Consider the following 144,179-nt stretch of genomic DNA (forward strand, 5'->3'; position numbering starts at 1 on the left):
GGTTCGGGTGGTGGATGGGTCAAACCGACACAAGTAACGAAACATCACGTTCAGCGTCACGTTCGTAAGCTTCGGGAAGAAAGTCAGATTTTAACACAAACCATGTCTTTTTCTAAACTTGAAAGTAGTTTTTGTGCCTAAACATAAGCAACCAGCGACCATACCACAATGCAAAGGGGTGTTTAAAATCGCGACCCTTACATTCAAAACCGCAACGGATGTTCTCTAGTTTAGATATGAGGTTATATTTCCCCCACCGCTAGGGGCGCTATTTTATGTAACGCTTGTACGGGTCATATTAGAGGGTAGGGAACAAATGACCCGTATCGTTGTATGGTTTGGAGGACATGTATGATTATTATTTGTTACTTTTCAACCTCAAAATGTATTATTCTTACAGTTATGTTTCGGCAACAACTAAAACAACAGGCTGCAAAGGTTATTGACAGATGAATTGTAGTTCTGAGACAGCAGGAGACAGGAGGAGACAGCCAAGCTCCGGTGTCAAAGTCATATATTACCCTTTACTTTTCGTCACGCTACATAAATGTCACACTGCTTCCTGCATTGGCACAAAATTAAGTCCTGGCATAAATTGTGTCCTGCAGATTCATCTAATATACAATAATCATAATTCCTGGGCAGGCTAGTCTGCATTGGGCTTTTCCAGCATGAAATGAGCAATAATGACATATTTTGCATGGTTTCTGACCTCAATAAGATACAGAAAATGAATAATATCTAATAAATATTAATGGAATCTAATTTAAGGCAATCACTATCTGAGATTTTAGGCTGAACATTCTATTTCACATATTCAGAAAACATTGTTGCTAGATTGTGGTTCCTCTGTGTGTTCACATGCTGTTCATGTGTGTGACTTGTGTGTTCACTGGAGCTGAGATGTGTTGCAATGTCCTTCACCTCTGAACCGGTACTGTAGTGAGCAGCAGTTCTGTAGGGGGGTGATTATCTGCCCCGAGGCATTTTGTACAGAGAGTCTCCCATGTGACAGCCAACCCCCATTTGATCCATGTGAAAAACACGGGCACCACTGCAACTGTAATATCCATCTTTATTGCTGCGTCCTATTTCATTCAACCAGTGAAACAACCTCCCAGTAAAACGAGTTCTCTTGTTTCTGAAAATTAAATTTAAGGTAGAAGTGCCTTAAACCTGCATCATGTCTAGCAGCCAGCAGGGGGCGACTCCACTGGTTGCAAAAATAAGTCAGTTTCCATAGAAGTCTATGAGAAAATGACCATAATTAATTTATTACCTCAGTTAACATTTTCATAAAAGAAAGTTTATGGTCTTAATCGCTAGTTCCAACTCTTCTTTAATGTAGCATGATATTGATTTTGTAAATTATGGTCCCATTTACTTTAAAATAGACAATAATGCAGGGGATGCTTTAGGGCAGTGTTTCTCAACGGGGGTGGTACAGCCCCCCAGGGGGCGTTCAGAGGATGACGGGGGGCGCTGGAAGCAATATTGTGGAAAGGGGTGCGTTGAGGTGCCTTTGGGGGACATTTGTTTTAAGGCGAGTTTACACCTAAGGTTCACAACAATACGAGTTTATACTTTAAACTACTTGCAAAAAACAGTGGTCTGCAACATTAAAACCTGCCAGTTTACGCCACTGCGACTGGACGAGAGACGGTGGATCGTAACTCTTCTTCTCTTTAGTGTTTCTTTATATTAGGCTTTGTGTGGTGCAGCTCCGTGCTGCCTTCATGGGAACGGGACGTCAGAGTATCATCTTATATAAACTCCGTACTGCAGCGTTATGAATCGGTCTTGTCGTGAACTTTATAGTCTATATTAAACATTAACATCATGTATCATGTACTTTAATAAGTCTATGAACATAGCTGTCGAACATTTTTCATTCAATGATATGATGTTTTGATGATTTTTTAGTAACAACAACAATAGGACTAATAACAACAATAATAGGACCTAATCTTTAATATTCAGGGCAATTAGCCTACATTTTATTTGATGGGGGGAGGGGGGTAAGGGACCTTGATAATGGATAGGGGGGCGCTGGTCCCAAAAAGTTTGAGAACCAGTGCTTTAGGGCATTAGCTTGTGATGGACACAAGTCCTGGTGTCCTCAGGTTCTCAGTCAGATCCACCCCTCGCTCCTCCCCAGCTCCACCCGGCCACTATGTTTTAGTATTTTGATAACAATATAGGACAATTCCAGCCATTTGATTATAAGTATCGCATTTTGGACAGCAATGATAAACAACCTGTCATTGGAGGACTTGTAATAATCAGGTCAGAAAACAAACTTAGTTTACCTTCCCTCCAATTCACTCTACACTGAAGGGAAACAGAAACATGTCCCGGCCCACTGAGCCACCCAGACGCCAGCCTTTATTGTTCAAAGAGTTGAGGGGTCATTGCTTTATGGAGGGCGACATGGGGACGCAGTCTACTCCAGCTGGGCCTAATGATAACCATGTGAGCACTTGAAAGTCATTCTACTCCTCTTCGACCGGTACAAATGATTCCCTACTGTAGTCCCACGCTGTAAATTGCGGTCTGAGGTATACAGACAGAGGGGGGCAATTTCCCTGAAATCCTCCCCTAATGTGGGACAAAGCCACGGTGGACGCCACAGGGATGAGATCTCAGTCTCATCACCTTTGAACTCGTGTTTGGGTAAGAAAAGAAAAAGGGAAAATGAAGATAAATTGAACCGCGAAGGGGACACGGCAGAGAGAAAATGTGGACGCAAAGATAGAAAGAAGGAAAATTAGAATGATTGAGGGAAGTGACAGGGGGATGCTGCAGATGAGAGAGGAGGAGGATGAGAGGGAGGCAGCCGATCAAATTTTATGGTTGACTTATCCCTTTCACAGCCCCTTGAAATAGCCAAACAATTTACAATCATCCAAAGCATTAACCTTTCACGAGCCAGAGGGACTCATTGTCCATGATGCTGCCATGAGGCGCTTTGCATGCCTGATGAAAATGTTGCAGGGGAATAACTCATTCAGCAGGCAAAACAAAGAAATGGAGAGGAAGAGAAGGTGTAGGAAAGGTTGAGGGGTAGATTAGCCCGAGGAGGAGAAGAACATGGGAGGCATGTCTGAAGACGGACCAGGAGTAATGTTGTTGAGAGGCTTTTGTTAGGGGAGGCAGATTGGCTCGTGCATCAGGGTGAGGGATGGCAGGGAGGCTTCGCAGTGGCTCCGTTGTCCTCCACGGTCCATACTTAACGTTTTTTCAGGTGAAGGGGAGGAGGTGGGGAATAAGTCCAGAGCTACAGTGGAAGAGGGGAGAGGAGGGGAAGCGTTAAGAGCACAAGAAGCAGGCTTGATTCCCATCTCGTAGCGGGGAGCCAATGTTCATGCTATTTACTGCATGACAGCCCCCCGTATCTCCATCAATCCCCTACACAAGCCGGGAAATAGAAAGCGTGGCTGAAGGGCCCAGTGTGTGTGCTGGTGTGTGTAAAAAAAGGAAGAAGTTAAGGAGGAAGGGAAGGAAGAAGGCAAGGAGGGAAAGCAAACAAAGAATAGGAGAAAGAAGGGCAGATGCAATATCAAAGAAAGAAAGAAAAGTGACATGAAGTGTGAATATTGGCCACTAATGTTACAGCTTTCAGGCCTGAGCATGTTAGCAACTGGGTGCTAACGTTAATCAAACGCCATGCGAATTAAACAAGTTTTTAAAATTCCTTACAGTATAACCATTTGCCATTTCTCCATCAATCTCCTACACAAGCTGGGAAACGGAAAGCGGGGCTGAAGGGCCGAGTGTGTGTGCTGGTGTGTATAAAAAAATGGTAAGGAAGAAGGAAAGGAGGGAAAGCAAACAAAGAAGTAGAAGAAAGAAGGGCAGATGCAACACCAAAGAAGGGACGAAAAGAGGTGTTAGCTACAGCATTTCAGAAAACAGTCAGGAAAAACCTACTCAAAATTAACATGCAGAAAACTTTTTTCAATTAAAAAGCCCAAACTCGGAACAGAGCCGAGAACAGCTAGTCCCATCCGATCCAAAATAGACCCAAGGATAATTAAATCGGAAACTAACAGAGAGAGAGCACACCGACACTGGCAGAGACACGATGTTCCAACAATTAACAAGCAGCCATGGTCAAAAAGATCAGCATACGTGCTGTTTTCCTGTGATGATTATGATGCGTAATTAGGGCAATACTAGTCTTGCATTGCCAGACCCTCCTCCACAGCACTGTGGAGGTCTGGCTAGTCCACACAGCATTCCGGAATGGGAAAAAACGTGCTCTGGTTCATAGTCCTCATATTGGCAATTCTTTAAACCAATCACAATCGTCTTGTGCGGCGCCAAGCGCTTTACGGAGCAACGGTGCCTCTGCAAAATAGCCTCGGGAAGGAACTTGTTTTGGTGGAACATGTGTACATTGAAAGGTTGTTTTAGTCGTGCAACAGAAAACTCAGATTGGACAGATAGTCTAGCTAGCTGTCTGGATTTACCCTGCAGAGATCTGAGGAGCAGATAACCATAGTCCTCACAAATCCACCAGAGTTTAGAACGCCAACACAGAGAAAGAGGAAGGTAACGGACATCTGGCCGAAAAGAGGTGGCACCGGAGCAATCCCGGAAGTGGAAACTCATGGATATACCTAGGGCAATACTAAGCCCCCGTCACTCACTTCAAGAGACTGTACACTGTAACACCCCTATAAATCATTTGCTCAAGCAGCAATTAAGACTATATTTAGGTTTCTAAGGGTGGCAGTAGCTCAGTCCGTAGGGAGTTGGGTTGGGAACCGGAGGGTTGCTGGTTCAAGTCCCTGTGTGGACTGAAATACAGAGGTGGACTGGTAGCTGGAGAGGTGCCAGGTCACCTCCTGGGCACTGCCAAGGTGCCCTTGAGCAAGGCACCGAACCGCTCAGGGCGCCTGTTCAGCAGTCGCAGCCCACTCACTCTGACATCTCTCCATTAGTGCATGTAAAAGCTGAGCATGTGTGTGTGTATTTCAGGCCTGTGTGTAATAACAACAGAGTGTAAATTGTAATTTCCCCATTGGGGATCAATAAAGAGTATAAATTATAAATTATTAGCGGCTGTAGTTATGACGGGAGCAAAGCAGGAAGTAATGTGACAAAGTATAAGAGTGCCGAAGGAGGCCAGGGAGACTGGGGTTTGTGTCCCGTTTGAAAATTAAAGTAAACAGTGAGTTGTTTTTTTACTTTATGAAACAAACTGAGCTAGATCACAATCAATGTCAACCAGAAGTGAAGTAACGTCTGATTTGAACCCAAACAGCAATCTTTTTTTAAAACTTGAAGTAGTTTTGGTGCCTAAACCTAACCAAACTGTGACCGTTTCACAACATTAAGGAGTTTAAAACTGCGACCGTTACGTTCTCTGGTTTAGATATATAGACCTATATTGTTGTATTGTTTGGAGGACTTTCCCGCGCAGAAGCTCAAGTGAAGATAATCTCCTCTTCTGAAGAGTCCATCATGTTTTTTTAATCCTCTGTGTCCTCCTTGGCTACTAGCAACTGTGTGGAGGAGGGGTGGGGGTGGTGTGCAATCACAGAAGGCTTGTATCATGTGGACGCACCGACAGTGTTGTTGTCATTCTAGAATTCCTCATGGGGGCGACAGAAACAACGCACTATAGCTTTAACATGTATTATTTAAATTTGCCATTGTTTATGTAGGCTACTATACTGTTCTATTAGCATTCAGTTATAATTTCTGCAAATTACATGAAAGTCTAAACGCTGTGTCAAAGACTTTTCAAGCCTATTTCAGCATGTGGACCCAGAAGAAAATTCTGGTGGAAAAACAAAACTGTTATATTTTTATTTACGAACATACTGAAACAACCTGTTCTCACTCCGAACTCGGATGTTTGGGCAGTGGCTGTCAGCGTCAGAAGCGACGCAAAAAGACACCAGGGAGAGCATACGGTAGTGAGTAGTATGAAAGTCCGAAAATCCGCATAGGGAGGTTGGTTGGGGGGGTGGATGGGTCAAACAACACAGGACTTTCACCCAGGAGACCGGGGTTCGTGTCTCGCGTGTCACGTTTCCTAAACTCAACCGTCCCGTTCTTCTTTTCCTAAACCCAACCGTTCTTCCCACGTGTCATGCGTCAAAAGTGACGATAATAGTCCCGACCAAGCACGTTTAGATAAAGCGCGTTTAGATATGACGCTAAAGGAGACTTTTAGCGTCAAAAACAACGCCAAAGGCACCTGACCAAGCGTCCGTATATTACGCGATGGGAGTGATAATGTGTTGACTGAAACAGCCCCGAGACTCACAGCAAAGAAAAATGTAGCACATATTTTGTTAATTCCTCTTATATAGAAACATAAGAGACATTTAACAGATTAGAAGGTGTAAATGTCCCTCTGTAAGTACATTAGACGCATTGAGGATGAGGAAATGAAAGTTTCTGAACTCTAATCTGTTAGCGGCAACAGACAACTTATTAGACTTGAGTTACGCTCATTATTAGGCCAGATACAATTACAGTCGCAGAGACAAATTGAGATAAAGACGAGGGGGGAAATGGATTGATAACCGAGAGAGAAAAAGAGACAGAGACCTAGAGAGAAACAGAGCGGCTGCATACAAATGACCCCCTTTAGCTAATTAGCAGCGCAGCTAAGAGCCCTGCGAGAGTTGGCCCCTTATATGCTGCTGCTGCAGCTGCACAGTGGCCCCATAGGTGGAGAGATCGAGCCCGGGGCCACAGGGGCTCATAAGCAATGTGTGTCATCGGCGAATACCATCAGTCATAGAACAAAGAAGGCACACGGGTCAGAGGCAGCGATACACCGCTGCATACTCTTCTTCCTCCTCTTTTTCCTGTCCTTCACTTAATTTTCCATTAACCCCTTCCTCCTCGTCCCCTTTTCTTCATCTCTTCGCCCCCTCCTCCTATCTCTTCCCATCTTCTTTATAGCCGTCCTGTTCCTTTGTGTGTGAGTCAATTAGCCAGCCCCTTTAGTTTTGATTTATAGACCGCGGACCTCCTATGGCCTAATGGATTGCTGTGATTTAATATGCAATGCTTATGTGTGTGTGTGTGTGTGTGTGTGTGTGTGTGTGTGTGTGTGTGTGTGTGTGATAAATTAAAGAGCAGGAGACACAATGGAGGTCACAGAGGTACCTTTCTCTACACTGACGGCGTTTGAATCGGCGCTACTCCGGGCCCCCCAATTTCCATCCCTCACTTGAAAGAAATGATCAATTTGTAACGTCGCCATAACGGGTGATGACCAATAATAAAGTGACTGCTGTGCTCGTTTGGATGACGTCTCTCAAAATCATTTGCCATGTGGACATCATTAGGCCGTTCATAACGATTGGGACCAGCGATTGTTATTGTCTGAACAGAAGGCATTACTGGATGGCAGAGCGACGCGATCGGAGGACATTCATCAGCGCCTATTTTTTTTCTTTTTTCTTTGTTGACTGAGGCCAACAACACGGAGATTAGAGACTCATCCCGCCTCAGGGGGAGGTCAGGAAAGGTGCGAGTATACATCACAATCATCAACCTCGTCATCATCATCATCATCATCAGACTTTTGTAACACACTCTATGACCAGAGGCTATTTACACCAATCCATAGTCAAGAGGCCTCGTACTGGTGGTTTACGGGGTCATGAACTCTGCGGTCTACATCAGAAAACATCTGACAGAGGGCTTGTCAGCACCCTGCTAAACACACACACACACACACACACACACACACACACACACACACACACACACACAAACATACAAACACGGTCAGGCGACAAGTTTCATCTCCAAGATATCAACATTTCAGGAATTAACTAAGAAAAACAACCATAACGAGGATGGGAGAGGGTTTCTAAAGGCTCGGGGTAAAAAATCTTTGACAAATCTTGCCAATTAAATGAATCATTTCTGTTTTCAACATAAAAATAATTCCCTGAATTTCAGTTCTCAATAGATTTATATGTTTCCCTTAGCTATGTGATTTCTTCCCGGATTCTTCTGCTCCCTCAAACACCGCAAGAAAGAAATGATTAAGTCAAACCCGCCTTCTGAAAATGTTGCTTTAATTACATGTTTTTAAATCAACATAATAGGCAAAGTAGGTGCAATAGCATAAAACATTTATACTGAACAATTATTTGGGGATTTCCTACAATATCTAAACAATATTTTGTGGTAACTAAAGCAAGATTAAAATTGTTTATCTCAAAATATCTTGTTTAAGGTAAGAGAAAGATCATCTTGATGGTTATGTAATAAAAACTTAACCACAATCCTTCCCTAACCACAACCAAGGTGTTTTTGTAGCGTAAACCCAGTGTTTCTAAGCTTTTTATTGCTTGTGACCCCTTAGTGTGACACCTAGCGACCCCTCATGATAGGTTGCATGTCTGCCGTGTCAGCAGTTCAATTGAAGAGTGATTTTTTTCCTTTCAGGAAAAATGTCAGATAACTGAATTCAGAATCTTATATCAATTATATCGCATCCCCTGGTTGGAAAACACTAGTTTAGACCTAACATGTGGAGGTTTGAATTGTTCACTCTGTACGTCCAGCATTCACCCTAAATAAGTCCCGACTTGAAAAAAAACAGTGAACAAAATTTATGCAGAAATTACATGTCCTCCAAACCATATTTATTCATACCATTGAGTAGAATATATACATATCTTTTTAGGAGACAGGGATTACATAATGTCAGAGCATGATTTTTATCATTTATTTTTGGGGCATTTTAGGCCTTTAGTTGTATAGGACAGCTAAAGACATGAAAGGGGAGAGAGAAGGGGAATGGCATACAGGAAAGGGCCGCAGGCCGGAGTCCAACCCGCGGCCGCTGCGTCAAGGAGTAAACCTGAAATATATGGGCGCACACTCGACCAGGTGAACTACCCAGGCGCCCAGTAAGAGCATGATTTAAAGTGCTCATATTATGCTGTTTGGCTTTTTCCCTTTCCTTTATTGTGTTATATATCTTTTTTTGTGCACGTTATAGGTTAACTGAAAAAGCCCAAAGTCCCCCCCAAAGGGTCTTACCATCTCCAACAGAAAACACTGTTCACAAACTGCTCCAAACAGCTCTATTGTAGTCCAGCCTTTACTTCAGAGACAAACGTGGTCACTTTGTAACACATGTTATAATGCTCGCCTAGCTGCTAGCGTGGCACGCCCTCATACTCTGCTTCTGACTGGCTAGTAGTCCTTACCTAGGTACTGTCAGGGCACACCTTCATACTCTGCTTCTGACTGGCTAGTAGTCCTTACCTAGGTACCAACAAAGATGGAATAAAAGTGAGATGTCTCACTCTGTAGCTAAAACAGAGAGCTCAACACACAGGGTGAAAAGAGGAGCTGCAGCAATGTGCAGTACAACAAAAATATGGTGTTTTTTGAAAATTAAACCATGTAAACCTATTCTGGTACAACCTCTAAATACTATTATGAACCTTAGAATTGAGCATAATATGAGCACACATTGACCAAGTCACAGAGTGTCGCGTCCTTGATGCGTCGTACGCACCAGTTGATTGTAGTCAGGATGTGATAAAATTGCTGTTTTGCTGAAAAGATCCAACATGTCATTGCTGGGAAATAGGACAGTAATGTACTCTGACGAGTTGACACACATCATGCTGATATGTGGGCTTACAGAGATGCCCTTTAAAAGTTTAACGGCACGTGGCACCCTGTTAGGGATGTAAGGTGCCAACCATGAACCGTAACGTCCCCGAACCGTTTCAGGTCTGTCTGGGGACTGGTGCTGCATGTCATTCGCCATCTCGCTTCCCTCATTGCCTGTCCTCTCGCTAGTTCTAATAAAAGGCATACAAAACATCCTGAAAATAAGAATCAATGACATCTTCAAAGGCACTAACTCTGAGGGGTGAAATTGAACGAGGTAGCTTGAGTTGCACAATTTAGTAATTTAAGGTTATCACGTGTACTTCTAAAAAGGTAAAGGTAACTTTATTGTCACATACATGTAGCGAAATTCATTCTCTGCATTTAACCCAGGACCTGGATTCAAACCCAGAACCTTCTTGCTGTGAGGCCACAGTGCTAACCATTGGACCACCATGCTTGGGATACTTGATTGATACGTTTCCTCTTTTTTTTTGCTCCTCCAGTGTCAGGGCAGCGTTCCACACAAATGGATAACATCAACATGGAGTTATAAGAGATTCCCGCGTGTCAAGAAGAAATTATAGCTGCTGTGTGATGAACTAAAATGATTCCTCATTTCCAGGCTGACTACCATGAGTCACAGAAACTCTATCAAGGTGTCCAAGAGCTTTTTTAATGAGCAGTAGGAGCATTAAAGCTGCTAAGCACATACAGGATGATATTATATCAACCTTAAAATCAAGTTGAAGGATGAACGAATGCTCACATGGGATTTACAAAGTATACATGTAATGGCAGCGGCAGTAGATGCATAACTGTGGCAGCTGCCCTGGAGGGCCACTGATAATACTCAATCTAACCTACCTCATTAAGGCACCCTTGTTTTTTACCTTCTCCATCTCGCCAAGAGACACCGCTTTCACCAGAGGTGATGAAAAAGCACACGTCTAATCATTTCTTCTTCCACGCGCCGCGGCCGCAGAGTGTGTGCGTGCATGGACGCGGGCAGGGATTATTAACGGTTTAATGGATAGGGAAGCCTGACAGGTGGTCCTCTCGCTGAGATTAAGGACCGGTGGGTTAATGACGGTGTGGGTGAGATTGTCATAACTCACAATAAGGCCATTACAGTAATATTACCGAGAAAAGTCTTTGGCTGATAGGGGGCTCAACTCTCCAACAAGGTGGCATTGGGCGGAGGGCTTCTGCCATTTTTCAAAGAGTTTTTTTTTCTTATCTCCTTATACTGAGCCTGCAGCTCAGTATAAATGGGCTTCGACTCAAGAAGAACCTTAAGGCTGATTTATGCTTCTGCGTTAAATCGACGCCGTGGGTACGTACGTAGGTATGTGGAGATACCGACCCTACGCCGGACCCTACGCTGTAGCCTGACGTGCACCTCTCAAAAAATGTAACTACACGTCGCGGCGACGCACGTTGCTCTGCCATGGCTTGGTAGCGTTGCATTTCACCCGACTCGTTTCCTGGTTCTCCTTCTCCATAAACAACATAAAATCAAGGAGAGGGTTAACTTTTCCTGCTCCAGATTTCCGACAGGGGTCAGAAAGAAGAACAGAGGATACACTTTGTTCCTCCCACTGTCACGCACAAACACACACACACACACACACACACACACACACACACACACACACACACACACACACTAACCATAACCTAATTCTAACCTTAAAACCAAGTCTTAACCCTCAAACAGCCCTTTAAAGTTGTGGGGTCCAGCATTTTGGCCCCACAAAGCTGCCTGGACCCCACAAGTATACTGTATGCCTGGTTTTTGGACCCCACGAATGTAGTTAAACAAGAACACACACACGCCGGCCCTGCTATTCTCTTAAAAGAGATCGATGCACGCTCGATGGTGTTTTTTGCCTCCAACGGCGCCTTCCAGGCAGCTAACCCTAATCTTAACCCTAAACATAACCATTGCCACGCTGCCTGGGAGGAGACGTTGGGGGCAAAAAACACCAAAGACCTCGACGCACACACCAACACACAAGTATAAACTTTTTTTAGAAAGAAACAAATGATGAGACAAAGGAAAAGCTCCCGCTGCTCTAATCTTGCTGCAGCAATTGGAGCTTTAGATTGCTGCTGTTTAGACAACATACTGCTGATTGGCTTTGGAATGTGACAAAAACGTAGGCCGACCACAGAATTGACAGCATCAGGAGGAGGTGGTGATAAAATAAACATAAAGAACACTTTATTTTCAGTATTTACAGCCTTTCTCACCCCTCTTCCTGGACAAAGGAGAGCACATTCCTGCACTCAGAGAAACACTCATCACCAGTTGAAGCTGCAGGGCAACAATGACTCTCTGACAGCCGGCTCTGCAGTTCACTACTCCCCTCTGGTGGTCAGCAAGGGCCACCGCAGTCTCCAGGGGCCAAAGGAACAAAGGAAGGAGAGATGAACAATAGAGTCAACAGCAGAAAGCAGCAGCAGAGCCACAGAACCCAGGCGAAGGTCCAGAGTGGGTGCTGTGGGAGTGTTTTTTTTTTTTTTTTTTTTTTTATGAGCATGAATAATCTTTAGAAAAATAGGTTGGATGTTATGTTTCATCCTCTAACATTTCAGTCTGAATCCTTTCATAACTTACCATAACAATAGTCACTCAGGTTGCATAACAAATATAGTCAAAGTCCAAGATCACACATTCAAGCAATTAGCTCCATGAATTGGTTGAAAACGCTGCCTAAGGCAGACGTTTTCACGGTCAAATTGTTTTGAAATCATAATTCTTTAAAAGGGATCATAAAATATGCACTTGATGGCTACATATTGTGCTGAATCCTCATTTATTTAAGCTATTGTCGACAAGTTTTGTATATTTATAAGTACTGTATGGTTTATTTAACAAAATATCTTAGTTTTTTGCTAAACTGCAGTAACAGTGAAATGCCCTACTGGGATTAATAATCCATCCATCAATCAATCCATAAAATAGTGGCTAACGCTACATGTCCCAGGCAAGATGTTAACAAGAGTAAAGGCTTTTAGGATCCGGACTGGGTCTACGATACCGGTACCCTCAAATGGATACAGATACCAGAAGAGTACTTCATTTATAACTTTTTTTCTTTACTTCATTCGATACCCATCATGTTAATGGAAGAATCTTGGTCACTTAACTGCCAACTCTGTCAAATACACTGCGCTCGACTTCACCACACCACAGACTATATGGGTTGTAGCTGCTGCGGCTATTTTTGGGCCATTTTTTTTCTAGATCTGGGTACAAAAAGGATCAAATGCAGGTATCGTTTGACTGGAGGAGTTTCGGTTCTACTTGGTAGGCTACTGAGTTATTTTTGGTCAATAGAGTATCAATACCCAGCCCTAATGTGGACTAACTGCTATCTGGCAAACATATTGCTATCTCAGGTAATGTTGGCTGGGGTTGCTGGAGTGTAAAATTCTTTATTCTATATTTAAACATAAATACATCCGTGATCGCTAAATCCACCAGACTCCATGTAAACAAACATGATTTTAGCACCGTAAAAAACATTTCATTCAAAGTCGACAGAAACAAAATAAAACTATAAAAAGCCGTTTTGAGTCGTCTTTCCACTTCTCCAACCATCACAACTCTAGTTTTGGTTGAAATAAACACATAGTTTACCGATTTACATAACAAATATGTTGGCTCTATACACGCTAAAAGTATTGTTTTTTTAAATGGAGTCTGGTGGGTTAGCGCTAGCGACCTCAGAGCTGTTTCTGGTTAAACAGAAAGGTCTTTAACAGGTTTTAAAAACGCCTCTCTCTGTAGGGATCTGTTCCATAATGTTCTCAGACAATTAGAATAACAATCTGAGCCTTCAGTGGCAAAAACAGCACTTTTAGTGGACGATAACTGACGCTGAACATTTGCCCCATAGGGTTACATTGCAGCCCGGTCTGTGACTGCCGGTTACAGCGTTCACACATAATACTGGACCAATTTCAAAGATTGTTGTTTCCATCAGTCACTTACACACAAAAACATAGGAAAATAGGGTCCAGGTTGAAGAAAAAAAAAAAAGTAGTTACCCTTTAAGGGAACATGGATGGTGTGGTTTTAAAACAATGATTCTTTTTACATTTATTTTCTGAGTGAAGTAGCCTACAAGCCAGTCTGATAAAACAGGAGTTGGCTCGTAAGAAATCAACTCAAATAGCTAGACAACAGTGAAGAGAATCATACTTTTATGACACATTTTTAACACTATTGTAAGAAAAGACAAACTTACTTAACAGACTCAACGCAAAAGGTTATGACTACATCTCTGAAAGAAGGAAAAAAATCTAAATCATTGTTGATTCTGAAGGCCTAAGGGCCTAAAGAATCAATGCATCAAATGCACCTCATGACAGCCCTTGGTGTGTGTTACTTATCTATATTATATGACTAAATCTTTACCAGTATTGTGCAACAACCTTAACCTCTCACTCTTTATATGACTCTGCCGGCTCATGTTTGGAGGGTTATTTCTGACAGGTCTAAAGCAGAGAAACTGTACACGCACATCTTTTCAAACCTCAAATCCCTGAGCAGGTGATCCTGTGCTGTGAATCTGTGTCACGGTGTGCCTGCATGAGTCAGAGCGGCCACTCGCTCCTCCCCTCTGTACCTGAACCTGAACAACATCCACCTGCGGTCACCTGTATCCACAGGGACCACACCCAACCCTCCGTTCACTGCACCAGCAAGCCTGAAGAGAGGCACTCATCCGATTTCTGAGATCAGATTCTTGTATTCTCTGTGGACATCATTGCTATACGGATATATTTAGACAGAGTCGTCTTCGAGGAAGAGAAAACTCCTGGATCTTTTTTTATTTGTTTGTAAGCGTTTATCTCTTTTTTTTTTTTTGCTTTCCGAAACCCAGGACTGTTAAACTGGTTTAAATCTGCTTTAAGTTGGATACTGTACGTACAGCAATATTAGCACACTAAAGGGTAAGATTTGTAATTTGTGTCAATGTCTCTGCCACGTGTAAACACGCTAAATGTTCCTTTCTCAGATGGCTTTCTTTCTCCTATAGATCTCCCATTAACAGATATCTTTACCGTTTCTCACAGCTGTGTGTGTTATCATTAAGGCTCATTGTCAGCAGTGTCATTTTCACAGTAATTTAGCTGGGATGTGGGCTGGATGTAATAGCATGCATGAAGATTGGCCACGTAGACTCTGTGTGTGTGTGTGTGTGTGTGTGTGTGTGTGTGTGTGTGTGTGTGTGTGTGTGTGTGTGTGTGTGTGTGTGTGTGTGTATGTGTATGAGAGATATAAGGTCTCGGCTGATGAAAGAAGAAATGCAGTAATTTATCTTCTCCTTTTATTACAGATTAAAATGGGCTGCTTCACATTCATCAAATTGATGATGGTCTTGTTCAACTTGCTTATCTTTGTGAGTATGTTTCCGCTTTGATTGCATGCTCATATATAGGAGGAGGCGGCAGGGGAGGGATGTTCACTGACTGTGTTAAATCTCAACATTAAAAGTCATGTGGGAAGTAAAAAAAAAAATCATTTCACGCTGCCCTTCAATGCAAACATACGTTACATAAACATTTCAGATCACTGAGCCAGAAGGCCTAAATTATGCTCCTTTCTCTCCACCTAGCCATGTTCATCTCATTAACTTTAAAAGGCTCTAATTTGGCCAACCTTCATCTCTGGCTTAATGTTATAACTAATGTGGTTTGTGAAATGGAGAGAATCTTTGGCAAGGGCAAGCGGAAGTTGCCTGCCGAGTCGGGCCCACCTGGAGTCCCACTGTCACAGATGAAGCTCCCAGCACAAGTCATCACTTTTCCTCAAATTTCCAATTTCTGCCTGAGTTACGCTGCTTCTGGATCTGGAGCGGCAGCTCTTAAAGGCACAGCAGCACACTGATTATGATGTCTCTTTGTTAGCCAGCAGAGCAGAATGATAAAATAATTCTCATGCTCATATAAGGTGATGATTTGATGCGACTGATACAACACTTCAGCTATATTTCAAGCTTGGTGTTGCAACTTTATGATCTCCTCTCCATCAGAGGAGTCATCCCTAGAGGAGATCTGCATTCAGAGAATTTATCTTTCGAGGAAATAAGGTCAGTTCTTAAATTCCAAAACTTGACTATTGAACATTAATAATGGTCTGGTTTCTCTTTGCATGATACGCTGTGTGTACTTCAGAAGTCACAGAGTTACTTATGCAGCTTATGCCTAGCATACCTTTAAGGAAGTGTTATGAAAATAAAGGAGCAAAGAAGTATTGTACAACTAAAAACTTGTTAGTTTTCAGACTTGGAGCAGGTTTAAACTGCAGGCTGCATTTTAAATGTGCTGCTCCGCTAGCTGGAATGAATAATAGCCTGACACCCCCCCCGCCCCCCTCCTCTTCCTGCTCTCAAACACAGCGAGCTTTGCTCTGTCTATGTATTTCCTTGTTCCCTCCCCTTCAGATCTACAGTTTGAAGATGGGTGTAACCAACCTCTTGGTGTGAAAGCTGACAGGCCCCCTCCGCCGCGGAAACACATGTTGCTCAAACTAGTTTCATTTCTCAGAAAGTGAGAGTCAGGCAGTCGTTGTCAGTGAGAGGTGAAATGGAGCCGAAACGAGTTAAGCTGGACCGGGATGCCTTTTCTTGTTCAATCTGTCTGGATCTACTGAGCGATCCAGTGACTACTTCTTGTGAACACAGCTACTGCACGGACTGTATTAAAAGCTTCTGGGATAAAGAGGATGATGAGAGAATCTACAGCTGCCCTCAGTGTGGGCAAATCTTCATACCGAGGCCCATCCTGGTGAAAAACACCACGTTAGCAGATTTAGTGGAAGAACTTAAGAACAATGGACTCCAAACTGATCCTGCTGATCACTGCAATGCTGAATCTGAAGATGTGGCCTGTGATGTCTGCACCGGGACAAAACTGAAAGCACACAAGTCCTGTCTCGTCTGTCTGGTCTCCCTCTGTGAGCAACACCTTCAGCTTCATTTTGAATTACCTATCTTAGAAAAGCACAAGCTGGTGGAGCCGTCTAAGAATCTCCAGGAGAACATCTGCTCTCGTCACAATGAGGTGATGAAGATGTTCTGCCGTACTGATCGGCGGTGTATCTGTTATCTCTGCCCTGTGGATGAACACAAAGGCCACGACACAGTCTCAGCTGTAGCAGAAAGGACTGAGAGGCAGAAAGAGCTCGAGGGGAATCAACAAAACATCCAGCAGAGACTCCAGGAGAGAGAGAAAGAGGTGACGCTGTTTCAACCGGAGATGGAGGCCATCAATCGCTCTGCTGATAAAGCAGTGGAGGACAGCGAGAAGATCTTCGCTGAGTTGATCCGTCTTATTGAGAAAAGAAGCGCTGATGTGAAAGAGCAGATCAGATCGCAGCAGAAAAGCGAAGTGAGTCGAATCACAGAGCTTCGGGAGATGCTGGAGCAGGAGATCGCTGAGCTGAAGAGGAACGACGCCGAGCTGACGGAGCTCTTACACACCGAGGATCACAACCAGTTTCTACACAACTACCCCTCCCTGTCGCCACTCAGCGAACCTACAGACTCATCCAGCATCAATATCCGTCCTCTGAGATACTTTGAGGATGTGACAGCGGCTGTGTCAAATGTCAGAGAAAAACTACAGGACTTTCTGAGTGAGGCATGGACAAACATCTCACTGGCAGTGACTGATGTGGATGTTTTACTGTCCCAACCGGAGCCCCAAACCAGAGCTGAATTCTTAAAATGTTCGCATAAAATCACACTGGATCCAAACACAGCACACACACAGCTGTCAGTGCAGAACAGAGGAGCAACATTCATGAAAGACCAACAGTCTTTTAGTCACCCAGACAGATTCACTTCATGTCGTCAGGTCCTGAGTACAGAGAGTCTGACTGGACGTCGTTACTTTGAGGTGCAGTGGAGCGGGATAGGAGTTTGTGTAGCAGTCACATACAAGGATGGAAGTCGATTTGGAAACAATGACAAATCTTGGTCGTTAAGTCATCTCAACAGACGTCTTACATTTCAGCACAACAATGTCCACACTTCCGTCTCAGGTCCGTGGTCCTCCAGAGTAGGAGTGTACCTGGATCACAGTAGAGGCCTTCTGTCCTTCTACAGCGTCTCTGAAACCATGACTCTCCTCCACAGAGTCCAGACCACATTCACTCAGCCGCTCTATGCTGGATTTCGCTTTGATTATAGTTGGGGAGACTCCGCCACGTTCTGTGAACTCAATTTGACAGATGACGTTTAAGGGACAGTGGGTTAGAGTCTGTGTTTTAAAGCTAATGGTGCGTAGTTTCTGTCGAGGAATTCTATGTAATGACGACAACACTGTTGGCGCATCCACATGATGCAATCTTTCGATGATCGCGCACCGCACCCACCCCTCCACCACGCAGTTGCTAGTAGTTTAACCTGTCAAATCCAGGAGGACACGGAGGATAAAAAAACAAAACATGATGGACTCTTCAGAAGAGGTATATGTATCTTGTAATTGTTACGTCCTCTTTGTCTCCAAAGCTGAACACTGTTGTTGTCCGTTCTCAGCGGTGACGTAAAACGCATCACTCGAGCTACTGCGCGCGAATGTCGCCGGAGAACACCATTTTTGTAAACATAACCACACAAAGAACTGTGGTACTGATCGGCTTTGTTTCTGCCAACTCATTTGGCAATGGCTGGAATGTAACGGGCGTTGAATAATATACAATATATACATATATACATATATGTATATATACATGCTTCCTGGGTCTGTTTAGCCATAGAGGTTTGTTTATATTTCTCTGCATGAAAAAGAAAACTTCTCTGTGCTCTAAATGATTTATGAATATTCATATTGATATTGTTTCTCTTCCTATGCATGGGTCCATTTTTGTGTACATTTTTAAAGAAATCCATAATAATTTACATACGTTTGTTTTTCTACTTTTACTTCAATTAAATTGTACTTGTAATGGAGTGTACACTACATTGTAGTACTTCTCCTTTTACTTCTGTATTATTATTACTTTACTTCTGTAGTTTTTCTACTTTTACCTAAGTAATATATTTACTTGTAATGGAGTATTATACTGTAGTGTTCTGCTTTTACTTCAGTAGGATTTTTGCTTGGATCTGTAATGTATCACATTTACATACATTTAAATTTCTACTTTTACTTCAATAAAATGTTTACTTGTAATGGGATATTATGGTGTGTTATTTCTACTTGTAATGCAGTATCAAACTGTAGTATTTCTACTTTACTTCAATTAAATGTTTACTTGTATTGGAGTACTTACAGTGTTCAAATAGCTATAGTCAGCTAGCTTGCTAAGTCCCTCATGCTTTACACTGGTTACTGAAAATGAGATGATTTACAAAGTTGTCACTCATCATAAGCAATCATAAATATTTAAGTTTGCAAAATAGATACCCTGTGATTTTAGTTCCAAAGAGTACATCTCTCCTTTCCTTGAAATCGATCTAAATGCATTGGAAATAAAACATTTTAAAAGTGTCTCCATGTATACTGTGTGTGTGCAGATCCACGGCCGAGTGTCAGAACTTAATCAGATTGTCTGCTCCCGGTAATATGACCCATGAAAAAGGGTTTTTAAACTCAACTGACATCTTCCTCATTCCAGCCCTTTGAAAGAGAACCAATTCCATTTAAATTGGGGTGGGACGGGCCCGTTCTCTTTTCTGCTCCCTCTGTATCTTTCTATCTCTCCATTTACCACCCCCTCTCTTGAGGCTGTGGTGTCCTATTCTGCTGCCTCTCCTCTAACCCTAATAGGTTATATTTCCCATCTCCATAGATATGACACTGCTTGTTCTTCCCCCTGCTCTTTCAAAAACCTGATTTACTTCCAGTCCTTTTTTTTCTCCATGTGGGTGTTCAACTGACAGGGCATCAACCTGCATATGGCAGACCATCAAAAGGATTAAAAGAACGAAAGACATAGTGCCAGCTATAATTATACCTGCTGAGGGATGATGGTGGCACACACGGACTTGGAGAGGAATATGCTTGTCGTATCACATTTAGCCATCGGTGAACTGATGGCACCAAACAGATTCAAGAGACGAGAAAGGAAACACTGAAGTGAAAGGTGGGGAGAGGCAGAGAGAATAAAGGAGAGCAAAAAAGAGCGAGGCCAAAGTAGGGAGACAGAGAAAAGAAGGGGGAGATGATCCCCACGTGGGAGACGTCAGCGTCTGACAGGAGATGTGGAGTGTTGGGGCCTGAAGGGAAGCAGAGGGGGGGCCCCTGATGGCGACGAGCCTGATGGAGCCTGACAGACAATATCAGGTTTCAAACATGGTTTCTGCAGAGGACGGGGGAAGAAGGAGAAATCACTCAGTGCGAGGGGGAAATACACAGAAGAAGATGGAGGAGGGTAAAAGGGAGGAAGAGAAGGTCAGAGGTGGAGAGATGAGGAGGGAGAGATAATGAAAGTGGGATCGGGTGGTTACCAGACTGTAATGTGAAACATGTGACATAGTTCCGATATAGTTTGTTATGAGAAGGTTTTACAGGTTTTGAGTCCATATATTTCTATAAATGCACATTAGTTTCCCCTAATATAATGTTGCCTTTGTGATGTTCATGGTCAGAGATTATTAGGCAAGTTTAATTACTGTACATTCTCAAACCGTAGCCTTTATTACCTTGAACTGCAGGTTATATTAGAGACAGAACTTTATTTCAATTTTTTTAAATTAAAATTGTTCCTACGTTTTAAATGTAAGACAGTTTTTTTTTGTTTTTTAATCTGCTCAGAACATAAAAATACTTTGCACATCTATAACTTGTGGCAGGTGCGTTGGAGGGGGATGATTAAAAAAAAGCAAAGAAACTCCTGCACAGAGTATCTGCAAAGATACATTTAATAGCTGGCAACTAGGGATGAGCGAGTACAGCATTATCTGTATCTGTATCTGTTAACCATATGAATTATCTGTATCTGTACTCGGACTGGGCGGGGCCTAATCCGGAAGCGGGCAGGGTTTAATCCAGAAGTGGATCGGGTTGTCTTGAAATGGGCGGGGCTTTAACCGGTATGTTATTTTAAGCATGCAATTGATATGGGTTGATCAGAAATTGTTATATTTATTGCTCATTAGAAAACTATTTACATGACAGCATCAGCATTGAGCTTCAGATCAATGGTTTTGATCACGATAACAAACAAACTATATACAGAACAAGTTTTGCAACAATGAATACAACACATGCGGTTGCAATTATGAAGTAAAATGTAATGAACAAGAGTTTTCATACTCAACATAACTTTCTTTATTTAACTTTTCATTTTCATTTAAATCACACTTTTTTTTTTTTTTGGTTCTTTTTTATTTTTTTTATTTCCACACCAGGTATGTGTGTGTGTGTGTGTGTGTGTGTGTGTGTGTGTGTGTGTGTGTGTGTGTGTGAGTGAGTAAGAGAGAAAGAGAGAGAGGAGGGCGGGGGGGACTGTGTTCTACGGATCAAATAGTCCGACGCTGTTTTTCAGATCTGTTTAGAGCCAGCTGACGGTTTAAAAAAGAAAAAAAATCTCCGACAGGCAGAGACGCAACGCGAGTCGCATTCTACCAAGCACCACGTCTGAACAAACCCCACGTTTACCAGAACTCTACTGGTTAATAAGTAAGCACAAACCTGAAGCTGAAGAAACCCTAAACGTTAACGGAAAAGACCCGCGAACCTGAGTGACTGAGGGAGAGACAGAGAGAGAGAGACAGAGTTCTGTGTGTGAGTGAGCAGAGCGGGACACAGCAACACAATAAATCTGTATGTGTGTAGGGGAGGGGCGCTGTGACGACTAGCCTATCACAGAACGCAGACACAGTCAACTACCCAATGAGGATTTTTATTCAATCCGAGCACAGATATTGACTCGTATTACTCGTATAATACTCGTACTCGGCAAAAGTGCTTCATCCGTACCGGATACTCGTTTCAGCCGAGTATCCGGCTCAACTCTACTGGCAACGTTCCGGTACTAGACCATCAGGCAAATAAATGTGAATGAGTGTGAAATGATTAATTTGCCTGATAAAGCTCTAGTACCGAAACGCTGCCATTTATCTTTGCAAGTTAAACAGTGTGCGGGAGTTTGTTTTTTCTTCGCAGCATTTATTCTTTCAATACTGTCAATGAAACGCAACGCTTTCTGCACAAATATTTTACATTAAAGATAATCAAGGGCACAATCACTCCTTTTTTTTTGAGGGCTTTAAACATGTGATTGTTGCCTCAACGATCAAAATTGTAGCTGTTGGACAATCTGATGGTTTTCTGGCATTTCCATGATTTGATAGTAAAAAACGGGAAGTAATGTATTCATCCCGAGGGCCACGTTGTGACCACTGGATTAATCTGTACAGTTTAAGCATAGAAGTTATATGTTTTGGCTCTGCAGGAATGCTCTTTGAAACATGTAGTGAGAGTCAATGTAACATCTATATCTTTATCCACCATCTGATTCAAATTTAGCATTTCTGGTTTCAAGAATTCATGTTTTTTTTCAGAGTCTGGGTCGTCCAGTGTGTTGTTCTTTGTATTTAGTAAAGTGTTACATGTGTTCTTTTTTTAACTGCCAAGAAGATGAACACTCAGTGTATACCAGCACAAATACAAGTCACATATGTGGAGTCTAGTCCTTGTTGTCATTGCATTTCCTTCTTGCTGAATTAAGTTGCAGAGCTGACAAACTGAAAATCAGTAAACACGCCTGCCTCGCTTGACGGTCCATGCAATAATCTCATAATCTACTTCACTACACACCAAGGCTGTCTTTATCTAGTAGCACAAGATGCTGATCACTAAATGGCCTTCCATTATGCGTGTGTGACATGAGTGGGGAGATAAAGGCAGTCATTTTGTTCAGAAAGGTAAAAAGAGGGCAAGTTGGTGCTCGAGCCTTGATACATAATGGGAGGCCTGAGGCGGCACCTCTCTGTCTCACAAAAGGAATACTCCGCTCTGAATGGAGTGAACAATATTAAAGTGACATGGCATCACTAAGAGGTAATAGTAATAGAGGGTTAGTGACTTAGGATGGCTTCTCATTTCCAAAAACCTATTACTCTCTGAAAAGCTGTTGAACCCAGGTGATTGATGTTTTACTCGCTGTTGTTGCGTGCGGCTTGCATCCTCCGGAAAACTAGTTTCTCAGTGTTACACTTTTACTGGGATTTGTGTGTACATGTTGATCGTGTTTTCCTGGATCCTCCTGCAGCTTGGCGGCCTGACCCTGCTGGCCATGGGGATCTGGGTGAGCATAGACGGGAGCTCCTTCCTCCAGCTGCTGGGGCCATTCTCCAGTCAAGGCATGCAGTTCGTCAACGTGGGCTTTTTCTGCATTGCCATCGGGGCCGTGCTGGTGCTGCTAGGGTTCATGGGCTGTTGTGGGGCCCACAAGGAGAGCAAGTGTCTCCTGCTCACGGTAGGTGTATAGGACCTTTTAATAAACAGCCACATTGTTGGAAACAGTGACCAATTGAAAATATGCTAAATCCAGCTTGAGACTGTCTACATTTTCAGTGGTTTATATTTCTTAACAATTAATCCAGTGTGTTGCTCTTTGTATTTAGTAAAGTGTTCCTTTTTAACTAAATTAAGTCAAGACCATGAACACTCAGTGTACCAGTAGAAAAACTAGTCTCATATGTGGAGTCTAGTCCTTGTTGTCATTGCATTCCCTTCTTGCTGAATAAAGTTGCAGAGCTGACAAAAGAAAACAGTTTACCGACGACAGTAAACAGACATCGCCTCCCTCACTTGACGGTCCATGCAATAATCCCATAATCTACTTCAATACACCCCGCGGCTGTCTTTATCTAGTAGCACAAGATGCTGATCACTAAATGGCCTTCCATTATGCCTGTGTGACATTAGTAGGGAGATGAAGGCAGTCATGGAAAAGGGCAGTCGTTTCGTTCAGAAAGGTAAAAAGAGGGCAAGTCGGTGCTCGAGCCTCGATACATAATGGGAGGCCTGAGGCGGCACCTCTCTGTCTCACAAAAGGAATACTCCTCTCTGAATGGAGTGAACAATATTAAGGTGGCATGGCATCACTAAGAGGTAATAGTAAGAGAGGGTTAGTGACTTAGGATGGCTTCTCATTTCCAAAAACATATTACCCTCTCAAGAGCTGTTGAACCCAAGTGATTGACGTATAGGTAGCCAGAGGATATACGAGCCAAGATGAGCAACTTGAGATGCGACAATGGAGTTGGAGTTGGAGACGACATCTCTTTAAATAGATATTTGCATATGAATGCAAATACATTAATACAAAATGTTAATGAAAAGCTAAACCGATGGCCGATGGGTTCAAAAATTTGCATTTCGACCAATGCTTTCCATCTCTTTGCTCTCCCCACGGACTGTTTACCTGCAGGCAACCAATGCTCGCTCAAGCATGATTGGTCAATACTACTCAGACTACAAATGGACTACAAACTGAAACCAGAACACTTCTAATACCAAAATATTGTTATACAGATTCATATGCAGATATCCTTTTGTAGAGATTACCATCAAACAAGCTCTGATAAAGCGACTGTAACTGACCTGTAGCAACAAAGAGGTGCTGACACCGTCAAGAGACAAGCTGGTGAACATAGTGAAGCATTTAGCAGCTAATTTAACTAACACTAATTTCCTTGATGGTCTAGAACCGAAAAATCGCCAGGTAAAAACTGTATCTTTGCAAATTAGTGTGTTAGTTGAAAGAAAATATCAGTAGAAAACTGCACTTGATAATGTAACTGTCACTTTTTTTAGTGCTGCCTTTTATGTTCAATTGTTCAATAAAAGAAAGTTTAAAATTTTTAGCAATATACTGAAAGCAGCACAAATGCAGAACTGAGTACACTTTAATATGTTTATCTATCCCAAGTACTGTCATTATCGCGATATTCAAGGTTATCGCATATTTTCCACGCATCGTGCAGCCCTAGTAGTGTGTTCCGTTGCCATTAAAAACGACTTCAACCACTGACATTGTGATGTAAAACACCATAAATGATCATGTATGGGTACATAAGGTGCTCCACGTTCAGTATCTCCCCCATACTTTACATTCACACCCAGCTCATCAACAGCTCAGATACCCAGCTCATCAACAGCTCAGATAATATCCACATCCGCCCCTCCTGCCCCATTCATACCCGCAACAACAGCAAACCCCTGAACAGCACAGAGCACATTATGCTCATTAACGACGAGCCTAACTACCTCTTAGTCCACTGCAGTGAGTCTAATGAGAAGCACAGGCAGCACATATTACCCCCATCATGTCCACATCTCCCATCGAGTTGAATGATGACGGTGCAGCAGATCTCGCTACTGACAGCGCAGGACTCAGCGCATATCTGGCTCACATGAGGAACAGCTGTAATGGACTGAATAAAGAGAACGGGTGAGATGATAGAGGGGATCATTTAGGCTCCGTGTCAGGCTCTGTCTAATCAGCCGAGCTTTATCGCCAGTATGTGATTGTTGCACACTACAATAGCTGTTTTACAAGACCCTGGGTATTTACAAGTGTTGGTGGCTACAAACCTCAGAACTTTAAATTGCTCACAATTTTTTATTTGATTTTCGAGAAAGGCGCCATATTCTTAGTTCCAATGCAATAGTCACTTAAAAAGCCAATCTTCATCAGAGCAAATGTTGACAAAAGAGCATAATGACATAAGGCAGAGCACAGCCATGCCTTTTTATGATTTATGCAAACATAAATGCAGATCACTGTGGCTCTGGTCTTGGAAAACTGCTCATTATTTTTTTTATCATTTTTAAATAACAAAATACCCAGAAACTTTCTCCTTGTCTCCCCTTCTTTCCTCCCTGCAGTTCTTCTCCATCGTCCTCATCATATTCATCGCTGAAGTGGCAGCTGGAGTCGTGGCTCTGGCCTACTCTTCATTTGTAAGTCCCCCTCTTCACCTCTCTCTTTCTTTGCGTTCACATGCCTCATCACATCCCCTCCTATTCACTCCCTTTCCTTTGTCTCTTAATTCTTCTCGTCCCTCTTGGTCTGTCTTTCCCGTTCACCCTCTCACCTCCTCGTCCCACTTTCTGGATTTTATCTCCATGTAAATTCCCCATCATAGCCGCAGCCATCATTGAATTACTGGCTTTATGTCCGCCTCACTACCTTCGGCTACTTAATGACTCCAGGGTAGCCCAGGGCCGTGTGCGCCGTCTCTAACTTTGAGCAATTTATTACTCTGGAATATTGAAGCTAAAGCATTTTATATGCAAAACAGCCTATTTACATATGCGCCCCCCCTCCCTCTCTCCCACACAATCTCTTTTTACATTTAGTGCCACGTATAATAATTACTAGGGTTTCAAATGAGCTGCGTAAAAGGAGTTTAGTGAAGACTGGGATCCTAATAAAGAAAATATAGAGTGGATATTTTTTTATCCAATGATAGGATGCAACAGAGTCCCCAGGAGCAAGAGAGGTAATCTAACAAAACATCCATCTGCAGGGAGGAGCTGATGAACGGAGGAGTGGACTGGGAATTTCACTTCTTTGTGCTGGGATTGTTGGTTGGTTCCAGGATTCCTCTCCTGGAACCATCACCTTATCGTGGTGGAGAGGTTTGTGTGTCCCTATGAACCTGAGGGCTGTGTAGTCTGGAGCTTTGTGCTCCTGGTAGGGTCTCCCAAGGCAAAGTGGTCTCAGGGGAGGGGCCAGACAAAGAATGGTTCAAAAACCCTATGAAAAAACGAGGTAGAGATGTTAAGAAGAAGAGTGACCCTGCCCGGAGGAAGCCCGGGGCCCCCGTCTGGAGCCAGGCCCAGATGGAGGGCCCGTCAGCGAGCGCCTGGTGGCCGGGTTTGCCACGGAGCCCGGCCGGGCACAGCCCGAAAAAGCTACGTGGCACCTCTCTCTCCAACCCATGGGCCCACCGCCTGTGGGAGGAACCGCTGGGGTCGGGTGCGCTGCCACATGGGTGGCAGTGAAGGTCAGGGGCCTCGACGGACCAGACCCGGGCAGCAGACGCTGGCTCTGGGGACGTGGAACGTCACCTCTCTGTGGGGGAAGGAGCCGGAACTTGTGCGGGAGGTGGAGCGCTACCAGTTGGATCTGGTGGGGCTTACCTCTACGCACAGTCTCGGTTCTGGAACCATACTCCTGGATAGGGGTTGGACTCTTTTCTTCTCCGGAGTTGCCCAGGGTGTGAGGCGCCGGGCGGGTGTGGGGATACTCACAAGCCCCCGGCTGAGCGCCGCTACGTTGGAGTTTACCCCGGTGGACAAGAGGGTCACCTCCCTACGCCTGCGGGTTGTGGGGGGGAAAACTGACTGTTGTTTGTGCGTATGCACCAAACAAGAGCTCGGAGTATTCAGCCTTCTTGGAGACCTTGAATGGAGTCCTGTATGGGGCTCCAGTGGGGGACTCCATAGTTCTGCTGGGGGACTTCAACGCGCACGTGGGAAATGATGGAGACACATGGAGAGGCGTGATTGGGAGGAACGGCCTCCCTGATCTAAACCAGAGTGGTTGTTTGTTGTTGGACTTCTGTGCTAGTCATGGATTGTCTATAACGAACACCATGTTCGAACATAGGGATGCTCATAAGTGTACTTGGTACCAGAGCACCCTAGGCCAAAGGTCAATGATCGATTTTATAATCGTTTCATCTGATCTGAGGCCGTATGTTTTGGACACTCGGGTGAAGAGAGGGGCAGAGCTGTCAACTGATCACCATCTGGTGGTGAGTTGGGTCAGAGGGTGTGGGAAGACTCTGGACAGACCTGGTAAGCCCAAACGGGTAGTGCGGGTAAATTGGGAACGTCTGGAGGAGGCCCCTGTCCGACAGACTTTCAACTCACACCTCCGGCGGAGCTTTTCGTGCATCCCTGTGGAGGCTGGGGGCATTGAACCCGAGTGGACAATGTTCAAAGTTTCCATTGCTGAAGCTGCGGCGGGGAGCTGTGGTCTTAGGGTCTTAGGTGCCTCAAGGGGCGGTAACCCACGAACACCGTGGTGGACACCGGTGGTCAGGGAAGCCGTCCGACTGAAGAAGGAGTCTTTCCGGGATATGTTATCCCAGACGACTCCGGAGGCAGTTGCAAGGTACCGAAGGGCCCAAAGGGCTGCAGCCTCTGCCGTGAAAGAGGCAAAGCAGCGGGTGTGGTAGAAGTTCGGAGAAGACATGGAGAACGGCTTTCGGTCGGCACCAAGGTGCTTCTGGAAAACCGTTCGCCACCTCAGGAGGGGGAAGCGGGGAACCATCCAAGCTGTGTACAGTAAGGATGGGACGCTGTTGACCTCAACTGAGGAGGTAATAGGGCGGTGGAAGGAGCACTTTGAGGAACTCCTAAATCCAACTAATACGCCCTCTATGGTAGAGGCAGAGCTGGAGGATGATGGGGGATTGTCGTCAATTTCCCTGGTGGAAGTTGCTGAGGTAGTTAAACAACTCCACAGTGGCAAAGCCCCAGGGATTGATGAGATCCATCCAGAAATGCTTAAAGCTCTGGGTGTGGAGGGGTTGTCTTGGTTGACACGCCTCTTCAACATTGCGTGGAAGTCGGGGACGGTGCCTAAGGAGTGGCAGACCGGGGTGGTGGTTCCCCTTTTCAAAAAGGGGGACCAGAGGGTGTGTGCCAATTATAGGGGTATCACACTTCTCAGCCTCCGCGGTAATGTCTACTCCAAGGTGCTGGAAAGGAGGGTTCGGTCGATAGTCGAACCTCAGGTTGAAGAGGAACAATGCGGATTCCGTCCTGGTCGTGGAACAACGGACCAGATCTTTACTCTCGCAAGGATCCTGGAGGGAGCCTGGGAGTATGCCCAACCGGTCTACATGTGCTTTGTGGATCTGGAGAAGGCGTATGACCGGGTCCCCCGGGAGATACTGTGGGAGGTGCTGCGGGAGTATGGGGTGAGGGGGTCCCTTCTCAGGGCCATCCAATCTCTGTACGACCAAAGCGAGAGCTGTGTCCGGGTTCTCGGCAGTAAGTCGGACTCGTTTCAGGTGAGAGTTGGCCTCCGCCAGGGCTGCGCTTTGTCACCAATCCTGTTTGTAGTATTTATGGACAGGATATCGAGGCGTAGTCGGGGTGGAGAGGGGTTGCAGTTTGGTGAGCTGGGGATCTCATCGCTGCTTTTTGCGGATGATGTGGTCCTGATGGCATCGTCGGCCTGTGACCTTCAGCACTCACTGGATCGGTTCGCAGCCGAGTGTGAAGCGGCTGGGATGAGGATCAGCACCTCTAAATCTGAGGCCATGGTTCTCAGCAGGAAACCGATGGAGTGCCTTCTCCAGGTAGGGAATGAGTCTTTACCCCAAGTGAAGGAGTTCAAGTACCTTGGGGTATTGTTCGCGAGTGAGGGGACAATGGAGCGGGAGATTGGTCGGAGAATCGGCGCAGCAGGTGCGGTATTACACTCAATTTATCGCACCGTTGTGACGAAAAGAGAGCTGAGCCAGAAGGCAAAGCTCTCAATCTACCGGTCAGTTTTCGTTCCTACACTCACCTATGGTCATGAAGGCTGGGTCATGACCGAAAGAACGAGATCCAGGGTACAAGCGGCCGAAATGGGTTTCCTCAGGAGGGTGGCTGGCGTCTCCCTTAGAGATAGGGTGAGAAGCTCAGTCATCCGTGAGGAGCTCGGAGTAGAGCCGCTGCTCCTTCGCGTCGAAAGGAGCCAGTTGAGGTGGTTCGGGCATCTGGTAAGGATGCCCCCTGGGCGCCTCCCTAGGGAGGTGTTCCAGGCACGTCCAGCTGGGAGGAGGCCTCGGGGAAGACCCAGGAGTAGGTGGAGGGATTATATCTCCAACCTGGCCTGGGAACGCCTCGGGATCCCCCAGTCGGAGCTGGTTAATGTGGCTCGGGAAAGGGAAGTTTGGGGTCCCCTGCTGGAGCTGCTACCCCCGCGACCCGTTACCGGATAAGCGGAAGAAGATAGATAGATGGATGGATGGATGGATGGATGTGCTGGGATTGTTGGTAAACCAGTTTGAGCAGCAGCAACACACTGCGAAGACTAGAAAGAGTCTAAGACTGACAAATGATGTCCTCTGGACAGGGAAACCATATGAGTAACTGCTCATACGAGTTGTCATTGAAGGCAACAGCAAATACAAATGTTGCCAGGGAGTTTGGAGGATTTCTTTAAAAACCAGCAGTTGAGTCCTTCAAAATCTGATCTTCTACGAGATGCCTGAAGAGAGATTATTTCAGCTGTTTTGTTTTTCAGCTGATGCTGACCTTACACCAAACGACTTTTGAAGCCATTTTAATGTCGCAGACAATTTTATAATATCAAAATGAAATCCTGAGAGTCTTAGAGGGAGAAAGCGAGAAAGATGGATAGAGTGAGAGAGGGAAAGAGAAAAAGAGAGGGAGAGAAAAAAGAGGGAGAGAGAGAAAGAGGGAGAGAAAGAGAAAGAGGGAGAGAGGTAGAGAGAGAGGGAGGGAAGTAGAGAGAGCGGAAGGTAGAGAGAGATGGAGAGAGAGGTAGAGAGAGAGAGGGAGGCAGGTAGAGAGAGGGAGAGGTAGAGAAAGATGGAGAGAGAGAGAGAGAGGGAGAGAGAGAAAGAGAGGGAGAGAAAGAGAGGGAGAAAAAAAGAGGGAGAGAGAGGAATGGAGAGGGAGAGGGAGGTAGAGAGAGAGGGAGGGATGGAGAGGGAGATAGAGCGGGAGAGAGAGAGGGAGAGAAGAGAGGGAGAGGGAGAGAGGTAGAGAGAGAGAGGGAGAGGAAAGGGAGAGGGAGAGAGGTAGAGAGAGAGAGAGAGGTAGAGAGAGAGGGGGGATGGAGACGGAGAGAGAGCGGGAGAGAGAGAGAGAGGGAGAGTGAGAGGGAGAGAGGTAGAGAGAGAGAGAGGTAGAGAGGTGTGAACTATTGTCTAAAGCTCAATGAAAATGTAAGATATAGTTCATAGATTTGGCTTCCCTGCGTCGATCACACATAGGGTTTAGAGTCAATTTAACGCGCTGTTTGTTAGCTTAAGCATTATCTGTTCATTACAAACACAAAGGACATCATTTCCATCCCACATACGAGTGTGTGAGGGCAGCTGTCCATCTCGTGCATGTGATAAGACACAGTAAACACAATAGCATCCGAATAATGAATATGGGCAATAACCATCTAATATGCATACATATAGGCCGCCTGTGCCAATAAGACAATGAAAGGAGACAATAAATAAAGCGTTGATCTATTATGTCCTACTTATCTGCAGCATAAATCTGCCTTTTGGCCAACGGGTCCCCCCGCAGCTCATCTAACCAAAGAGCCGATAACCTTCAGGTGGTCGGAATAACTGAGATTTAATAAGCAATTCCAGCGGGCATTATGAGAGGCCGTCAGTGGTCATGGTTGTCCTTTCTGCTTCGAGTGATTCGGAAGTGACCAGGGTGGAGATTTATTACCGGAGGCTGATATGGGCTTCACACTGGATCAATGAAATGGAGGTGATGTGGCGTTTAATGAATCATCCATGTACAGTGACGGAATGTTCTCTCAAAACGTAATCCAATACTGATTGCTGTTTGCTTTAATATGTCGTCAGTGAAAGGAAGGATTAGCCCGAGTAAGTGATGTAAGATGATTAACTCCAATTACTTCTGCGTTAAAGCTGCAGCAATCAATATCTTTGTATTAATGATGGAAGAAATGTCTGTGTGCCTGTGGAAGGGGTCAGTCATGACGACCCTGCAGAGAATCAACACCAACTCTCAGACTCTCTCAGCTTCACGGAGCATATGAGCGTCTTTTAGCGTAATGATTATTTGCTATTTTTCGTACACAATAACATTACATTTTTCTTGTGTTGTATCAAGCAAACTCTTTTTTTAATCCAGATGTTTAAGGAGAGTCTTTGAGGATTCTGGAAATACCCTCAGAAGTCAGAACAGCAGTTCTTTTCTTTTAACAATGTATCCCCAGGTTTCCACAAGTTCAATTTAAGACTTTAAGACCTTTTTAATACCATTTACAATGAAATGTAATACTAACTTCATAATAATACTGGCAAAAGTATGTAGGATATAATAGAATATCAGAAAGGATCGTAGGCTATAAAAATAATTGTTAACCAAGTACTTGAACTTAATACATTTTATTGTAGTACTCAATGCATCCATGCTTTGTGGCAAAACAATGAAGGAGTTATTTGATCTTATGAAAGGACAAATGTTAGACCTTTGTGAATAAAATGTAAGACTTTCCAAAGAAATTTAAGACTTTTAAGGCCTTATTTTTCAAAATTATATTTAAGACATTTTAAAGACTTTTAAGACACGCACGGGGGTCCTGTTTTAAGATCATTAGGAGCCGGTTGCACCAACATGGCTTACGCCTGGTCTAAAGCTAAGTAGGTCTAAACTCAGCGTTCTAAGTCCGACCTAACAGTTACGCCAGTTGCACCATCTTGGCTTAAGCCCTCTTCTCGCTAAGACCGGGCGTAAATCTTACGCCTAGTCAGTAGCAGGCATAAAGTCGAAATCTAAGCACGTTTCAATAGTAGTAGTCTTTCCACTTTTTTCGTACATGGCTCTTTGTACGAAGGCTGCCTGAGTAAGAGCAATTGTTGATCACCTCCGTTATCTGTCTCCATGTTGTTGGTTTCTTTTTGTTTGTTATAATGTTGGACTGGTTGGCAGTCAACGTATGTCTGTGCTGCCTGTACAGCTCTATCAATTTCCTTATCTTAATGTCAGTGAAATTCTTTTTCTTGGATCCTCCATTGAAAAGGCTACAACTTTACAAAACAGAGGAAAATCGTTTACAATGTATCCTAGCAACGCACGTTAGTTCCATGGTCATTTACAAGAACGCGCATTGCTAAGACCAGACGTAGTTAAGCCTAGGCTTGAAGGTGCACTATGAGTTCCTGCATGGTCACTTCTGTTGACGTTCCAAATAAATTCCAAAACAAAACCGAGCAAGCTCGCCCCTCCCCCCATGTTTCCGTAACTGTCATGACTAACTGAGTGACTGACTAACTGTCACTAACCCCCACCCCTCCCCCAACCATCTTGTCGGTGACTGGCTGGAGTGGTTTGTTGTATTTTGGTGCACAGCCTGTGCCCCTAGTGTTTGTTTGACGTTTACGACCCCTGTGCTGTCTCCCGAGACCGGGCTGTTTCACGGTGTGTTCAGGGGGCAGGCAGCTAGCGGATCAAGGAGAGATGCCTACGATTTGAGACAAAAATGAAATTGCGCTGAAACCATGCAGGAACTCATAGTGCACCTTTAAGTTTGGTTGGTGCAACCGACATGAAGTCAATTCTTAGCAGTTAGGACCAGGCTTAGTAGAGACCAGTCGGTGCAACCGGCTCCAGGTATTTTCAAAGTGATGTTAGTGGCTAGGATAGTGGCTATTATAATAAATAAGGTATGAAAACCTGCAGATACCTGAAGCAAACTGAAACTATTTGTATTATTATTATTATTTATTTTCATTGTTGATTAATATGTTCAATTAATAGATTAGTTGTTTGGTCTCTAAAATTTCAGAAAATGGTGAAAAATGTGGATCAGTGTTTCCCAAAGCCCAAGATGACGTCCTCAAATGTCTTGTTTTGTCCACAACTCAAAGATATTTACATTTAAGAAGAATTTTTACTTTGTTTTTTATTTTGAAAATTGACTCAAACCGATTATGAAAATTGTTGGCGATTGTTATAGTTGACAACTAATTGATTTATCAATTAATCTTTGCAGCTTTAGTGTCAAGATATATTCCAAAAATATATTTCTGTCACCTTTTATTGCGTCTTTATTTTTATTCATGACGTTTCAAATCAGTTGTATAAATAAACACAGACAGGGAGATGGAAATGCAGCTTATGATCTGACCCAAATGGAATCTGTGGATTTGTTTTTACAGTTTTCAGCAGTAATGCAGAATAAAAATCTGCAGAGTTTTTCTGCTTGGGGTGGACATGTGTTAACACTGAGTTTTGGTTACATTTTTTATTTTTTTTGCTTAAAAATCTGGGATGTGGGAAATCTGTGGAAAGTTCTGCAGACCTCACACACAACCTCCTCACAACAAAGCGACGCTCGGCTGAATGTAATAAGGTTTTCATTTATTGCTTTTCCACTTACAGTGAGAACAATAACCAATTAGCAGCCGGCGAGTCACTGCGGTAAAAGATATCGATAATTACTTCAGAAGAAGCAACGCTCAGTAAAGCAACGAGACATCAATAACACATGAGGCTGAAGATCTTGATCATGTGTGTGTAGACTCTGTTCACTCTACTGTATTGATAGATGTGTTACCGCCTCTCGCCTCACTGTGCTGTGGGCTTCTGTAGGCTTTGTCCTGTCTGTCCACCGTGTGTGTGTGTGCGTGTGTGTGTGTGTGTGTAGGGGCCCATATCAGTATGTAAGCACGCAAGTGTGTGTGCTTAACAGGATGTGGTGAGGCGAGGGTGCAGAGTGACAGTGATGAATTAGCCGGCTGGTAATAACCCTCTCTGATCTCAGCCACTCTCACAGCTTCTTGGGGGGCACTTTTAATTGTGACACGTATCCCAGCATCCCCTCGGGCATCTCGGAGGCCTGCCCCCTTCACTGTACAGTACACACACACTCTCTCACACACACACAGGAAGAAAAAAAAAATGCTCTTTCAGACACACAAACCTGATAGACACACAGTTGCCACGTGCACATACAGTAAAACACACTCTCCTCATCATATGGGTCTTTGTGTGACTGTACGCGACAGGATTATTAATCAAAACTGGAAAAAAAAACAGACAGAGGAAGGGGAGGCGGAGGGGAGGCGTGAAAGAGAGCTAACCTGTGTGTGAAGGAATCCTTTCACAACAAAAGACTCTCCTCATGCCTAAAACATAACCTGCCTTTTTTGCTTTTTTGGATAAACGCAAATAGAAGACAAAATGTGCCCTGACCGGAGCCATCAGGAGCATCAATATATATGTTAATAACCCCCCGTCCAGCTCACAGTTTACAACCATAAAAAGGAGAACAAGAATGGAGAATAATGGCTCGGCCATTTTTTTTAAATTTATTCTCATTTTTTTTCCAGGCCGGGGCTGTTTATTTCCAAAGTGCTTTGTGTGAGAGAAGATTTATTTAATTTGTGATAAATAGGTGACTCCCAGAGAATTACCTTTCCTGCGCGTGAAATTAGCTCCAGTACTTTATTTTCAGGGGCTCCCATAATGTGAGGTGTATACTGAAGTGTGTTTATATGTGTGACACTGGTAGACTTTGACGGTAAAAGCTCTGCAGTGCAGTGATGTGCTTTTATATCCATCCACAGGAGGATATTTGCATGTATAGGCCTCTCATACGTACTGCACCCTTAACGAGATAGTAAGGCTGCTCGATTATAGAAAAAAATCATAGTCACAACTTTTTTTGGTCAAAATTATAATCAATCACAATTATTTAACACGATTACTTATTGAATTTTGGAAAGATGTTGCAATTATTGGACTAAAACAGTGAAACGGTTAAACAAATCAACAGGGAAAACACCTTGAACTGTGACATTTCCCTTCATACGTTTCCCGTTTGAAATTTTTGAATTCTGCTTCAGAACAAGACATAAAATAAGAGTTTTCTTGCAAAATATAATGTGCAAAATAATCGTTTTTCTCGACTACATTGTTTTTTTGGTGATCGTTAGGAGATAAAATCAAAATCACTATCAAAATTTGAGTAAAAGCCTAGGAGACAGCCTGACATGCTGGGGCTGTTTTTTTTAACCTTTGATTAAAAGTATTTTTTGAAAATAAATTGAAAAAATAGGATATTTTCAGAGAATAAACTAAAAATGTGTTGGTAAATGTGGACTTTTAGAGAGTCCTTACGTGTGTGTGTGTGTGTGTGTGTGTGTGTGTGTGTGTGTGGTGTTTTCCTCAGGCTGAGGGGATCGTCAGAGCGTGGGCCACCACAGCTTTACAGAAAGATTACGGCAGTGACCCTGTGGTCACTAAGATCTGGAACACCACCATGACAGAGGTACAGTATCTCTGAAACCCTGCGCTGTTTGTTTTCAACATGTGCATGTTCACAACTTGTACTGGTTCGGCATGTCTTCACTCTAAACTACAAACTGCATACACATACATGTATATTATTACTTAATATCCTTGCTGACCATTTTCCAAATCACATAATCAGGTTTTAAATTAATTTCCCACCTTCGTGCAGACATTGTTTTCACTTCCTCCCCAAGAAAATCTACTTTCTGAATCTTGAAACCTGCTGCATAATCTATTACAGTCAAGCTTATTTCATTTGACATTATTTATGTGAGGGGTACAACATTGACAAGTTGCATGCAGGAAGTATGAACGCACAACGATACAGAGCAACAGCTGAACTGACTGCCTCAACTCCAACCCGTTCTCGCTCCCAACTTGTCATATTCGGACTCTTGGTCAGTGGCTCTCGGCGTTGGATACCAACGCAAAAATCACCCTTTAGTGTCTGTAGGGAACGCAACGGGCATAGCAGCAGCTTGAGCGCTGCAAGATGACGTAGTATTAAGCGAGACAACAGTAGTGAGTAGTGGTAGATGCTAATTAGGAGCCGCTAGACGTACATTTTCTACCCTGACCCAAGATCTTTTCCCAAACCTGGCTGTCAGTTAAACGTGCGTTTGTCCCGACCCAGAGCGTCAAAAAGTGACGCCAAGAGTCCCGACCAAGCGCATCTGAATATGACGCCAAAGGCTAGACACAGGAGTGGAGTGGGAGTGAGAATGTGTCGTCAACTCGCACATCAGCAAAGCTCTCACTAAACTTTAACTGATTGATAATGCTCATGGATCAAAACTTTATCCACAAAACACTCTCCGCCAGTGTTTTCCTGCTGTGTTTCCCCCCCTCTCCCAGATAAAGTGCTGCGGTTTCACCAACTACACGGACTTTGTGGGATCTAAGTTTGAAAAGGAGAATGGAGGCAGCCTGCCGCCCATCTGCTGCTGGACTAACAGCCCCCCTTGCAGCCTGCAAGAGGCAAAGCGCATCGCTGTGGAGGTGAGATGTACTGTACAACACCATTAGAATTGAATATAAGAAACATATTCAAAGTAAAGGCAGAGGAGGTAAGTCTATTTAGTGTTTTAAATGGAATGGACAAGATATTTAATCTGACACGCCAGATGGTTTGGTAACACAGAACCATCCGAGAAGCAGTCATTGGAAACTGTTTGGAAAAGGGCAGGCACTTTCAAAAATATCACCTCCGCCTTAGTGGTTTTTAAACAAACAGTCACGTGTGCCACACACACCTAAAACACGCCCGTAGCTCCCAGTAGCTTCTCACCGGATGCTGATTGGTTGACTGTAGTGGTGAAGAAAGAGCTGAGCCAGAATGCAAAGCTCTAGATTTAACAGTCCATCTACGTTTTGACCCTCATCCTACGGTCATGAGCTTTGGGCAGTGGCCAAAAGAATTAGATCACGCGTACAAGCAGCCAAAACTTGCTGAACTCAGATAAGGTTAGGAGTTCAGACATCCGGAGGGAGCTCAGAGTAGAGCCGCTGCTCCTTTGTGTTATGAGTGCCTAGTTGAGGTGGTTTGGGCATCTGATCAGGATGCCCCATCCTACGTTTTCAGACAGTCTCTCCTGGAATAAATTTATTGTGTTGCACTTTCTTGTACACACGAAAAAGGGACAGAAATTGTTGTGTCACAAACTGAAAAGAAAGCACCTCCCCACAGCTGGCCAATCACAGCTTGAAGTGGGTGTGAATGTCAGATTTCTGGGGAAATCAATCCATACATTATTTAGATATTTCAGTCTGGGCCAAACCAACATTGTCATCCATTTAGCCCTGTCGCTAGCGTGGCTGCTAAATATTTTTTTAACTGTTAGTCACATAAAATAAAAAATTCAAAGACATTTGAAACATTTTAACATTGCAAATTTGGCCAATTGATTAATTGAAAAATCATTCAATACATCAATTAATAGTATTGTATTAGCCTGATTTAATGTCATTATATTGCAACATAGGGAATGTCTTGTTTTTTTTGGTGCCTTTATTTGTTTTCTAGGGTGTTTTCCGATTTGTCAGTTACTGATGATTATATTTACACAAACACTTTTCTCCTCAGGGCTGTTTCAGACACATCCTGGAGACGGTCCAAAAGCACGCCAACATTGTGGGAGGCATCGCTGCAGGAATAGGAGTCTTAGAGGTAAAATAAGATCAAAAGGAAGCGCAAGATTTTCAAAAATGTGCTCACTTTGGCTGAAAGACGGGGTTTTCAGTACATATTAAAAAATGTAAAAATCCACAACTGTAAGAACAGAGTCTTGGTTAAAGGCAGTGACAGTAATAAATATGATAAGAGGGGATTTGAACTCCAGACATCTTGGTATGGAGTCTCATTAGCCAAACACACGTTACCTGGATAGATTTGTGAAAGCATTATGAGGGAAACATTGAAAAATCAGTCCTTCCAGAAAAATGCGAGTTGCATTGCATGCAGAGTTTTTTTGTGATTGTTGTGGGCAAAAATCCTTGATTATTCGGCACGTTTTCTTAAATAATGCGATGGAATATGTGGGATATTTATGCAATTTTATGCGATGAAATTGCAGGAACTTGCAAAACCTGCGGTTTCATCATGGTTTCATCGCGGGGTTTGCAGCTTTTCGATGATGTTCACGTCGCGTAATTACGTCACTTCATAACGTTCCCATGGCAACAGGGGAAAATGGCTGCTCTTGTGTGAAGTAAACACAACATTTTTCAACTTTCTGCTAAGATATATGTGACTTTTTTGCAACGAAAATGCGGGGATTACGAAATCATGCAAGCCCCGCATATTTTGCGCGGAAATCAGCAATTTATGTGGCGAAAGTGCGGTGTATTTGAAAAAATGCGGCTCCCGCATAAATATAGGACTTAGGCTGATTATGCACTGAATTATGCGATCGCATAATCACGTTTTTCTGGAGGGACTGAAAAATGACTTTATTCAGACAAGAATTGCCCCAAAAAGTGCAAAATGTGTATGATATTCACAGTGTCTGTACACCGTGTTAAAATAAGGGGGAATCTATAAGATGAAAAAAGAGGACAGTGAAGAAAGCCTTCAGTTTCTGCCAGAGCTCTGCTCAATGATTGAGGGTCACCATGATTTTCCACTGGGCACGTCTGAGCTGCTTTCCGGCTGCGTTCCGGTTTTGTTCCGTCCTCCGCAACGCGCCATACCACACCGGGAGCGTCTCAGAAGTGGAGCGTCTTGCTGCCCGACTCGCAGATTATGTTGTCTACTTTATTCAAACAGAACAAGCATGTGTTTATTAAGCTACTGTCTACCTTCCACTCCAAGCACTCCTGTAATTTAACTCCATACCTTCTATAATGGCTAACCCTAAAACTTCAAGCCACTGAGGAGCTGCTATACAGACTTAAACAAACAAACAAACAAACTATGGCTGACGCGCTCTCTTCTACCTGACACCACTCAGTAGCCTCCTGTTGAAATCACAGACTCCAATAGTCAACGTTGCGTTTTGACAGTCATTTATTGATCACAAGTTCTTCATATCAACATGCAAGAAACCACGTGTCCATCAAGCTCCATCAACAAACATTTCATCATCCACGTGAGCGTTGCGCAGTGTAGCGATTTGATGCGGTCAAAAACTATTTGTGCTCCTCCGATTAACAGCACCCCTGTTACCTGCTGAAAGGTTCCTACCTAAATAGACGTCACTCACCAGCACACTAGGGACACCAGTGGACAATTTATGTCCTACACCCATAACACATGAAAAATGGCTCTTACACCTTCCCTTTTCCGGCATTGTCCTTATAAAAATGATCTGTGATGTCTATTATGTTTTTCCACCGCCAAGATGGATCTCTTGTAGTCCGTGGAGTTGTAAAGGAGACAAATGATATTGGGGGGGGAGGGGGGTGCGTCTGCGCCTCTGGAACGCAGCGCAGACGCGCCCGGTGGATAATAGGGGTTAGAGTTCCAAATCCGCAACTTCTCTGGGTTACATTTTACATTTTTACGAGAAAGGATGCACGTGAGAACTTGTTGATATATATGTGTGTTAAGAGTTAACACTGCAGATATCAGAGCAGTTTCTTACAACGGGCCTCTGATCTGCGTGGTTTCAGTAAATAAAATGCATAAGACTATATTTTTAACTACATTGTTTCCTCAGATTGCTGCCATGATAGTGTCCATGTACCTGTACTGCCACCTGGACGACAAAATCAGCTGAGAATCCTTGACGACAGGAACCACACAGACGAATCACATGTGATGTAGTTTATTAATCTGCATTATTTAACAATCACTTAGGATAATCTTTTCTTTCTGGTTCCAATGTTTCTCAGAAAGATGTCTAGCTTTACTAAAAAAAAAAATTAAAAAAAAAATCACGTTTATGATGAGAATCCAGCAACTGTGTTTTATATAGAGAGAAAAGTTTTATAAGCACCTGCAGAGTGTAAATATTTCAAATTTGCCAAAAAAATATATCAAACAGCATTCACTGAGTGCTGACTGCATTCATCTGAGGTGATTAATGTAATGTACTGTAGGAGGGGAGGGGGGCCTTTTACATATCTATTCCAGGTGCCCTTTGTCTCATAATCCTTTGATATTAAAGATGTCAGAAACCACAAGTTATCCTTGTTTTCATTACTAACATGACTGTACGGCCCTGCTTTACTTAAAAACACGTTTTTCTCTATACGACGAGCCACGCATGCGAAAAAAGCAGCAGAGCTCGGTGCATCTTTTGTCCCCTATACTATTCATTAATGTCCCATCTCTTGGCGTGGAAGATAACATGCATTGTGACGAAAGGCTGAGTAAATATTGACCGACAAAAGGGCCGACAATAGACAGGGGGCGGAGCTCGTTCAGATGTGCAGGTATCGCTCCTGAGTAGCGCTTTCATCGCAAAGCATCAACCAGCAACCAAAGGCTTTGTTCAGCAGTTTCTGTATGACTGCAGAGGGAAATGCAACAAGAGAATGACATTTGAGACATACAGTAGAAAGACATTGACAGTGAGGGGAAGAGTGAGAGAGAGAGATCAACAGGAGGAGAAAGAAAAGAAATAACACAAAGAGAGTGATGCCGAAAGTATGACGTTCGTAATTTAGTTTCAGGTTTCAGACAGGAGATCATCAAAAGGTCCAGTGTCTAGGAATTTCTCCCATTTAGCGTTGAGATCACATATCGCAATCAACTCTCTCACGCCACGCAGTTCAAAGTACATAGTACAGCTACGATAGCCTTCACGTTTCAAAAAGCCGGTCTCTTGCTCTTTTCAATCTCCTTTTTCTTTTTCTGGGCGAAGAAGAAGACTCCTGTTCCTGAAATTTGGATTTTGAATACGTGTGGTCCTCCATGTTTCCTTCTTCAAACTTGCCGGGGCCGGGAAGCTACGATACCCATTAGCAGCATTAGCAGCAGCTGTGAGTTTATCATGTGACAGAGAAAACGTGAAAGGTGGAGCAGTATGTCCTGTATGTCCCTTACCGGCTAACGTATTTCATGATGAAGCATGAATATGGAGCGTCTACCCCAGTTCATGTGAACGCAAATGTAAAATTTCAAGCCAAAAGGAATACTTGGAATTGATGGTGGTGGTAAATATTCATGAAAAAGGACAAGTTTGTGAACGGGCAACACGGATTTTGATAATGAACAACTAAACACATTACACACCGGACCTTAAAAATAACAGTAAATGTCATTCTTAAAGCTGCACTGATCAATATTTTAACATTGGATCAAATGTCAGAGCATAACGTGAAAGGTGACGAACCCTCTGAGAATTATCACCCGACTCTGCGGCTTGCTCCCCTCAGCTCTACGGAGCTTTTTTAGCATCTTTCAGCTCATTGTTTTGGTTTTACGGCCCACATCTTTATTTTGGGGTTCTCACCACTCTCATCCACATTGTTTCCGTTATCAGCAGACCTACGTTACACTACCTGCCCAGCACCAAACAGCAGACAGACAAAGTTAATGATTATTAATACTAACATCTACAACCGAATCAGCCAGATATGTTTCTCAGGAGTTGGTGGAGAAGAACGCCAAAAGGACAATCAAACCCTACAAATGAATGCTAATGTTGCTCTGTGTCTGCTCAATGTGTGAATAGGCAATAGTTTGTTAACATGTTAGGACAATATGTACAGTATATATATGTCAATATTGCATCTGCAGCATCTTCTGCTGCCCCGAAGTGGCCAAAAAATCTTTTAATGCTGCTTTAAACTGGAGGTGGTGTTGCCATTTTACAAGTAATACAAATTCTCAAAAGGCCCTCTAATTTTTGTCTCTATGAATACATTTTTAGTTTTCTCTTCTCTCATTTTCATGTTTTACAGTTACCACTCTGTTGCTGTGTTGCTGAGTTTTTCTTTTAAACGTGATTCATTTTTTGCGTTTAATTCCGGTTGCTGATTTCATTACATTTTAAAGCTGCTGTAAATTCAACTCGACGCTTCCGTGGAGATGATTTACATCAAAAGCAACGCAAAGGGCATCGGCCTTCTGTTTTCCTACTGGGATTTTCTTTTTCTTCGTTTTTTGACAGAACACAAGACGTAGGAATACATTAGAGGAACAAAACATGCAGTTATGAAGACAAAGCATACCAAAACCGTTGATGGAAAAGGAAGAATTAAAAAACAATGGCTTCCAAGAGAAGCAAATAAGGACAACAAAGTTCTATTTGATAATCATAAAAAAAAAAAAAAAATCAGAGTAATGATGAAAGATGAAGGCAAGACACACACACACAAAATTAATATTCCATCTACATCTCAGCCATCAGCCTCTGAGAATCAGAATGCTCAATAGGTCAAAAATGACATTTAAAAGATGGCGAACACACACAAGTCGCTGGTTTGTGTGCGCGGGTGTGTGTGTGTGTGTGTGTGTGTGTGGGGACAATGACACAAATGCCTCATTTGGAGAAAAACAAAAAAGCCAGTCTGTGCAGAACACACATACGCAGTAACACGCACAATTGCTGTCACTTTACATTGAGTCCATCTTCATTATCCCTGATGAAAATGTTTTCCAGCAGACCGGTTCATAGACACAAAGTGACGTCAGCAAACAAACACACACACACACACACACACACACACACACACACACACACACACACACACACGACAGGCTTCATTAACACACTAGTGAGGTCCCCGTCGATGAGACAGATAAAGGATGGATGCCCAAACCGGACGCTTTTCCTCCGCGCACCCACTGCTGTTTTTAATCAGAATGGACTATTTCCGGTAAAAACAATGCACTAATTATAGTTAATTGAAGGGCCGAGCATAACACGTTCATTTTTTATTTATTTTTTTTTTAATCGCATGCCGCCATTTATTAATTTATTTTACATTTCACTCGGCTTCGCATCGTGCCTAACAACGCTCCTTAGCTGTTCTAAAATCACTAGAATCTACGGCCTCTTGCCGCACCTTTATTTATCATCAAGCTGCCATACTTCCTCGTAACACATCCTGCTGCTGCAGGCCTGATGGAGAAAGACAGCAGCAACACAATTCTGAATGGCGCTTTTTATTTTCCAAAACTCCCAGACGGCTAGTAGACAAGTCGAAAGCCATGTGCACATTGTGTAAAACCGAATTAAAATATCACCGAAGCACGTCAAGCTTGAGCTACCACCTACGAGCGAAGCATATAGTACAGTTAACGTGACTCAGGTTGATGCTGGCAGACTCAGACAAAGCACTATTTTGGAGAGTGCTAGTTGCCGACCTGTGGATGAAACCAAATCCAAAAAAATGACTACAGCTCTTGCGAAATGGGTGAAATAATAAACAAAAACAAATCTTAAAGTCAAGTTCATAAAGTAACATTCTTTGCATTCATTTGATTCCCAATCAAGATGCACTGGTAAGAACTGCTTTCCATTGTTAATATGTACTTAAACAGTTCTGAAATGCAAAATAATAGAATTTTAATCATGTGATAAAACACGCGATTAATAATTAACTATAGAAATTCAGCGATTAATCGCGATTAAGAAAAAATGAATCGTTTGACAGCCCTAGTAATAACATATCACCATGTTGATTGTTGAGATCCGGGAACACGGCAACGTCACTACAACAAAGTCCAACAGGTGAAGAAACAAGTAGTTAAAAGAGCTTAAGAAGGAAGGGAGTCTGTAAATAGTAGTCTCGCATTGTCAGACCTTCCTCCACAGCGCTGCGGAGGAGGGTCTGCCTAGTCCACACAGCATTCTGGGATGGGAGAAAAACCTGCTCTGGTTTATTTCATTTCTTTAAACCAATCACAATCGTCTTGGGCGGCGATAAGCAGCAGACGGAGCCACGGCGCCTCTGCTAAATAGGGAAGGAACTTGTTTTGGTGGAACATGTGTACGTTCAAAAGTAGTTTTAGTCGTGCAACAGAAAACTCAGATTGGACAGATAGTCTAGCTAGCTGTCTGGATTTACCCTGCAGAGATCTGAGGAGCAGTTAACCATAGTCCTCAGAAATCCACCGGAGGTTAGAACGCCAACACAGAGAGAGAGGAAGGTAACTATGGAGGATATATTTATTCATAAAATCAAATTGAAAGTCCAAAGAGAAAACAAAAAGAGATCAAATTAAAAATATTATTTTACTAAGCTAATAGGAATAATCATGTCATAATTGAATAAAAAAAAAAAAAGAAAAAGGAAACTGAAAAAGCAAAATTCAAATGTAAAATAATTTGAAAACATAAGTGACAATGTAAAAAGTCAAATTTAAAATCTTAATTAGCTTTGTAGCAACTTATTTGGCTATGTCTTGAATGTAACAGATGTTTATTAATATAAAAGAAAGTTATGCTCTAAAGCTTTCACAAACAATATTAATTTAACAGTAGTAAAAGCCAACACGATGCTGCCTGTGATAGAAGCTGAACTGTCCACAGTGGTGAAACAGAAGGCTGCTTTGAAAGTTGGAAACTCAAACATCAGACTTTAAAAAGATTCAAGAATGTAATAGGAACAAGTTTCTCCAATAACTGGACAGAGGGTGTACAGTAGAACCTTAGGAGCCAAATCCTTCAAAATCAGAGCTCAAAAAGGGCAGGAAACCACATTTTGTCCTTGGTAGACCGTTGCGGCTGCAGAAATCCACGAGCCCCGAGGATTTGCATACATTTCCCTCGCTGTACGAGTTTCCGCTCACCGCTGCTCTGCCTGGAGCTCTCTGGGGAAATCTGTAGGCAGCACAAGGCCACACACATACGAACAGAAATCTGAGCTAAGAATAACAATTGCTCCAAGTTTTACCATGAATAATATGCATTAATAATAAATCCTTCTGTATGAGTTATTTCAACAGCGTACAGTACGGTATGACCTCAAAAAGAATACGAGCACCACTATGAAACCTCCGTAAAAAAACATCTTTATTCATTTCCATGATAAAAGATAAAGGAACTCATACACGTCAAACTGCAGTATGTCCGTGGATCCTCGTCGTCTCACACACACACAGCGTATCCTTTCAGTATTTCCCAAATTACCTCACAGCATTACATAAAATCAACCGTACTGCTGAGGAGACGATTTGGTTTTACCTAATCAATTCAAACACGGAGAATCACACGTACCACTGAAAAAACTAAGAGTGAAATGAAAGGACAAATATGGAAAAAGTAGCTTAAAAAGTGGGCAGATTCCACTTCTTCAAACTGAAATTTCCAGGACACAAATGGACATCAATTCAGTCAAGACACGGGCTGTAATACTGCTGAATAAGTTGTTCTTCTGACTGAGTGCAGATAGTAAATATCTGGTTTAAAAAAAAAAACAACCTCAAACCACTCTGCAAATACTGATCGATGCATTGAAACGTGAATCACACTAGGGGTGTGCAAAAAAAAAAAAAAAAAAATCGATTCAAATTCGAATCGCGATTCAGGCTCTACCGATTCAAAATCGATTCATAGAATTCCAAAAATCAATTCATAATTTTTTATTAAAAAAAAAATAAAAAAACTTTTTTTTAAATTGTATGTCTACTGCAATCACATGGGGAAAGTAACTACATTTACATACTGTGAATAGTTTTTTTTTTTTGTTTAAATCGAAAATCGTTTGTGAATCGAATCTTAAGCCTAAAAATCGATATCGAATCGTGACATTTTCTGAATCGTGCACCCCTAATTTACACACTCATTTAGTCGGTACAGTGTTACGTCAGCTGAAAGCCAGAGTGAAGTAGGTGACGAGGAAGCGTCTCCTCACAGAAAAACACTCTGCAATGCCCCAAATTAGCATATATAAGTGGTACATTAACAATTGATAAATATCTATACCACACTAGAATGTAGCTATAAGCAGAAATAAGTGTGTCAATGTGTGTTTAATAACGTCAACTGTATATTCTCAGTGAAATTTGATTTCATGAAAAATATCAAATATATCACGATACTGCAGGTAGTGTCAGTGGAAAACAAGATTCAAGACCCTAGGTGGACGTTTCCCTGACATCTGAAGAAGAGCGCTCAACTCTCATGGCTCAAACCGTCATAGCCTACAAACATTGCGGTTACACTTTACTTGAAGGTATCTACATAGGAGTGACATGACACTGTCATGAACGTGTCATAAACGTTTATAAACAAGTCATAAACGTTTGACATAACGCTTCTTTTAGTGTCATTCGGTTTTTGTCATGACAAGTTATGGTTAGGGTTAGGATTCATGTGTCATGACAGTGTCATGTCACTCTTATGTAGATACCTTCAAGTGAAGTGTTACCAACATTTCTATAACAGTTTAAACAGAATGTATTATACCACATTACATTTTTGACTCTTCTTTTTATAAATTTCCACTTTTATTTTCTGGTGTTACGTTTGGGTATTGTTTGAAAATGCCAGTACTGATGCCGGACTTTCACCACTAACACCAAAACAATAATTTTCCGGCTAGCAACTTTACAGGTGCTGTAGGTAGGATTGTGAAGATCCAGGACTTAGCCAAAAAATTTGAACATCGACAACTTCTCAGTCCCTCTCCCCCTTTCTACTAAAGCCCAAAACGTTCTCCTAAGCCCCTCCCCCCACAAGGGAGAATGAATGTGTGTGCATGAGCAGTGATTGGCACGCAGTTAGACCCCCCCCCCCCCCCCTGGCTCTGCTCTGATTGGTGCATCTGAACAGGGAGCGGTGGATTTTTGAAAATCTCACTACAGGCTGTAGGTGGAGCCAGAGGAGCCGGATGTTTTTGTTTTTAAATGACCTGCTTCATGTAGTTCTACTCCAACATAGGGTCAGTTTCAGCAAATATGACAGAAAGTTAGTTTATAAGTCTTACCTACTGCACCTTTAACACAAACAATTCTAATTTAACAAAGCTGACCAATTACCGTTTAGTGTATGCAGTCTAAAACGCAAGTAGCTGGGAAAGAACTTTAATTAGATCTAGTAAAAATAAACTGATTTTTAAAATTTATTTCAGGAACCATCTGATCAAATGTATAGAATACATAATTGGGATGTTTCTTCTCGTTTTGTTTGCACGTAACCCTTGTGTTGTCCTTGGGTCCAATTTGACCTGTTTTCAATGTTTTTTTTTAATATCAGAAATATGGGATTCTTTCATCCAAATTGCCCAAACATAACTTGGATGCATATGTGCGTTGTATGGAAGCCATAGAACATTCTTCGCAGGTAAAAATTAATAATTACTTCTGTTGAATTTTGGGCGATTTATTCAATTTTAAGCATTTCAAAAAAATGTGTAAAGGGTTTTAAAACAGTATCCGGACTAAACTTTAACATATACCAGTCTGTGATTATCCACTCAACATCCTCTGACTTTAACTATTAGTCAAAATAATTTGTAATTTCTGCTTTTTTTAACTCAACAATTAGGTATAATGTCATTTAAATTAGGTTTGTTGATCATATATTGAAAAAAAGTGACAAAAATGTTTAAAACAAATGTCAAAAGTATACTAAAACGTTGGAAAAAGCACAAAACAAAAATCATTTTCAATTTAGATCCGGAAGGACAACGAGTTAATGGTGGACAGGAAGACAACAGGAGGGTTAAAGCATCGCTGTAAGAGGAGGCATACTGTATCAGTGTTACTAATAGAATAGTATGTTGAATCGGTGAATATTTTCTCATTTTTGTCTCTTTCAGCCACCATCGAGTTTCCCCTCATGAAACCTGATCCGAGGCAACTGACCCAAGCAGTCAACAATAGAAAAAACCCACAGGGCTGTTATCAACTCAATATCTAAGCTGAAAAATATGCGAACCCTTTACATTTTTCATCAAAAAAATATATTAGGCATGTATATACATTATTATTTCATTATCTGTAAACGTTAGGCTCTTCAAAAAATGCACCGATCTTGATAAAAGTGGATCTCTAAAATGAAAAAAATGCAAAAAAAAAAACCAATGCAACTCCTTTAGGATTGATAGATGTAAAATAAATAGAGATAAGTTAAAACGTATGTACAAAATGAACAAAGCACTCAGTAGTTAAAAAACAAACGAAAAGAAGAAAACGGGCTAAATTCTGGCGAGTGTGCGTTTGTGCCATTTGTACCGTAGCCTACAGTTGTCACGGAAACAGAAAGAAAAAGACAGCTGTTGACAGTCGTTCAGTCACGTTTAACCAAAACTGTTTTTTTAGCATCGTCGTTTCTCCTCGAGCTGTTGGACGGATATAGTAGTGTAGTTTGTAGTGTTAATCCCCCCTTTCATTTCAATACAAGAAGGAAACAAAATGAGGACTCCATTTCCCAGGTATCCTCTCGTACACAAGTTAAACACCTAGGAAAAGTCTGTTTTGTAGTTGTGGGTCCCCCGGCTGGATTCTTAGTGGTTGTTGGTGGAGAGAGGAGAAGAGTTAAGGCCTGGGCTGGTCGAGGTGTGTGTGTGTGTGTGTATGTGTGAGAACATCCGGTCTACATCTGCTCCACTGGTGCTCCCTCTTCTTTGGGCGGAGGCTCTAAGTGAATGGGAGTGACACTGGCGGGTTTCTTCACACTGGCCGTGAGACAAAGAGATGGACAGACAGGAGGACAGAGAGTGGACAGGCAGTGGTGGAAAGATAAGAAAAGGGAAAGATTGTGACATATTTGTGGTGGGGGTTGTTATTTCTTTTTTTTTATTCTCCTCAAATTCTTTGTGTCGTTCTGAGTCATGTTATATCTTACCTACAGCATGGCAGAAATAACAAAAACAAAAGATGTTTGTCGTACTACGGTGTATTAGGGACATTGTAGGTAAAAAAAAAAAAATTGTGGTTATACTTTACTTGAAGGCATCTACATAAGAGTGACATGACACTGTCATGAACCAACGTGATATCATGACTTCGCGTAAACATACACGCCCACTTTCTTAAGCCAAGTGGCGTGTTATCTGTACGCATTTTGAGCTGTCCCCGTGTATGTAAACGCTGTATACAGCGGACGTAAACATACCACATTAGGAAACGTCACACGCAGGTTGGGTTGGGGTTAGGAAAAGAACAATGGGGTTGGGTTTAGTGAAAGAACAAAGCGACGGTTGAGTTTAGGAACGTCCTGTGTTTGACCCATCCACCACCCCAACCACCCTCCCTACGCAGGTTTTCGCCCTTTCATACTACTCGCTACGGCGTAAATTCACACGCAATCGCAAGGTAATGTAAGTCAATGGAGGCCAAACGGTGTTGATATACACGCCAGAAATCGAGTATGTGTCTTTATAACACGCCAATAATGGCATACGGATTGGCGTGTCATACATACGCCACTTCATGAGATCAGTCTGCATGAACGTGTCGTAAAAATTATAAACAAGTCATGAACATTTATGACATAATGCTCCATTTGGTTTTTGTCATGACAAGTTATGGTTAGGGTTAGAGTTCATGTGTCATGACGGTGTCATGTCACTCTTATGCAGATACCTTCAAGTAAAGTGTTACCAAATATTTTTTTTTTACAGAGCCGGGAGAGGGGTTAATATTCAGAGAAACAACTCAGAGAATTTCCGAGATTAAAGTGGTACATTTACGAGAAAGTATTTACAAAATGACGAGAAAAGAAACATGAATATTCTCTGAGATTATGAAGTCTTAAATGTGTGAGAGAAAAAAAACTAGGAACAAGAACCACATTGTTTTCACTTTCTGTGTATTATGTGCCCTGCTGTACCACAAATCTCATTTGAATTGCCCGTGGGTGTATCCTTGAAATCTGTCCACTGCCACCTTGCAAAGTCAAGCGCTGCGGTTCCTATATAATAAATAAATACATTTCCCTGAGTTTATCTTGCAATTTACCACTTTAATCTCAGAGATTATTCAAGAATTCTTTACGTAAATATGTGACTATAATCTTGGAAGTTTTTTCCTCGTGAATATTACCAGCCTCCCTGTTTGTTTGTTTTAACCTACGATGGACCTGATATGCTGTCATGTTGTTGCTGCTTTCCTACAAATACACTAACCTTAAAATAAAACTACAGAAATGGAAAAAAGACACAAATAAACTGGCAAAAGACACAGTAAATAAAGTCTACAGAGTTTCAGGCGGTGGCCGTTAAACTAGACAGCAGTGGGACTAAAATGTATAACTTGGCAATAACTAGGATGAGCTATGAATCTTCAATGAAATGAGGATTTGCTGTGCTAAAAAAGAGCGACATTAGGACTTCAGGTGCTTTCCTGTTTTTATAAAGTAGATTATATAATTCATTCAACAGTCATTTTATAAGCCAAGCTGAAAATGGGAGATGGAGGATTGTACGTATATATTTTTTCTTCTCTTCTTTAGGTGAGATTCCTTCTATAAGACCCTAGGGGTTTTCCTAATCTCACCTGCACAATCTTTATTTTATTTAAATTTTCTTGTGTTACATTCCCAAACACACAGATCCACAGAGTTAACATTCTTACAGGCTGCCTCCGCTTGAGATGCATTTTTCAGTCTTCCGTTTTACAAGTGTCTGAGTGAGCAGATACACTTCAAATGTAATCAATAAAGCTGCCCGTTGCGCCTGTGCCTCGAAGAAAGCTTGGCACAAAATGAAAGTCTCACCTGCTTTCAAGTATTTATTACTCAGATTTTTGGGGAGAATTTAGCTTCAGGGCTGCATTCGCTACGCAGCCGGTGTAAACAAGGTTTTAGCCTGGCCCCTCACCTGGGACCAAATTGCCTTGGAAGACCAGATGCTGTACTGTCGGAGGCCACAAAAGTCACTGCTGCCGATCAACCTGTCAAGCTAATGATAGCCACACTGCTACAGGGCGAGCCGTATCATTACACAAGTTCAGTGCTGCACAGATAACTAGCTACCAAGCTACCAACAGAAAAGGTGTATCGGGCAACATGACTTTACAGGTTATCAAGTTACTGAACCCTATAGACTTCTAACATACTCTTTAGGAGGCCACACAGCTGTGTCTATAGAAGTGTAGGTGTGAAAGCCATGATCTACTTCAAAGTGGACAGCAGACGTATTCATAAAAAGGTGCAGCCTGCGAGCAAAGTTTTAGCTGCACAGGTGTATGAGCAAATGACGCAATTGACATCATGCGGACTACAGCGTCTTTTCGAACACACGAATAAAAAGTACAATTTGAGTTTACTTACGAGTAAGGGGAGATTGGCACGGCGACCACCAGGACATGATTCCTTTTTCTGAAGAGCCGCCACATTCCTCTGTGGTATCCCCGAACATCCAGGTCCCAAACATGGAGGCACTGAGCAGAAAACGGAGAAAGACAAGAACGCTTTCAATGATGCTGTTCCCTATGGCGGGGAAAATATATATATATATATATATATATATATATATATATATATATATATATATATATATATAGGCCACAGCCGTGATATACAGCCATGATAAATAGGTACTACAGTCCTGAATGGACCGACAGGGAGGAATTACAAAAGAGCTTTAACATAAAAACTAACCTAAAACGTCAGTCTGTTGCGGCCACAATGCAACTATGATCAAATATAGAGCCATCATGTTGACGGTAAATGAGCAAGTTGATTCTCAAAGAAATTAACTAAATTCAATTGCTTGATTTGGAAAATAGTCAGCAATCCTTTCCTAGTAGTAGTTTATGGGCTGAAACAGGGGTCTTCCAACGTTTTTTAAGCCAAGGAGCCCTTAACTGAAAGGGAGATGGAGCAGGGACCCCCTATTAGGTATATTAAGTTGCATATTAAACTGGGCCTACAATAACGTAGGACGGCCTAAAGCCTTTATACATACCTTATTTGCATAGAATACTAATACTAAGCTATTCAAATAGCCTAATAATTGTTGGCATGATTTTGTAAATCATGTTTTAATGTAAAACACAGTGGATCCTGAGGATTAACTGTATCTGTGGATGGCCTCAGTGACTACCTTGCCTACATTATAGGCCAGTAAGCAGTGGGGATTTATATTTGCTAATAATATGTTGGATTCAGGTGAAGACTTTTTAATATTTGAAAAAAACTATCAAAAATGAACAATAATTTGGAGGCCCCCCCCCCCCTGCATTGACTCTGAGGACCCCCTGCTCAAGATCCCTGGGCTAAAATATACACCAACACGGACGTGGACCCTTTTTAAAAGTCCCCCAGCTAGTCTTCCTGCTTCGACTGAGTACCTTGGCGAGCTCCGTCCAGGTGGATGTGTCCATCTCGGTCTCCATCTTTATGAACATGACGTAGGTCTTCCCCTCCGAATCTGGCAGGAACGAGTCCTCACACGGGTTCTTAGTGTGGTCCAGCACCTCCGCTTCCCTGGGATCACACACACACACACACATATATATATATATATATATATATATATATATATATATATATATATATATAAAAAACACACACACACACACGATACAGCTTTCTAATGTAACCTAAATCATCTACAGGATCAGTGAATCTCCTGTATCTCACTTACTTCAGCAGGCTTTGGATCTCCACTTCATAAGCATCTCTCTTTAAGCTGTGAAGAACAAGAACACCCAGACTGTCACTGTTTTGCCAATTTTGTTTCCACAAGCAGTTCAAGAACTCTTGATATGAAAAACATCTCATCTGTGAACAGAAATCACGTAACGCCTGTGAACACACCCGTCAACGTTCTTCAGCTGCACATTGGGAACAGTGTTGAACTTGTGTTTCTTGAAGTACACCTCCTATGAGACAGACAAGAGAAACTGGTTTACTACAAGGAAAGACTTCAAATAGCTATACATGATCAGAAAACATCACAACACAATATGTTATCTGCTACAGGGCTGATAAAGACAATGTCCTTTGTTACTTTTAAAAAAAATATACACTATGATTTTGGTGGGGAATCTAGTTGTACTGTAATACAGCTTCATGATTTTAAGTGTATCATGTTTAATTATTAAGGCTTTAAAGTAAGTGTATGTTTTAGATCTTTCAAAAATGGTGACATGACAGGATTGTTGAAAATGTTGATGCTGAATTGTGGGCAGTCTGTGTTACGGCTTTAACTTGTATAATAGAGCCTTATTAAAAGGTCACATGGTATGAACATTTCACTTCATGGAGGTTTTTTAACAGTAATATGAGTTCCCCCAGCCTGCCTATGGTCCCCCAGTGGCTAGAAATGGCGATAGGTGTAAACTGAGCCCTGGGTATCCTGCTCTGCCTTTGAGAAAGTGAAATGTCAGATGGGCTGATCTGGAATCTGCCCCTTATGACATCATAAGGGGAAAGGTGACCTCCTCTTTCTCTGCTTTGCCCACCCAGAGAATTTGGCCCACCCATGAGAGAGAGACATCATGGCTTGAAAACAAGCGAAGCATGGCAGTTGGTCAAGACCACATCCCCACCCTCCACCTTGCCCCCCCCCTCTCTCATTCTCAATAGCATTTAAAGCTACAGACACAGAAATGGCACATCCTAAGGAAAGCTCATTGTGGGACTGGCTCTAGTGGCTGTAATTCTGCACCAAGGCTGAATTTCGGGAAAGAGACTTCAGATACAGTATTAGGGGACCACTAAGGTCTATATAAAAGAGACTTCAGATACAGTATTAGGGGACCACTAAGGTCTATATAAAAGAGACTTCAGATACAGTATTAGGGGACCACTAAGGTCTATATAAAGAGACTTCAGATACAGTATTAGGGGACCACTAAGTCTATATAAAAGAGACTTCAGATACAGTATTAGGGGACCACTAAGGTCTATATAAAAGAGACTTCAGATACAGTATTAGGGGACCACTAAGGTCTATATAAAAGAGACCTCAGATACAGTATTAGGGGACCACTAAGGCCTATATAAAAGAGACTTCAGATACAGTATTAGGAGACCACTAAGGTCTATATAAAAGAGACTTCAGATACAGTATTAGGGGACCACTAAGGCCTATATAAAAGAGACTTCAGATACAGTATTAGGGGACCACTAAGGTCTATATAAAAGAGACTTCAGATACAGTATTAGGGGACCACTAACTCCTGTATAAAAGAGACTTCAGATACAGTATTAGGGGACCACTAAGGCCTATATAAAAGAGACTTCAGATACAGTATTAGGAGACCACTAAGGTCTATATAAAAGAGACTTCAGATACAGTATTAGGGGACCACTAAGGCCTATATAAAAGAGACTTCAGATACAGTATTAGGGGACCACTAAGGCTTATATAAAAGCATCCAAAAAGTAGCATGTCATAGGACCTTTAAGACCTAACAAAAGCTCTCTCAGATCTTACATGGAAATATCCGTTCATGTTTAGGCCGATGATGCCAAAGTGGTACGAGCGAGACACGTCGGGGATGATGCACTCTCGGCCTTTCCTCTGCTCCGGCATTCGCATCCACATGTCCCAGTCCCACAGCTACACAAACAAACACACACACAGTTAAACCACAGTTTTTAACATGTTCCAACACAATCTCACACAAATACACTCGCAGATAATTAAAATGTGCTGTAGATAGATAATCCATCCCATTTATTTAACATTTTGTCAACATTTTCTCATCATGAGTCCAAAAGACCAACATGAAACACCAAAATTCCCATAATAGTTTCCATATCATCTGTGAAACGTCTTGCAGTATCACACATACATTAAGTTTAGATGCATTCACAATATGTTTTGGCTACTTGGAGGCAGAGCAACAAGCGGTCAAACAATAATTGACAAATTGTCATCTTTTCGTACCACCTGATGAATGCAAGTCCAATATTCAGACTCCTATTAGCTCTGGTTCGGTCTTCACCAACTACTAAAAAAAAATCTGTCCTTTTAGCCGCTAAATGCTCCCCTTACTTCACCAGCTAGTCTCCAACTTTGCCTACAAAAGTAAATAAATGAATACATAAATACCAGCAATAAAAAGGTGACCAAATGACTGATCATTTTTTTAAGAAATGAACTGAAACCAAAGGCAAACTGGAGGGTTGGAAATCAATCTGGTGTGATTTGACAAACTGTCAGCTGGCATGTCAAATGTGCACAATTGGTAACAGGTGTAGGAAAACATCCCAACGCACTGGTTAGGGTTCTTATACACTACACCTTTTCAGGTGTTGGCCACTTTGGCTCCAGTTCGTCCTTGTAGAGGCTCTTCTTCAGCACCCAGCCTAGGCCGGGCATGCTCTCAACTCTGTACAGCAGGGCCGGGTCCTCCGCTGTGTGCTCATAGCCCTGAACAACAACAACAACAACAACAGCAGCAGCTGTCAGTGACACGTGCAACGTTTCTGTGGGAGTCAAGCCTACCTGCAGGTCAATCAGTGGGTAGAAAATGAATGAGGCTACATCGGGGCAGGAGGAGAATGAAACAAGGAGAGAGAATAAGACAGTATGAGACTGTTCTCTGTTTAGGAACTTAGAACAAGATAAAGACATCCTGTGGTGTCTTCCACTGTGGACAATGCTAAGTTATATTAAGTTACGTTAAGTTAAAAACAATCCTAAAACCTTCAGAGATGTTTAGATATTCAGATGTCAGTCACCTTAACCCTCCTTACACCAAGCCATTTCTGAGCGTGTTTTGCTCCCGTCAGTTACTCACTGTGGGCTCATTTTTTACTCTTATCTGCAAGTTTTGCATCTCAAATTAACAAGCACAACCAGGGCCAGAAGCAGGAATAGCTCCTTTAAGATATTTCGGCAAATATTTGAAGATTGACATGTACAACGCGACATTTCTATCCAGTTCTATTAAGTGTTTTTTGCCTTAACTTTTTAAGTTTTTTTTTTTTTACGAAAAGTCAGCAGGTTCCACCATGACACAATTACGGACTGTCGGAATTTTGAGAATCTGACGAACAACGCGTTTTTTTCAGCTTTTTCTAGGGTAAGTGGTTTTTCTTTGGCGATCTTTTAAACAAAGCCGGCGGTATTTGGGGTCAGGAGGGTTAACAGCTAAAAGAAAAACCAAATCCCTGCATCTAAACTGCAACAAGGTAATTTCTTAAAAGTCATCATGCTTGCTGCTGTCTGAACTAGGCTACTAGTGTATAAGAGACGATTTGGGATGATGATGTGGAGGCTTTAGGACAGATGGCAGGTGGAGCGTGAGAAGAAGGTGAAGCAGTGGCCACTCACCTGGTCGTTCCAGGCTGAGATACAGTACAGGCTGTCGTCCTCATCCAACAGGTGGACGGTCTGACTCAGGAAACTGCAGCAGAAACAAAAAAGCAACATCAGTACAGACAAAAGAGGCTACATCAGTGTTATAAAATATAAACAATAGCATTATAAAAATGGCCTTGTTGCACTGGGCAACATTAAAGTGACAGTAAACAAAGAAATTAGGAGGAGTATTAAATACTTTATAATGCCCTTTTTAAAAGACTAAATATTAAGATATTAACCAGTTCTTGGACAAGCAGGAAGGTACCGGTAGACAGCTGGCTAATGGCACTTTTCCATTACATGGTACCAGCTTGACTCGCCTCGACTCTACTCGCCTTTTTTGGTTTTCCATTACGAAAAAAAGTACCTGGTACCTGCTAACAGGTACTTTTTTTAGTACCTCCTCATTCGAGGTTCCAAGCGAGCTGAGGCGAGCCGAGAAGGTGACGTGAAAGCGACAGACTGGGGTGTCCTGAACAAACACGCTATTTTTAAACAGTTTAGCCAGCTGTTTTTTTTTGCTGCCTCCAGCTTAATTTGAAACTAAATGTGTCTTCTGGCAACACACACCTTCGACGTTCTGTGTGTGTGTGTGTGTGTGTGTGTGTGTGTGTGTTGCGTTAGGTCACAGTAGTTTACTGCGGCGCCGCTTGTTTACAGTTCTGCGGAGGCTCCGGCAGAGCTTTCGCCGTAGCCTAACTACACACACACATGGTCGGCTCCACGCACACACCAGCGCACAAGTATAAACATCAGGCCACTTTTACATAGGCTACACAGGCTACGGCGAAAGCTCTGCGTAGAGCCTCCACAGAACTGTAAAACAAACTCAAGTGGCCTGATGTTTATACTTGTGCGCTGGTGCGTGCATCGATATGGCATAACGACGGGGCGGTACTAAAATCTGCAATGGAAAACGGACGCACAGTGTGTCGAGTCGAGTCAAGGCGAGTAGAGTCGAGGCGAGTAGAGTCGAGGCGAGTAGAGTCGAGGCGAGTAGAGTCGAGGCGAGTAGAGTCGAGCAGGTACCATGTAATGGAAAAACGCCATAAGTGACCTTTTTTAAAACCTAAATCACAGAAAAGTTATAGTTTGTTGAGGGGGCAAACTTAAGATCGTACATATATACCTATGGCCTAATTGAATGCAGGACATTGCGAGGACTCCCAAACACCCAGGAAGAGCAGAGCTTATCGCAGTAAACACAATAAAAAGGCTCGTCTTAGTTGACAGGAGGACACGTTTTGGTTTATCAGCGCTCTCTAACTGAGAGCCTGAAGCTCGGTTCAGAAAGCAAAACTGGCACTAAAGCCAAGTGAGATGATGGCCGTGAGTGCTTCTAAACTATTTGAAGTCGGCGCTTCAAAGGGGCCGGGTCAGCCCGGGGGGTGGGGGTGGGGGTGGGGGTGGGGGGGAGACACAGTTCAAAGCCGAGTCTGTCCAACAAAGGAAGACTGGGGTTTCTTACAGAGCGGATAGCAGCTTCATCACTGTGGATCTACTGCCACCTGGTGGTGACTGGCAGCTGAGGGGGTTCACGGGCCTTTACTGTTGAAGCTGTGAGGTCCAGATCCTGGTTCTAAACCTTTAACATGGCAGCTATTGGCTCAATAAAACAGAAACTGGTTCATTATAGCTTATGTCCATATTAAATGATTATCAAAAATGCATAAACCTCCTCTTATGCCTCTGATTAAGTAATGAATTTATATAGCAGCAGTGAATGGCTGCTTTACTCTGTATAATCACTTCATTTTGGTTGTTTTATGAGTCATAACTATAATGCTAAGCATGGATCATGGTTAACTTGGTCACAAAAAAAATCCACTCCAACTTTTTTTTTTTGTTTCCCCGTTTAAATTTTGTGAGGAAAAAAGGTAAAAAAAAAAAAACACAATATGAGACAGAACGCCCTCATACAAGTAACACGGACTCCATAAATGAATAACAGCAAACTCATCATCTCATAAAGGAAGATGTATCAACACCTTTGTCTTAGGTCTTTACAATATCAGGGAAAAAACAACCTTAAATTAAATTACTTAAAGGACAATTCCGGCACAAAATGAACCTAGGGGTTAATAACATGTGTACCGAGTCGACCGTTCTCTGGGACATGTTTTCATGCTAATCTAATGTGTCTCTAGCTTGAAACAAGCTAGCGCAAACCGGTGGTTAGCTTATAAAGCTAGCCTTCGGGAAAACAGTCATGACCAGTTGAACGACGAATGCTGTGTAACCAGTAACCAGTAACATAGCTCAAGCACGTTCGTGGTTCGACTGGTCATGACTGTTTTCCCAAGATGGCGCCTGCCTGTATAGTGAACGCTACTGTCCTTATACATTTTTTAATAAACTGTCTGTACACTTACAAAGTTCTCAATGCTTCGGTTTACATGTAGGGACCCTCATGATGCTACCGTGGAAGTGTGGTGCTATTTTGAGCCTTGTTAGTGGTGTAGAAATACAGATTTACCCTCTGCCCCGAAGGCTAGCTTTATAAGCTAATCAGCGGTTTGTGGTATCTTGTTTAAATCTAGAGACACATTAGATTAGCATGAAAACATGTCCCAGAGAATGGTCAACTTGGTACACATGTTATTAACCCCTAGGTTCATTTGTGTTTTTAAATTATGTGCTGCTGTATATAAGCATATATTTTAGATTTTATTCTTCTCAATCATTAAGAAAACAAACAAAAAGTTCTATAAAACAAACCATAGCTGTGTAATATGAAGAGAACTCTTAGATATCAGGCTGCAACTAATCGGCCGATTTGTTTTCTCAATAACAGTTATTTTCTCTATAAAATGCCAGATCCAATTACATTCAAAAACTCTATACGCTCTACTCACGTATAAACTAATTACTCAGGTATCTTTAGTAGTGTTTGTGCAGACTGGAGGACGTACCTGAAGAAGTCGATGGAGATGTCTAGGTCTTCTTCTAGGACGATGGCATAGTCGGCCTCCTGATGAAAAATAAAAAAAAACACATGGTTGGGTCTACTGTATTCAGGTCAACTCACAAGCTGAGTGATAAACTGACGGTTATAATTAACGAATAAACTGACTAATATCACAATTAAATAAGAACAAAAGCGGTTGCTCTTAATTCAAACTACATCTCACTGTTCATTCAACTACATTAAAAGAGTGACTTAAAGAGTTGACAAAGTACTCACTGGGTGAAGGTTGAAGGTTGCAGTCAGACTCGCCTTGTAGTGCTGCGACAGAGAGTACAGAGATATTCACAAAAGAAAGAAAAAAAAAGGTATAAAAGCCAAACTGCTGGAGGGCTCAGTTACTTTAACAACTTGATATAGGGCTGAAAGTGAAAACATTTGCATGGATATGGCAGTTCTGAGTTATGCACACAGTGGAAACCTAAACCCCAGGTGAAAATGCCTCCAATTAATTAGTAAAGAGTCTGGGTATTTTTAACTGAAAATCTGTAATATGAATTCCGTGTTAACCCTTAAAGGAACACGCCGACTTATTGGGATTTATTTATTCACTGTATCCCCCAGAGTTAGATAAGTCCGTACATACCCTTCTCATCTCTGTGCGTGTCGTAACTCTGTCTGACGGTTCCACCGCTAGCCTAGCTTAGCACAGATCCTGGAGGTAAACCGCTCCATCTAGCCTACTGCTCCCAATAAGTGACTAAATAACGCCAACATTTTCCTATTTACATGTTGTGATTTGTAGAGTCACAGCGTGTACAAATAACAAGGTCACATGAGACACAGCCATCTTCTAACCGTATACAAACTGGGAACTATATTCTCAGAAGGCGAAGCACTGCTACTCTCTGCTCCTCACCACGGGGCTTCTCAGGTGCTGCGAGCAAATCACTCCGCCCAAGTAGTAGTGCTTCACCTTTCTGAGAATATAATTTCCAGTTTGTATACTGTTAGAAGATGGCTGTGTATCATGTGCCTGTGACTATACAAATCACAACATGTAAATAGGAAAATGTTGGCGTTATTTTGTCACTTATTGGGAGCAGTAGGCTAGATGGAGCCGGTTACCTCCAGGATCTGTGCTAAGCTAGGCTAGCGGTGGGTGCGTCAGACAGAGTTACAACACACACGGAGATGAGAAGGGTATGTATGGACTTATCTAACTCTGGGGGATACAGTGAATAAGATAATGTCCCAATAAGTCGGCGTGTTACTTTAAATGAAAAGCTAACTGCTTTAACGCTTAACTGAGGAGCTAGCTGTTGTTTACCTGGGACACTCTGGCATTCTTGATGCTGATGGGTGTGTGCTGAACTCCCTTCAGTCCAAACAGCTCGACGACATCCATCGGCTCCTGGGACGGAAAAAAGAAAACCACACAGAAATGTACGAGTGGTAGAGCGGTTGATCAAGCTACGCAGGGGAATACAACCCATTTGAAACAACCTTTTTAACCTAATCTTACTTGTAAAATAATCTCACTTACAGTTTATTTATTTATTTATTATTGTAGCTATGTTACTTTGTTATTATACACTTATTGACTTGCTCTTTTTTTTTTTTTATTCTGTTTCATATGTCCTGTAAGAATTATTTATTGTATTTATTGTATGCACCCAGTGGAGTAGCGCTCCTAATTTCGCTGTATTGTAAAGTACAATGACAATAAAGGCATTCAATCAATTCTATTTTCTTACTCTTATTTTACCTTGAATGTGACTGTGAGCAACTGAAACTAAATCATTTCCCTTAGGGGATCAATAAAGTACTCGGATTCTGATGATGATGATTCGGAATAAGATGTAAGGAAAACCTACCAGATAATGATAATAAACTGAAAAGGGAGTTTTACCAGAGCCTGAAACTATCTTGTATCTTGTGAACAGTTGAGTTACTAGATGCAAGATTTAAAAGATAACCTTACATTGTTATTGCTGGGTATTACACCTTGATACGGTGGCGATGGAAAGGTGTCCGCTCCGCAGGCTCACAAACACGGTTAAATACTAAGAGTTGAGATTGGCTGTCCGCATTCGAATCGACATGTTGCTAATTTTTTTTTTATATTTTAAATTCCTTTATGGTGCCCTGTGTTTTAACATTTGAGACTTATTTTTGTTAAATATTTAAAAAGAAACAGATTTCTAAAAGTAAGGTATCAAATAAGAGTACAGGTTTTGAATCAGTACTGAAACTCAGGTATTATATAAACTATTTATTTATTTATTATTATTTAAAAATGTCAAACTAAACCCAGCCCTGAACACGGCATTGTCCCCTACAGGTGTACTAGATTCATACAGGTGTGAAGAAGGCCGGTGTAATGAGCAGCTGCGCGGAATATTTTGCGTTGCCCAAACCAAACCGAACCAAAGTACACAAAAGTATTTGGACAGAGACATCCACATACTTTTGGCCGTACAGTTTAAATCAATTATTTCAAAATAATTCAGGTTTAATATTGTCCATAACATCAAGAATAGGTAAAAAATGAATATCACAGTATTTAACATCTGCATGTCACATATTATTACATAGTCATTTATTAAAGTATTCAACATGACAAAGTTATCCTAAACACTTCAGACCATCTGCTATAAAGTATTGAGGATTTACACCCATAGTGCCAAAGTGTTGGTACTTATACTGTGAACTGACAACACTCGGTGGATGTGATGTGTACCAAACCCTGGTACCTCGTAGTATCCGTCGATGAAGACGGTGATCACCTGCGGGTTGACGCCATGCGCTGAAAGAAGCGACCTCAGCATCCTGAAAACAGACGACAAGCGGTCGTACATTCTGTTTTATGCACAAGACAGGAAATGAAAGCAATTTATTCTTGGTACGACAATGTGATTTGTTCCAATTTAACAAAAAGGAGGACAGCTAGATATTTATATTAATGCCAAATGGGTTTCTAAGGGAGGGGCCGCCATCTTTTATCCTGCTTTCAAAACATCAGCTTATTGCAGCAGTTATTATATTGGGTTATTTTCTGTACAATAAATTAAAAATGTCAAGGAGAGCGGTAAACAATTTACTCTCTGTAAGCCTCATTTATCTTCATTTCTCAAAGAGGCTGAAATGAACGTTTATCTATGAAATGCCAACAAATAAGTAGTACAAATATTTTTTTATTTGATGGCAAATACAAAACAAGGCGGCATAACCTCCACTTCACTTTCTGTGTGTGGAAGGAAATAGAGTAGTGAGTAACAATCCTTTTGATCATTTACATTAATAGTTTTCAGATCTTACCTGTAGAGGTAGTTGGGTCTGTTTCCTGCTATGACGGCCACTGGGACATTGAAGACGTTATTGTTGGGCAGCTGAAGAAAGAACGTATGAGTGAGTTTTTGATAATAAAGTGTAGAGTGACCTTGCTGTGTTCAAACCAATACACCTAAAACATAAGGAAGCTTCTAGATGGACATTTTTAAAACAGTAAATGGGATCATACCAATTTTCTACATATACTTGTTAATCATTTTTAAACCATATATACATTCACGTTTTATATGCTGCAATTTTACAGTGACTCACAGTAATTTACTTTCAAGGAATAGTTATATTAGCAAAAATAGTAGCAAGAATAATTTTGGGGAATATGCTAATTTGCTTTCTGGCCAGCAGCCTGTTATCTTAGCTTATAGCTTTGCTTAAAAGAACAGAAACAGGAAGCCCTGCTACACCCTGTAACGCCCTGCAGTGCCCTGCTACCATGAACTACTACTACAACTACTATTTCTAGTCATAGTTCCATTGTGACTATAATTGCCACTGTTCATTACATCCCCAACCGGCACCGCCAGACACCGCCTACCAAGAGCCTGGGTCTGTCCCAGGTTTCTCCCTAAAAGGGAGTTTTTCCTCGCCACTGTCGCACTAAATGCTTGCTCTTGGGGGAATTACAGGAATTACTGGAATTGTTGGGTCTTTGTAAATTATTGTGTATATAGTGTGGTCTAGATCTACTCTATCTGTAAAGTGTCTTGAGATAACGCGTTATGATTTGATACTATAAATAAAATTGAATTGACGCCTGGCTCTGTCAAACAGTAACAAAATCCATCTATATGCACTTTAATCAAATATTGTATCTTGCTTGTTTAAAAGATAAGTTCACAATTTTTCAGGTGGGTTTGTCCATTGAAATACTGAAACAGATCACTTTACAATCCCAATGTAAGTGAAGGTGGACAAAATCCAATCTGTGCAAAAATACCCTCCGCTAAAATGTCGAACTAAACCTTTAAAAAGGTTTATTGTGCAGCTATAACATACACTGGCAAAAAATAACTACATTTGAGAGGTCCTTACCAAAATTGCTTTTCTTGCAACAATGTTAAAAATCTATATTAGACTCAAAAATGTAAACCATGGCAGGCTCAGCTCCTCAGTTACTTTTTAGGCTCTTCTGTCCTTCTCTATTAGGTTCAGCTCAATGAAACAAACATCTAACAGTGAAGCAACGAGTCCTGCTGCGTGTCTCACAGGGTCAGGGTTGAACTCGATGGGCGCCGGGTCTTTGCAGCTGCAGATGCTGCCGTATCCTTCCACTTTGCTGCAAAAGAGCTTCCTCCTCTTGTTCAGCTCGGTGTCTGTCCAGTGGCACTCTGCCTCTGCAGGACGGAGGATCACATTAAGTTTGTTAGACGTCTTGATCAGGTGCCAGCAGGTGTTGCTTTAGATTTAAGACATGAGATTATTTGTTATACTATTCCACCTTTTTACAGCCTGAATCTTTTGCTTTTGTTATGTTTATCAAGGTACATCATAGCATGATCAATAAGACATATTTTACAAATTTCCAAACATGTTAGAACTGCTTGTCACCTTCAGAGGCGGTGAGCTGCACCTCGGTCTTCAGCAGCACCGGGTCTCCCCAGGTGGACAGAGCTGGAGACTTTGAGTGCTTCTCTCCATACACCTGACCTGGAACCCAAAACACAAAGTCTGCCGGTCAAGAAAGGTAATCTCATAAAGCAAACCTGATAGTTGATTAAACATATTCCAAAATTTTAACTTGAGTGTTTTCACTAAGTTTGTGGAAGACACGTATTTGACGGACGGGGGTGGGGGGGGTGTTGGGGGTTTAGGCATCCTTTAGGATAATGTTACGCTTTTCCCAATGGAAACTAAAGACAAAATTTGCTAAATAAGTCCACTGGGGAATTAAGTCTTTAATTAGTTTTGATGCTCATATTGATTTTACATTATTTCGGCTTAGGTGGAGCCCAAATCGGCTCGGGTGCTGCACCTTAAGGCCGTTTCATGGTTCTGCGGAGGCTCCATTCAGAGCTTTCGCCGTTGCCTACGTACAGTAAGTGTTCTGATGTTTATACTTGTGCGCTGGTGTGTGCGTCGAGCCGGCGTGTGTGTGTGTGTGTGTGTGTGTTAGAGCGAGGGAGAAGTGAGAGAGTGACGGTGATTAGCTTCGGAGCGAGTAGCGACTCTAGAGTCACAGTGAGAGAAACAAAGAGTCTCCCCTGTTCTTCTTCGTTTCGGACCACGGTGGGAAATGTGTAGCAGGAAAAGTTAACCCTCTCCTTGATTTTATGTTGTTTATGGAGAAGGAGAACCAGGAAATGAGTCGGGGGGGAAATGCAACGCTACCAAGCCACGGCAGAGCGATGAGAGGTGCACATCAGGCTACAGCGTAGGGTCTGCCGTAGACGCAGAGGGGTCTGCGGGGGTACGCCGTCGATTCGACGCTGAAGCATAAAAAGGCCCTAAGCCTTACAATGGCAGGAAAAACCTGACCTTGCATGCCCTCCTTCACTGAACGTTTACTCTTTTTTCTTACTGACTAAACAGACACCAGCAACTCCTCAGGTTTTCCGGCATGTTCATGTTCTGTTACGTGCCTCATCAACTGCTGGTCAAGTAAATTATCAATAACCGTTTGATCAGTGAATGTAATAAGCAATTATGTAATAAAATCTAACCTGAAAGCTTTACTGAAACACTGAAGCAGAACTGCAGTAAGACCGATAACTGAACCACAACTAAAATTATATATATTTTTTTAAAATGCTGTCACTCAAACTTCCTCCTCTCGCTGTTTTATGTTTTTAGATACCTTAATTTTTGTACTGGGCAGCTTCCAGGTATGAATGTGTAACTGTGTGACTATGACAGGTCATTGTTGCAAATGAGAAATTATTCTCAAATCGACTTACCTGGATAAATAAAGGTTAAACAAAATAAAATAATAACTGACTAAAGTTTATAGGCTTTTTCTGGAAAACTTAAAAATAGACAAAACTAAACATGCAGGGCACTTGAAACAAACCCTGATTTACTCTTGTATCGACAAAAAGATCTGATACCTACAACTACCCTGAGTTTTTAAATCAGCTGTGGATTAAGAAAGCTCTTTGGTGACGTCAGTGGAGTTCCTGGACAGACATGTTGCTGTTGAGTTTTTCACGTGATTGAACGCATTGGGGACCGCAAAAAAACTCTGTTCTCCTACATTTTAGTGGGGTGGAAGCAGATGTTGGAGTTCTTAAAACGCATAAATAAAAATAAAATGACAAGACACAAGTGGCGGTGTAATGGCTATGCCATTAGAGGGGAGTCACGTCAAAGTTTGCTCCTCTACCTCCTTTCTTCACCACCAGAGTCCACATGTCCCTCCAGCTGAGGGTGAGGGACACCTGGCTGCCCAGACTCTTCAGCAGGTTCTTAGCAGCATCCTTCAGGTGGAACGTGCCCTCATCCTGCAGAACAGAAAACACGTCATGTTCTAATGCTTCTTCCGTGAGTAGGACGCATGCAAATGTACATGAATTACTGATGTCTGAGACACGAGAAATGCATTCTAGATTACTAGGGCTACAGTGGAAACTTAGCTGTCTGGCCAATACTGGCCCATTTACAGAAATGTGGATTAACGTGCATTGTTCTAACGAACAAATCTTAAATCATCGAGACGTTGGCAGCGGCTGACCTTTATGGTGAAGATGAGGACTCGGCCCCGGGTCACCATGTTGAGGAAGAGGATCATGGCTTCATCCTCGTGAGGAGAGTAGGTGTCAAATATCCTTTTGGCCATCACATGACCCTGAGACACACAGACAGTGACCGATTAATCTGACCTCATTTAATTAAAAGAAAATTAAAAATGCCTTTTTTTGGTGGCCGGGTCGGCTCGGTTGGTAGGGCGGGCGCGCGTGCGTGGAGGTTTACTCCACGACGCAGCGGCGGCGAGTTTGACTCCGACCTGAAGCCCTTTGCTGCGTGTCGTTCCCCCCCTCTCTCTCTCCCCTTTCATGTCTTCTTCTGTCCTGTGGAAATAAAGGCCTAAAAATGCCCTCGAAAAAATAATCTTAAAAAAAGCCTTCTTCCTTCCATTAAACGTATACTAAGCAGCGGTCGAGTGAGCTGGAGAGTGAATGTGAGAAAGGGAGCTGTGCTGTCAGGATCAAAGCCATGAATCAGAGAATATAAACTAAACAGTACATAAACACAACTAAATGCCTAACCTTAACCCTTACCCACACCCTAACCATAACCTAATTCTAACCCTAAAACCAAGTCTTAACCCTCAAACAGCCCTTTAACCTTGTGGGGTCCAGCATTTTAGCCCCACAAGGCTGTGCAGACCCCACAAGTACACTGTATTCCCCGGTTTTTGGACCCCACGAATATAGTAACACACACACACACAAAGTTGTCACATTCGGTGTAAATGCAAACCTTCACCCTGTCGCTGTGTTTGTGTGAAGGTGTAACAGACGCACGCAGGACAGACAACGATGGGAACGGGCTGCACACCCTGCACACCGTTATTGGTTGGGGGTTACATACCCACGTGGGGACTAAAGGCTATAATTGACGCCCAGAATCGTCCACAAAACAGCTAAATAAGAAAAAAAACAGTATTGTCATTAATGCAGTGCCTGCCGTGATATTAACCCACATTCAGAATATTATCAACACAGCCAAACATGGGATTTTTTAACATTTAACAAAGTATATACAGTAAATGCTTACAGTAGCCTGGTTGAGAACGATCACATGGATGCCTCTGCCCTGCTCCCGCATATCATCCTCCAACACCTGCAGGAGATGAGCACAATAAAGATACGCTCTGTCGGACATTTGATACTCTTGTCCTGAAGCAACGTCATTTCATGTTTACTCACAGTGGTGCCGTCCACTGCCATGTAGACCTTGGAGCGGCTGGAGTACACCTCGATGTCCAGGACCTTGCGTCCATTAGCCGGCCTGCGTGGTGTCTCCATGTTGGGGATGGTGTCCTCTAAAAAAAAAAAAAAGGAGCATCAGAGTAAGATTGGGTTCTCCACAGTGGAGCCATGGTGAGGTGCAATACCTTTTCACAACAGTGTGTCAAATAGTTACACAATTCTTCGTCTTCTCGAAAACACATTGCAGAGGAAATCTTTACGTTTCCAAAAGATGCCAAATATGTCCTGCAGTGTTTTTAGGAAATCATGCCCAAGACATCGAGAGTCACGTTTTGAACTATTTCACTCTGTGTAAACGTCACAAAGCTTCAATAAGGATTTAGTACCAGCTGATAGAATAAATAAATATATTTGATACTGACGGTGCAGAAAATGGTTCACGTGCTAAATTTTAAATAAGGTGACATCAAGAGTTAAAGAGGGTTACAGAGTTAGGAAGGCTGATTTTGGAGTGTGTTTTTCTAATGGTTTATGGTGCCTGTTTGCTTTTTCTCTCTCTTTCTTCTGCACTGGAACTGAGCTACCATGCTCAACAAAACAATCCAACCACCGACACTGTTGCTTGGCAATGATAAAGTATCTATCTATCTATCTATCTATCTAATTGTTAAATTTTGCTCTGAGAACTTAGAGACCACCTCAAGTAACACTACAGTTTAACTTGAGGGGGTGTCTAACTGTGTGTCAATCACTGCTCATGCACACACATTCATTCTCCCTTTTGGGGGGAGGGGCTTAGGTGACTGTTTGGGCTTTAGCGGAAAGGGGGGAGGGGGGGGGGAGACTGAGAAGTTGTTGATGTTCAAATTTTTTGGCTAAGTCCTGGATCTTCACAGTCCTACCTACGGCACCTTTAAGTTTTGTCGCCTTGTTTTCAACGCACACTAAAATTAACTCTCGCCGAGAGAGACTTTCTGAGACAAGGACAGAAGAGCGGGCTGATCCAGCCGAGAGGAGTGGCAGTAGCACGCCAGCTGCACTGACTGAAAGCAGCAACATGTACGTGCACCGCACACTGTCCCAGTCGGAGGCCTCCGGTAAAATCCTAGACAACAAGAGTAAACAGCTACAGGGTTGGTTCATAACATCACACCGAAATCAGCGACCAGTCAGATTTTGAGACAGTGAGGGGTTCATGCCTTATTGACAGGCCAAATCTTAAGGGGTGAGATGTTATATTTCTAGAAAACAGGCCTATACACTACTGCCCACCAATGTTTGCTATCAAAAGCACTGTGTAAGTCTATTTAAATAAGTCACCATTTTCAAGCTTCATAGTTTTATAACCCTTGAGTATATACGGTCAAAATAAATGTCACAGTCATGGTTTAACCTATTGCTATAGCTCAGAGTGGTTGTGCTAGTCTGAACGTTAAGGAAACAATGACAGGAACAGAATGCACTCAACACGTTTCTCACCATAATCTTGTGCGGCTGCGTCTTCATTAGCTACTCTTCTTGTGTCCAAAATGAGTTTAATGTTGACTATGACAGTTATCAGCAGAAACAGAACAGCGCCAGCCTGTGGAAGGAAAAACAAATACACTTTGAAATCTTAAGTTCTTTCATTTCTAGTCAGGGCTTTCTTAGTTCTGTTTGACATGTGCGTTTCACAGCAGGCATTTGGTGTTTAAACTAGGGCTGGGCGATACGGCGAAAAATATATAATAATATCACAATATTTTTGACCAAATACCTCGACATTGATATTGCGGCAATATCGCAGGGTTGACTATTGGTGCTTTTACAAAATATTTACACAATGACAGTTTTGATGAATAATCATCAGTAATGTGGATACATTTGACTAAGTGGGTAAAGGCAAATAATAAAATGGCTAGGAAGTCTGGTAAGTTCAGAACATGACATCACTTTACTGTATTGTAGCCTGTAAAACCAGAAAAAGACAACACTTGTGTCATGTTACGATATCCAAACTTTAAGACGATATCTAGCCTCATATATCGATGTAGATATAATATCCATATATTGCCCAGCTCTAGTTCAAACTAATCTGGCAGACTGTGGTCGAGTCGACCAGCAGGGTCTGTATACCACACACACACTGCTCTGTGATCTAAATGTTCAACTGTACACTCCCATCTCAGAGTGAGAAAGCATTCTCCTCTTTACCATGTCAACCATCTTGAGTACGTTAGTGTCAGTTTTGGGAATATTTAGTTTAAAGGGCAGGATGTGCAGTTTTGCAAAAAGAAAGTCAGAGGAAACTTTTCAGGGCTGCTGCTGCTGTAATACAAATCAACACCAGTTTTAAGCAGAGCTCCATCTTCAGAGACAGTTTTTTTTATTTACCTGACAGAACCTACGAAGCGTCCTCTTGTTGGTTAGTTTGTATTTCCAGGTGAGGTACAAGCTTCTTTGTTGGCGGGGGATGAAAGGCTTGGCTCGGGGATTGGGGGTCCAGGTCTCCATCCCGGACACCGACAGCCGCCGACTCAAGAGCTCAGACCCTCCGCCTGCCCTCCTCCACCTCCTTCGGCCGGGTCATGCACTGCTCCACAACACCACCGAGACACGGCTGGCTGTCACATCGTCATCTGAAAAACACAAATAAAGCACGACACGGGTCAGAAATAAAGTAAGCGCATCACTAAGTTCAGCTAACGATAGTTAGCTAGTTAGCTAGCTGAGTATTTCTACGCCAGCGAAGTAACTAGCTAGGCGACGTTATTTCTAGCTCACTAGCTCAGTTAGACACTCTCCAGCTGTCTCTTTTCTGCTGAGATATTAACGTTACTACTCACAGGGTCGTCAGTAAACCTTGCATTGTTGTCAAGATCCAGAAAAGTCGCTCGTTACTGATGCTACCGGGGATGCTACATGCTAGCTACATGCACGGGGTTTTGTGTCGCAGCGCAAACGACGTCACTAGATTGTGCTTCCTATTCTGTGGGGTTTTATTTTGGTTGGCAAACGAGCTTACAAGTGCATTACCGCCACCTGCTGGACTGGAGTTTGGAGCAGTACATTTGCAGGACTTCCCAGCGTATTTCAATTCAATTCAATTCAATTTTATTTATAGTATCAAATCATAACAAGAGTTATCTCGAGACACTTTACAGACAGAGTAGGTCTAGACCACACTCTATAAAGCCCCAACAATTCCAATAGTTCCCCCAAGAGCAAGCATTAGCAGTGGCTATTGCGACAGTGGCGAGGAAAAACTCCCTTTTAGGAAGAAACCTCGGCAGACCCAGACTCTTGGTGGGCGGTGTCTGACGGTTGGGGTTATGACGGTACAGGATGTAGCGTGGCACAGCAGAGCATGGGTGGACGCGGTGGACGCAGCAGGACGTAGTCGGGCATTGCAGGGAATCGCAGAGCGTAGCAGGGTGTAGCAGGTCCATAGCCACAGCTGCACCCAAGACCCAGGTCTTGGTGTCGCCCTAATCCGAGGCGATGTTCTGGGCGAAGAAGAAACATAAGGACTCCGGGGAGTAAACTCCCCAGAGCTAGGTGAGTAACAAGCACTTCTGAGACATGATGTGCATAAAAGGAAACAAAAGAAAAGAGCGTGTCATAAGAAGGAACTTCCTCGGCAGTCTAGAATTATAACAGCATAACTAGGAGAGGCACTATATTATTGATTATACGATAGGTAAATCTGATGACTGTAAAGAGAAGCAGAGAAAAGCAGGGGTGCTGTGTCTGCAGCTATATACCCTGCCCCGCCGGTCTAGGCGTTCACTGCAACTCCTCACTCCCTAACTATAAGCTTTATCAAAGAGGAGAGTTTTCAGTTTAGTCTTAAATGTAGCGACGGTGTCTGCCCCCCGAACCCAGATTGGGAGCTGGTTCCACAGGAGAGGAGCCTGATAGCTGAAGGCTCTGCCTCCCATTCTACTTTTAGAGACTCTAGGAACCACAAGTAACTCTGCATTCTGGGAGCGTAGTGCTCTAGTGGGACAATAAGGTACTAAGAGGTCCTCAAGATATGATTACATTTACCAATGTAATCAGGCGCGGAGTGGGACCAAAAGATCTACTGGGAAATGTCGTGGACCACCCTCTTATATATGTCAACGGGACCACCGGCCATCAGTTAGATTGCACCAACATTTGGCCTAATCATAACTGGCCTGGCAACCCAAAGGCCAAGCTTTTGTTTCCAGATCTGTGTAGCAACTTATGATGGGTGAATGCAACTGCATTCTGGTGAATTTTTATGCACCTATTTCTACCTTTTTCTGAATCAATTTATGCTGAAAATATCTTTATGTAAAGGTAAACATAGGGAACAATTCAAAAAATAAAAACATAATGGAATAGTTTGCAGTAAGGCTGTCAGGCATTCTGTATTGCTTATATTTATTCTCCTGTAGATCGGCTTTTCTAATTATATCTGAGTCAGCACACATGTAGCCTAGTCATAATTTACTCTTCCCTCCTCTTTTGCGTCTTTTGTTGAGGAAGTAACCTCCTTAAATGTGCACATGACAATTATTTACCTCAATGATAAATTCATTCATTTTAATGAATTAATAAACCCCTGGACTGTAATATTTCATATGTGTTTGAGCAAGATTTCTGCTCATGTTCAAAACTTTGTGCACATTCAAAATATATGTGTGTTCTCTGTGATTTGTAGGAGTTGTGATATTTTGAGAAAAATAAAGTGATAATAGGGTATTACAAGTCACTATATTTCAGAAAATAATCTACCTGCACCATAGTCTGCTGTGCATTACGTGATTGATCTGCTGATATGGTAGATCTCAGACCTTCTGACAGACTCAGAGCCCCGTTTGAGACTCTGGTCTCTGAATGAGACAAAGTTTAGCTAGGGAAGTGGCTGTATGCTGCTCTACATCGGAGGTGGAAATCCAAAACTACGGCAGAAATACACGGAGCACAAACGCGTCACATCTGCTGCAGAATGCCCACCGCGGAGCGCGTCCTTTATAAACCTGAAGCTGCACAGACCACGGAAGCTGCGCTGCTCATCCCTATTTTTACAGAGAGTGGACACTAAAGCAACGCACAGGTCTGCCCGCAGGCAGCCCGCACACCAGGCCGCCAGATGGTGTTGCTAAGAACTTGCAATGTATAACTATTATCAGACCGGCCCTCACGGCCTCGAAACACTACCGGCCCACTGGGAAAGGTCCCGACTCTCCCGATTGCCACTCCACCTCTGAATGTAATACTGTATCCTTCATCAATTAGTCTTGATATTAACTCCGTTTTTTTTCTCATCACACCTGTTGCAATCCATAATATCCATTACTACATGCTTGACAGTTTCTGGTTTATTAGGGTGTGTGCATAGTCCAGTGGGGTGCTTGCCTGTTCTATAAAGTGATTGGTTTATTCTTGTATTACCTATTCTCAGAATGGTATTTACCGATCTCTTCCCTTCCACCAGCCTAGGCCTATATGTTTTTGAATAGGTACTGTAGAAATATTTTATTAACAAAATGTGTGTATGTGCTTGTTGCAAGAGCTGTGTGCAGTCATTGAAGAAGTGGTTTAAAGTACTCCGTCAGATTAGACTGGCCTTAGGGCCTTATTTTGGACATAATTCCCAAAAGTACAAATGTCTTCCTGTGTCACTTAAGTCCCAGTATTCCTGCTAAGTTTTGCATGCCTTAATGGTAGTTTTAAGCTTTGCTTTACCTACTTGTATGCCAACTAACTGTCGTTATGATTGTTTAACAATATGTCTACCTTATTATTTCCTTACACCCCATGGATGCATTATATTGGGTACATACTATAGCCCTTAAATTGCATCCCCGACTCCTCCACTTGCCTCTCTTCCTTGCGTCTTAGTCCCTCCCACCGAGGCGGCCCGGGAGAGATGCGAGGAAATCATCAAACTAGATTTTCTCTGAAAAATCTAGAGATACTTGATCTGAGCTCCATGCAGATCTGTTGAGTCATGGCCTGTTGTGCTTCTTGACTCTGACAGACGGGCCTCTGCGTTCTTTTTTTTGTGCAAACGTATGCAGCTTCTTCTTCTCTGGTTGCAAGTCGCAATTAAAAATAAGTAGAACAAGAACTGCCGCGAACTGAGTGGGAGACGTTAACACGTATGCCAACTAACTGTTGTTATAATGATTTTTTAGACAATATGTCTACCTTCTTATTTCCTTCTACCCCATGGATGCATTATATTGGGTACGTCCCATAGCCCTTAAATTGCATCCCCGACTCGTCCACTTGCCTCCCTTTCCTTGCATCTCAGGCATCCAGTATACTTGCTGCAGCCGACCTGTCGGACGCAAATGTGACGTCATGGGAGCACTGTAACTATTTATACTCGTGCGTGGTGGTCGTGCCACTAGTTGCAGTCTTCTCCTGAACAGAGATGTCGCTATTGAGGAAAGGCTACCGACAACAACGGCAGAAACTGGCAGCAGCATTGACGTCAATGTTTCGATTTGATTCGATGACCTACTTGGTCGGCTCAAGCCTTTCATTCACCATAAAAGAACTCATCTTAACCCAGTAAGTTTACAAGAGAGACTTGCAGTCACTCTGAGAGTCTTGGCATCTCGAACTTGTCCATGCTTCTTGTTTCCGCTTTGTCGTGCACCGCTGAAACCTCTGGTCGCGCACTCAAAATCCTGGCGCACTCAAAATCCTGGCGCGCCAGCGAGGTCTACGTCATTTTGACGTAACATTGGTGCGCGACAGGTCGGTTACGGCGACTGTAAAAAGGCCTTTAATCCCTCCCACCGAGGCGGCCCGGGAGAGACGCGAGGAAATCATCAAACTAGATTTTCTCTGAAAAATCTAGAGATACTTGATGATCTGAGCTCCATGCAGATCTCTTGAGTCATGGCCTGTTGGGCTTCTTGACTCTGACAGACGGGGCCAAAGGTTGCTATTACTGGGGAAAAAAAGTCAGCGGAGTCCAAATCCAGTGCTCAACATTGCATCATTTACGAAGCCATAGAAGTTAAATATTACTGATTTATGGTGCCGCTCCCACAGCAGCAGCGTACATAGTGTGAAGAGCAGAAACCAGGGACTCATATTCAGCAAACTACAGGTAACGGCGGGATGATGAGGTGAGTGTCTGCATTGGCATGTAATATCTGCGATCAGTAACAATGTTAATACGTTTAACATTATGGATCGAAAATCACTGATTTGATTTTGCCCTCCATACTTTCTTCAAATATATATTCTCTTCTTCTTCCCTTCCTTTATTTTCTCCATGCCATTTATTCCTTTGTGTTAAGTTTCTTGATCCATTTCCTTCTCTTCTTTCCTTTCTTCCTACTTTTGTCCCTTTCAGCCCTTTCTTCAGTGTTCCCCTCATCCCCCTTTATTCCCTTCTATCTTTTTTTTCTCCTTGCTTTTTTCTCTGTTCCGTCTGATCCCTCTTTCATACACTTCTTTATGGTTTGATCCATTCATTGTGACTTTGTCCTCTTCGGTTTCTTTCCCCATTTCTTTGCTCTTTCGTTCCTACTTCTTTCCTTCGTTTCCTCCTTATTTATTTTTTTCAGTTCTTCCTTCATTATCCTCCTCCCCTTCCTAATGTCAGATACATTCTTCCTTGGTTAAAGATGCAGTAGGTAAGACTTATAAAACCAGAGGTGGAAAGTAACGAAATACATTTACTCACATTACTGTATTGAGTAGTTTTGTTGTGTATTTTGTATTTTTCAAGTAGTTTTTAAAATCGGTATTTTAAAATGTACTTGATTACGTTTTGAGTGAAGGATTGTATTTCGCTACATTACAAATCCTATCCGTTACCGTTAAAAAAAACAACTTAGACTAACGAAAACCGAAAGGAAGAAAAACAACTGCGCCCGAAACAACTACACCAGACCTCTGCGTTCTTTTTTTTGTGCGAACGTATGCAGCTTCTTCTTCTCTGGTTGCAAGTCGCAATTAAAAATAAGTAGAACAAGAACTGCCGCGAACTGAGTGGGAGACGTTAACATGGACGTGAATGAGCTGTTATCCCTCAAAAATCTCAGCTCATGGGAGAGGTCGATACAGAGAGCCGAGTTTTTAACCAAACATGGACTTCCAAGTATTTGTTTACTGAAGTCAAAGGTAAAGCCGTGTGCTTAGTTTGCGGAGAACAGATCGCTGTGTTAAAGGATTGACTGATGCAGAGCAGGCATGGACATCTGAAGCTTTGCCAGTTAAGCTGCAAAAGCAACAATGCATCTAGGGATGCAGCAGTCAAGACCAGCTTTGTGATAAACCACAAAATCGCCAAAACAGTAAGCCATTTTCTGAAGGGGAATTTATTAAAGAGTGTTTGGTGGACTCTGCTGCGCTAATATGCCCAGAGAAAAAAGAGACGTTTGAGAACGTGCCGCCTGACATAAAATTAATATTGAGCAGAATTGAGTTTAGCCTATTTGGTCCGGCCCTCCACAACAGTCCCTGTTTCTCATGTGGCCCCTTGGGGAAATTAATTTCCCACCCCTGCCGTAGGACAACGTATGTAGGAGACTGGCTAAATTAATTCACATACTACATCTAATTAGCTCATACGGGCTACTTAGGTGTGTAGAAGCTAGGCTGTGAACATTATAGGGTCTAACCATAGACTGTATATCAATTAATTTACAGTCTATGGGTCTAACCCATTTATGGAGTCAAAACACGTGATTTGGCCTTGATTTGCATTATAACTGTTAATGTTTGTGAAGAAAAGAAGGATGGCCCTCAGAACTAACAATGTATGGTACTTTCACTTTCAATTGATTGTTTGAAAACGTTTTATGGGATGGTCTGAACTAAAATTGCACATTATACCTTTCTAAGAGTCTTAAATGTCATGTGTGACACGTGTTATGTTGTTATTATTAAGCTTAGGAGACCATTTTGGCCTTTAGCAAAAAGGGAGGAGGGACTGAGAAGTCGTCTCAGAAGATTTTCATTTGAATGGTTCAATAGCGATTGATAAAATCCAGAACTGATCTCTGTCTTTATCATATGAAACTAGAAGACCTTAGAGATCCATTGGTGCTATGTCATGCTAGCCTGCCAGGAAAGGGGGTTAATTAACCCTCCAAAGTTAGGCTACATTTGGCGAGGGAAAAAACTCTCACCTCAAGATATCTGAATGAAATGTCACTCAATATTTGTTACTTTATAGTGTTGACTGCTGTAGTATGTTCATGGTAAATAAAAAGTACATTAATGTAACTGCTTTGCAGTAAATTCTTAATGTAAACATTGATACTTTTATAATAATCCACCAGGTTAGAGGGAACCTTGCACCATTGTAGAATCTCTTTCACATCTAAGCAGCATTTGCAACTGAAATATCCCCAATCAACATTGAATCGGAACTTGGATAGAATAAGGACCTTGTGAATCAAAATTTGAATCGGTAAATAACGTGGCGATACCATGCCCTACCACAGTCCCTGATTCTTAATTTCATACCATTCCCTTTTCTTTCTTTCCTTCACCCCACCCTTCTTTCCCTCTTTGATACCGCTTCACCGCTCTGATACTTCTGTGTCCGCACTTTCCTTGCCTTATTGACTTCTTTCTTATGTCCTTACCTTTCAATTATTCATTGTTCCTTCCTTTCTGCCTCCACATGAGGATTATCACATATGCAAACATAGCACGCCACAGAGCACAATATATTACTGTACTGCATAACAAGTGATTTGACATTTGTTATTGTTAATATCCATCAGTGCTACTCAGACCCAAGCAACACTGGAGTCCAAACTGGAGGCCCTGCAGTGCCACTTCACTTGGAATCTGGACCAAAGCACGACTAAACTTTTCCGTCTCAGGGACCAGCTGAAGGACATCGGCACAGAGGAGGGATACAGCTGGCTGGGTCATATTTACAACCTGCAGGGGTTCATTCACTACCAGCTGGGGTTCACTGATGATGCCCTGCGTTTCTTCAGCAGGGCAGCAGAGGCCTTCCGCCAGATGAGAAACACCGTCTCAGACGAGGGTCCCTGGTTGGTGGTGAACCACGGGAACCTGGCGTGGCTGCACCACCACCTGGGAGACCAAGCAGAGAGTCAGGCTTACCTGTCAAAGGCCAAAGACTTGACGAATGAATACCCATCTCCATCCCAGGACCAGCTCCATCCAGAGATCTACGCTGAAAAAGCCTGGACCCTGATGAAGTTTGGCCCAGAAAAACAGCTTCTGGCTGCAGATTACTTTCAGAGAGCCATCAGGATGCAGCCAGACATGGTGGAGTGGCACAGCAGCCACGTCATAGGGTTAGTGAATGCTTTTAAGCATAGCAACAAAAAGCTGGGGGCTGACATCTTGGAGAAAATGAAAATCGCGAAGGAACACGATCCAGATAACTTGTACCTCGCTGCTCTGTACCTTGAGGCATGTGCTACGAAAGGAAAGCAAATTGAAAGTAAAGCACGTGAGTTGGCCAGCAGGGTTTTAAGAAAGCCCATTAGTAGCTACAGTGGTATCAAACCATTACTAAGGCTGTACAGAATGTATGTATCTCCTGATGAGGCCATTGATTTGGCTGAGGAGGTTCTGGAAAGACATCCAGACGAACGATATCTGAAGAGATGTGCTGCAATCTGCTACAAAAAGAGGATCTTTTTACACAGGGACAATCCCCTGGAGCACAGCCTGATCGACAGAGCTATCAGTCTCTATGAGGAAGTGATTCCTCTTTACCCTCGTTCTTCACTTAAGAGAAAAATATCTCTTGCAAACATATACGCAGAGTCGAAACACCGAGCTAAAGCTGACCAGATATACGAGGAATTGCTGGAGAGTGATCTGGATGCTGAAGGGGCACAGATGCTATACAACTACTATGCAAAATATGTACATTTCATCCGAAAAGAGAGCTACAAGTCGATAGAATATCACATGATGGCAGCGGCGGTACCGCAACAATCATACTATCGTAAAAACAGCATCAGAACTCTGGAGAGGATCAGAGAAAGAAACAGAAACCGAATGTGTGGAGAAATAGATGAGTTTCTGAATAACATGCAAGACTAATGCTGCTTTTCCAATGCATGGTACGGCTCGACTTGCTCATTTTTTGGTTTTCCATTAGCAAAGGTTTTAGATAGTAGCCTTCCTGGTACTTATTTGGTACCACCTTGGTCGAGGTTCCAAGCGAGCTGTGTCAATACTAGAAGAGTTGGAGTTTAAACACTGCAGACCATTGATTGGTCAGAGAGAATCATCACTAGAGCAACACGGTATATCCTGCACAAACCCACCTTTTCCAAGCTATCGTCAATAGCGACTGCAATGATTTTATTCACCTCGCTCAGCTTTTACAAAGTGGCAGCCTAAAACATTATGCTGTACAATACACTACTAGGATACCCGTGCCTCATTTTGATGCCACTTAAACGTCTGCGCTGCTCTATAGTCTAGTGCTCCGAAATGGACGTTACAAGAAACAGAAGCTGCATCTGTAACTAGTAAACACTACACGTGGCAGCAGGTAACATTAGCCTTCTGTTAGCTAGTAGCTAGCTAAAACACTGTTCTTTAAAATGCTGACAGCTCAACGGTCTAACGTGCGCTGTATTTCAATGGAAAAGATTCAAAGGGTTCAACAATCAACAGTCTGCAGCTAAAGACACAGAGGAGACTAGCTGCACTGTGGCCACTGCTGCTGTCGGAGTTGTCGGAGAGACAACACAGACAGGACTTAATGGTGCGTTCAATTGCAACTCTTAAGCTCACTGTGCATTCAAAGTGATTGTAAAACAACTTTTTCTATCTAGTGGTTCTTCTTTTTGTCATTTAACATCAATTGACTGGTGAAATAAGTGTTATAAGTTATTGTTAAGGTTAGGATTAAGTTAAAAGACAGGGTTTGGGTCAGGGTTACATCTATAGACTGTAAAAAAACATGGACGACACGTTCTCACTGTACAAAAGTGAAGCCAAAATATTCCGGATACGGGCATCTACAAATTTTGGAGCCAGAGTCTGCACAGCAGTGATCGGGTGGTGGAGCCAAGTCTGTCTCTGTGTTGACGCCTGGCCAATAGTCGAGTCAAATCGAGCACGACCACACTACACAGTGAAAACATTTAAGGCATAAGAACCTCAAACAAAGAGGGAACATTTACTGTACTGTAACTGTTTGTAAAAACATTGGGTCGAAACCCAGAGTAATCCATACTCAATAACCTGTTTCACGTTGTTTTGACATTCATTTTAATTAATTCATAATAAAAATAATCATTATAGCCACTTTAAAGGTGATGACATTCAGAAAAAAATGCTAGATTCTAAATATCTTCAAGTGTGCTTATCTCACCAGTCACGTTCCCTGCGAACTCAAGGTTTTACTTCATAATACATTTTATTTGTCTCTATAAATTGTTCTCCTGGCAATCTGAAACTGTACATCATCCTGCATTTTTGATTTGGAAAATGACACGTTTTGTTGCAACTTCATCATACTGTTTTGTGGTGTATATTGTGTGGAATTGTATTGTTGTCTTAGTCTTTTTATGTTAACTCTTGTAACACTTTTATTATACTGTAAGAGGGCAGCATAATACAAGTGTTACAAGAGTTAACATAAAAGGATTCTCTTGAGGTTTTAAAGAGGTTTTTTATCTCAAAATGACTTTTACCTGATTAAATGATGTAAATGAAAATAAACAAGTCATCAGCAAACACCATAAAACATCACAGAGTCCATTAATGAACCAGTTTTTTTTATCAGAAAAGTTTGAACATCACAAAGTAGCTTTTACTACATAAACCAGAGATAATGATGAGAATGATGTATGTGACACAGAATAAAGATGAGTTTATCATTTTCAAAAAAAAAACCCGTCTGGGTTCTCAAAATTTTTGGCGGTCCAATCAGCAAACAGAGGGAGTGGCTGAGAACGATGACGTTGAGGCCGTGCGCTAGAGTTGCGGCGGAGAAAGATGCGAGCGAAGCCATTCGGTCCTTTTGTGGCAACGCCGCCGAATATCCAGAAGTTAAAGCCTGAGCAAGAACAATCTTTGCTGAGTTGTGTTGGTGGCCATGATGTTGTGGCCCTCCTCCCCAAGGGGAAAAAAAAAAAAAAAAAAAAAGCGGTGCTCTCTGGTTGTAAGGATGAAGGTGGATTTGAACTTCTGGACTTTTTGGACTTGAATTACACCTTTAAGGTGAAATGGTTGAAGGAATGTTTGAGAGCACCAGAGTCTTATTTATCCCCAATAACATTTTTAATAGTGTAGGAGGTCTTAAATTTGTATTGAAATGTAACTACAATATTACAAGATTGGTGTTAAAACTATCCCAGTTTTATCAACAAGCTCTTTTGGCCTGGAAGCTTTGTCATTCTCACAACTTTTCTCCACACAAGTCTATCTTATGGAATAATGAATGCATCACTAGGGGGAACAAGTCACTCTATTTGCAAAAATGGATCAATAGAGATATTAATCTTCGTAAAGATCTTTTTGATTGTAATGGTCAATTACTTAATTATGAATCTTTTCTCAGAGAGAAAGCATTCCCAATAACGTTCAAGGAATATAATTCAGTTTTCAAATCTATACCTAATGGCATATTAGAATTAATGAAAAGTTATAAAAAACAAAATGAAGTTACTGGTTTTAATTTTACTCTTTATATAAACGGTATGGATATTATGAGCAGCACTTGTACTAATAAGCACATTAGAAAATGCTTTCTAAATTTAAAGAAAATAACATCTCGTGGGAAATGTTTCTGGAATTCTCATTTTACTGATGTTAACTGGCTTAGGGCATTGCTTGTTCCCTTTAGATATTTTATCACAAATAAAGTTAGGGAATTACATTTGAAAATATTACATAATATATACCCTACAAACCTATTTGTCTCGAAATTCATGCCTGTTGATAATTATTGTAGTTTTTGTAAAACAGAACAAGAGTTGTTAACCCATCTTTTTTTTTGGTTGTTCATTTTGTATTGCATTTTGGAAAGGCTTTGAAGATTATATGGTATCTAAAACAAAACATACAATCACACTTGAAGGGAAACATATTATTACTTATTTTGAATGTAAAGATTGAAAGTTATGTAATATTGTAAAGCTCTTTATTTTATTAGGTAGGTTCCATATCCATAAGGCAAAATTTTCCAGATCAACACCGTGCTTCAAACTATTCCATGTTGAATTTGACATACACTTTGAGTCTCTTAAGTTGGTATCCAATAAGAAAGCTATATTAATATCTGATGTCTACTCTTATCTCTTTGTTTAAGTGCTCCTGCTGTCTACATTATTAACGATTTTTGAAAGTCTGTCCCCTTTGTATCTTTATTTCCTTCTATTTAGACTATTATTTTCATTTTTACTTTTATATTAAATTTTTGTATTTTATTTGTTTACGTATTGCAATAATTGAACTTCTGTAAACTACTTTTTTGAAATAAAGTAAAAAAAAAAAAAAACGTCTGGGTTCTAAAAATGTTTGGCTGTCCAATCAACGAACAGAGGGAGTGGCTGAGAACGATGACGTTGAAGCCGTGCGCTAGAGTTGCGGCGGAGAAAGATGCGAGCGAAGCCATTCGGTCCATTGTGGCAACGCCGCCGAATATCCAGAAGTTAAAGCCTGAGCAAGAACAATCTTTGCTTCGTCTCTCTCAGTTGGAGGCTGCTCAGTAACGCTCAGCCATCACCGGAAAAGTGCTTCTAATATCCTTCACTGGTCTCCGTCCAGAGACACGGGATCTGTTGGTCCATTCTTATATACTGTCTATGGTTATGGCAGATCCAGAGTGGCTCTGGACAGATCCAATAGTTTTAAACTTCAACAGAGTCCGCCTTCAAGGAAGTTAACACTTGTCAATGGAGAGAGGCCAGACTCTCTGTACAAATGAAATGTACCAGAGTCTGGTAGGACCAGGCTACTAATGCCCTGCAGACACTGAAGAGCTGCGGCTGCAATGAGGAAAACAATCATAGAAAAGAACAAGAAATTCATCTAAAAAACTCTCATTTAAAACTCAGTCTTAAATGTCTGAAATCCCTCTTCTGTCAGTAAATCATCAAATTAAACACTTTGGACATGTAAGTCTTCAGGTAAAAAGTGATTCTTATGTTTCATATGAAATTAAATCAACACATTAAAAGTGTGGTGTTTTGTATCTTCGAATGATTCCGTGCTGGGAGGCATATGATTTATTACGCTCTCTTAATTATTATTATTGTTTTTTTTTTCCATGCCTATAGAAGAATAAAAACACTTAGGGGAAAAAATAACTATGAACAATGAAATCATGGAATGAAAAATACGTATATGACATTTATCAAAAATAAATAGATGGGCCATATTTCATCATCTCCTGACAATCTGACAGGGTGTATCGCCCTGCATTTTAGATAATTTGGGGAATTCACACCTGTTTATGCATCTTAACTGGATTTTGTTCATATTGTTTTGTGGTGTATGATTAGTCTGTTCATGTTGTTTGTATTCAATGTTAGCGTTAGGTTTCTCTTTTTAATCTCATCAACCCTTTTACCTGATTAAATTAAGGAAAATTAAATTAAAAAAGTAATCAGCAAACACCATAAAACACCACAGAGTCCATTAATGAACCAGTTTATTTTCATCAGAAAAGTTTGAACATCACAAAGTAGCTTTTACTACATAAACCAGAGATAATGATGATAATGATGTATGGGACACAGAAAAAAGATGAGTTCATCATTTTCATACAGAAATTTTGAACAACTAATTTCACTGAAAGAATATGGTACTAAACTCCTAAAGCAGATCTGTCTATACAATAAGAGATAAAAACACCAAACTGGAGGACTACTGGGTGTTGTAGTTTTTAAGGCAGTAACTCTCTCAAAAGCAGAACAGCTTTTACTAAACACAGGAACAGGTTGGTGGGAACTAAAGCTCTCAACTAGGCGCTACTTTTGCTAAACCACACTCATTAGGAACATTTAGTATTCCTGATCTGAATGACATTTTTTAGTTTGTTTGTGTTTCAGTTTACCTCTCAGCTCTATTTCCCTCTTGGTTCTAATAGAGGACAAGGACAATGAGACCAAGCAGCACAGGACCAACACTCAGTTTGACAGTCCCGGCTGAATTACAGAAGCTGCTTCCACAACATCTTGGTGCACTGGTGAGTTTTAAATTAAACTTTTCTAAAAAAGTTTGGACTTTCAGCTGAGAAAGAACTTCACACACGTTTGCAGAGGCACAGCCACGCCATGGAAAAGGGTCGCCCCCATCTGTCCCTGGGGATGACAAAATCACTATTTTACTGACAGTTTTGAACAAATTTTTTAACACTTGAAGACAGCAGTAACACATTTTGTGAGACAGTCTTTGATCAATATGCAGCATGAGGGCTTACAATTTCCATCAAAGCAGCGGTCCTCCACGCCTGCACACTGTACTGTCCCGTTACAGACAGGATCGGGACGATGAGTGCAGCTGAGACACTGCAGGCCATTTAGTTTTGTCTGTCCATCAGGGTCTGAAACAGAACAGGACACATGTATGAGACACAAAGTTCACTGAGAATCTGAGAACTGTCTGTTAGAAAGATGGCACACCAGTATTTGTGAACAGTATAAGTTGTTTTTAAACTTCATCAGTTTTACATTCAAGTACGTTTCAAGTTATTTATTGTCATTGCACAAATTGTTGTAACAGAGAAGCAGTCATTAGCGATGAACATCTTAGATGTCAGGCTTCCTCCAGCAATGCTAATTAAATATGTTGAAATAGAAACTCACAGTATTGCAAAATGAACAATCTGTAATGTAAACAAGGATGTAGTAAATATCTGCATATGTACTGTATATACACACACCAAATATTTGGTGTGCTGTAGATCCATAAATAAATCAAATTAAAGAAATACTTACACGTGAAATTTTGACTGTTGCAGCCATCTGTGTTGCAGCAATGAACAGATGCAGCTATCTTATAAAAAGCAACACTGTTTGACAATATTTGACCCTGTACAGTGCAGAGAGAGGACGGGGCACAGGACCTGAGAGTGTGCTGTGAAACCTCTCCTTCCATATCACCTGTGAAACATAAGCACAATTCCTTTATTGTTAAAAACACACATAACTCAATACAACATTAGATCAATCAAAACTGAGTAAAGTCAGTAAATGACTCAAGGAATCATATTCATCTTTGTACCATGAAGGGCAGTTGTTGCACACAACTCATCATCAGAGTCACACTGCTCTAGAACTGGAATGTGGCCGTGCCTGTCCTGCAGACACTGAAGAGCTGCAGCTGCAATGAGGAAAACATTAAATACAAATACATATATAAATAAAAAGAACAAGAAATGCTTCTGAAAAATTGTCTTAATGTCTGAAATCACTCTGCTGTCAGTAAATCATCAAATTAAACAGTTTGAACATTTAAGGCTTGAGGTAAAAGTGATTCTCATGTTTCACATGAAATTAAAACAACACATGAAAAGTGTGGAGTTCTGTATCTTTGAGTCATTCCGTCGTGGGAGGCAAATGATTTATTACTCTCTCTCTGCCACTGTACTAAAGCTACTTAATCTGATATTCCCCCAAACCACTTTGATTCCATTTTAGGCAGCATCAAATGTCTAACAGCTGCATAAACCCTGATTTAAGAGTGAGTAGAGTTACCTGTGCTGGAGAGCATCCAGATGAGAGTGAAAGAGAGAATCAGCTTCATCGTGAGGAGTTAATGTGGAGATTACTGTTATTCCTTTGGAGCGGCACTTTTTAGTGAAACTGCGTTCAAAAAGAGGAAGAAACTGTACACACACAGGAACTCTTGTAATCAACTGATGAAGCTGTCTTAGACAACTACATCATGCCACATACTTTCCATTGGGCCTGATCATTGTCTTCATAAATCTATAACCTTCATTATATTTCTATAACTATAATCCATTACTGTATCAAGACACTTCGACAGAGTAAGACAACAGAATTTTAGAAATATTTGACTCACTCAGTCAAAAAGCTCATTCGGCTCCTGATCTAAACTAAAGCTTGGCTGTCACTCAAAAAGATAAACCCTAATGAACATCAGCTTACTTTCAGTTTTTCACTCTACTTCATCCAACAATGTGCTTTCTGTTTCCTGTCGACCTTCTTCTGCAAACGATTTATTATGCTCTCTCTGCCACTGGACTTAAGCTACATCCTCTTAATTTTCCCTTAAACCACTTTGATTCAATTTAAGGTAGCATTAAATGTCTAACACCTGCATAAACCCTGATTTAAAGGTGAGTGGAGCTACCTGTGTTGGAGAGCGGGAACCAAAAGTACGATCTGAGGCCCCAACCGCTGCAGAAAAGTGTAGATTATGCAGCCTCGAGGCATTGATTTGTGGAGTCTTTGTCATTGCATTAATAATAATTTTGCCCCTGATTTGGCTCGATTCCAAAACTGATGAAGGGAGATCAGAATTCGGCCCTCCTACATTCACCCCCTTATCAGATGCCCTTCCTAGGTGCCATGGATGAATTTGAGTCTGACAACGAGGAACAAATAGATGTAGGTTCCCATTCCGTTATACTTGAGGTCCCTAGGGGAAGTGGGGAAAATTGGGTATAATAGAATATAAGGGGGAGCGCGCCTTTTCTCCTACAGGATGTTATCGCCTGCCATTGGATGGATCATGTGCCAAGAGACTGGGACCAGTTTGTGCACCAACAAGGAAGCGCCAAGTCTAAACAACAGTTGCCTCCCACCTTAGCATCAATCATATTGTCTTGCGAGCGTTAGAAGAATGTTAACATGTTTTCTCTCCACAGGGGTGTGTTGCTTTTACTGAACTTTTATTGTGTAAACTTAGACATTTCCACACGTGTCAAAAATAAATAATTTACTGTTCCACGCTTACATGCTACGTTCACTAACTGATATAGCAATTCTGATGTTCACACTGTTAAACAGTGTGAAAAGAGGAATTGTAGAATATCAGTAGTTGCACGTTGCAAAAGAAGTTGTGTGCAGTCATTGAGGAAGTGGTTCAAGGAAATGTCACGCATAGAAGGTTAACCTTAAGCCGTTAACTATAGTTTAAGCCTTTTATGGCATAAGAATACAATGTGTACTAGACAGATAAGCAGAAACACAGGAAAGGTATAAAGTTACAGAACAGACGAGGAAGTTGCACAACAAGGTCCCAACCTTGTGTGTGTGTGTGTGTGTGTGTGTGTGTGTGTGTGTGTGTGTGTGTGTGTGTGTGTTTGTGAAGAAAACAGTTTCTGTCTAGAAACTAGGAGACACTCTCCTGTGAGGAGAGAATAAAGGTCACAGAGAAAACTCAGATCAGCGTTCACTTCAGACGAGATCTTGGTGGACCAGCTCTGATTTAATGTATGTTGCCTTAGATGCTGTTCGTGAACCCACAATTGTGTTGTAACCTCTTATGCTGGACACAGTTAACCTTGCTTAACTGAACTCTTTGTCTCAGATTGATCCTTGTGTTCTGGTAAACTTAAGTCCGATGTAAGAAGGCGTGGGAATTAATAAATTGGAGTCAGATTTGACAGGCCTTAGGGCCTTATTTTAGACATAATTCCCTCTACAACATCCAGCTGAAAATTACGGACATCCGGAGAAATTTCCGGTGGCACCTAAAAAATCCAGGAAATAAAACGTCATGGATATAGACTGCTATTGCAGCAGTCTTTTCTTATGAACCATATGTTCGAAAATATATCAAAAATGTTAAAGGAGAATTCTGGCCAATTTTTACGTTAATCTTGATCGCTATAAATATGCGTGTACTTTTGATTGAAAAAGATAGGGACCAGGATAGGTGAATTTAAACAATGTCTGAGTTGAAAATGCATCTCGTTGTCACATAACGGCCCTGTTCATGTTGCACAGACATTTTAATTGCATTTTATGTCTGTTAAGAGGCACAAAGGCACTCTAAAACTTGCCCCGACAACTGCCGTTTTAGCTCAGTGGAAGCTCATACATAATCGAAAGTACACGCATATTTATAGCGATCAAGATTAACGTAAAAATTGGCCGGAATTCTCCTTTAAGCACTTTAATTTGCATAATTTCCAGTTTCCAGTTTTTCTGCTGTATGCACCAATGACAACTGCTGTATAAGAAGGCATAAACAAAAAGAAGGATTGTAGCAGATGGGATGTGAGTACACTCAGCAAAAATATGGCTGCATACTTAAAACTAAAATGACCAACTTCCTGTTCTGGGTCAAAGTGAATATCAAACAAAAGAAATGGTAGGGCCAGTAGGGGGTTAATTAACCAAACCTGAAGGCAAAACACTCCCCGCCTGGCATCTGTAAAGATGCCACATAAAGCTAACTAAACAAACTAACCAGGTCTCAGTCCTATTTTTTCAGAAGGAAAATTATCTCAGATACAGGTCTGAAGAACTTCTTGCTCGATCCTTCCTTGGTCACCTTGAACTCTACTGTGTGAACTCTACCATCATAGCCGGGAAAGGTGCTCACTCGAGTGCCATTATCCGGTCATGGCTGTCTCTCAGCAGCACAATGTCACCCTCTTCGATGTTAGGACATGACTCTTGCCATTTGTGGCGAACTTGCAGAGTATGCAGATATGCTCGCTTCCAGTGATTCCAATACTGGTCGGCTAAGCTCTGCACCTGAAGCCACTGCTGTTTATAGAGATCCTTCTCTGTGAATTTCCCAGGTGGAGCTGGTACACTCTGCTTCTGAGTAAGGAGCATTGCCGGAGTAAGTATCAGAGGAGAGTCTGCATCTGTAGAGGCTGAAACTAGAGGCCTGGAGTTGATAATGGCCGTCACTTCCGCCAGCATAGAAAATCTATGAGTGAATTTAGCTTGGCCACTGTAGGTTTCCTGTGGTTCATACAATAATGCTGGTCCTGTGATCCAGTTGGTATTGGTGAGCTGAGAAGCTTAAACAGACCTGGAAGCATGATCGGCAGGATTATGTTCTGCAGGCACATAATGCCACTGCTTTGGCTGTGGGAATTGTCGAATTCTTTGAACTCTGTTCTGGACATATAAATAGAACCGTTTTGACTCATTATATATGTACCCTAGTACCACCTTACTGTCACAGTAGAAGGTGACTGCATCAAGCTGGAAGTCAATCTCCTGAACCACAAGCTCAGCCATTTCCACAACTAGTACTGCCGCACACAGCTCCAGTCTGGGTATTGTGGGCTCGGTTTGTGGTGCCAGTCATGCCTTTCCTAGAATGAAGCCGATGCTGATCTGACCATCCTCATCCGTTTTCTTGAGGTATGCCACAGCATCGATGGCTTTGGTTGAAGCATCTGAGAAGATGCAGATTTCCTTTTGCTTGGCCTTTGCGGGAGAGCTAACGGTTAACGGATCATCCTAGTCACTTACTTCCATAGACAGTTCTCTGAGTAGAAACTTCCCTTGAACAGTGACAGGAGTGACAAACCCAAGAGGATCAAAAAGGCTGTATATCGTGGACAGAACTCCACGACGTGTGAATGGCTTGTCGCTGACAGATGCCTGGAAAGTAAATGTGTCGGCAGCAACTTCCAAGATCAAATCAAGGCTACGCTGTGTGAGAATGGTTTCCACCCAGGTCAAAGTCCTTGATGTCCTTTTTATGGTCTTCCACTGGAAATGCTCTCAGGACATCTACGCTGTTTGATGTTATCTTATGAAGCCTCATTTTTGACTCAGAGAATGAGGCTTGTGTTCTCTTTAGCAGGGTAATTGCCTCCTCCTCAGTTGGCACAGAAATGAGTCCATCATCCACGTAGAACTCACGTTCTACAAAGTGTCTGGTATCTGATTCATGTTGCTCTTCTTCCTTCATAGCAGCTCTTCTGCAGCCGTAGGTGGCCACGGCTGGCGAGGGGCTGTTGCCAAACACATGGACGCTCATCCTATTCTCAGCCACATTTGCTTGGCTAATGATCTGTTGCTCTGGTCTTCGAGCATAGCATACATCGTGACAGGGTTCTCATGGTGCTCTGTAGGATAGATGTTGACGAGGCAAATCTTGGAGCATGACTTTGCTGTAACGCCGCTGCCACAAACCTCAGTGCACAGAGAATTTACGGCAGGTGTTGTCACCAAATATCCTCTTTTTCCTCCTCCCCACCATCTTCTGATGGGGAGTTTGAGGCAATGAGTGCCCATGGAGGTGTGAAAATTGTTCTCCCAAGTGTGGGCATTTAGGGGAAACAAAAATAGACACTGTGACTAACAAAGAAAAAACTATTTTGATATATTTTCCCAGATAAAAAAGTGATGCAAACGATTTATCACGCTCTCTCTGCCACTGGACTTAAGCTACATCCTCTTATTTTTCCCTAAACCACTTTGATTACATTTAAGGTAGCATTACATGTATAACACCTGCATAAACCCTGATTTAAGAGTGAGTAGAGCTACCTGTTTTGGAGAGCATCCAGATGAGAGTGAAAGACAGAATCAGCTTCATCGTGAGGAGTAAATGTGCAAACTGATATTCCTTTGGAACTACACCTTTTAGTGAAACTGTGTTAAAAATAAGGAAAACATTTTGCACAAACTGGAATTGTTGTACAGTAATCAGCTGATCTTAGAAAATCACATCCTGCCACATACATTCCAGATTAAATGTGCAGATTGTTGATTTACTGTGGAACTACAGCATCACAAAGCTGAAAATAGGGCTGTTTTTCTGAGTCCATGAAACATTTTAGAGACATTAGAGATCCATTGCTCTCACAGGACAACCATCTACAAACATCTGATGATCTTAGAAATTGCTGTAGATTAAACCACTCAACAGTGTATAAAGGAGATAACATTAGCAAAACATTAGACATGGACAGCAGTAAAATGCAACATGTACATTCATGCAGCAGTATTATTAATCCAGAAACATCAGATAAGCTAAAACAGTAACAGAAAACAGGAAAACAGGGAACGGAGAAAACCGATAACAGAAAAAAGAAAAAAAAAACTGAGTAAAAAAAAAACAGAGACAACTGAGAACACAGAGGAAAGGAAAATCAGAAACTGAGAACAGAGGGAAACGAGAAACAGATAAAGAGAGAAAGAGAAAACTACGACGGAGCATTAGGGCCACATCAAAGAAAAAAAAATAAGGAGGAAGATATTTTTTTTATTTATTTTGCATTTCGAGAATAAAGTCAACATGAGGAGAATAAAGTTGAACTATATCATTTTGAGAATAATGTTGAAATGTCGAGAATAAAGTTGAAATGTCAAGAATAAATTCAACTCCTTTATCACTTAATAGAGCGACTGTCCGCCATGCCAGCTGCCATGTAGGAAACATGATGGGTTACGTCCTTGGAGTGCCGCGCTCGCCTGAGCTCCACTCCATCAGGATCAGACAAATCAATTGTCTTATTGTGTCTTGTGATACAACACCTACCACATACCACATAATACATACCACATAATACAATACATAACACATACCCTCGCATCTGTCCATTACAAGCTATTTCAGTTGGCCACCTCTTCCAAGTTTGTGTGGTTTCTCCTTCTGAACAGACGCAATTTTCGGCACAATCTCTTCAAATTCCTAATACTTATCATCATACTGTGTTTATGTGCTAAAAGAGAAAGAGTTCATGCATTTTGTAGAATACTATAGGTAATATAGCTAGTAGTTTGGTTTATTCTCAAAAGTCCGACTTGATTCTTGAAATATCAAGTCTTTTCTCGACATGTCGACTTTATTCTCGACATTTCGACTTTATTCTCGAAAAAGTATTTCAACTTTATTCTCGTTATGTTGACTTTATTCTCGACATTTCGACGTTATTCTCGAAAAAGTATTTCAACTTTATTCTCGTCATGTTGACTTTATTCTCGTCATGTTGACTTTATTCTCGACATTTCGACTTTATTCTCGACATTTCGACTTTATTCTCGACATTTCGACTTTATTCTCAAAATGCAAAATAAATAACACATCTTCCTCCTTATTTTTTTTCCCTTGATGTGGCCCTAATGCTCCGTCGTAGAAAACAGACAACAGAGAAACCGGGAAAAATGGAAGTGGCATTTCTTTTTGCACAAGAGGAAGAAAACCTACCCAGAAGCCCCTCAGTGCAGTGTGTACTTCAGGGCAGTGCTCAAACTTTTTTCACCCATGTTGAGCACCGTCCTTCCCCCTAGACTTAGTGAACGGCATCACCTGGTGGCGGAAGCCATGCAGCACATGCAACCTATAAAACACATTACACCAGTACATTTGGAATATAGTCATTGCTTGCATATAAAGGAAATAAGGACACAATTTAAATTTGACCTGTTAGCTGAAATAAATTCAATATTTTAAATAATGCATTGTGGGATACCTTATATACAATATCAAGCTAGTAACACTGGGAAATGTCAAAATAATGAACATAAACAACCTTCTAAGTATCATATAACGCCTCATATTTGCCGCAAAAACATTATTTAAATATCTATAGCATAATCCCAGAGTGTGTAAATTGAGTTGACCCTATAAACCCATAGTGGTCACTACAGTTGACAGCTATTCAAAAGCCATCTTCCACCATATGCATGGGTTTTGATGGTGAACTGACCTCAGAGTCTCCAGTCTACAGTTTGGACTCTGCAGGAAACCACACAGATGCTTCACTCCTGAATCCTTCAGCTTGTTGTGACTCAGCTTCAGCTCTCTCAGATGGGAGGGGTTAGACTTCAGAGCTGAGGCCAGAGAAGCACAGCTGATCTCGGACAAACTGCAGCGACTCAGTCTGAATACAAAATAAATGATGTAACTGTAGTAGCAACTTGTTAAAAACCTTCCTCACCACTGATTGCAGGATGTAAAGGGTTCTGACTCATGTAGATCACCATGTCCAACTTCAACAATCAAGGCTATCCAAAAAACGTGGCTCGTAGAAAGTGAAAAAAACGGTGTAGTCCACGGATGTGAGCAAAAAAGTAGATAAACAAAAAGGCTATCCATATACAGTGCTGTAATATCCAAAAACTGACATTGACTTTCCTATAAGCAAAAATACAGTCTAAAATCAGTGGTCTAATCTAATCTATCATTGTTCAACCTTTTTGCATTGAACGATATTAGAATATGTTCTATGGGAACCCATTAGTTCAACACCATTAAAAACATGATTTCATACAATATATTATTATATTCATTGGTTTGTTAAATACACATTTCTTCATTTCAATAACTCATAATGCATGCAGTCCACCTGAGAGGACACGTGAGGAACTCCTTGAAAAATGTGTTCATGCCTATAGAAGAATAAAAACACTTGGGGGAAAAATAACTATGAACAATGAAAAATATGTGTATAACATTTATCAAAAATAAATAGATGGGCCATATTTCATCATCTCCTGACAATCTGACAGGGTGTATCGCCCTGCATTTTAGATAATTTGGGGAATTCACACCTGTTTATGCATCTTAACTGGATTTTGTTCATATTGTTTTGTGGTGTATGATTAGTCTGTTCATGTTGTTTGTATTCAATGTTAGCGTTAGGTTTCTCTTTTTAATCTCATCAACCCTTTTACCTGATTAAATGAAGGAAAACTAAATTAAAAAAGTAATCAGCAAACACCATAAAACACCACAGAGTCCATTAATGAACCAGTTTATTTTCATCAGAAAAGTTTGAACATCACAAAGTAGCTTTTACTACATAAACCAGAGATAATGATGATAATGATGTATGGGACACAGAATAAAGATGAGTTCATCATTTTCATACAGAAATTTTGAACAACTAATTTCACTGAAAGAATATGGTACTAAACTCCTAAAGCAGATCTGTCTATACGTTAAGGGATAAAAACACCAAACTGGAGGACTACTGGGTGTTGTAGTTTTTAAGGCAGTAACTCTCTCAAAAGCAGAACAGCTTTTACTAAACACATGAACAGGTTGGTGGGAACTAAAGCTCTCAACTTTTGCTAAACCACACTCATTAGGAACATTTAGTATTCCTGATCTGAATGACATTTTTTAGTTTGTTTGTGTTTCAGTTTACCTCTCAGCTCTATTTCCCTCTTGGTTCTAATAGAGAACAAGGACAATGCGACCAAGCAGCACAGGAACAACACTCAGTTTGACAGTCCCGGCTGAATTACAGAAGCTGCTGGTTCTATTAAAGCGATGATAGGCAGCTAAAGCAGTTCGGACTTTCAGCTGAGAAGAACACACGTTTGCAGAGGCACAGCCGCGCCATGGCTTACAATGTCCATCCAAGCAGCGGTCCTCCACGCCAGCACACTGTACTGTCCCGTTACAGACAGGATCATGACAATGAGTGCAGCTGAGACACTGCAGGCCATTTAGTTTTGTCTGTCCGTCAGGGTCTGAAACAGAGCAGGACACATGTATGAGACACAAAGTTCACTGAGAATCTGAGAACTGTCTGTTGGAAAGATGGCACACCAGTATTTGTGAACAGTTTAAGACGTTTGCAGAAACAGAGCCACGCCATGGTACGGTGATGTCCCCTAAACCTGATGCCACTGTGGATGACAACATCACAGTTTTACTAGAAGACAGTTTTGAACCAATTCTTTAAAAATCCCACAAGGAACACTTGAAGGCAGCAGTAACACATTTTGTGAGACAGTCTTTGATCAGTATGCACCATGATTGCTCACCTTTTCCATCAATGCAGCGGTCCTCCACGCCTGCACACTCTTCTGTCCTTTTACAGAGTTCATTAGGAGCAGTGCAGCTGAGGCACTGCAGACTATATAGATCAGATCAGGGTCTAAATTTAAACAGAACAGGAAACACAACATTTTCAGAGAATCTGAGAATTGGCTGTTGTGAAGATGGTGCAGCACTTTTAGTATATGTTAACAGTATATGTTGTTTTTTAACTGTCCTGTTGTCCTCAGGTCCAATTTGACCCGTTTTCAATGTTTCTATATCAGAAATTTGAGTTTCTTTCAAGCTAATTAAAAAAAACAAAAAAAAACTTGGATGGTTAAATAAATGATCAGTTCACTACTTTCATTGAATTAGTGTGTTTTATTACATTTAATAGCATTTGAAAATTAAAGAAACATAGTAGACAGTTTTGCAAAATGAACAAACTGTAATGTAAACAGGGCTGTACAGAATGTATGTGTAATAACAAAAAGGAATATAGACAACCCAACATTTCACAAACTGCCGTGAGACTGGGTTGATATAAAACATCATCAATTGGATTCTGAATACTTGGTGTTCTGTAGATAAATAAATAAAGCAAATTTAAAAAATACTTACAAGTGAAATTTTGTCTGTTGCAGCCATCTGTGTTGCAGCAATGAACAGATGCAGCTATCTTGTAAACACCAATACGGTGTGACAATGTCTGACCCTGTACGGTGCAGAGAGAGGACGGCACACAGGACCTGAGAGTGAACTTCCTAACAATTCCAAACGCATCTTCTGTAAAACATAAGCACAATTCTTTTATTGTTAAAAACACATGTAAACCAATAAAGCAGAACTTTCATTTAATTTTAAGTCAGTAAATGACAACAGATTTATCTTTATACTTTTTACCTTGAAGGGCAGTTGTTGCACACAACTCATCAGTCACACGGCTTTAGGACTGGACGGCCGATGGGCCCGTTCTGTAGACACTGAAGAGCTGCAGCTGCAATGAGGAAAACTATCAATATAAATAAAAAAAGAAAAGCAATGTTCACAACTGTCTTCAATGTCTGAAAACACTCTGCTGTCAGTAAATCATCAAATTAAACAGTTTGAACATTTAAGTCTTCAGGTAAAAAGTAGGGCTGTCAGCATTAACGCGTTAATCGCGATGCAATTAAGGGCCGAGCATAATGTGTTAATTTTTTTTAATCGTATTAATCGCATGCCGCCATTTATTAATTTATTTTCACTTCACTCGGCTTTGCGTCGTGCCTAACAGGCGACTATTTTGCCGTACTTCCTCGTAACACATCCTGCTGCTGCAGGAATAGCAACGCGGATTTCGGTGCCTCATTCTGGTGCCACTGCTATGCCTGCACTTCTCTCTGATGCTCTGAAACAGACGTTACAGGCAAACATTGATGCACGTGACGCTAGTTAACACTATACTCGACAGCAGCTAACGTTAGCCTACCGCTAGCTAGTAGCTGGATTAAAAACAGTTAAAATGCTGACAGCTAATGCTAAACGGTGTAAAGTGTGTCTGTATTTCACTGTAGAGAAAAAAATATAAAAACAGTAAAATAATAGAATTTTAATCATGTGATAAAACATACGATTAATCGCGATTAACTATAGAAATTCAACGATTAATCACGATTAAGAAAATTTAATTGTTTGACAGCGCTAGTAAAAAGTGATTCTCATGTTTCATTTGAAATAAAAAATACATGAAAAGTGTGGAGTTCTGCATCTTTAAGTCATTGCGTGCTGGGAGGAAAATATGATTTATTAAGCTCTGTCTTTGCCACTGTGCTTAAGATACTTAATCTTATTTTTTGATCTGGATCTTTGATTTCATTTCAGGTAATACATGTCTAACACCTATATAAATCCTGATTTAAGAGTGAGTAGAGTTACCTGTGCGTGCTGGAGAGCATCCAGATGAGAGTGAGAGACAGAATCAGCTCCATCATGAGGACTAAATGTGGAAAAATGTTTTACTGTGGAACCACACCTTATATGTGTGAACCTGTTTTTAAAAAGAGGAAGATATACTGTACACAAAGAGACTATGCACACTGCACAGCAGTACTACAGCAAGTACTACAGCAAGACATAATTTTGCATTAATTAGTTTTTTTTGCGTTAGTCGGTACAAGCCACTTAAAATTGTGAATCTGTAGCTTAATTGGTGCAAATGATGTATGTTGTCTTGCTAACAGTTTACAAATGTCTTTATTGATGTATATTGCTCAAATGTTTCTTTACTTAGATGTTATATATCTTCATTTCCTGGTTTTGGTGCTGGGTTTAAAATTAGTTTGACCTCTGTGGTTACAGAGAAAAACAGAAACAAATCAGGAATACCTGCCGTTTCACACATTCACATTTTCTGATCCACACTGCATTTCAACGCCATTCAGCTGTCTTTTTGTATTTCATTAAAGACAAATTATATAATTGTTGGTAACATCAGCAGATCTTGCTCTTCAAATAAACCGTACACAAAAGTCATGGTTCGGTGCATTCCCTGTTTTGGGAGTCACGGTTCAGTGCGAGCTCGGTACAGCAGGAAAAAAAGGATATGTTTAAGCGAAACCATCCATCTCTTATGACTGCAAAAATCTTCAATCAGCCACAAACGAGCCAGAGTCCCAGTACCACTTTCTCCATGTCTGCTCCTTCGATGGCGTAGGCCATGAATGCCCAGCATACCCTCACAACCCAACTTTGTAAAACCTGAGTAAGTACCTTTCAACCCCATTAACATTCCAGCAATGGCAGCTGCGCCGCCGAGCATGCAACTTTTTCAGGGTGAAACTTTTTTTTTTAGTATGTTTTTTAAGCTTGACGTTTTGATACTTTTTTTTGATGTTTTAGTTCTCTTTTTTCCCCCGACTTTTTTGAAGCTTTTGTTCTTTTATCAATTTTTTTCAAATGCTTCAATGAGTGTAGTGAACTGATCATTTAATCTACTTGTGAAGAGCGTTGTACGGAACCATCCACGTTACTTATTTTTGACTATTTGGTTGAAAGAAACCCATATTTCTGATATAGAAATGTTTTGAAAATGGGTCAAATTTGACAGCGGACAACAGGAAGGTTAAACATTATTTGAAGTGAAGCCAAATATGTGCAGGGCACAGACGTCTGTTTGTGCTCCACTGATTGGTTCATCGTTCTTGGCCTTTTGGATAAAAACACCACAGATAATACACAAAGCTTTATTATAATAATATATAATAATAGTGATGTCATCACTTTACATTAAACTACTGCAACATGTTATTGTTTTTATGTGATAAAACAAAGAAGAGATTTCAAAGAAAATAATAATTGTAATTATTTCAATTAATTATTTAAATTAATGTAAAAGAGCAATTTGTGACTAGATAAATTGTAAAATTTGTTATATCAATAAGTAACATTTATATATGTAAGATCTATTGCAAAAGTGTGCTTTATTTTCAGGTAACTGCACAGCTCTGACAAAGCATCCTCATTGTTCAATTACCAGATGTCTTGTTTTGGATTATTCCTTGCGTGGTGTGCATTGTGACATGTTACTTGACATTGTATTCCAGATTATTATATAAATTAAAAGTAGTGTTCCCATGTTTACATGTATGTGTGTCTATTACATTGCTGCCTACTCGTCCCACGTCAGCTTCACACAGACTCCATCCCCCTTTTTTTCTACATTTGGATTTCCCCTTCTCCTTGTAAAAGCCAACTAAAGATTGCAGTGAGCAGTAAACTTAAGTCCAGGCTTCAATGGGTGGTTCTGGCGGCTTCATAGGTGGGTAGTCTCAGCTGTTTCTGTATTTTAACAGAGGGTAAACATAAGGAGTCCGAGCAGCAGATGGATCATATCCAGCTGGATACAGGAGGCTCCACTGGAAGGTTTTGTAGTCGTGGCTGATTGAGATACAGTGGCAGCGCTTGTAGTTGTTGTTGGGGCAATGGTTGTAGTTGTTGTTGTGGCAACGGTTGTAGTTGTTGTTGGGACAGCTGTTGTACTTGTTGTTGGGGCAGCAGTTGTAGCTGTTGTTGGGGCAAAGGTTGTAGTTGTTGTGGGGCAACGGTTGTAGTTGTTGTTGGGGCAACGGTTGTTGTTGTTGGGGCAATGGTTGTAGTTGTTGGGGCAACGGTTGTAGTTGTTGTTGGGGCAGCGGTTGTTGTTGTTGTTGATGGGGCAATGGTTGTTGTTGTTGGGGCAACGGTTGTAGTTGTTGTTGGGGCAACGGTTGTTGTTGTTGTTGGGGCAACGGTTGTTGTAGTTGTTGGGACAGCTGTTGTAGTTGTTGTTGGGACAGCTGTTGTAGTTGTTGTTGGGACAGCTGTTGTAGTTGTTGTTGGGACAGCTGTTGTAGTTGTTGTTGGGTCAGTGGTTGTAGTTGTTGGGACAGCTGTTGTAGTTGTTGGGGCAACGGTTGTAGTTGTTGGGGCGACAGTTGTTGTTGTTAGGGCAACAGTTGTTGGTGTTATGGCAGTATTACAGAAACTGGTCCCACAACAGAACAGATCAACACTTTACAAGACAGGTAATGCTTCCCAGACTGCCAGCCGCTGCACACAGGTTTGCAGATGCACAGCCAAAGGCTGGAGGAGTGGTGGACCCACTCGTCACTGTAGAGGAAAAAAAACACTGTTTTGCTTGGCTGCTTCTGAACAGACTGAACGAACTGATTAGGAAGGCTGGCTCTGTTACTGGCTGCAAACAGGAGACATTTGAAGCTGTGGTGGAGAGGAGGTCACTGAACAAACTGTTATCCAACATGGATAACTCCGACCACCCTCTCCACCCCACAAGGGTCCACCAGCGGAGCACCTTCTCTAACAGGCTTTGACAGCTTCGATGTGGCATGGACCTCTACAAGAAATCATTCCTGCCTCATTCCATAAAACTGTACAACAGTTCACAGCTGTGTGTGAGATAACTACTGTATATCATTACCTTACATATAACAATATTGCACTATTATGCTACTTGCACACTGGCCACTTCATTTTTAATATCTATTATTATACATTTTTTTATTTTGTGATAAATATACTATGTATGTAGGTTGTACATTTTATTCTACACTTGTATATACATGTACATTCTTGTTCATTCATCTAAGTATATTTTTCAGTAGTTCTTCTGGCTTTTTTTAAAAATCTTATTTATTATTTCTAGTATATTTCTTGTATTTTTGGTTTGTGTGTGAGTGAGTATGTGTGTATGACCTTGGTAACTTGCTACTTGCTGCTTGTAACAGAGTAAATTCCCAATTTGGGATTAATAAAGTCCATCAATCTATCATCTATCTATCTATTCTATTGTTAATATATTTCAGATCCTTCACTTGATTCCACTTGAGCCCAAATGTTTACTGTACATGTGTCTTTTAATTGTTTTAACCCTGTGCTTGCTGTGTGTCTCTGTTGTAACTCTTTCAGCAATTTCTCCCAGTGTCCAAAACAAATTTCTCCTTGGGGAGACTAATAAAGATACTTTGACTTTGACTTTGTGGCGACAGTTGTTGTCTGGGCGACAGTTGTTGGAGTGGCAGATGTTGTTGGGGCAACAGTTGTTAGGCAGCAGTTGTTGTTATCATGGTTGCGGTTGTCGTTGGGGCAGCAGTTGTTGTCTGGGCGACAGTTGTTAGGACAGCAGTTGTTGTCGGGGAAGCAGTTATTGTCGGGGCGGCAGTTGTTGTTGTGTTCTAGTTTTGCGGTTTACGAACAATTTGGGGTAACATATTAATTATTATATTCAGAAGATGATCCTAATGTCAATCACAGCGTTAGGGTTAGGTCTAATATGGGTCGATCTATCCCGTAAAATAACCATGCGTCATGTTTACAATAATCACTCACTCTGTGGACAGCTGTTTATTGGGTCCATTCGGCGAGCTAGCCTCGTTTTGTTTGAAAATACTTCGAATGTCAACAAGAAATGCCATCACCCAACATCGCTTAGAGCACCTTTAAGTATTTAGAAGGACAATCAGATTGTTGCAGAGGTTTTGTTCACAGAGTGAGATGTATATAGTTTTGTATGGGTACATGTGTACATATAGACCATGTGTTTTGTCATTTTTGGCACACTGCTATCATCAGTCTACTGCACAAGTCATTTTGCATATTTTGCTGAAATACAAAGCTGTGTACAGTGGTGCGATGCCAACCATCTCATTCAACCATTTCAAAAACTGAGGAAATGGTCGCAGGGGCGCCGCCAGGAATTTTGGGCCCCATGACAAAAAATCAAATTGGGCCCCGTCTGTGCAGCTGTTGTCACCACATATCTAGGACCTAACTGTCCCATCAAAAGCTTTACATAACTCTAATTAAAAGCTTGCAACCGTCTTGCTTCTTGTAGTTCAATACTAGTACTAGCACAATATACTGCTGGTGATTTGTACATGCATGCAAGTCTAGTATGCAGTTCACTATTTGATGCAAGATTAAAAGCAACCATGCACATGCAGGCTCAGGTAAGCTACTCACTGTTTCCAATTGTCCAGCATCCAGTACAGACAGTAGGTTGTTGTTTTTTTAATTTAATTTCATAATGATCATTATGTGAGAAAATAATTATTATGTGTTTGAATTTCTGTCATTAATAAATATTTCATTTTCTTTTTTGTAATGGTAAAAAGAGCAAGAGAGACAGAGAAATCCCCACAGACTCCCTGCTATGATGCTAACTGGCATGTCATTGAACACAATGTTGCTCACCTTCTTCACTGGGACAGGGAGGGGCACAGTTAGGGGAAGACTGGGGTGCTGCTGACTCATCTGTTGTTAAGTCTACTAAAAGGGGCAGGGACAATGATTTAATATGAATATCTTGTTAAACATTTCCCTGCACTGATTAAATGGTGATTAAATGTAGGCTAACACTAGTCTGCAGCTAGCTAGCTTATTTCACTATGGACATTAAGCCAACAGGTTAATACCACTCACAGACTATAGGCTACCCTTTCTTGGTGAAAAGCTGGGTTACAGTTTGACACCCTTTCCTTTGTCTTTACTCTCTCTCTTTTCTCTTTCCTTTTTTGAAAACCAGATTTTGATTTACCTTTTTGTTACTTGGTAACATGTTCGTCACTGTAGTTCTGGCGCATCTACTGACTGCAACTAAACACCATCACTGAGTGCTCTAAGGCAGGACCAAACCATTTCATGCAGATACAGGGGGGTGGTCGGTCAATATGGATGTTTACTTTTTGGTCAATGGGGATATTTAACTTTTACTGCCAAAAACAAGTAAAAACAAAGAGGTCATTAATTGTATTATTATATTTGAAATATATATACTGAATGATGATGGTTTAATAATTTTATATTAGTTTTTACCTATTTTTTGGGGCCCCTGTCAGTCATGGGCCCTTGGAATTGTCCTAACTTTTCCCCCCTATACAGTGCCCCTGAATGGTCGTGACATGGGTCAGCAGATAGCAGTGGTCATAAATGATGAACCAATCAATCAGGTCTGCTGCTATATGTACCTTGGCGTTCATTTGGACAACACCTTTAGCTGGAAGGCTGTGTTGAAAGTGTGGATTATCGTTTACAGCAGAGATTATACTTAACACTCAGGGTGAGTCAAAGGGTTTATGTTATACCAGGCTGTACTAAAGAGCATAATCATATTGTGAGGTCAAAAAGGATGGCAATATCTCAAAACATTTTGTTTAAAGCTTGTTTATCAGGTGACTGCTATGAAGGTTGTGCAGAGGAATGGAAACCAGTCTCTCCAGGCGAGCACAGAGAATATTGTCTGATCTATCTTTATTCTCCATGCCAAGTATTAGCTCTTACACTCTGACAGAAAATAAAAAAGAGTACCCCAATGTAAAGTCAACATTTTTTTAAACTAGGGCTAATTTGGACCTACCTCGATTAAATCTTAAATAATGCTGATTGAGGCTCCTGGGGTTGTGCAATAGCTTCATGATATGATGCAAAGGGTTAGTTTGCTCTTATCACTGTTTGTGAAAGATGTGCAATATATGTAAATTATGGCTGTGATGTAGGTCATAAGTCAGTATGACTACATATTTCTTTGTTTATGTTATTTTTTATTGTAAGTATATGTCAGCTGTATGATAAGACAATATATCAAGTGTTATGTGTGAAGCATTTGAGCTCAAGGCAAATATCCCTATGCGGACAATAAAGGCTACGCCTGCAAAGTGGTCTCCATGAAATGTAAAAATGAAAACGTTCGTTCGTCGTAGGATAAAAGCTATAAAACTAAAAATGCAGTGTGATGTTAAATTAAACAAAGTTCCACACATAATTATGCCCATGTTTCTCACCCCTTTTGTCTCTATGAACATGTATCAATCTCAAAACTTGAACACTGTGTTTTTAAATAATGATATATGGAAAAAAAATTAAACATGTTCCTCTTTATAAATAGTTCATTTTTTAGCAGTACAAGTCAAAATGCACCAAATGCAAATCTGTCAAAGGGCCATTAGGCTTCTAAACACTGGGCTGTGAGGTTTTTATATTGCACAATTCTGCAACAAGGTAATTCAAAGTGCTTTACATGAAACAGTATTTTTTCATTGTTTTTGTATTGTATAAATCCTCACAACGTGTGACAAATACATCAATATAGCCCTATGATGTATTTTTCTTTTGGACTTAGCCTACTGGGTGGTAACTGCTACGTCACTTACTGAATCCTGCCGCGTTCGGTACGCGTTAAGATGGTGCGCATAACTTACTGCAGAAACTGAACAACTTGTCCCACGGTTGCTGGTGACAAAATCATTTATTTAATATGTACATTGAAGCGATACTGTCATTACTGAGCTGCCCGATCGCTGTCCTGATGCTCTGCTACCGTTTTAAAAATGTCAATAAACAACAAAGCAATCCAGCTTCCCTGGTAATAAGACCGAAATAACATAAAAATAAATAAATATAAACCTTGATAAGATCTTGTGAATAAATGTTTATTAAAACAGCGGTTATAAAAAATAGCAAAGCCATAGAGCATCTCTGCTGCAGCCCGACTGGCAGAAAGAATCGTGCTGTGCATACGAAAGATGTTTCCAATTGAAATGTGTATTTTTAAGAAAGTGCTGAGAAAACGGGAAAATCGTGTCCATGTACACGAATCAATAGATTAAATAACGTGACTATTTCAGCAACTGCCGTGAGACTGGGTTGCAACACAATATCCTAGTAGTACACTAATGTTAATCACAGAATCACCTTTACACTTAAACACAAAATCTCGAGATTGAAAAACAGAATTTTTGACACTATTTTCAGTAAAAGTGCTAAGCCATTAATACACAATAACGTCAGATGCAATGTAATCCGATGGCTAACATTACAGCTGATTAGTGTAAGAAAAAAAAACGGGAAAATTGTTTTTGTGTACACAAATCAATAGATTAAATTACGTGACTATTTCACGAACATCTGTGAGTGTAGGGGTACATGTGTTTACGTACATAACTTTGTGGTCCGCTGGATTTACAGGGGGCAATACTGTTCAGCATTTTAGATGTTGACAGTCTAATGGAAGCATTTCAATTACTTAATTTAACTTTCCCTTTTAGACATAACGGCACGATGGTAACCAACAGCCCAGATTCAAGGAGAAGGAATGCCAAAACAGACCCTCCACAAACCAAACTGTGGCTTCTCAAAAGATGGTGTGTCAGTAGGACAAATATCAATCAAGGAAGCAACCTGTGTTTCACTACAGAACTGCAATGACAGGAGTTACCTGAAGGAACACGGGGATAACAAGCAAAGTTGAAATAGAAAGGCCCTGCACGGACCGGGAATCAAACTATTCTCAAAATCTGTTGTAAAATGATTGATTTAATTCATGAATAAAAACCCATTTAGTTTTTCACAGGGAATATCTTAGTAGCTACATTTATAATCAGTATATATAATAATAATAATGTTGCTTTTCTTTTTTAGACATCTGCATTGGGGATAACAGCTGCCATCATTTTACTACATGATACATTAACAACCTTCAATAGAGTCAATTATAAGTCTTGTTTGGAGCTTACTATTCCTGTTTAGAACTAAAATAAAATGTGGCTGTGGAGAATAACTTGTCAAAAGACACTTTATACATCACATATGGCCATCATCAAATCTGAGTAAGTCAGTGTGTTGACCAGGAGCTCACTTGATATTAAGAGCTCACACCAGCGTTTTGTCAAGAGATTTTTCATGAATTTAATAACATTTCTTGACAGCACATTTGATTGCTTCACCAAAATGTTACAATCACGGGGATGATAAATGTCTGGATGCTTTAAATGTATATACAAACACTCCTCCTAATGCACACATTTATTTTGTATTATTCTATGTATTTTTTGTTTTTAGTTTCCTAGCATCATGCCTTTCAGTTTTATAGTCTGTTGTCACCGGTTTTGCCTTTTGGAACATGTTTTGTTCAGTGTTGGTTCAATGTAATACAGACATTTCCTTATTTTTCTAAATAGTAATCCAAAGTTGCCATTAGGCCAAAAACTCTCAGTCCCCAGCAAGAGGATTTTGACTTTGACACTAGAAAATGAAAAGAAAAATATTCTTTTTTTTCTGCTGTACCAATCTGGGTTCGACCAAACTCTAACCGAACCGTGACTCCTAAACTAGGGAATTAATCGAACTGTGACTTTTGTGCACCGTTGTTTTGAAGAGAGGTTGTGTGAGGAGGTCCGCCGTTAGCGACATTTATATAATTCACCTTTAAAGAAATAAAAAGACAGCCAAATGCCGCTGAGCAGTACCAAGTCTCTGCTGTCTGCAGACGCAGAACGTGGAAAGTAGATAGATAGATAGATAGATAGATAGATAGATAGATAGATAGATAGATAGATAGATAGATAGATACTTTATTTATCCCGAAGGAAATTTTAGTAGCCTATGTCTGAGCCTTTAGACCAATGACTGCCAGTCACACATTAGAGGAGATGCCATGAGAGCGTGTTACCGTTTTTCTGTGTAACCACAGAGGCCAAACTGTTTTAACTCTGAGGACGAAAGATGCACCGATGCGTCCTAACAGTGTTTGACAAAACTCCTACTCAAAAAGGGATATTATAAAATTTAATTTCAGACATGTATTTACTATTTTAATCATATATAACCTAAGACTAATTTTGGTACAACACATCATATGTTAATGTTTTATTAATGGACGTCTGTCACATTAAAGCCATTGCCAAATGAGTTGCTACAAAGCTAATTAAGACTATCAGCTCCACACAACTCTCTCTGGATTTCTCAGTATGACTATATATGTTCACAAGATTGTGTCGTCCAGTGGCTTTGGGTGTCACTATACGGAAAGCTGAGTTTGCTCTGAACATTTTGATGTAAACACATATGGTATTATTTTTGTGTCTTTAATTCCAAGCAAAACTTCTCAAGTATCAAACAAAAAACACTAACTCAAGCAAAAAAAGTCTCACCTCAAAGGTAAAACTTTAAACTTGCAAACAACATTTGTGTAGTTGTAAACTATTGGTCTTATATTTGTTTGATATTATGTCCTTTTGTTTACAGTTCCCTCTGTTCTTTCTGAATTATCAGTCTTTTGCTCTCTCCATCACGTTTGCAATTCTGCTCCCAGCTTTCTCGTTTGTGCTTCCAGAGTCTTTGTTTGCAATTCTGACACAAAAGTCTCGCGTGGGCGGGTCTTACAGGGGTGCGTCCCCATTGGCTAATGAGGGTTATGGGAAAGTTTGAGTGACAGCTCAGCCTCCGTGCAGGTAAACTAACATTAGAGACTCAGAGTCTGGTCTGGAGGACACATAAGCCAGTCCACGTCGGATTCCTACAAGATTACTAAAGCATTGATCATATATATTATCTGTGATCTACGTTGCAAGCATGGTTACTAGACGTTTGTTGTTTCGTTGTGTTAAGTTACTAGCTAGCTAGTAAAGCTGTTTAAGTTAGCATTTAACGTTAGCTAACTGCTAATGTTATGTAAAACTTGTAGCCAGTGGCTACGTTACTGAGCTAATTTGCCATGGGAATTATGTATTCTTCGTGAGGCCTTACTCAATGGAGCAGTATTAATTATTGTCTTCTCTCTGTAGAGACCTGCAGGACCAGAGCAGAACTACGATGCTCTCCCAGGTAACGTTAGGTCAGTAACGTAGCTATATGGTCTATTAGGAAAAATGATTATCCAGCTAACTACAAATTGTTGTGGTTGCTATTGGCCTGGTAATACACAATACTAATATTGGTTAAGTTGTACAATGTAGAAGCTGTGAATGTAATATTATATCTAGAGGTTGACACATACAGTAGATAATGTTCCATCTGTACACACTGTTTCTTCTTTCTTTGCACTACTTCAAGATGGCAGATAACGGACGTATTTTTTGTATATTTTGGCGCTGTAAATGTCAACAATATTTAGATTTCATGCATATTGTTACTACTGTCCAAACTATGTACTTTAACTAACACACCAAGCCCTTGACAAAGACTTTGCTTAGTGATCCTTATGGTTTGATGTGATGTGCATGTGTCCTGGTGGCTGGCTAAATTCAACATGAAGCCATACCTTACTTTACACATGTAGTCAACGTGGAGGTAGGGATCTAGAAAGTGTGATCAATAATATTCCAGAAATAAGTGTTCCAGTAGTGTTCAGGAAAGCTAGAAAAATGTTTCTAGAGTGCAGGCTTTATTACAATTATTTATTATTGAGCTAATTTCAAACACTTTTTTATCATACAATAAGATACTTCAAGCTTTACAATAAGAAATCATGGAAGTGAAGGACTACAGCCACATCCCAGCCCTTCAGAGAACTGTCCTGCAGAAAACGCTGTCGTCCAGACTGGAGCAGTGGGCCATCAGTGAGCTCAGGAGACCAGATGATCCCAGGCATCCAGGAGTTGTGTGTGATATTCCTGCACCACCCTCAGAACTGTTGTTGCAGACACAAGTCAGCAGAGAAATACAGCTTAGGTGAAACTGAATATGTGAAATATATACATAACCCAATTACTCAGTATGTTTGTGTATTGTTGGTGATGAAAAACTGATCCTGACCTGTGATGTACTGCAAATAATGACACTGAGTTCCAGCTTCTTCTACCACCGGGGCCCCAGCAAAATACATTCAAATATCCATTATGTATGTGAAGTTTTATATTGGACTAAAAATCCATCCATCCATCCATCTTCGTCCGCTTATCCGGTATCGGGTCGCGGGGGTAGCAGCTCCAGCAGGGGACCCCAAACTTCCCTTTCCCGAGCCACATTAACCAGCTCCGACTGGGGGATCCCGAGGCGTTCCCATGCCAGGTTGGAGATATAATCCCTCCACCTAGTCCTGGGTCTTCCCCGAGGCCTCCTCCCAGCTGGACGTGCCTGGAACACCTCCCTAGGGAGGCGCCCAGGGGGCATCCTTACCAGATGCCCGAACCACCTCAACTGGCTCCTTTCGACGCAAAGGAGCCGCGGCTCTACTCCGAGCTCCTCACGGATGACTGAGCTTCTCACCCTATCTCTAAGGAAGACGCCAGCCACCCTCCTGAGGAAACCCATTTCGGCTGCTTGTACCCTGGATCTTGTTCTTTCGGTCATGACCCAGCCTTCATGACCATAGGTGAGGGTAGGAACGAAAACTGACCGGTAGATTGAGAGCTTTGTCTTCTGGCTCAGCTCTCTTTTTGTCATAACGGTGCGATAAATTGAATGTAATACCGCACCCGCTGTGCCGATTCTCCGACCAATCTCCCGCTCCATTGTCCCCTCACTCGCGAACAAGACCCCAAGGTACTTGAACTCCTTCACTTGGGGTAAGGACTCATTCCCTACCTGGAGAAGGCACTCCATCGGTTTCCTGCTGAGAACCATGGCCTCCGATTTAGAGGTGCTGATCCTCATCCCAGCCGCTTCACACTCGGCTGCGAATCGATCCAGTGAGTGCTGAAGGTCACAGGCTGATGATGCCATCAGGACCACATCATCCGCAAAAAGCAGCGATGAGATCCCCAGCTCACCAAACTGCAACCCCTCTCCACCCCGACTACACTTCGATATCCTGTCCATAAATACTACAAACAGGATTGGTGACAAAGCACAGCCCTGGCGGAGGCCAACCCTCACCTGAAACGAGTCCGACTTACTGCCGAGAACCCGGACACAGCTCTCGCTTTGGTCATACAGAGATTGGATGGCCCTGAGAAGGGACCCCCTCACCCCATACTCCCGCAGCACCTCCCACAGTATCTCCTGGGGGACCTGGTCATACGCCTTCTCCAGATCCACAAAGCACATGTAGACCGGTTGGGCATACTCCCTGGCTCCCTCCAGGATCCTTGCGAGAGTAAAGATCTGGTCCGTTGTTCTACGACCAGGACGGAATCCGCATTGTTCCTCTTCAACCTGAGGTTCGACTATCGACCGAACCCTCCTTTCCAGCACCTTGGAGTAGACTTTACCGGGGAGGCTGAGAAGTGTGATACCCCTGTAATTGGCACACACCCTCTTGTCCCCCTTTTTGAAAAGGGGAACCACCAACCCGTGCTGCCACTCCTTAGGCACCGTCCCCGACTTCCACGCAATGTTGAAGAGGCGTGTCAACCAAGACAACCCCTCCACACCCAGAGCTTTAAGCATTTCTGGACGGATCTCATCAATCCCTGGGGCTTTGCCACTATGGAGTTGTTTAACTACCTCAGCAACTTCCACCAGGGAAATTGACGACAATCCCCCATCATCCTCCAGCTCTGCCTCTACCATAGAGGGCGTATTAGTCGGATTTAGGAGTTCCTCAAAGTGCTCCTTCCACCGCCCTATTACCTCCTCAGTTGAGGTCAACAGCGTCCCATCCTTACTGTACACAGCTTGGATGGTTCCCCGCTTCCCCCTCCTGAAGTGGCGAACGGTTTTCCAGAAGCACCTTGGTGCCGACCGAAAGTCCTTCTCCATGTCTTCTCCGAACTTGTCCCACACCCGCTGCTTTGCCTCTTTCACGGCAGAGGCTGCAGCCCTTCGGGCCCTTCGGTACCTTGCAACTGCCTCCGGAGTCCTCTGGGATAACATATCCCGGAAAGACTCCTTCAGTCGGACGGCTTCCCTGACCACCGGTGTCCACCACGGTGTTCGTGGGTTACCGCCCCTTGAGGCACCTAAGACCCTAAGACCACAGCTCCCCGCCACAGCTTCAGCAATGGAAACTTTGAACATTGTCCACTCGGGTTCAATGCCCCCAGCCTCCACAGGGATGCACGAAAAGCTCTGCCGGAGGTATGAGTTGAAAGTCTGTCGGACAGGGGCCTCCTCCAGACGTTCCCAATTTACCCGCACTACCCGTTTGGGCTTACCAGGTCTGTCCAGAGTCTTCCCCCACCCTCTGACCCAACTCACCACCAGATGGTGATCAGTTGACAGTTCTGCCCCTCTCTTCACCCGAGTGTCCAAAACATACGGCCTCAGATCAGATGAAACGATTATAAAATCGATCATTGACCTTTGGCCTAGGGTGCTCTGGTACCAAGTACACTTATGAGCATCCCTATGTTCGAACATGGTGTTCGTTATAGACAAACCATGACTAGCACAGAAGTCCAACAACAAACAACCACTCTGGTTTAGATCAGGGAGGCCGTTCCTCCCAATCACGCCTCTCCATGTGTCTCCATCATTTCCCACATGCGCGTTGAAGTCCCCCAGCAGAACTATGGAGTCCCCCACTGGAGCCCCATACAGGACTCCATTCAAGGTCTCCAAGAAGGCCGAATACTCTGAGCTCTTGTTTGGTGCATACGCACAAACAACAGTCAGAGTTTTCCCCCCCACAACCCGCAGGCGTAGGGAGGCGACCCTCTCGTCCACCGGGGTAAACTCCAACGTAGCGGCACTCAGCCGGGGGCTTGTGAGTATCCCCACACCCGCCCGGCGCCTCACACCCTGGGCAACTCCGGAGAAGAAAAGAGTCCAACCCCTATCCAGGAGTATGGTTCCAGAACCGAGACTGTGCGTAGAGGTAAGCCCCACCAGATCCAACTGGTAGCGCTCCACCTCCCGCACAAGTTCCGGCTCCTTCCCCCACAGAGAGGTGACGTTCCACGTCCCCAGAGCCAGCGTCTGCTGCCTGGGTCTGGTCCGTCGAGGCCCCTGACCTTCACTGCCACCCATGTGGCAGCGCACCCGACCCCAGCGGTTCCTCCCACAGGTGGTGGGCCCATGGGTTGCATTTCAACCTGTATCTATTTAATATAACCATTAAACTAAGACAAATTAGACAAAAGATATTGTTTATTTCAATTTTATCTTTAGTTTGCAACCCAAAGTAAAACTATTTACTATCTGGTAGTTCTAAGAATCTTTATGAATCAAAGTTTTTAGGCCTATAGAGCAAACGTAAGTACTTCTAATTTGACATCTATTTATCCAATTGGTTACCTGTTATGGAAAACATATCACAATCTATAATTTATGACAAAAACTTGTCTTCAAAATCATTTCTTTAAACCAAAATTCCTCTTGTACAACTCATGTTTTGTTTTAGCTTGTGTCTTATCTCTGGGTGTGTGTGTGAGTTCTCTGGGAAGCTCCTCCTCCAGCTGTCCTCTCTCAAAGAAAGAAGGATTTCTCCAGGGTACATGTAAACACACTGTTATTCTTTTTCTGATCTATGGCATCATTAATTAAAGACTCAATGTACCCCTGACCGAGGTGTGTCAAAGTGTACAGCTTACCATCAACCAGAACTACAAAAACAAAACTTCAACATTTATAATAAGATGATTCTCCTTATTTATCTTTACTGAGAAAATAAGTGTACGTACGTTACAGGAGAATCTAAACATGGAACAATAACTCCATCCATCATTAAGGAGTTAAAAAAAACGGTCGGATTTCTGTCGATTGCTTCCTGTTTTAGCGTGTGCTGATGTTTCTGGGGTCTGTAGTCCGAACGCAGCTTGATGACTACAGGTTGACAATTTTTAATCAATCCACATCACATTTGCGTGTTTGCCCAGAGATGACGCTGTACCTGAGACAAAAAGTGGTGAAACATCAGTAGATAAAATGTCTTTTTGTTTTTTACCGTGCAAATATGTGTATTTTGTATGCATAGGTTCACTCAATATGTAAACACTGTGACTACAAGCATACACTGTTGTACGGGTTTTCTGGGTTTTTTTTTTCAAAGAAACATAAATGTGAGCTTTTGAGTTAGAAATTCTGAAAAACTTATTTAGTTTATCAGTCAAGGTAACAGCCACTGCACATGTGTGTATATGCCAGTTAGACAAAAGAAAACTCAAGCTCATCCTTCGAATGTTCAAAAACGTTTCAACATAATCTTCGTCAGAGTCAAGGGTGACAAAAGAAATGCAATGTACTATTTGTGACTGCTTAAGCTCAGCTACAGGTGTCATAATTTGTTTACCGTAGTCAGGAGATTAACAGACTGACATGGTACATGTCCCAATAATTTGTAAACAAATGCGTACTTTTAGGCTGTAACAAAAATATGTCATCCAAAGAGTGATTTTTATCAAGACGCACAACCTTAAGGGTAGGAACAACTCCAATTTCAAATATCCACATCAAATCTCTGTCCAATAAATTTACAGGACACACAGGTGAGAGGAAAAAGAAAATTAGCACTTTCCTTTCTCGTCTAATTCAGGATCCTAAGGATCTGAATATACACAAATCATAAGAATGGTGAACTTTTCTGAGATAACCATTCCACTAATCATTTTCTATAAGGTGGGAAAAAAAAACCTAGTTTACCAGAGAGCTTCTGATTTAAAAAACAAAGATCTTAGCAAAACCCAAATTGTTGCCCCTGAATCAACTAAAAATTCAGTCTCCTTCCCTCGTATAATTAACATCATGGTAGGCAATTTGTATACACATCAGATAAAATACATTGAATAAGTTGGCATATCTTTTTCTGTTCAACGTGCTGTATTGCGTCTAATAATATCTGTCTATCGTGTAGGGGAGTGTTTGTAGCGTGCAAGAAAGCATATCTTCGTTTGCAAGCATGTGTATGTACGTGTGTGTCTGTTTTACCGTCCTCAGTTGTTGTGAACGTGGTTTCCATCCTCTCAGCACTTCCACCATCCCATCCCCCGCCACCTCTCAGACTGCATACTATTGGGGGTCGTTGTGTTCCCTTACAGACGAATCCCTCCTGGGATGATGACAGTTATACGACCAATGTCCCTTCTCTCTGCAGTTGAAACGTGTCTTTATTCGCTGCCGGAGTGTTCTTATGATATTGTCCTTTTCCTCTTCCTCTGCCTCTGATTCCGCTTCCCCCACGACCTCTGATACCACCTGTGCCTCTGCTTCTGCCCACCATCTCTGTCATGGTTTTCAGCAGTCTCAGCTGGGCCTCATCATTTTTCCTTTGTCTTTTCCTCTCAGCTTTTTCAGCTCTCTGTTCATTAACAACCACAATGAGAAGCTCAGTGAGGCGTGCACCTGAGTCTTTGTAGGTGGGCAAATGGCTGGTGGCAGTTCTTATGTCAGTGTCTGTACAGGGTCCGTATCCAGCCCCTACTGCTTCTCCTGTCATGGGTACTTCGAACACGGGCATGTGTAATCCCCCTCTTCGTCCTCCTTGTTGTGGAGGTGCTGAGGCAGACGATTGTCCAGCATTCTTGCATCCTGGTATGGTTGTGGCGGAAGGCTGTCGAGGTGGAATTCCACGGCACTAGAACTCAAAGAGGAGGTTGCATCAGTATTTTTTTCTTTTTCTTTTTTCTGTGTTTCATCAGTGTCATGAATGTCCAACAGGGTTAACTGTTCTTGCATGTGGATTCTCTCTCTAGTATCTGCTTCCTTCATCCATATTCTAAGGCATTTTCTGTTCTTTTCTAGTGACCTTAAATCATCTGTCTTAATCATTGATTTTTCTCTAAGTGTCGTAACATTCTTAATTTGTTTTAAAACCTCTGTTTTAATTGTTTTCTTCCCCTTTTGCTTTTTTCTTCTCTTCTTCTAAATCTAGTTTTTAGCATTCTTAACTTTGTTTGTACTTAGTGTTCCATTTTTACCAATATGACAAACATCTCAAGCAGTCCGGTCCATATTTTCCAACCATCTCGCCCACAAGGGGCCCCGATACCTCGCACGGCTTTGAGCCTTCATTACCCATAATAACAGAAGCTAGTATACTATTTTCTTTTTCAATGTGGTCGTCACCTCAAGGCTTAGTTTTTTTTCGGCAAACTTTGCAAAATGCGGTACAGCCCTGCAGACAAAAATCTCTTAATAGTCAAGAACGTGTTCTTAAACTATTTTATTTCTTCTGCAGTCTGTCTCTAAATAGTCAGGAACTCGCTTGGAGTCTATTTGTATTTAGGTTTTCTGCCTAATTTTAGTTAGTTTTCTGTTTCCAACCCCTGAGCAGCCCAATGTCTGTCCCTTGTGTTATTCTCTTGCCATGCTGTGTCAGAGAAATAATCAGATATATGCCCGTTTCTGCAAGAGAATGTCACTTGTAATCATAAATTCAATGCTATTTTGTTTTAACTAGAACCCCAATAACAAAATCAAAAGAAACAAAAAGGTACCAAATTACTCAATTTCCAAATGTCAGCATTTGTTTCATTTATCCTCTTAAATAATAATGATTTCGCAAATTTTCATTACTTAATTTGTTTAGCAATTGTTGCTTGTTTAGAATGTTTGTTCAAAGTCTTGAATTCACAATCCAACTGCATTTAATTAGGGCCTGAGCACCGACAGCGGCGAAGGCCCTATTGAAATTGAAGGAATTATTATTCTTTTTCCCGGCAAATGAATTGGCTTTTTGAGGGGCTTAACATATTCAAAAACTCACCAAATTTGGCGGTCGCATCAAGTCTGGTGAAAATTTACGTATTTTAAGGGTTTCGGGAATAGGCACCCAAAAATGGCTCGCTAGCACCCCCTACAAAGTTAAAAAAATTGAGCCCCTGCAGTGCGTTTAACGTAGACTCACGAAATTTGGTACACAAGTGTATCAAGTCAGGACGCACACAAAACATCATTGGAGCCATATCCTAAACCCAACAGGAAGTCCGCCATTTCAAATTGAAAGTTCGAAATTAGTGCGATTTTGGCCATTTCCACATGTCGTACTTTAACGAACTCCTCCTAGAGATTTCATCTGATCAACTTCAAATTCGGTCTGTGCCATCTTAAGAAGTTAAAGATGAAAATTTGTTAAAAGAAAAACTTTTTCATAGGGCGTGGCTGTGGCGGGGCGGCCATTTTGTGTGTTTTGCCGCCGAAACAGGAAGTGGGTGTAACTCAAGTGTACATTGTCCGATTGGCTCGAAACTTTTCAGGATTCACAAGAGTCCAACCCTGAAGACAAATAAAGGCCGATATTTACTTAAAGTCATAGCGCCCCCTAGTGACAACAGGAAGTAGGCCCAAAAGACAAGGTGCTATACTTTAACAAACTCCTCCTAGAGATTTCATCCGATGGACTTCAAACTTGGTCTGTATCATCCCAACAACTTAAAGATGAAAAGTTATTAAAAGAAAAACTTTTCGTCAGACGGTGTGGGCGTGGCGTGGCGGCCATTTTGAGTGTTTAGCGATGAACAAAGAAGTTGTTGTAACTTGAGTGTACGTTGTCGTATCTGCCCGAAAATTCTCACGATTGACAAGGGTCCAGGTCTGAGGACACCTACAGGCCATATTTGACTTTTGGTCATAGCGCCCCCCGCTGGCAACAGGAAATGCACCTTATATGACAAACATCATCTGATTTACATGAAACTTAGAATGTGTGGTCTACATGTGATAATGAGCTTGCCCCTATGATATAACCACACCCACTTATTCAGGCCACGCCCCCTTTCATAACATTTGAACCGTTTAAGGTAAAGTCTTGTGTGAGGTGTCATTGAACTCAGCAGAGAGTTTGTTTTTGATTGGTGATAGTTTGGCCTGCCCCCTATGCTTAAGTCACGCCCCCTTTCATAACATTTGAACCGTTTAAGGTAGACCCTTGTGTGAGGTGTCATTGAACTCAGCAGAGAGTTGCTTCTTCATTGGTGATGGTTTGGCCCATCCCCTATGCGTAAGCCACGCCCTCTTTCACAGCTAATAAACTGTATGGCGTAGAGTCTTGTGTGAGGTGTCATTCGCTAGTTGCATGAATAGAATGTTGCCGACATCTGGTTTGCTTCCGGTAAGCCGTCCCACTTCCGCTCGCCTCATTCCTGAGTCATTCTGACCTGAAGATGGCGTTGTTTTATACAAGAAGCCTGCAAGATCTACCTAAATTTACCATCAGTGATTTGCACCGGATTACTAACTCCTTTGCATCTGCTCCCAGGAGTAAGAGAGAGAAGGGGTTCAAAATGTACATTTCTCAGTTCATTGACAACTATGAAGGTACGTGTTTTTTTTACTGTGTCATATCTTCGGTGACAGCTGAGTTAGCTAGCTAGCTAGCTAACTAGAACTAGGTCAAGTTAGCAGTAGCTTGATGTTACTAACTAACTAAATCATCTATGGGAATTACAGGTTTTCCTCTAGGGTTGGCCATATCTCACATGATTATAGTAGAGTTTTATCCTGTGACTTTCGTTTACATTTACACCCCTTTTTAGTCAGATAGAAAGTCAATCCGTTCACAAGATCCTAACGTAACTAATTTCCTGCTTGATAAAAATAGCGTATCAAATAGATGTGTACATAAACACACTACCTCTATCAATCGATTAAAGAAATGGATGTTTGATCGGACCCCATCATAATTGGGTTAAAAGTCAAAAGGTGTCATGTAAACGGGGCTATTCTATTAAAAATTGCCATATCACTTTTGAGTGATTGTACCATGTCATTATTCCTAAACGATCTTGATGTGTCACTTAAATGATAATAAATGTGATGTTATCCCAAACTCAGTGTCAAACAAAGTGTCAGGCACAGGGAGAGTCAGTGTGCGAGCTATGTGCCACAGGTCCCTGAGGAAAAAGGAGAGACCTCACAACTTGAGAGTAGGATATAGTTCACATCACATTATACTACACTGGCTTAGATTAAGGTTAGTTATGCGTGAGTAGTAACCTTTTCTTGCTGTTTTCTTCCTAGATTGTCCTTGAAGACTCCTCCCCAGTGCAGCTGTATGAGACGGTGTGCTCGTGTGCTGCTGGCAAGGCACTTTGCAACCATACCGTGGCTCTCCTTTTTCAGACAGCGATCTACTCTCAGCTCCGCCTCCTTGCTGTACCCCCAGTCCTTAGCTGCACCGAGACAGAGCAACGCTGGCACAAGCCAAGGACTATGGTAATTTTCAGAGCATTATTAATATCAGTAGCCACATGTGCCAGGTGTAGTCCAGACAAAGTAACTAATTTTAGAGCCAAAAATAGAACTAATTGTAAAAGATTTTTTTTCAGCATAGATCATTTCTATAAGGTGTCCAGAACAACATACTAAAAGTCCTAAGAAATCGTAGTTGAGGAAATAAGTTTAATTATCATCAATCCATAAAAAATTAAGCCTATTTGGGTGTATTTTGGGCATGTTTGATTAGTGTATAGCTTATTAGCATATTAAAATTCATTTTCAAAGAAACTTGTAATACAAAAAATGTACATTTCATGGGTACTTTCATTGTGTAAAGTTTCATTTTTGATAGGAGTAAAGCAAAAAAATAGCCCCATTGGGGTGTATTGTTGTCTGGCCTTATTGGCACACATCTCGGATTGATGAGAATTAAACATATTTCCTCAACTAGGATTTCTTAGGACTTTTAGTATGTTGTTCTAGAACCTCATAGAAATGATCTAAGCTGCAAAAAAACTTTTACAATTTGTCTGTCGTAAAACGCTACTTTGCCTGGACTATTTGTCTGTGCACAAAGATAACATTTTCCACACGTTACATTTAACCACCTCTGAGATGCCATTTCTTTTTACTTTTATCATTGATTGATAGGGTGTAAAACCAGGCCGGGTCAGTGATATGGTTGTGATGTCTGCCAAGCCCAAACAAAGGACAGTTGCCAGTGGTGTTAGGTAGGTTATGGTCTTAATTAAAAAAATAATCATGAAAATGTGGTCACACAGATATGTATAGGTACATGTTTACTAATTTGAATTGTGATATAAAATTCTACATAGGAGCACTCTCTACAAGGCGATGCGGGGGGATATGCCTGATCCTGATGTTTTGAAAGTGACAGAAGCATATGAAGGCTTTTCACCTGACATAGCACCCCTTATTACCACCATGTCCATCAGTGCTGATGTCCTGCTGGTCGAGTCAGCTTTGGGAAAAGTTCAGGAGGGCAGCCTGATCTCTTACCAGCAGCCAGTGCCAGCGAGCCGCATCATTTTACTCCACACTGGAGCTCCTACACCACCACCTCTGCCTTTGGATGGCTACAGATTGGAGCCCACTTGTTGCCAGTTTGTATGCAGTCTCCACCAGCAACTGCATCTGCAATCTATACTGACCAACTTGGAAATGGCAAGGGCAATAGAAGTGGCAACAAGGGACCAGAGTATGTCTGTGGAGTGGCATCGGGTCAGAAAGATGAGATTAACATCTTCTCACTTTAGGGAGGTTTGTCATGTTCATGGTCAGACATCAGCAGAACATCTCGCTGAAAGACTGCTCAGGGGTGTGGCCCAAACATCGGTCATGAAAAGAGGTCTGGCATTGGAGCCACAGGCAATTCAAGAGTACTGTAAAGTGAAGAACAACAGCTACTGGCCTTGTGGCTTCGTCATACACCCTGATGCCCCCTGGTTAGGGTCTTCTCCCGATGGTGTTGTTTTTGACCCCACAGACAACCCACCCTTTGGCCTGTTGGAGGTCAAATGCCCCAATGTTAAGAGTTACGTTGACTGCAAATACCTGCAGTCAACGTAGCATAATGTTTAATGTTTAATGTTTAATAGCATAACAGAATACCAGCTGAGATCAGTTGCTTTGTTTTTTTCACCAGAGCAGCAGTTTTCAGATTACATTGTGTTTACATAATTGCAAAACGGTTCTCCGATGTTTTCTCAGTTATCCTTTTAAAATAATATCAGATTAGCAAACAGAATGTGCCTTTGGAACATTGGATGAATGGTTGCTGATAATGGGTAATGTAGATATTGCATTAAAGATCAGCCACTTCTTTCTACAACAGTCAAGAACCCTTTTGCAATTATGTAAGCACATAATGTAATCTAAAAACATTTTTGTCTGTAGTAATTTACGTAATTACTGGAAATGTTACAAACTAAAAAGGTACGTAATAGTCCAGAAGTTTTACAATTTCTTTTATCAACAAATTGGATGTCTTCTCTTTCCATGAAGAGAAAAGTCCAAACAGGTGCCAGTCTGGTATTGAATACAGACTTATCACTGTTGGGTTGCCCATGCCTTGACAAGGGGCCCATACTGGTAATTTACCAAGAGGCAAGCAACTGAAAACAGCTGGTCAATAGACCCAGAGATGGACAGAGGTATGACCTTTTCAAACAGTTTGTTCTCCTTGACCCTCCTGATGCACCTCTCAACGTGGACTCTGAGGCGGGCAATGGACTGAGTGCGCTGGACATCCTCTTTGGCCACCTGGGTGTTCTTTACCAGGAAGGCAGGTCGATAAACCTTTCCAGCGACAAGGTTGTCCACTAGAAAGCCTTTGTCCACCATAATGGCCATTTCTGGTGTGAGGCATTTGGTTATACCAGACAATTTGAAGATTTCCCTGTCACTCATTGAGCCTGCATACAGCGGGGAAACAAAGGTGATGGGACCATGGGGAGCGATGCCAATCATAGCTGTGAAGGTAGTATGAGATTTATATGAAGAATAAACCTCGCTATGCAGAAGGAGAGAGGAGGGGGTCTGGCAACATATCTCTGTGCAGTCCAGGATCACTTGTGTGTCAGGAAATGCAGCAAATTCTGGTGGGAGGTGTGCTTTGACATCCTCTGGTGGTATCCACAGGCGAATGGAGCCCAGCAGGTGATACAGAAAGTGAGTCCATGATGTGATAATCCTGCTGACGGTGGTCCGGTGAATTGAGAAACGATTGGCCAGATCCCTCAGAGGCAGGCCCACAGAAAGATACATCAGAAATAACAGCAATTCATCGACGAGTAGCAGTTTTGTAGCTCGGTGTGGGATACCTGAGGCAGCATTGGCAGAGGCAGCATTGGCTGAGGAGATTCTGACAAATTTTGTGTTTGCAGCTGGCTCCACTTGTTTCCAAAAGGCCAGGAAAGATTTGTACGATGCAAATCTGAAATAACAACAAGACCTTAACACATTTGGTTTATAATATACAATGATAATAAACAGAAATTAACATTAACAGATCTGTGGAGATTTGATAGTTAGGATTGCTATCGGATAGGCTGCAAAGACACACAAACACACACACACACACACACACACACACACACACACACACACACACACAATCAGTATAATAAACAGTATAGTAAACAAACCTTGTATAAAAGCGAATATCCTCGTCGGATCCGGCGATGCATTGGAGTCCAAAAGTTGACCGCAGCTGCAGAGACTCCAGCTGGTGTTGGAGCTGCTCAATCTTCTCCCTGAGTTTCTCGTTTTCCCTGGTCAGCTCATAAACTACCACGGAGGTGTTGGGAGTGACACAGTAGTCGTGGTCAGTAACGGTGACTTCCATAGGCTGAACGCTGTCCTCTTCTTCAGACGTGTCCGCCGGCAGTAACTCTGGGGTCGGAGGTCTCGGGTGACGTTGCCAGACATTGAGCCTGGGTGTCGGAATAGAAAATTTGTTCCAGGCGAACAGACATGGTACTGCGCCCTTCTTCGAATGTCGCGGTCCCACAAAATCCCCAGGTAAAAAATGAACACTGCACACTCGAGTACCGTCAGTTGGGGAGAAGTCCTCCCGTCGAATCTTTGCTGTCCACACAGACTTCACCTCTTCATCCACAGGGAAACGATGAAAACTCAGGATTGAGTTATACCTCGATGAATTGGTACACAGCGGTACACAGCAGTGAAGAGAAGTCTTCTTTTCTTGGTGCTGAAGTTTTAAACGCTTACCGGCTTTATTGCCAAAAAGACTCATGTTTATTTACAGTACGCTGGACCACGGTTGTCAAGTAAGCTAGAGGGCGCTAACGACGGAAGCAGTGACCGGAAGTGGTCTAGCTCACCGCAGACAACCCGGAAATTCTAATTCCATTGTTGTGCACCTAGCATTGAACTCAGCAGAGAGTTGCTTCTTCATTGGTGATGGTTTGGCCCGCCCCCTATGCGTAAGCCACGCCCTCTTTCACAGCTAATGAACTGTATGGCGTAGAGTCTTGTGTGAGGTGTCATTGAACTCAGCAGAGAGTTGCTTCTTCATTAGTGATGATTAGGCCCGCCCCCTATGCTTAAGCCACGCCCCCTTTCATAACATTTGAACGATTTAAGGTTGACCATTGTGTGATGTATCAATGAACTCAGCAGAGAGTTCGTTCTTCATTGGTGATGGTTTTGCCCACCCCCTATGTTTAAGCCACGCCCCCTTTCATAAATGCTGACCCATCTAAGGTAGAGTCTTGTGTGAGGTATCATTGAACTCAGCAGGGAGTTCCCTTTTCATCGGTGACGATTTGCGGTGTCTGAGTGCCAGAGGAGCGAGGGCCCGTCCATCGCTGCTTGCAGCTTTAATCAATTTTGATCTTACCCGTGCTGCTTGAAATTTCTTCCCGTTCGTTTTAGATCGGAGTGGAAACAGTCAAGAGTTCTCCGTGGTCCTGACCCTCTTTCTCTCTGAAATACCTTTTTAAGGTTAGAGGTATGAGGCAGGCGATTTTTGATCCCTGGATAGCCAGTCATCAGCGACCCACGGAGTTCTTTTCCCTGTTATCTCATCCAATCCTGCTCGACAACGCCAATTTGTAGTGGACGTTTTTCTTGTTAGCAGCAGGAGTGCGTATCAAAAACACCAGATGAAACAAATAAGGACGATTTGAGGATTTAACCAAAGTTTGGTTTTTGAGTATTTATTTACATTTGCAAATGCAGAGAAAATAGTTTCACAAGTACTCATGGCACATCTGAAAGGGTCTTCTGACCCAGCTAGAAAACCATACATCTATATAGTAAAAACTCACTTAAACCACCCCCCTCCAGGATAAGTTTAGCAGCTATGCAGATGAAAAAACACCATAAACAGTCACAATGACTTTACAACCTTTCCCCTCTGTTCCTGCTCCCTACTTAGCCTAAACACCTTTTAAAGCAGGAGACAGAAGGAGACACAGTTCAAAATGTTATGGCCCTCTCCACCCTTATCTGCTAAAGGTAAACAGTAGGAACGCTGAGTTCCAAAAAGAGAAGGATATTCTCAACTAGGCCAGAGTTTATGATGCCAGTTGTTTCTTCCTTGGAGTCTCTAAGTCTATAACACAGCTAAGAATATATGAGAATCTTGTAGAATATTAAACTTATCATGTTAAAATAAAATTTTCCCACTACAGGTCCCCTCAGGGCTCAGCTCTCACTCCCATTTCCTGGCTCTTGGGAGTTCTCCTATGGATACTTGCATCAGTTTAGCATAGATCTTGGACGCTAATCCTTTCACAGGAAAATCAACAAGACTGTTTCCTGGGGACCTCAAAACTAGCTCTTAGGTCTTCAAAACTCAACATACCTTTCTCACTGAATAGCTGGTTTACAGTATAAATGCCTCTGTCACTCCACTGCTTACAAGCAAAGGGTTTGTTACCAGACATTAAGTGTGTATTGTGCCAAATTGGGGTATCCAGATGCCACTTGGTGTAGCATAGTTGCTCCTCCACCTGTTTAAAGTTAGTCAATGTGTTGGTGATAATAGGGCTTTAGGCTAGCATAAACATTTTTGGACAAACACCTGCAAAGGCAAGGTCTTACCGTCTTAGACTTCCAGTGAGGTTTTGCTCTAGTTCTCTCCATGGGACTGTAGATGAGGGGTCCAGCCACACTGTGAGGGCCCGTAGCTGAAAGGCTCTGTGATGCACTTTAAGGTTGGGGAGGGCCAACCTTCCCGTGTTTGAGGTACGTTGCAGGGTAGAGTATTTTAGCCTAGGTTCGAGGCCAGGCGGTCGAAAGCCTTTTTCGCATCCACTGATAAAACTGCTGCCATTGTTGGAAGGTTTTTGGCTTCTTCTATTACATGAAATAGTCTGCGTACATTGTCTGCATCATGACGCTTGGGTATGAAACCTGATTGGTCGGGGTGGACTAGCTTCTCGATAAAGCGCTCTAAGCGGAGAGCCAGGACTTTGGAATAAAGCTTAATATCAGTCCCGATGAGGCTGATGGGCCTGTAATTTGAGCAATCCGTAGGATCTTTACCCTTCTTTGGCATAACGGAAATCAGCTCGGTGTTGGTTTGTTGAAAGTACCCTTCTCTATGGCTGAAGTTAAAGGTGTAAAATGGTAGGTCCTAATATGTCAACATCAGGGCATGAAATTGGCACCCGCCCACCCGCCAAATGCGGGTAACTTTTGTGATTGGCGGGTGAAACTGTCAATCTACCTGCCACGTTGGCGGGTAGCCAATGAGATTTGAGTGATGCAAAACATTTCAGACCGTCCTGCCAACATGTATACATTTTAACATCAATGTACGCTGTCACTGAACCTGCTGCTGTTTCAATACTGTCGGCTCTCTGCAGCGGGCAGGGCTGCTCCGTTTCCCCCGCGACTGACGCGCACACACAATCACACACAAACACACACACACACACACACACACACACAATCACACGCAGACACACGCACAGACACACACACAATCACACACAAACGCACACGGTGGATGCAGGAAAAAACGCAGATGAGACCTACACGATGACCTAAATTGAGGACAGCTACACTCGTTATTGTAAGTGCAATGATAAGTTAAAGTCCAACAAGTACTTTATCAAACCGTATGAATGTGTGTCCCAGGCCAGGATAGGAAATTAACTAACAATGTAAAGATTAACAAGCCACTGACAATGACAGATATGTTCATATTTGATTCATTTAATACATTCTTATTTTGTGTCTTAAATCCACCAGCCTTTTTCATATTTTACCAACATTTGCAGCATCCTGAGCCTTTTTGGTAAGGTTACTAGGAAATCTCAGCCCAGAGTGATGAATTAATAGTAATAAGTATTATTCTCCCCAAAACAAGTTTCCTTTTTATTTATTTTTTTATTTTTAAGAACTATACAAAAAAAATTCTTGTGTTATGGTGCTTATTCACCAGTGTTTTGTTGTTGTTTTGGTGCGCATAGGCTACTCCTGATTTTGTCAGTCATCTCATCTCTTATATGCAGTGGCGTAACGAGCCAACACCGGGCCCCTATGCAGGATTATCAAGGCGGGCCCCCCTACTACAGCACGTGATGACGGCGCAATGTCCACCAGTAGGCTACCATCAATAGGACAGGATAGGATCATAGAGACACAGCAATTCCTGTTTTTCACCTTTATGACAAAAAAAGTGGCTGGTAAAAAGTCCCTGTGGCAGGTGGATTTAAAAATCCACCTGCCACAGTGACTGGTGGTCAAAAAAGTTAACTTCATGCCCTGGTCAACATACTGTAGAAGAAGTTCTGATGGGATTCCATCCAACCCTGGTGTTTTCCCTTTTTTTAACTATTTTTAATGCTGATTTAAGTTCCTCTAAGGTTAACGGTTGACCCAGTTCTGACGGTTGACCAGGTTTAGTTCTTTTAGGAACTTCTGCCATTGTGTCGGATCTGGGTTGCAGGAGGACTCATACAACTTTGAGTAGAAGGATTGAAAAGTGGCGCTGATATCCTTAGGATTTGTTGAGATACCTTGGTCTGTGCGGATGCTGTTGATAGTAGCTCTGGATTCGCTTTGTTTTAATTTCAGAGCAAGCAATTTGCTTGGTTTACAGCCGTTAAACTTTTGCCTCCTTCTTAGCAGATCATTCAGCTCTGTTCAACTTGTGACTAGAAGAGTTTGTGTAGATTTAGAAAAACAAGTCTTAAGAGATTGCTCTAACAATTTACAGCATCCTTCCAACTCCGCTATCCTTGCCTCTCTTTTCCTCTTCAAATTGACTGCGAAGGAGGATGTAAAATCTATATGTATATGCAAGTTCAGAAACTGAGTCGGTATTAATTGATATAAATTCATCCAGTTTGGTTCTATATTCTGTATCAAAAGCTGTGTTCTAGAGAAGGGAATAATGAAATTGCCATCTCCTAGATCTTTCTCCTAACATATCACACAGGATGTGGTTATCAGCGCATTGTGATCAGACAGAATTGCTGGTTCTATTGCTATCGTGTGGAACATTGTCTTAAGCTCACTGGAGCACAAAATATAATCAATGCGGGAGTGGGTGAGTTGCCGTGTGGAAAAAAAGGTGTAATCCTTGCTAGTTGGATTGTGCATCCTCCATATATCTGTAAGATAGTGGGATTCCACAACTGCTTTAAACATGTCCTAACCCTAACCCATGCATTTTTGGGCTTTCGTGTGATTGACCCCTAATCTATCCTGATTTAAATCAAGTACTGCATTCATGTCTCCCCCTATGATTAGAGAATATTCGTTGAGAGAGAGCAATTCATTGGTTAGGCGTGGGAAAAAATTTCCATCATATGTAGCCGGTGCAAATACCAAAACAAAGGCTATTTTCCTACTCCTTATCGTGGTACATATATAAGATATCCTGCCTGATAAGTCTTTACTGCTTTTGTCTACGGTGAGTGTGCATTTCCGCGACAGCAACACGATGGAGCCCTTGGTTTTGGTGTCGTCACTAGATGAGGCAGCAACCTTAAAGTATTTATTTTGTAGACAATTTACATCTCTTTTACGGAAATGTGAATCCTGTATAAGCGCCACATCTATGTTTTTTCCTTCTTAAGTAGTCCAGGAATTTAGCTCTTTTGATCAGCACATTTAGCCCCCTGATTTTGACTGAAAGGATTGAGAGCTCAGCCATCTTCAAAATTTACACGCATACATGTCTCGAGTACCCTACCGGATTTTGCCAACAAATCTGTAGCAAGGGTGAACTGTTAGCTCTGAGCAAGGTGTGACAAAAACATAAAAAGTAAAATAAATCCCCTAACCCTCTGAGACTGCAGACCCCCTCCCCTATCTGTAAGATGCGTGACCAATTCTTATGTTAAACATGAACAATACTATAAACACCTTAGAACTAGGTCTCAACCAGCTGTTAAATTCTGAAGTAGGCTACGGGCAGGGTTATAGGGCAGGCAGCTAAACGAGTCCGAGTTACGTTCAGCGTGTAGTTCGTGTTGAGTCCCTTCAGGCACCTGAAGCCGCTGGATCGTGACTGTGATCTCAGGTTCTGCCTCGATGTGATGCTTCGAGGCATTAATTTCCGCCAACACTCCTTTCACTGCGTTGTAGATCACTGATTCAAGCACACTTAGCTGCCTCTCCAAAACCCAAGCGATTAAGTCCTCCATGTTAGAGAACGCGTTCACATAAGTTGCCCCATAAGCTAACGTTCCATTAGCCGTTGCCATGCTAACAAATTTCTCTGAACGAGTAGATAGTTTAGACGACAGCGAGACCCGCTTTTTCGTGCCTGCAGGCGTTTCACTGAGTCACCGTGATAACAGAGGAAAAAGTAATAGACCACCTTATTTAATGAAATACGGAGGTGAGTATGGGAGCCTCAGTCTCTTGCAACCATAACAGTGGCTGGTCACGTGATCCCCTAGGGATTAAGTTTTATCATATCTATAATTATTCAAGGATGTGAAATTTGTCTTGATCAATTAACTAAATCATCTGGTGATAAAATCCTTTCTAAAAAATAGTTCTGGTAAAATTAATAAACGTCTTAAAAGTTCTAAATCAGGCTCTATTGTACCTGCAGAAACAATATTGTAAGAATAAGTAGAGTTACCAGTGCTGGAGAGTGCCCAGATGAGAGTTAAAGAAAGGATCAGCTTCATCATGACCAACAGGTAAGTACTGAAGATTAGTTTTCCTGGACCGTGATTATTACACCTTAACAGCATGGCTACACCTTATATACTGTTCAGGTGAATGACACATAACACATGCACGTGTAAAGACCTCAGGGATTGGGTGTGATCCCATATTTTAAAGTTATAGAAGACTATAACTCATATTTGGCATGTAGATGTCAGGCCAGCGTGCTTATCAAGCCTGTAATGTTTGGGACTGATTGGATAATTGACAGTCTAGTTACAAACCACTTCCTGTTTTGTGGCGTGAAATGGAAATTCGAAGCCTTGCCAGGCCCACGCCATTCAACGACGATGTGGGGATTGCGCTGTAGCTTTGCCAATGTCTTTAGATTGTGTTGACTGATTTTCCTGATCCTACCATATTTTCATACAAGAAGACCATTCAGACACTAATCCATTTTGTCATTTGAAAAAACATCATGTAAACACACCTTCCCACACCCTTTTTCAATGTTGGCAATGTTTACTTCAATAATAAAGAGTACATACTTCATCCTTAATTTAGACTTTATTGTTTCTGATGGGGAATGCTTCCTGAAAACTATTTGTTTTGATTGTTTTCTACTTCTCTAGTTCTCCTTTACTAATGCAGTGTGTCAGACAGGTTTGTTGTTTTGAGTCATGCATCAGTGAGTCCAAGAACGAAAAACAAGAATTTTATTGATGTACACATTAATGGCGGTGTCATTGTGATTGTTCTGACAGGGAGGGACAAGTCTGACACACAGAGTAAAGGAATGTCCTAACTCACATTTAATTATCCCATCACTGACTTCACATGTGCTTCTTGTTTTTCATCATATAAAATGTTGTGAAACTGGCAACCCTTCTGTACACTCCCTTCAATGATGCCATTTATTGTGTGGACTATAATGTTTCCCAATGCAAGTTAAATTTGGAACTATTCATTCAACTTGCACTGCATTGTAGCTGTACCTTAATTTGTATTCAACAGTTTAATGTGGTTTGTTCTATTTGATCTCATTTCAATCAGCTTTTTAATTTGTCAAATCATATTTGCATCTTGTTTTGTCTTTTTACATTAGTGTGCACACTAAAAACTCCTGGGTTATTTCTTCAACCCAGTTTCTGGGTTATTTGTGTTGGGTTAAAATTATGGGTTATTTTTTCAGAGAGTAACCATTTTCTGGGTTATAGGGCTAATATTTTGACCCAATGCCTGGGTTGTTTGGGTTTCTGGGTTATATTTCAAAAAGTAACCTATGTTCTGGGTTATATGGTTGGCTCTCTCTCTCTCTCTCTCTCTCTCTCTCTCTCTCTCTAATGTATTTTTTGTTGGAGGGGTGTATTTTATGGAGTTATTATATTATGTGTATGTCTTGTACAGTCTGTCATGTCAGTTGTCATGTACATGTATATGTCATTGTATTGTCTGCATGAAACTTTGCTCATGTGTTATCCTGCCATCTTCTGACATGTTCCATTTTCATTTTGTGATGCTTAAATGTTCAACACGCCCTCATACCTAAACAACAGAATAGGGCAATTGCAAATTACTCAAAAAATAGTCTATATCCACGACATTCCACTTCCGGGATTGTTCTGGTGCTGCCGGATGTTTCGCCGGAAATTTCGCCGGATGTCCCTCTTTTCGGCCGGATGTCCGTCACCTTCCTCTTTATTTGTGTTGGCATTCTAAATGCCGTGGATTTCTGAGGACTATGGTTAACTGCTCCTCAGATCTCTGCAGGGTAAATCCAGACAGCTAGCTAGACTATCTGTCCAATCTGAGCTTTCTGTTGCACGACTAAAACAACTTTTGAATGCACACGTTCAACCAAAACAAGTTCCTTCCCGAGGCTATTTTGCAGCGGCACTGTGGCTCCGTCCGGAGCTTAGCGCCGCCCAAGACGATTGTGATTAGTTTAAAGAAATGCCAGTGAACCAGAGCACATTTTTCTCCCATCCCGGAATGCTGTGTGGACTAGTCAGACCGTCCTCCACAGCGCTGTGGAGGAAGGACTGGCAAAGCGAGACTACTCCAAAAACAACAGATAAGTTCTATTTAACGTTGTCAAAATGGAACTAATACGTTTAGGCAACAAAACTACGTGGTTATGTTTAGTGAACCAAAAAAACTTGGTTATGGTAGGAACAGATCCTGCATGGCTTAGAATGAGTCACAGACACGAGTAGGTCACAGACTTACGTCTGTTACAAAGTCAGTAAATTTGAAAAGGTTATCTTTAACTTTTGGTTTCACACAGGGCCACAAACTCCATTCTCCTGGGTGAGAGTCGTGTTTAGTTTGAGCCATCCACCAGACCTACCTTCCATCCTAATCCAAATGCACTCTTATACTTAATGTACTTGCTTGTTTGCTCCTGGGATAATTACTGATGAAAGTAAATATGGGTCGTTATAAGCTTCTTGCACAATCAATCTATATGGCCGTTTTCTGTGAGTGAGGATGGTCTGAAATGTTCACTGTTGTTTATAATATAATTAAATCAGAAAACAGCCAACTGTGTTTCTTGTATGACTTACTACCACTCAAAGCTCCTATTACTCTAGAGTACAAGTGCATATTTTTTTATTATTGGATTATGGTGATAATTTGAAATATAGTATATTATTGTATTATTATGAATATGGATGCATTAAAACGTGAAAGGCATTTTAAAGTTATAGCTGGTCAAGGTGAAACTACAGTCATTTCAATGACTTTGTACACTGTACAGGGAGTACAAGGCAAGACAAGGCTAATGTATTTACACCAAGGCAATTCACAGTGCTTAAAATAAGACATAAAGTCATTGAGACAACATATAAAAGAAATACACACTAATATAAAGAGACACAAATATTATTTGACAAATTAAAAAGATTATTGAACCGAGATCAAATAGAACAAACCACATTAAACTGTTGAATACAAATTAAGGTACAGCTACAATGCCGCGCAAGTTGAATGAATAGTTCCAAATTTAACTTGCATTGGGAAACAGTACAGTCCACACAATAAATGGCATAATTGAAGGGAGTGTACAGAAGGGTCGCCAGTTTCACAACATTTTATATGATGAAAAACAAGAAGCATATGCAAAGTCAGTGATGGGATAATAAAGTGTGAGTTAGGACATTCATTTACTCTGTGTGTCAGACTTGTCCCTCCCTGTCAGAACAATCACAATGACACCGTCAATAATTTATGCATCAAAGAAATTCTTGTTTTTTGTTCTTGGGCTCACTGATGAATGACTCAAAACAACAAACCTGTCTGACACACTGCATTAGCAAAGGAGAACTAGAGAAGTAGAAAAGAATCAAAACAAATAGTTTTCAGGAAGCATTCCCCATCAGACAAGATAAAGTCTAAATTAAGGATGAAGTATGTACTCTTTATTATTGAAGTAAACATTGCCAACATTGAAAAAGGGTGTGGGAAGGTGTGTTTACATGATGTTTTTCAAATGACAAAAGGGATTAGTGTCTGGATGGTCTTCTTGTATGAAAAAATGGGATCACATCCAATCCCTGAGGTCTTTACGCGTGCATGTGTGATGTGTCGTACATTTATTCACCTGAACAGTATATAAAGTGTAGCCGTGCTGTTAAGGTGTAGTATCATCATCCAGGAAAACTAATCTTCAGTACTTACCTGTTGGTCACGATGAAGCTGATCCTTTCTTTAACTCTCATCTGGGCACTCTCCAGCACTGGTAACTCTACTTATTCTTACAATATTGTTTCTGCAGGTACAACAGAGCCTGATTTAGAACTTTTAAGACGTTTATTAATTTTACCAGAACAACTGTTTAGAAAGGATTTTAAATCTTACTGTTTATATCACCAGATGATTTAGTTAATTGATCAAGACAAATTTCATATCTTTGAATAATTATAGATACGATAAAACTTATCCCAAGCAGGTAAATTTACATGTTGCTGTACAGAAGTAAAAAAAGCAGTCCGACAAGCAGAGCCTTTGGATGCATATTAGACATGTAAACCATTTCTAACCATTACAACCTTGTGTCATTTAAAATCAGAAATTTGATTTGACATTTGAGATGTGATCCTCATTGACTGTTTTTCTCCCCATTTCAGCTGGAGCACTTCAGTGTCAAACTTGCACAGATCAGCAGTGTTTAACCACAATATCACAAACATGTTCCTCAGAGACTTTCTGTGTAACAGCTTCCATTCAAGGTAGTCATTTCTTTTTCATCTAGTACTTCCCATTGAAAGATATGTACTGTGATCTATGTGTGCTCTCCGTCAACATTAACAAACGGCACTTTTGATTCTGTAGCCATTTCATCCGGAACTCCAGCACAGAAAATCTTCAAGGCGTGTGCATCGCCCTCCCTTTGTCCAGCCACAGGCTCTCAGACATTTTCAGTCAACTTGGGTGCTACGAGTGTAGTTACCTCTGCTCAGTGCTGCAACACAGACGACTGCAACGCAGAAACTCTACCTTGTAAGTACAGAGGGATAAGTTGCTTGTTTGAGATAAGACATTTTGCCATCTTCTGACACATCAATTTTTTTTTATTTTGGAACACTGTCTGTAACTGTTATCGCTTCCTCAATTTTGATCTTTTCTGTTTCCGTCCCTGCTGCTCAGACAGATAACAGCCTACAGTGCTTCACTTGTAACTCTGTCACCTCTCAATGCACTTCTTCATTACAATGTAAAGGAGTGGAGGACACCTGCTTTTACGGGAGTGGTGAGTCTTTAGCATACATAATTTACCAAATGTGTTTTAAGTATTTCAAAAAAATTATAAATCAACCAGTGGAGGAAAATAATTCTTACACTCAACTACAATCTTGAGCATGTTGTTTTTACTTTATACTTCTAATCCACCACATTTCAGAGGAATGCACACCATGTATATGATGTATCTGTTTTAATAAGCCCACAGTGAGTAAAGATGTTAAAGCCTCTAAACACCCACACAGGTGATTTCAGTTATTGTGGCTGATTCTCAGGTTGACGGTGGGCCGGAGCTTAGATGGGAATTTATCAGGTTACAAATCTTTTCTACCAATAAGAATGAAATAACTGTCATTTGTCCTGCCATAAAAGGTGCCACAAAGCTAACAAGAGACTCAGGAAGATGTCAATCAATCAGTCTAAACACACCCACACAGTCATGGGAAGAGCTCTAATCAGCCAGACAAACTGAAAACACCTGTGTGGGTGTTCAGAGCCTTTACAATTAACTGCACGTCATAATCCAGTAATATGAAGTATGTATAATAATAGAACACTGTGAAAGTGAAAGTACTTGAAAGAAAGACACTTTCCTTATTTGAATCAAGTGAAGGATCTGAATATTTATTCCTGAAATAAGCTAATTGACAACAATAGAATAGATAGATAGATGATAGATTGATGGACTTTATTAATCCCAAATTGGGAATTTACTCTGTTACAAGCAGCAAGTAGCAAGTTACCAAGGTCATACACACATACTCACTCACACACAAACCAAAAATACAAGAAATATACTAGAAATAATAAATAAGATTTTTAAAAAAAGCCAGAAGAACTACTGAAAAATATACTTAGATGAATGAACAAGAATGTACATGTATATACAAGTGTAGAATAAAATTTACAACCTACATACATAGTATATTTATCACAAAATAAAAAAATGTATAATATTAGATATTAAAAATTAAGTAGCCAGTGTGCAAGTAGCATAATAGTGCAATATTGTTATATGTAAGGTAATGATATACAGTAGTTATCTCACACACAGCTGTGAACTGTTGTACAGTTTTATGGAATGAGGCAGGAATGATTTCTTGTAGAGGTCCATGCCACATCGAAGCTGTCGAAGCCTGTTAGAGAAGGTGCTCCGCTGGTGGACCCGTGTGGGGTGGAGAGGGTGGTCGGAGTTATCCATGTTGGATAACAGTTTGTTCAGTGACCTCCTCTCCACCACAGCTTCAAATGTCTCCTGTTTGCAGCCAGTAACAGAGCCAGCCTTCCTGATCAGTTCGTTCAGTCTGTTCAGAAGCAGCCAAGTAAAACTGTATTTTTTTTCCTCTACAGTGATGATTGGGTCCACCACTTCTCCAGTCGTTGGCTGTGCATCTGCAAACCTGTGTGCAGTGGCTGGCAGTCTGGGAAGCTTACCTTTCTTGGAAAGTGTTGATCTGTTCTGTTGTCGGACCGGTATCTGTAATACTGTCATAACACCAACAACTGTTGACCTAACAACTACAACCGTTGCCCCAACAACTACAACAGCTGTCCCAACAACTACAACCACTGACCCAACAGCAACTACAACCACCGACCCAACAGCAACTACAACCGATGCTCCAACAACAACTACAACCACTGTCCCAACAACAACTACAACCGTTGCCCCAACAACAACTACAACCGCTGCCCCAACAACTACAACCGTTGCCCCAACAGCAACTACAACCACTGACTCAACAGCAAATACAACCACTGACCCAACAGCAACTACAACCACTGACCCAACAGCAACTACAACAGCTGCCACAACAACAACTACACCAGCTGTTCCAACAACAACTACAACAGCTGGTCCAACAACAACTACAACAGCTGTCCCAACAACAACTACAACAGCTGACCCAACAACTACAACAGCTGTCCCAGCAGCAACTACAACCATTGCCCCAACAACAACTACAACCGCTGCCCCAACAGCAACTACAACCGTTGCCCCAACAGCAACTACAACCACTGACCCAACAGCAAGTACAACAACTGTCCCAACAGCAACTTCAACAGCTGCCCCAATAACAACTACAACAGCTGTTCCAACAACAACTACAACAGCTGTTCCAACAGCAACTACAACCACTGACCCAACAGCAACTACAACAGCTGTCCCAACAACTACAACAGCTGTTCCAACAACTACAACAGCTGTCCCAACAACTACAACCACTGACCCAACAACAACTACAACCGTTGCCCCAACAGCAACTACAACCACTGACCCAACAGCAACTATAACCACTGACCCAACAACTACAACAGCTGTCCCAACAACAACAACCGTTGCACCAACAGTATCTACAACCGCTGCCCCAACAACAACTACAACCGTTGCCCCAACAACAACTACAACCACTGACCCAACAGCAACTACAACCACTGACCGAACAGCAACTACAACCGCTGTCCCAACAACTACAACAGCTGTTCCAACAACAACTACAACCACTGACCCAAGAGCAACTACAACCACTGACCCAACAGCAACTACAACAGCTGTCCCAACAACAACTACAACAGCTGTTCCAACAATAACTACAACAGCTGTTCCAACAACAGCTGTCACAACAACAACTACAACAGCTGTCCCAACAACAACTACAACAGCTGTTCCAACAACTACAACAGCTGTCCCAACAACTACAACCACTGACCCAACAGCAACTACAACCGTTGCTCCAACAACAACTACAACCACTGTCCCAACAACAACTACAACAGCTGTCCCAACAACTACAACCACTGACCCAACAGCAACTACAACCACTGTCCCAACAACAACTACAACCGTTGCCCCAATAACAACTACAACCGCTGCCCCAACAACTACAACAGCTGTCCCAACAACAACTACACCAGCTGTTCCAACAACAACTACAACAGCTGGTCCAACAACAACTACAACAGCTGTTCCAACTACAACTACAACAGCTGCCCCAACAACAACTACAATAGCTGTTCCAACAACAACTACAACAGCTGTTCCAACAGCAACTACAACCACTGACCCAACAGCAACTACAACAGCTGTCCCAACAACTACAACAGCTGTTCCAACAACTACAACAGCTGTCCCAACAACTACAACCACTGACCCAACAACAACTACAACCGTTGCCCCAACAGCAACTACAACCACTGACCCAAAAGCAAATACAACCACTGACCCAACAGCAACTACAACAGCTGTCCCAACAACTACAACCACTGACCCAACAGCAACTACAACCACTGACCCAACAACTACAACAGCTGTCCCAACAACAACAACCGTTGCACCAACAGTATCTACAACCGCTGCCCCAATAACAACTACAACCGCTGCCCCAACAACTACAACAGCTGTCCCAACAACAACTACACCAGCTGTTCCAACAACAACTACAACAGCTGGTCCAACAACAACTACAACAGCTGTTCCAACTACAACTACAACAGCTGCCCCAACAACAACTACAATAGCTGTTCCAACAACAACTACAACAGCTGTTCCAACAGCAACTACAACCACTGACCCAACAGCAACTACAACAGCTGTCCCAACAACTACAACAGCTGTTCCAACAACTACAACAGCTGTCCCAACAACTACAACCACTGACCCAACAACAACTACAACCGTTGCCCCAACAGCAACTACAACCACTGACCCAAAAGCAAATACAACCACTGACCCAACAGCAACTACAACAGCTGTCCCAACAACTACAACCACTGACCCAACAGCAACTACAACCACTGACCCAACAACTACAACAGCTGTCCCAACAACAACAACCGTTGCACCAACAGTATCTACAACCGCTGCCCCAACAACAACTACAACCGTTGCCCCAACAACAACTACAACCACTGACCCAACAGCAACTACAACCACTGACCCAACAGCAACTACAACCGCTGTCCCAACAACTACAACAGCTGTCCCAAAAACTACAACAGCTGTTCCAACAATAACTACAACTGCTGTTCCAACAACAGCTGTCCCAACAACAACTACAACAGCTGTCCCAACAACAACTACAACAGCTGTTCCAACAACTACAACAGCTGTCCCAACAACTACAACCACTGACCCAACAGCAACTACAACCGTTGCTCCAACAACAACTACGACCGCTGCCCCAACAACTACAACCGTTGCCCCAACAACTACAACCGTTGCCCCAACAGCAACTACAACCACTGACCCAACAGCAAATACAACCACTGACCCAACAGCAACTACAACAGCTGTCCCAACAACTACAACCACTGACCCAACAGCAACTACAACCGTTGCCCCAATAACAACTACAACCGCTGCCCCAACAACTACAACAGCTGTCCCAACAACAACTACACCAGCTGTTCCAACAACAACTACAACAGCTGGTCCAACAACAACTACAACAGCTGTTCCAACTACAACTACAACAGCTGCCCCAACAACAACTACACCAGCTGTTCCAACAACAACTACAACAGCTGTCCCAGTAACTACAACTGCTGTTCCAACAACTACAACAGCTGTCCCAACAACAACTACAAGCGCTGCCACTGTATCTCAATCAGCCACGACTACAAAACCTTCCAGTGGAGCCTCCTGTATCCAGCTGGATATGATCCATCTGCTGCTCGGACTCCTTATGTTTACCCTCTGTTAAAATACTGAAACAGCTGAGAATACCCACCTTTGAAGCCGCCAGAACTACCCATTGAAGCCTGGACTTAAGTTTACACTCATCTTTAGTTGGCTTTTAAAAGGGGAAGGGGAAATCCAAATGTAGAAAAAAAGGGGGATGGAGTCTGTGTGAAGCTGAGGTGGGACGAGTAGGTAGCAATGTAATAGACACAAAAATATGTAAACATGGGAACGCTACTAATCTGGAATACAATGTGAAGTAACATGTCACAATGCACACCACGCAAGGAATAATCCAAAACAAGGCATCTGGTAATTGAACAATGAGGATGCTTTGTCAGAGCTGTGCAGTTACCTGAAAATAAAGCACTTTTGCAATAGATCATACAAAGATAAATGTTTCTTGATGATATAACTATCTTATTTAACAATTTATCTAGTCACAAATTGCTCATTTACATTAATTGAAATAATTACAAAAAATTTTCTTTGCAATCTCTTCTTTGTTTCATCACATAAAAACAATAACATGTTGCAGTAGTTTAATGTAAAGTGATGACAGCTACTGTACTGTATAATAAAGCTTTTTGATGAGTGTGTCTTATCTGCGGTGTTTTTATCCAAAAGGCCAAGAACGATGAACCAATCAGTGGAGCACAAACAGACGTCTGGGCCCCGCACATATTTGGCTTCACTTCAAATAATGTCAAATTTGACCCATTTTCGAAACATTTCTATATCAGAAATATGGGTTTCTTCCAACCAAATAGTTTAAAAAAAAGTAACGTGGATGGTTCCGTACAATGCTCTTCAAAAGTAGTTCACTACATTCACTGAATGTGGGTGTTTAACTCAGTTTCATAGCATTTGAAAAATAAAAGGTTAAAAAAGTCGAAAAAAAGAGAACAAAAACGTCAAAAAAGTATCAAAATGTTGACAAAAACCTACGAAAAAAGTTTCACCTTGAAAAAGTTGCATGCTCGACAGCGCAGCTGTCATTGCTGGAATGTTAATAGGGTTGAAAGGTACTTACTCAGGTTTTGCAAAGTTGGGTTGTGAGGGTATGCTGGGCATTCATGGCCTACGCCATCGAAGGAGCAGACATGGAGAAAGCGGTACTGGGACTCTGGCTTGTTTGTGGCTGACTGAAGATGTTTGCAGTCATAAGAGATGGATGGTTTCGCTTAAAGGTCCCATGGCACTTCACTTTATGAGGTTTTTTAACAGTAATATGAGTTCCCCCAGCCTGCCTATGGTCCCCCAGAGGCTAGAAATGGTGATAGGTGTAAACCGAGCCCTGGGTATCCTGCTCTGCCTTTGAGAAAATTAAAGCTCAGATAGGCCGATCTGGAATCTTCCCTATGTGTGGTCATAAGGGGCAAGGTTACCTCCCCTTTCTCTGTTTTGCCCGCCCAGAGAATTTGGCCCACCCATGAGAAAGAGAGAGACATCATGGCTTTCAAACAAGCAAAGTGGCAGTTGGTCAAGGCCACACCCCCACCCTCCACCTTGCCCCCCCTCTCTCCTCCTCAATAGCATTTAAAGCTACAGACACAGAAATGGCACATCCTAAGGAAAGCTCATTGTGGGACTGGCTCTAGTGGCTGTAATTCTGCACCAAGGCTGAATTTCAGGAAATAGACTTCAGATACAGTATTAGGGGACCACTAAGGCCTATATAAAAGCATCCAAAAAGCAGCATGTCATAGGACCTTTAACGTCCTGAGTGGAATCCTTCTTTAAACCCCTTGATGAGGAACTGTACAAAAGCTAGACCAGGATGATTTTTTAAGTTCAGCTGCCAGTGCTGGAATGTTAATGGTACTTACCCAGGTTCAGCAAAGTTCCACAGAAGAAGCAGACATGGAGAAAGTGGCACTGGGACATGTTGCAACCACTATCATTAATCGTATTGCATATTCTATGAGCTCCTTGGGACAAGATGGGTCTTCCCTCTTTTTCAATACCTTTTGGCAGTGGAAAGCATATTTAGGATGCTGTAGCGTGTTTAATCAAGATGAGAAATAAGCAGATCTGGCCTCAGTGTGTTCGCTGCATTTGGAGTTTACATGTTCCCTCATGTTCACATAGATTTCCTCCCCCATTCCAAACACGTGCAGGGCAGGTGAATGTGAAAGTTTATAAGTCTGCAATAGTGCACTGTTCTCCAAATCCTTGTAATTCAGCGCAGTTTTGTAAAATATCACCAGTTCCAATTCAGTACAAACACAGTAAGTGTTGTAAACAGTTAACATCTTTAAAACAACACAATGATGTTCAACAAAACAACATCTAAATCTATTTTCTGTGCAAATAAGATATCCAAATCTTAAAATAAGACAAAAGAATAAATATAAAATATAAAATAAAGACATAAAGGATAAAATTAAATGTATTGCACTTTCTAATAACACCATCTCTATGTTTTTCTTTGCATAATATTTCATATTACATTACTTTCATCCTATTCCCTTACAATTGTGGGCTTTGTATATTTACTATCCTACTTTCGATGATAAATGGCATAATGGGTCACTAGTAACATTTGGGCATAGAAAGTGGTTATAAATATATATAGCTTTGCCTATTTAAATACATATAGCTTTGCCTATTTAAAGCTACTGTATTTGCACTTACTACTTGTGGTCTGGAGTTTGAACCTTCACAGTTGAAAGCACTTAATTGTAAGTCGCTTTGGATAAAAGCGTCAGCTAAATGACATGTAATGTAATGTAATGTAATAAAATATTGTAACTAATCTGATCATGTATGCTTCTTCACAAACTGTGGTACAACAGTTTACAGTAGATGTGCCTTCCACACCGACAGCTGTTATCCCTGGCACACTACTGGCTCTGCTTCTGACAATAATGGCGCTTACCCAGTGCTAGTACCAGCTCTACTCGACAAGCTGTTTTAATTTTAGTTTTAGTCACGTTCATACTCTTTTTAGTCTAATCAATTTTGAATCGACTAAAAGTCTGAGCATTTTAGTCAGAATTATCCACGACTATATTAGTCTAGTTTTAGTCGACGAAAATTGATGACATTTAGTCTAGACAATTGTATTTTAGTCTATTTTTAGTAATGCAATTATATTTAATCCAGTCAGTATAGTATAAGTACCTTGTAGTATAGAAAAAAAACAAAATGTTGGCCAACAAGGGATGCTTTGTACACATTCATAGCCGCTTTCTGACCGGATGAGGAGTCAGTCAGGTAGGAACTAAGAACACACTCACACACACACACACACACACACACACACACACACACACACACACACACACACACACACACACACACACACACACACACACACACGTTTGTCTCAGTCGTTTTCAGCTCCAGTGGCTAACGTCTAAAGCTAACGTTAAAATGAGACACATTAACCACAGCCTCATTAATTGGCATTAGCTTTCGAAAATATTCTACTGAACCAGACTGAGAGACCATTTAAAGGCTCAGGAACCCTTTGCAGGTGTTTGGATCAATTAGCTGATTAGGGTGTGACATTTTGAGCCTACAATATTGAACCTTTTCACAATATTCTAATTTTCTGAGGGTTTTCATAAACTGTAAGCCATAATCATCAAAATTATAACAAATACAGGCTTCAAATATCTCGCTTTGCATGTAGTAAGTCTATATAATATATTAGTTTTACATTTTAAGTTGAATTACTGAAATAAATGAACTTTTGCACGATATTCTAATTTTTCGAGTTTCACCGTATCCTTCTGGTTCACCTGTTAATGTAGCAAAATCACCACTTTGTACATTTGGTAGTAATGGAGACTGAATTCTTGCTGTTAATATGAAAGTCCATGATAACGAAACAACACACCATTCTACTTTTAAGGACTAAATAAAATGAAATATGGCTTGTTTTCTGTTTGAACACATTGCCAATATTAACAAGCTTTAAAATGACCCATTTATGAAATTTGGATATTGTTTCAAAATCGGAAATCAAATGAACAAAAAAGTACACCGGCCCAATTACAGTAACTACAACAAAACTTCACTGTTGCATGAAATGTCATTTGTGTTTAGCCTACATCATCAGTTTCTATCATCTAATGTGAATCAAGAAGCTATATCAGCTTTGCGACTTTATTATTCAAGTACAGATACATAAACACATTGAAAACATTAAATGCATACATACATACACAAAAAAGGGGCGCATGAAATGTACATTAAAGAGGTTGTAAGGCATTGTAAATGTTCAGAGTCTGGATGGCTTTCTTATTTGTCAGTCCTTTTAAAGTTTCAAAATATAATTTCATGTCATTTTTAAATGAATATTCTGTTTTCTTTCAGACCATTTACATTTATGGATATAACGTTTTCCAAATAAAATTAAAAGATTCTAAATAAAAACATGGCATTTATCCAAATAATTTCCTTCATAGTAAAAAATGCTACCAGGCTGTCTTGGTCCGTTCGAGTATATGAGGAGTGACGTAAGCAAGAAAAATGGCTGACTTTGATGTGGTTGGATGTCAAGCCTCGCCTTCCCGCAGGCTGCAGCGAGATGCACTTGGAAAATACGCCAACCACTGTTTTATACAAAGCGAGTGGGGGGGAGCCAGTGTTGAGCTATCATTTTCTTAGTTGCGGTTGAGCCGGCTAGCCAAACTTTCTTCTGTCTCCCAAGCAGGTGTAATTTAGAGTCGTCATTAAGTAACAAAACAACCGGGTCAGTAGGAATATAACATCCTATCACATCAGATATTATTGATGTTGTTTTATTCCAGAACTCATGCACCTGTTCACACTCCCAGACCATGTGTAGGAAAGTTCCAGTTTGTTCAGGTTGACAGAACGTGCAATAGGGAGTGGGAATGACTTTAGAGACGTATCTCTTGTGAGGAGTCCAGTATGTCCTATGACATATGTTGAAGTGGATCTACCAATGATCTGGGTTCTCGGAACAATGGAAAATGTTGTCCCAAACTGTCTCCCAATTTATTGCGGTCTGTAGTGGAAGTTTTTCTTGTTAGCAGCAGGAGTGCGTATCAAAAACACCAGATGAAACAAATAAGGACAATTTGAGGATTAAACCAAAGTTTGGTCTTTGAGTATTTATTTACATTTGCAAATGCAGAGAAAACAGTTTCACAAGTACTCATGGCACATCTGAAAGGGTCTTCTGACCCAGCTAGAAAACCATACATCTATATAGTAAAAACTCACATAAACCACCCCCCTCCAGGATAAGTTTAGCAGCTACGCAGATGAAAAAACACCATAAACAGTCACAATGACTTTACAACCTTTCCCCTCTGTTCCTGCTCCCTACTTAGCCTAAACACCTTTTAAAGCAGGAGACAGAAGGAGACACTGTTCAAAATGTTATGGCCCTCTCCACCCTTATCTGCTAAAGGTAAACAGTAGGAACGCTGAGTTCCAAAAAGAGAAGGATATTCTCAACTAGGCCAGAGTTTATGATGCCAGTTGTTTCTTCCTTGGAGTCTCTAAGTCTATAACACAACTAAGAATATATGAGAATCTTGTAGAATATTAAACTTATCATGTTAAAATAAAATTTTCCCACTACAATTCCCCCTTTGATTACAAAATAATCACACAAAATAAATTTTACCCTTAAGATTCAAATCTGTTACAGAAATAATCACATAACCTAATTTTATCCTTTAAGATTTAACCTTATGTATTACACATCTCTATTGCTTAGATGTTATTCTTTTTTAAGGTACAAAAAGAACCCCATCTTAATAATAGCAAGCATCACGTCTAAGTAAAAGAACAAAACAAAATTAATCAGTTTTACCCAGTATCAGAAGCAGTGTCGTCAGCCATGTTATCATTCCCCGAAAGACAAAACAAGTTAGAGGACTCAGTGTCCTGTAGTGCCTGATACTGAACCATATTTACCATAAAAGTGGAGGAAATCATTTTCTTGATTAATGGAATGACTCAGCAGACACAGATCCAAAGACCAAACATAATCTGCTAAAAAGCCTGGACCTGAATAATTAGACCAGTGCATCATTTTACTAAGAGATGTGTAATGTACTGAAACATTAAAATAACCAAGTGTGGAGTGTAAGCATGTCGTAATATCAAAAGTCATTATAACCTACATCACGCATAACTTTCTTAACTAGACCAAGCCATACATTAGTAGAGAATGCATCGTTTCCATCAGAAAAAGAACTCCATCTATTAGACAAACTTTCAAAAGTCTGAGTCAAATGTGATATGTGTGTTGTCAAATGTGGAAGGTGAAATTACATAACTGTAAAAAATAGATCCACAAAGAACATTTCCTAAGTTCTAAAGCACACAACAAAATAGCCTTGGTCTGTGTACTGAACATTGTTCAATGTTAACAATATTGCTGTTTAGGAATAATTTACTTTCTCTATCAATAATCTATCAGTTAAGTTTGTGTGGTCATGAGGAACCACATAAGGTACAAAAACCCTAATTAACCCAATTTAGTAGCATTTGTATGGCAAACATCCTAATGCCTGTTGAAACCATAAAAGTGGACTTAGAGTTAACCATTACAGTAATATTTGCTCTGTGGTACTTATTGTACTCCAAAAGCCATTTTCTTCTCGACACGGAAAGTAGTGAACGTGTCACTCGTCGTTTTCTCCCCATGTTCTTCCTGTTGTCAGAGGTTCGTCCTCTAGCACTTGACAAACTGAAACAAGTCTTTACCACTGTTTCATGTGTGTGTGTGTGTGTGTGTGTGTGTGTGTGTGTGTGTGTGTGTGTGTGTGTGTAGTCCCTTAGTCCCTTTCTCCATTTTGCATTCAAACACACTGCTTTCCAAAGTCTGATCAATGTCAATGACTAAAAAAAAAATGTAGTTACATTAGGGTTAGTCAATTTAACAACGTTCGTACAGATAGTTACAGTGGACAAAGTACTGATTCCAAACTGTAAACATTTTCTGTTACCAGCAATATTGCATTAAGGATATTGCCTAAGTAAGAAGGGTATCATAAAGATATGTACTTAAGGTATTAAAAAGCAACAATATAGAAAAGTCCTCACATTTTGAAACTTGGAAAGGGTCGAAGCAGTTTTCTGTCAATCAACTAATTAATTTAAGCAACTAATCATTTCAGCTGGACTTGTAGGCCTATATATTTGTCGGGCAGTTTGATGACAATAAAACATTATATTTCATACACATATGTTTTGTGTACAAAAATCCTAATTCTCCTTAACCCAAATATGTCAGATCACAATAGCATCTGTAAGCATTTGACTAAACTCTGCTACTGACTCTTTTGTCTTTTGAAGAAATTAGTCATTCCTGCAAATGACATAATTTGTCTTTGAAATGAATAAATCAGCTTTTTGTTTATCACCTATATGATATAAGAAAGATGTTTTTTAGCCCCCTTTTGCACCATCAAAAATACAATATTTAAATGATTTAAACGTGTTGTAACTTCAATAAGCATAATATGAGAAAATATGAGAGTAAATATTAAATGAATATGTGTACCATTGTCTCAGTACATTACTCATAATGTACATCATTTAACCATTCACATCAACATTAAACATTTTCATTTAGATGTTAGTCTTAATCATAATCTCTGTGTTAAAGTTGTTGATGCATGGTTTTTAATCATCATGTTTTCAAACCATCTCAGCACTAAATCTCACAACTTTCATAGTTCACCAGGAAAGATGCAGCAACTGTGAAAGACTAGAAAAATACAAATGAAGGTATTCCCCTTTTCAAACCTGGTTTCTAGGAAGTCTTTGAATGGATCATTTATGCCTGTATTTACCCAAAAATAGTTTACTGATGTTTATGTCAGGCTTTACCTAAAACCACAGTTATTTTTTATCAACTTTTCATCATTCCAATTCAAATTCGAACAGTGAAATGTACTTTAAACATTTCCTGACACACCATTCTGAATACTTATCTTAAAAGTAAAAATAAGTACTTCTAATTATCTTCTCCTAATAGTGTGTGTATTTTCAGAATGTGAGTCTGTGTGCTACTTAACTTCTCAATGCGTCAGATGTGTCAGGTCAGGACGGTCTCTTGCTCCCCCCCTCCTTCTCTCAGTCCATCCTGCAGCTGGTAGGAGGGGTGAGATGGACCCGACTGACACATACGAGGCTCTGTGTGGCACAAAACAGAACTTCCAAAAAGCATTATTTGTTCTTTTATCACTATTATCACTTGGAAAAACTTCTACTCATTTTAGTCATTATCAATAATTATAAAACAGCATTTCTTTCCCTCATTCTGGTTTAACTATAAAATCCATACAAATATGCTGAATAGGAAAACGAGGTACTTATACTATACTGACTGGATTAAATATAATTGCATTACTAAAAATAGACTAAAATACAATTTTCATTGACTAAAACTAGACTGTCATCCGTTTTCGTCGACTAAAATTAGACTAAAATAGTCATGGATAATTCTGATTGAAATAAGACAAATGCTCAGACTTCTAGTCGACTCAAACTTGACTAGACTAAAAAGAGTATGAACGTGACTAAAACTAAAATTAAAACAGGCCGCCAGAAACAACACTAGCCGAGAATAAAAAACCACATACCTTCGACGTTCTGTGTGTGTGTGTGTCGCGTTAGGTCACGGCAGTTTCCTGCGGCGTCGCTATGACAACCAGCCACGCTCGCCTCACGCATGAGGCAGTACTAAATCTGCAATTGAAAAAGGAGGACGTTGCACGGCTGAGTCGAGTAGAGCTGGTACTAGCACTGGGTAAGCGCCATTATTGTCAGAAGCAGAGCCAGTAGCGTGCCAGGGATAGCAGCTGTTGGTGTGGAAGGCACATCTACTGTAAACTGTTGTACCACAGTTTGTGAAGAAGCATACATGATCAGATTATTTAAAATA

The 144,179-nt window shown here is 41.5% G+C and overlaps 5 protein-coding genes and 1 long non-coding RNA gene across 7 annotated transcripts; 3 read left to right on the forward strand and 3 right to left on the reverse strand.

The window, feature by feature from the left end:
• Window positions 1-14,302: 14,302 nt before the first annotated feature.
• On the forward strand, window positions 14,303-40,131 carry LOC116057004 (tetraspanin-1). The gene is made up of 8 exons (XM_031309420.2): window positions 14,303-14,583; window positions 14,970-15,032; window positions 22,856-23,062; window positions 25,480-25,554; window positions 35,504-35,602; window positions 36,481-36,624; window positions 37,709-37,792; window positions 39,783-40,131. Exons 2-8 carry the CDS (start codon window positions 14,976-14,978, stop codon window positions 39,840-39,842), a joined length of 726 nt encoding a protein of 241 aa, XP_031165280.1. The 5' UTR covers window positions 14,303-14,583; window positions 14,970-14,975; the 3' UTR covers window positions 39,843-40,131.
• Window positions 40,132-44,511: 4,380 nt separating this feature from the next.
• pomgnt1 (protein O-linked mannose N-acetylglucosaminyltransferase 1 (beta 1,2-)) lies at window positions 44,512-70,294 on the reverse strand. 2 transcript variants are annotated; one of them, XM_031309418.2, is made up of 22 exons: window positions 70,179-70,294; window positions 69,727-69,971; window positions 68,833-68,935; window positions 67,351-67,466; window positions 67,199-67,264; window positions 66,153-66,266; window positions 65,805-65,922; window positions 64,034-64,132; window positions 63,692-63,819; window positions 62,456-62,526; window positions 61,891-61,966; window positions 60,465-60,548; window positions 59,414-59,455; window positions 59,142-59,200; window positions 56,200-56,272; window positions 55,165-55,293; window positions 54,352-54,477; window positions 52,728-52,792; window positions 52,555-52,599; window positions 52,259-52,394; window positions 51,237-51,346; window positions 44,512-44,840 (listed from the first exon to the last, which is right to left on the reverse strand). In XM_031309418.2, the coding sequence occupies exons 2-22, from the start codon at window positions 69,844-69,846 to the stop codon at window positions 44,669-44,671; spliced, it is 2,052 nt and encodes a 683-aa protein (XP_031165278.1). In that variant the 5' UTR covers window positions 69,847-69,971; window positions 70,179-70,294; the 3' UTR covers window positions 44,512-44,668. The 2 variants fall into 2 exon arrangements, with proteins under 2 accessions (XP_031165278.1, XP_031165279.1); XM_031309419.2 differs by lacking the exon at window positions 44,512-44,840 and adding an exon at window positions 48,275-48,639.
• LOC116057003 lies at window positions 45,014-46,273 on the reverse strand. Its single transcript, XR_004106711.2, has 2 exons — window positions 45,787-46,273; window positions 45,014-45,489 (listed from the first exon to the last, which is right to left on the reverse strand). It is a non-coding gene; the product is annotated as an uncharacterized LOC116057003 (long non-coding RNA).
• A 3,450-nt stretch (window positions 70,295-73,744) lies between the features above and the next one.
• On the forward strand, window positions 73,745-79,147 carry LOC116057005 (interferon-induced protein with tetratricopeptide repeats 5-like). Its single transcript, XM_031309421.1, has 2 exons — window positions 73,745-73,763; window positions 77,084-79,147. The coding sequence occupies exons 1-2, from the start codon at window positions 73,745-73,747 to the stop codon at window positions 78,373-78,375; spliced, it is 1,311 nt and encodes a 436-aa protein (XP_031165281.1). The 3' UTR covers window positions 78,376-79,147.
• A 3,780-nt stretch (window positions 79,148-82,927) lies between these two features.
• LOC116057006 (phospholipase A2 inhibitor and Ly6/PLAUR domain-containing protein-like) lies at window positions 82,928-90,049 on the reverse strand. The gene is made up of 6 exons (XM_031309422.2): window positions 89,733-90,049; window positions 84,993-85,123; window positions 84,520-84,618; window positions 84,234-84,398; window positions 83,717-83,839; window positions 82,928-83,597 (listed from the first exon to the last, which is right to left on the reverse strand). The coding sequence occupies exons 2-6, from the start codon at window positions 85,039-85,041 to the stop codon at window positions 83,377-83,379; spliced, it is 657 nt and encodes a 218-aa protein (XP_031165282.1). The 5' UTR covers window positions 85,042-85,123; window positions 89,733-90,049; the 3' UTR covers window positions 82,928-83,376.
• A 25,071-nt stretch (window positions 90,050-115,120) lies between these two features.
• LOC116057001 lies at window positions 115,121-117,834 on the forward strand. Its single transcript, XM_031309416.2, has 5 exons — window positions 115,121-115,344; window positions 115,861-115,952; window positions 116,047-116,241; window positions 116,896-116,975; window positions 117,081-117,834. The coding sequence occupies exons 1-5, from the start codon at window positions 115,191-115,193 to the stop codon at window positions 117,832-117,834; spliced, it is 1,275 nt and encodes a 424-aa protein (XP_031165276.1). The 5' UTR covers window positions 115,121-115,190.
• Window positions 117,835-144,179: the final 26,345 nt, after the last annotated feature.

Source organism: Sander lucioperca, chromosome 11 (genome assembly GCF_008315115.2).
Source record: "Sander lucioperca isolate FBNREF2018 chromosome 11, SLUC_FBN_1.2, whole genome shotgun sequence".
Taxonomy (NCBI): domain Eukaryota; kingdom Metazoa; phylum Chordata; class Actinopteri; order Perciformes; family Percidae; genus Sander; species Sander lucioperca.

What these genes read in the sequence shown, in the direction of transcription:
- LOC116057006 (XM_031309422.2), bottom strand. Translation starts at nt 85,041, where the DNA reads ATGAAGCTGATTCTCTCTTTCACTCTCATCTGGATGCTCTCCAGCACA. An exon ending in TGCAACAACTGCCCTTCATG is followed by an intron (nt 84,399 to 84,519) that starts GTACAAAGATGA and finishes TATGTTTCACAG; the next exon opens with GTGATATGGAAGGAGAGGTT. An exon ending in CCGCTGCTTTGATGGAAATT is followed by an intron (nt 83,598 to 83,716) that starts GTAAGCCCTCAT and finishes TGTCATCCCCAG; the next exon opens with GGACAGATGGGGGCGACCCT.
- LOC116057001 (XM_031309416.2), top strand. Translation starts at nt 115,191, where the DNA reads ATGGCGTTGTTTTATACAAGAAGCCTGCAAGATCTACCTAAATTTACC. An exon ending in GTTCATTGACAACTATGAAG is followed by an intron (nt 115,345 to 115,860) that starts GTACGTGTTTTT and finishes TCCCAAACTCAG; the next exon opens with TGTCAAACAAAGTGTCAGGC. An exon ending in ACAGTTGCCAGTGGTGTTAG is followed by an intron (nt 116,976 to 117,080) that starts GTAGGTTATGGT and finishes AATTCTACATAG; the next exon opens with GAGCACTCTCTACAAGGCGA.
- LOC116057004 (XM_031309420.2), top strand. Translation starts at nt 14,976, where the DNA reads ATGGGCTGCTTCACATTCATCAAATTGATGATGGTCTTGTTCAACTTG. An exon ending in TGTTCAACTTGCTTATCTTT is followed by an intron (nt 15,033 to 22,855) that starts GTGAGTATGTTT and finishes ATCCTCCTGCAG; the next exon opens with CTTGGCGGCCTGACCCTGCT. An exon ending in GGAACACCACCATGACAGAG is followed by an intron (nt 35,603 to 36,480) that starts GTACAGTATCTC and finishes CCCCTCTCCCAG; the next exon opens with ATAAAGTGCTGCGGTTTCAC.
- pomgnt1 (XM_031309418.2), bottom strand. Translation starts at nt 69,846, where the DNA reads ATGGAGACCTGGACCCCCAATCCCCGAGCCAAGCCTTTCATCCCCCGC. An exon ending in TCCTCATCTTCACCATAAAG is followed by an intron (nt 65,923 to 66,152) that starts GTCAGCCGCTGC and finishes TCTGTTCTGCAG; the next exon opens with GATGAGGGCACGTTCCACCT. An exon ending in AGACCCAACTACCTCTACAG is followed by an intron (nt 61,967 to 62,455) that starts GTAAGATCTGAA and finishes GTCTGTTTTCAG; the next exon opens with GATGCTGAGGTCGCTTCTTT.